At 36.7% G+C, this 106,627-nt stretch overlaps 9 protein-coding genes and 1 pseudogene across 22 annotated transcripts; 4 read left to right on the top strand and 6 right to left on the bottom strand.

Annotated features, from left to right (window-relative positions):
• Positions 1–1,105: 1,105 nt before the first annotated feature.
• LOC125192390 (GATA transcription factor 26-like) lies at positions 1,106–6,100 on the bottom strand. The gene is made up of 8 exons (XM_048089926.2): positions 5,793–6,100; positions 4,500–4,868; positions 3,737–4,160; positions 3,241–3,313; positions 2,760–2,863; positions 2,223–2,409; positions 2,017–2,134; positions 1,106–1,659 (listed from the first exon to the last, which is right to left on the bottom strand). The coding sequence occupies exons 1-8, from the start codon at positions 5,830–5,832 to the stop codon at positions 1,349–1,351; spliced, it is 1,626 nt and encodes a 541-aa protein (XP_047945883.1). The 5' UTR covers positions 5,833–6,100; the 3' UTR covers positions 1,106–1,348.
• A 3,901-nt stretch (positions 6,101–10,001) lies between these two features.
• LOC125191981 (glycerophosphodiester phosphodiesterase GDPDL6-like) lies at positions 10,002–13,537 on the bottom strand. 2 transcript variants are annotated; one of them, XM_048089434.2, is made up of 11 exons: positions 13,468–13,537; positions 13,143–13,258; positions 12,771–13,067; positions 12,580–12,695; positions 12,000–12,498; positions 11,871–11,912; positions 11,519–11,794; positions 11,319–11,452; positions 10,758–11,238; positions 10,485–10,693; positions 10,002–10,155 (listed from the first exon to the last, which is right to left on the bottom strand). In XM_048089434.2, exons 2-11 carry the CDS (start codon positions 13,243–13,245, stop codon positions 10,144–10,146), a joined length of 2,169 nt encoding a protein of 722 aa, XP_047945391.1. In that variant the 5' UTR covers positions 13,246–13,258; positions 13,468–13,537; the 3' UTR covers positions 10,002–10,143. The 2 variants fall into 2 exon arrangements, with proteins under 2 accessions (XP_047945391.1, XP_047945390.1); XM_048089433.2 differs by lacking the exon at positions 10,002–10,155 and having other exon boundaries at positions 10,243–10,693.
• A 21,953-nt stretch (positions 13,538–35,490) lies between these two features.
• On the top strand, positions 35,491–39,522 carry LOC125193902 (two-component response regulator ARR12-like). The gene is made up of 6 exons (XM_048091836.2): positions 35,491–36,016; positions 36,474–36,626; positions 36,735–37,112; positions 37,208–37,284; positions 37,446–38,663; positions 39,155–39,522. Exons 1-6 carry the CDS (start codon positions 35,881–35,883, stop codon positions 39,221–39,223), a joined length of 2,031 nt encoding a protein of 676 aa, XP_047947793.1. The 5' UTR covers positions 35,491–35,880; the 3' UTR covers positions 39,224–39,522.
• A 173-nt stretch (positions 39,523–39,695) lies between these two features.
• Positions 39,696–42,010, bottom strand: NKS1 (ubiquitin-associated protein (DUF1068)). Its single transcript, XM_048091838.2, has 3 exons — positions 41,742–42,010; positions 40,440–40,463; positions 39,696–40,275 (listed from the first exon to the last, which is right to left on the bottom strand). The coding sequence occupies exons 1-3, from the start codon at positions 41,932–41,934 to the stop codon at positions 39,974–39,976; spliced, it is 519 nt and encodes a 172-aa protein (XP_047947795.1). The 5' UTR covers positions 41,935–42,010; the 3' UTR covers positions 39,696–39,973.
• Positions 42,011–49,032: 7,022 nt separating this feature from the next.
• Positions 49,033–57,627, bottom strand: LOC125192030 (FIP1[V]-like protein). Its single transcript, XM_048089482.2, has 9 exons — positions 56,443–57,627; positions 54,656–54,888; positions 54,185–54,311; positions 53,996–54,064; positions 53,691–53,834; positions 53,366–53,467; positions 53,000–53,256; positions 50,658–52,266; positions 49,033–49,814 (listed from the first exon to the last, which is right to left on the bottom strand). The coding sequence occupies exons 1-9, from the start codon at positions 57,391–57,393 to the stop codon at positions 49,272–49,274; spliced, it is 4,035 nt and encodes a 1,344-aa protein (XP_047945439.1). The 5' UTR covers positions 57,394–57,627; the 3' UTR covers positions 49,033–49,271.
• Positions 57,628–61,646: 4,019 nt separating this feature from the next.
• On the top strand, positions 61,647–65,181 carry LOC125194378 (Transport protein particle (TRAPP) component). Its single transcript, XM_048092561.2, has 8 exons — positions 61,647–61,846; positions 62,139–62,227; positions 62,484–62,547; positions 62,837–62,914; positions 63,646–63,722; positions 63,812–63,878; positions 63,963–64,070; positions 64,907–65,181. Exons 1-8 carry the CDS (start codon positions 61,775–61,777, stop codon positions 64,934–64,936), a joined length of 585 nt encoding a protein of 194 aa, XP_047948518.1. The 5' UTR covers positions 61,647–61,774; the 3' UTR covers positions 64,937–65,181.
• A 120-nt stretch (positions 65,182–65,301) lies between these two features.
• On the bottom strand, positions 65,302–66,551 carry LOC125194377 (RTF2 RING-finger protein). The gene has a single exon (XM_048092560.2). It carries the CDS (start codon positions 66,478–66,480, stop codon positions 65,446–65,448), a length of 1,035 nt encoding a protein of 344 aa, XP_047948517.1. The 5' UTR covers positions 66,481–66,551; the 3' UTR covers positions 65,302–65,445.
• A 1,989-nt stretch (positions 66,552–68,540) lies between these two features.
• Positions 68,541–78,359, top strand: LOC125194095 (formin-like protein 18). 13 transcript variants are annotated; one of them, XM_048092124.2, is made up of 21 exons: positions 68,541–68,671; positions 68,800–69,040; positions 69,143–69,843; positions 71,611–71,832; positions 71,917–72,487; positions 72,572–72,637; positions 72,737–73,418; positions 73,537–73,663; positions 73,885–73,956; positions 74,371–74,418; positions 75,073–75,171; positions 75,311–75,352; positions 75,481–75,561; positions 75,646–75,696; positions 75,787–75,868; positions 76,155–76,249; positions 76,654–76,725; positions 76,824–76,940; positions 77,252–77,320; positions 77,416–77,482; positions 77,728–78,359. In XM_048092124.2, the coding sequence occupies exons 2-21, from the start codon at positions 68,968–68,970 to the stop codon at positions 77,901–77,903; spliced, it is 3,513 nt and encodes a 1,170-aa protein (XP_047948081.1). In that variant the 5' UTR covers positions 68,541–68,671; positions 68,800–68,967; the 3' UTR covers positions 77,904–78,359. The 13 variants fall into 13 exon arrangements, 9 of the variants coding, with proteins under 9 accessions (XP_047948081.1, XP_088912467.1, XP_047948078.1 ...); XR_016128836.1 differs by having other exon boundaries at positions 71,917–73,418; positions 77,728–78,071; positions 78,163–78,359; XM_089056341.1 differs by having other exon boundaries at positions 72,572–73,418.
• Positions 78,360–80,213: 1,854 nt separating this feature from the next.
• On the top strand, positions 80,214–81,965 carry LOC125192690 (syntaxin-52-like). The gene is made up of 5 exons (XM_048090318.2): positions 80,214–80,286; positions 80,411–80,496; positions 81,072–81,172; positions 81,629–81,673; positions 81,807–81,965. The coding sequence occupies exons 2-5, from the start codon at positions 80,415–80,417 to the stop codon at positions 81,918–81,920; spliced, it is 342 nt and encodes a 113-aa protein (XP_047946275.2). The 5' UTR covers positions 80,214–80,286; positions 80,411–80,414; the 3' UTR covers positions 81,921–81,965.
• Positions 81,966–102,009: 20,044 nt separating this feature from the next.
• On the bottom strand, positions 102,010–102,982 carry LOC125194679 (uncharacterized; annotated as a pseudogene).
• Between the last annotated feature and the right edge of the window lie 3,645 nt (positions 102,983–106,627).

Genomic DNA, 106,627 nt, shown 5'->3' with positions numbered 1-106,627 from the left:
ATGAAAAAGAGGATATTATAGAAAGAAGTGGGAAAATAAAAAATATATATATATATCCAAGGAAATTGACGGGCGTATGGATGGCATGCAACTCCTTGCAGTAGCGCCGATTTTCCTGCCGATCGCGTAGAGCGGGAAAATCAGCGCTGTTATGAGTGCCCTAAAGTAAAATAGAAGGAAAAAGATAATTGAGATAGTGTCAGTGAATGGTAGAGCTCACGTCACAAGTTTTCCCTTTTTGTCATGTTCTTATATACGTCTTACTTGAATAGATGCACCAATCCACCATGTGAGCTATACGCCAATTCATTGTTTGGTTTGGAATGTGCATGAGGATTATAGGTATCTTGCATGTAGTTTCCTTCTTCACTTGGGGCAAGAGTACTAATACATCAATTTGAATTAGGATTCTTGGCGAAGACTCGAAGAAAGTACTCTCTCCTTCCTCCAATAAGCACATGTTTTAAGAAAATAGAATTTTGTTAGTTAAATAGAAAGAATAAAGTATAATATATGAAAAAGTAGATAGGAAAAAGTAAGAGAGATAATGTCAAATAAAGAAATGACTCATTGAAGTCTCAAAAAGAAATAGGAGTATAAATTACTTAACAAAGGACGGAGGGAGTAGTAGTTGCTTTCGACGCTCGCTTCAAAAGTGCTCAGACTTCTGGCTACTGTTATGCATGGAAGGATTCATCACAACATTGGCAAGTAGAGAAATTCCTCTACTACGTGATGTTGTGATGAATTCATGCTTATCTATATATTCAGCTATTTTAAAATTGATAGTAATATCTACTACCTTTGTCTACAAAAATTAGACCAATGTTAGTATTTTGGGTCGTTCACCAAAATTAGACCAATTTTAAATATGAAAAGTTTTAAACAAATAATGACCCTACACATCATTCTAAATGTGAACTCCACAACACTACTTCCACAACCTATAACTCTCTCTCACTTTACTAATTACGCATTAAAATCCGTTCCACTCACAACTTTGTCTATTTTTTTTGTGGACGAAGATAGTATTAAACATTAAAAAAATATGGTGTTGCATATCTTAAATCCTACATATCTAATTTATCACATAAGAAAAGGACGATTTGAATAATACACTATCCATTCTTTTTTCCCTTTTCTTAACACAATCTTTTGTTAGTAGGTACAAAATCCAAAGGCAAGTAAACTCATCCCCCTTTACATTCATTCCAACAAGGTATTCTCCATCCAACCTCAAATTGAACAAAAATGAAGAAGACAAACAAAACGGTTGAAACGAAGGTCACAAGAAAAGCTCCCCTTGTACACGAAATAAGCAGAATGTTATGTTGCTGAGATTATACCATCAAGGGTGGACAAGATAAGGGTACACTGAGCTGCTACTTGTGCTAGCCATGGTGCCAAAGCTCGAACTAGGGAGGAGCTCTGCCTGTGGAAAGGATCCATTGGATGGGATATCTAGCAGCAAGTCCTGGTCCGAATTCTCACATTCGAAATAGGATGTGTCCAGTACCGAGGAACCATTTTCATTTTGGATTGAAAATAGACTCTGAGCACCCACGAAGGAGTCATCTCTATCTGCGACTAGGACTTCTTTTTTCCCATAGCTCGACTTCATAATAACTCTTCTGGGACTCTTCATCATAACTTTCGATCCTGGGTGAAGAAAACAAGTTATAGAATAGCCAATCTGGATATTTCTAATTGAACAACGATGCCAAGATGCTTTGAGTAAGAAATAATTATATTGACATTTAAAAAAAAAATACTCCCTATGTCCTGTTATAAGTGGCTCGTAATTGGGAAGGTAGATCAAGAATAATGTGTTTTGAGTTAACAAGCTACACGAGATAGGTATAAAAAGACAGTGAACAAGATAGCTACGTGACTGAATCATTTTCAGCCCCACATGCCAATATAAACTCTAGATCATTGTAGATTCAGTTTGCTCAAGTATCACATTTATCTAATATTGTAATACTCCTAACAGCTGAGGAATTTCCACACATTTACCTGTAGTTTTTTGGTGCTGTCCCTCTCGTGATCTTTTTAAGGGTGTTGCGTTGACAATTTCAAAGCCATTGTATCCTCCCATCACTTCTGACTTGATGGAATTTTTGCACTTCAGATCCTAAAGATAGTAGTATTATTTAGTGTGTAAGTTAAACTATGAGAGACACAATTGAAGAAAGTTTTTACAAGTTATTGAAACTACGAACCTTAAAAGCTGTGTGTTGTTCCACCCACTTTGATTTAGCTAAATCGCCTAAGACAAGCTTCTTCAAAATTCTGCAATCCTCCCTATTGACCCCACCAAATGAGTTGTCAAAAACTCCCTCAGCAATAAGTGCTTGGAAAGATGACAGATTCATGTTGAACTCAGCGCTATCGAACATGCTTTTAAGGCTGGAAACGAAACAGAGCCCACAATAAGCAAACAAAAATGTATTACCTTAAGTCAGTTTAATTCTCTATAGTTTACAATACCTTTTTCTGATCAATGTTCGGCTAAAATGGAAAAAATATATCGCATCATCTAATATAATCCTTGATCAGTATCCAGACTACGCATTGTCAAAGAAAAATACCGTGATATAACATTGAAACAAGTGAGGGATTTGTAGTTCTTTCTTCAGTATTACAAAATATGCCATATGAGAGAAACTTCCCAAATTGGATAACTATTTAAATGAATTATGATAAGATGTGATCATGCTGGACTCCCGTAAGCTAGAGGAGAAAGCTAGAACACACACCTGCATGGAGCATCTGAAGTATCAACAGAAGGTAATAGGTTCATCAAGTGTTGTTGTTCTCCATTTGTCAAATGACTTGAAAACAATTCGAAATTAATGATGTCCTGCATCGAGATCAACGTATCATAGGACTGATTAACACTTGTAATCATACAATGTTTCAAGATCAACCAAAATGGAGAATGGGCAGAGAAATAAGTTGAATCAGATGATGATACGAATTACTTCCTATTCTCGATCAGATTTTACAATTAAAAACGCTATAATATAACTAGCTGAAAACGTACATAGTAAAAAGAAATGATATCAGTCTATTGCTACAAAATCCATGAGCTATATAGAACCGTTCACAAAAATATTTATATATGTTCAATTTGTTTCTATGGCTGAATAGGGAACTGGGTAAACATGCATCTGTATCACTAAGTGTAAATGTGAAATTGCTTATTAGTATCAACTAAACATTTGCTTTGCAACTTACTTGTAGATCTATGTAACATAGTGGAGAATTATGATGTGCAAGAATCGGTAATTTTACAACTTGATCCTTGTCTCTGAAATTGAATAAAAGAAGATGCATTAACAGCATATTCAAAGAAGCTACTTGAACCATATTAATCATATCAAAGTTACAAAGCAGCTAATTTATTTTTTTACACACGTTGCGATGTCTTATGTTTTTATGTTAAATTTGGACAGAAAAATAAGCAACTATGGACAAGAAATAAGTAATAAGAAATCTACGAAGCTTATCAAAAGAAGTTTGTTTCATAATGGATGAAATCTTAATCTATAGACTCATGTGACGTGCTTTAACCAAATGCAAACTTTCAATCAATATGTCACCAACGAAAATATTTAGCCATTTGAACTTATTAATTCACATAATTTCTCTACGGGGTATCTGTAGCTGAGAAATAATACTTCCGAAAATTCCTTGTGTGCTCATAAGAACCAGAGATTGATATTGAAAATACCTTCTCGTTTGTCCATGTACAATGCCAGGATAAGCCTTCGTCTTAAGTTTTTCATTAACTTTACTTGATGAGTAGGCGCCTGTGTCTTCAATGGGACCATGAAATCTTATATCCCGTGATGCTAAGGTATACTGCTTGTTATCAACAGAATGGGAGCTCGCTTCCGACTCTTCTTCTCTAACAAATGAACTTGGGTGCCGAATAAGTACACTTCCATGTCCAATCTCAACAGATACCATTGGTTTGTCACTCTCGAGAAGCAAGTCTTCTTCTGAAGATCCAGACAAGCATGATGACTGTTGTTCATACCATAATGTATACAGGTCTTTGGTAAGAACCTCAACCGGAGAAGGTTTTGGCCTTGCAACACAGGTTCTCTTCCTAGAAGGAACAATCGAATCCCAGGCACTGGGTTGGGGAGGACCTGAGATGGCAAATGAGTGAGAACTTGACCATATTACAATACAACATGCATATTATACAACAAGAAACAGAAAGATAAGTTATCGCCTTATTAGATGATGCATAAGCTTTTCAAGGTTTCCAATATCTAGTCTGCTCAAAATCTTTATAAGCAGTAAGTTAGAATATCATTGATTTATTTCCATATTCCATGGCCTTTTACCTTGAGTGCCCTACAAAAAATTGTCCCTCACTTCATATATTTCCCCCTCCCAAGAAAACATGATAGATAATAGTCAAAGAAGACAAGTGTTGCGGATCATGATGCTAGAATGATATCATGCATACAGATCCTACTAACTTGTCAAATCACTTGTATCAGCATTGCCATATTGAGCAAATTTTTCAGAGTTGGATATGGCAGAACCGGAGCTTGATCTATTGCTTGTATCTTCATCATAGACTTTTTGCAAACCCTGGTAACGGTCAGGGGGAACGTCTCCAAATTCAGCTACATCACTATTGAGCTTCCGCTTCAGAACCTTCGGCTCTTTGCTAATAACAGATACAGTTTTCACCTTAGTAAACCTCAAATCTTCTATTTCATCAGGTTCTGCCCTAGCATGTAGAGGAGTATAGTTTGCCAAAGTTCCCTTTGTCCTCCACCGTGAACCACATGCATTGCAGAGGACTGGCTTCTCAGGAGGCCCATTACGCCAAAGAGGGGTGCCTGTTGCATGATTGCGATTAGTCGAAAAACCATTAACCGTCATGAGAAAAGAATGATAGAAATCAGAGGGTTTCACCACATAAGTTGAAGCACAAAAAAACATATAAACTCAAGTTTTATAGAAGTATGACGACAGATGGACCTTGAATTCATTTCAAGAAAGTTACTGTAATCTTCGAACCACTTTGGCATTTAGCATAAGCTCAGTCTCTCATCACTTAAAAAACTTCAAACAATTAACTCATGACACATTCTGTTAAACCTCTCACAAAATTGCTTTCAAAAGTGAAACCAGTTCAAAGAAAAAACAATGGTGAAGTGCCTCCATTTACTGATGCATAGAAGCACCTCACATTGCAATTGGTAGAGGAATGATGTAAAGATTTTGCACTAATTAACCGATAAAGAGATGAAACTTATTCGCGCATGCTTCACATTGTCATGACAAGGACTCGTTTAAGTCTGATCACGGTGTGCTATCAACATACTCCTTGTAGGAAAGTTAGTACTATCAATAATAATCCATGATAGATATCTAACATCGATGGCGGTTAAGCATTGATCGAATTTGATCCAAAAGACGCATAACTTCATTGGAATACACTGAATGTCGCTAAATTGGCAATGAACTGAAGAACAAGAACAGGGGACTATGATCAATCCCCATGGTTGCAAATCAAACAGGAAACAACACCAGCAAACACACAAAAAAAGAGAGGGAAAATGAGTGAATAGATATTGCTCATTGTTCATTGATTCGCTTCTCACCAAAACATCAAAGGGAGACTAATTCATTGACTGAATGAATGCCAAAAACATTAGAATAAAACTAGCTCAATCATAAAAACTAATACTAACAGCTTATTAATCTACAAATTCAGAATAAAAAACACAAGATTGTTATTGAAAAACCAGAAAACTCACTTGTAACACCACAGTGATAGCAAGGTCCATGCTTTCCCATGTCTGTGGATTTCTTGAATCTCCCACAGTTAAAAAGAAGCACGGGAATTAAATGTAAATTCAGTCTACACCGAAACCGGCGAAAAATAAAAACTAAAGCTTTCTGAAAAATCAAATCGTTTGCAACACAAAATGAAATCTCCTTTTTTCCTCCTAGTGTGAAGAAATCCACTAAAAAGTGTGAAATTGAGGGAAGTGAAGGAGGAAAAAAGATGTGGGTATTAAGCTGATATTGAATGGAAGTCAATCCAATACACAATGACAACACCAATGGGAATAAATCAATGGGAAAATAAATAAGATGAGAAATTACTATAGGGGGGAAAAGGGATATGTTTTGATTGTATTCAATGTGACGTGTTATTTTGTATTCAATTTTTCTTATTGTGTGTGAAGTAAAAAACATTCGGTTATGTTTTACTACAATTTGATACGGGTAAGATTTATAAAGAAAATTGGTTAACAAAAATTAATAGAATCTGAATTCTTATTTTATATGTGAGTGAGTGAATTAATGAAATATAAAGTTCATTTGTCAAATATAGTATACATGAAATAAAATATTTAATAGGGGAAATTCCAAAATATAAAAATTAAAGAAGTCGAACATGGGGACCTATCTTTCATAATTCAATTACTCAAATAGTTGAAATTAGTTGGATCGGTCAATTCCATATTTTCTTCCAATATTAATAATTCAATTATACTAATACTATAAATGTCTTTAGTCTTAGTTTACTATTCGATTGATATTTAACGAACTAGAGTTTTTGCCAATCAATTAAACGCTTAAAATAGTCTCAAAGTACTTCAAAAATAATTAAACATAAACGTAAAGGACCAAATACGTTAGAATTAAGTAATACTCAATTTGTACGTCATTTATAGTGTCATTTTAATTTTGCACTGAGTTTTAAAAATTATTTGTCTTTGTGAAAAAAAAAGAGAAATGAGTTAGTGGAATATAGACCATATTTGTATATATTGATTTTATAATTAAATGTGAGTGTAATGAGTTATGAATGGTCGTCTTCATTCACTTAGAATATAAAAAAGTGAATGAGACTTTAAATCGTACGCATCCCAAAATGGCAAAGTGAGATATTTTTCTATGGAGGGAGAGAGTAGAAGGATAGTGTGAGTAGAAATGAGAAGGAGTATAAAATTTCATTAAGGAAAAATTGTCTTTTCACCTAATTTTTATCTTATTTTCCGAAAAAAATTATTATGGTGTGATATTTTGACCTCAGCAACCCATCTTGGTGGCCAAGCGATGAGAGAAAGGAAAAGATAGTATAGCAAAGATTTATTTAAAATAACCTTAAATTTTTAAGTTGTAGTCACGCTAAGATCAGACCATTTTATATTCTTGAGGTCACAGGTTCAAATTCTGCCACCTTCTGAAGACTTTTGGTTTTAATTCACAGTTGAGCAGAATAATTTCTGCAAAGACAGATTCAGATTTCAGAACACTTGTAATCAAACAAAAAAAATAACATTAGAAGACACAATTCATTTGAGTTAGAAATCAGAATTGTATGTGGCACATATCATATCAAGAATTTCTTATTCTGAGTCATTCTCATATCTCCACTGATACCATCTATATAGTGAAATGTAGACAAAGACTAATTTGAGGTAGATAATCTTAGTGGAGTTTAGAGCATCTCCAATGCTATTAGGTCAGCCACTCTCTCCCTGCCACGTTAGCAGCACTAAAAATCCACCTGCCACATCAGATTTAGGCCAGCCATAGGCCAGCTGCAAAAAAAATAATTCAAAATATACTACATTTACGGAATTAAAATTACGATTAAATTACGGAATTAAATTTACGAGACATATACTGGAAAATTCATTAATTGCATTTAAAAAGGTACATAGATAAAAAAAATTACATTTAAAAAGGTACATAATAAAGAAAAAAAAAACTATCGCCGTGCAGTCCTCCGTGCCCACAACTCTTCAATTATATCCTTTTGGAGTTGAATATGAGCATCCACTTGGGGCATGTCGGCAAATTCCTTGAGGCGGCCGACTTCATCGAGAGGTACCCCACGTCGTACGTTAGGGGTGGCCGTTCCGTGGCTTGGACCGGCTTCATCGCCATTGGGCCAACTAGTCAGTTGTACGCCTTCGTCTTCGACGATCATGTTGTGCAGGATAATGCAGGCGTACATTATTTGGGATATGCATGTGACATCCCACAAACGCATTGGACCCTTAATTGTCGCCCATCGAGACTGGAGCACACCAAATGCGCGCTCCACGTCCTTGCGCGCCGACTCCTGTCGTTCCGCAAAGTAGGCCTTCCTTTCATCACTTGCGTGCCTGATCGTCTTCATAAAGACAGGCCACCTAGGGTATATCCCATCCGCCAAGTAGTAGCTCATATCATGCCGGTTGTCGTTGGCCACAAACGAGACGGCTGGACCGACGCCCTGGCACTTCTCGTTGAAGAGGGGAGACGAGTTCAGGACGTTGAGGTCGTTGTTCGACCCGGCTACCCCAAAATACGCATGCCAGATCCACAGCCGGTAATCAGCTACGGCCTCGTGGATCATCGTGGGATTCTTTGACTTGTAGCCGGTCGTGTAGGCCCCCTTCCAGGCAGTCGGACAGTTCTTCCACTCCCAATGCATACAGTCTATGCTGCCTAACATCCCGGGGAACCCATGCTTTTCCCCGTGCATCTGCATCAAATTCTGACAATCTTCGGGAGTAGGGCTTCGAAGGTACTGCTCACCGAAAACGTTCATCACGCCCTCACAGAAATACTTCAGACATTCCAGGGCTGTCGACTCACCGATGTGGAGGTACTCATCCCACATGTCTGCCGCGCCTCCGTAGGCCAACTGCCTGATTGTCGCCGTGCACTTTTGGATAGGGGTGTGGCCGGGTCTGCCAACCGCATCGTGCCTGAAGTGGAAACACAGATATCGACGCTCTAATGCGCCAACGATACGCATAAATAACTCCCTGCGCATTCTAAAACGCCGCCGGAACATGTGTGCGGAAAACCGCGGGTTCTCCGAAAAGTAGTCGTCGTACAGCCGCTGATGTGCAGCTGCATGATCCCGATCAATCACTGCTCGGTGGTGGATAACCCGTGGAGGGCGAGGTATCGCCTGCTGTTCCACCCTACGCATGTACCGCTCCATCTCGCGGTTCATGTAGGCCTCCATAGCCTCGTTCATCCTCCGTTCGTACTCCTCAGCATCCCCACCACTACCACCACTGCTACCACCCGCGTTACTCATCGCTCGATGATGCTCTTGTACAGAAAGTTAGAGAGAGAGAAAACTCGTTAAAACAAGCGATGCAAATGAAAATGAAACTAAAATCGCGTTTATATAGGTTTTAAAAAAAAATTAAATTAAAAATCGGCGCTGGCCGATCGGGCCGCCACAATGGCGGCCAGCGCATCGGCCAGCCACACGCAATCGGCTAGCCTTGGCCGGTTTTTTCGCCGAAATTCGGCTAGCCTACTCCAATGGTTCGGCTAGCCGACCGGCTAGCCACGTCAATCGGCTAGCCGGTGGCTAGCATACCATTGGAGATGCTCTTATGGTCCGAATTCAAAAAAGATGTCAAGAAAAGAAAAATATAGAAACATTACTCCATTTTTTTCTTTGCTCTTACTTTGTTTTCTCTACTTTACTCACAAAATAATATTATATTAAATCTCGTGTCAAATTAGAAACTCCACCTAAATGAGAGAAAGGAAGTATAAGACTCCTTTAGATATAATGATAATAATAAGAAAAATTATAATAATTGCATTAACACACTTGCACTCCCCACATAACTACCGCCCACTTTTTCACCACTAAACACTATGGAGTACTTATTTAATCAGCTATTTACAAGTCTATTACTTTAGCCTGTAAGTTTTCCTCTTCGATTGTAGATTTTCAACTTTATATAACATTGTCGAAACACATATCTCCTTCGTTCTATAAAAGAAAAAGAGACTAGTTTTTGTCATTTTGGACTGTCCCAAACAAATAGCAATTTCTATTTTAGAAAATTACATAATAAAACTCGTGTATTTTCGAAAGTGCTTGAACGGAGTACGTGTTATAGTCAAAATGGGAAACTACGCGAGGCCAAAGGTTTGGAATCTAGAAAGGTCTTTTGAATTTGATTACGAAACACAATATGAGTACATTATCAAAGAATACGATTACTATTGAAGATCAAATTTGAATTTATTATTTGATATTATTCACATACAATTTCTTCCTATGTTTTGCCGACCATGATAATTATTCGGTTGTACAATTTGTGAGGGATGAGACTCCATCTCACATTAGTTTTGAACCTGCAAAACAAATTATAAAATAATCGATGTTATAGTAATGAATGCACATATTTGACAAATTACAAAAAATAAAGAGGGGAAGAAGTGTTGAAGAAAATACACAACTTTTTTCTTGTTTAAGACCATGAATGTGAATAATTACATTTGTTTTCTGATTATAGACCATCATCAATATTTCACAACAATCTGGCTAACTCCAGAGATCACTCACTCTCACATTCTCTTAGTGTATGAATGTATATTTCTCAGTGTCAGTGAAAATGAGATTTCTATGTATAGATGGTAAGAAGCAGCACCAGTGCAGCAAAATATAAGCTCTGAGCACTAACTCTTAATGTGTTCGTAGTTGAAGAAGTTTGTTTGTTCGGGGTGGCAGCCGGAAGAGGCGAGGGCGCCTTGGCCACCGGAGGCAGAGGTGGATCAACCACATCCTTCGGGCTGAGCTGAGGTGGCTCAGCTACTCCTTCTTGTGGGAACATCATACCTGGCTGGACCGGCATTATAACATACGGAGATTGCTCGTTTAAACACGATGATCCTGCCACACCACAACACATTTCATTGGCCGATTATTGGGATAGTAAGCACAAGTAAGTACTTACTGGAAAACAGATTTGCAGTGTAGGGATAGTCTGTTAAGAAGCCGTCAACTTGTAGGGCGGTCAACGTGGCGATCTCAACATACGGGTCAGCCAGATAATCGAGGGCCAAGTTTTGGTATTCATTCCTCAGATACCCAACATATACTGAGATGTTAGCAGCATGGAAGGCTGGGACGGTCTGAGTGAAGTTGGCGATGAAGCTGTTTTCAGCGACCGTGATGGAGTTTCTGCGCAAGTTAACTGCGTTCGCGTGTTTCTTGACCTCCTGCACTGCTTGGTCCGGTACGCTACCTATGGCATCCTTGAGGTACAACACTCTCTCGTACGTCGCCACATCTTTGAACGCATCCAGCACTGATGTGTCGTCTGATTCGACCATAACCTTGTGTAGTGTCTGCTTATCGAACTTGGAGTGGCTTAGCGCTGAAGAGACTGTACCGACTATGTCAAGACCCTTCTTCGAAGCAAGGAATGCAGCATTCTGAGGGATTACAAATGTGTGAGAAATAACAAAGCAAAAGAGTTTTTATCTCAAAGGAAAGGCTAGATATATTCATTCACCCTTATGGATATGAATACGCCGTGTGCTCCCACTGTTTTGGCAAGTTCCAAAAACTCGGGAAGGGTCAGAAGCTTGGCGTTGTTCTTGTTTACAGGATTTCTAGGAAGATCCGGGAAGAAACTCTCGATTTTGGCTGAAAATATGGAAAGTGTCAGTGTAAATAGGAACTTAGAAAATATAATAGGATCAACGTACGTACGCTTAAGAGTTTGAATCTCGTTCCACGTGAGTTCAAAGGAGAAAACACCATCAGCTGATTGAATCTCTTTGACGTTTTTCGACCTATCAATGAACATAGCTGCTGCATTAGTTGTTTTCATAAGATCAGCTCGGTCGGAGCAGAAGGCAACTCCATCTTTCGACATTTGAACCGAGCAATCAATTGCATCAGCACCATCTGCTACAGCTTTGTTGTAGGCAGCATCAGTCGAACCGGGGATATCTCCACTAGCACCGTTGTGGGATATGATCAAAGCTGTGGTATAAAGCGAATACATATCATACTAATATACGCGAAAATAAACAAGAATCCGAGCTATATTTCTTCTTACTATGTACTTCCCTGGGAGCCTTCTTGTCCACATTTATACATCCTGTGATAAGGACAGGAAGATTATTACACGAGACAACTAAAATAACGAGTGGGAAACGCAAAAATCGCAGAAGATTAGGTGTCTCACCGATTGCTTCTGAAGCAGTGGAAGGAAATTCAGACAAGACTCCATCAACAGAAAATTCAGAATTATCGGTGAAGTGTACGTACTCTAGCACGGGATCATAGCTAAAATTGTAGCTCCACAGCCTATCGTTGGCAAAGCTCGAAGCATACACGGAAAGCCCTGCTTTGTGAGCATCTTGCACGAGGGTCGTTGCTGGCAGCAACACCTTGGCCTTATCAACAGGCCAAATATATTCTTTTGGTACAACAATCCCTGATGCAAATGATTTGATCATGGACAGATCTTTTATTAGGGAACCGTATGGTTTTTTTGTCGTTGGCTCAACTTCATCCAATCCGAGGAATGTCAAGATAAGCTTCGTTTTGGACTTGGCCGCCTTTGCTCCTATAGACTTCAAAAATCCTATCTCTGGGGAAGAGAGGAACTCTGGAAGATGTGGCAATTCGTTTAGGAGGAACGATTCGACATCTATCTTGTGATCCTTATAGAACATATAATTCTGCAAAAAACATTTAATCAGTGATATCTTATTATTCTGTGTTGAAACTTGATAGATTACTAGTCTTTGAAAGACATGGACCTCAATGTTCAACCAAACTCTTGTTGGTATCTTTTTCTTATCTTCGAAAAGTTGAAACGGTGCAACCAGTGGAGCACCATCGTACACTCCCGATCTGGTGTAAATGTTTTGTCGTACTATGGGAAAAGAAGACGAACGTTAACAATAGCAACGTTTTTTCACACAGGCAAAAAATGACATGCTAGACTCACTCGTGACATTCTCAAATAGCACGTTGGCAGGGTAGTCGACACCAAAGTAGCCACGGACTTGTTGTCCATATACGTTGTACTCCTTAATTCCTTTAGGATCGTATTCCTCGATACTTGTTGTGTTCATAAGATTTATTTGAGCGATACAGAAGCCAACGTTATCCTTTGAAAAATGTACGTTACAATACTGGATTGTCCCAGGCATGCTAACGTCGTGAGAAAAGTCGTAAGCACTCATGCTTGAGCTAGGGAAGAATCCAGAGTATCCACCTAGTGCCACAACCTCCGGCTGACCGCCTGCACCGGAGAAAACATGCTCATTTTTACGACGCGTAACGCAACATAAACTCTAAGACAAGTTGCACATCCTACCATTTAGAGTCTTGAATTTCTTTTGAACAAGTGGTAGCTTAGCACCATCATTAACTTGTATGGTCAAAAACAGTAATATACACAAAAGCAAATGGCCAACCATTTCTCCCCAAAAACTGCATTGCCACAAATTAATTTGTATCATCATCATCATAAGTAAGAATGAAAATGCAATTAAATGTAAAATGATTTGGGCTTTAATTCTACCTCTATAACTATATATATTCACATGATAGACTAATGATGAAGCATTAAATATAAAATTGAAGAGCAAAACGAAAATAAGAATGTGGAGAGAAAAAATAATCATGAAGAAGAAGCTTACATGAATAGATGGTCTTAAACGGAGAAAAGTGGTATTCCCTTTTGGGGAAAAGGAAAAAAAAAATGAAAAAGGGAAGTTGTGAGGTATTGTGGCAGCGTGGGAAGGAAAAGGAATACAAAGATAGGAAAATGGGAGAAGAGAATGTGAAATGCGCATTAATAGCTTTCACAAATTTCTCGGATTATTAGCTCCGCCATGCATTACTAGTTTTACTACAACTAGAAGATCTAGTAAAACTAAAATATTGTATGTTTACCTAGTAAAATATTTAAAATTAGTAATCGTTAGATTTCTCTTTCCTTTAGAAATTAGAATTGTGATATGATTTGTCGATACATAAATCCTTAATCCTTATATCCAACAACACGTAGGGATTGGAATAAGATATGAAATTAGATCTTCAGATTCTATTATCGATATTTTTAAATGAAGATTAAAATATGAGTCAGTAATTATTGTCTAGATGTGCTGGGATTATTATTGGACTGAATTGTTAATGAGAGTCTAGTTTAATAAGAGTGTTCGTATTCTGTAAATTCGATCGGTTTGAATTTATTTTATGAATACTAAATAATGTTCTTGAACTAGATAATATTGGGTAAAAATGTTAATTAAAGTCAGACATAATACTTAAATGATTAACGGATATTTCTATCTTAAATACGAGAAATAATTAAATTAAAGAGGAAGCTTTTACAGTCTGTTAGAGTTTTGTATACTTTAAAAGCATCTTTTGAGTACTTGTGTAATGCAAAAACTCTTTGTTTATTTTTCAATCAATGAAACAAATTATTTTTTCACAATATGTTTTGTTTATACATTTATAATACTATATACGTCAATGAAAAGTATGAACATTTGTTCAGCACGGGTTTTTAATGTATAATTGGTAAAATAGGAGAGAGAGAGATAAAGGGTAGCGCAAATAGTGTTAGTCGAGAGTGAGCTTCACATTGTTAGTAGTGTGGTGCAATGGTATAAGTTGTAACTAAAATGATGTGCAAGGGTAATGCGTTATTTAACAATTCCAAAATTAGAAAGTTCATACTTTTCAGGTACAGACTAATGAGAAAATAGTTCATATTTTTCAGGGTTGAAGGGAGAATGTTGTTGCAATATTTAAATGTAAGAAACAAACAAATCAAAATCTTTTGCTTATTTAGACTGGTTGTGGGCGTCGTTCAAAGTAAGATAACACAATCGGTTCTATACAAACGAGAAATGGTATTTCACAACATATATACATCTTGACTACCAAATCGTGAAAGGTTGCAGTGACAATTCGCATATTTTCTACCTTTAAGGAAATATACGACATTGTTTTGGTATATCACCGAACGGATTTAACAGCGAGACAAGTATTTGAAGGAGTTGGCAACGGAATCATGAATAAATTAGAGAAAACAATCTATTTAGCAGATTATTGGGACAAATTCTATTAGCGCAATTATCACATGTATCATGCTCATAACTTCAATGAAAACATGCTTTAAGATTAATTGAAACCTAAAACATGCTTTTCTACGGAGCAGAAATATACCTTCTTGATTCTCCAAAGAATCATAGATGGCTCGCTACTTCTCCACGTGAAGATCTTCGATACTCGACCACAAATCTTCTGACTGGTCACCAAACTGTATTTCGATATCAGTGTGTGGGCTGATCTTATCAGAACACTAGGACTTAAATAAAGAAGACAGAAGATCCTCACGAAGTGGGAAAAGAAAGAAAAATTCGTCCCCCTCTGTGTATAGGAGTGGACGAAAGTTTCAACTGAAATTATGTATATTTTCTGAAAGTTTCAACTGAAATTATGTATATTTTCTGTCTCATTTATTCTCCTATTTATATTAAGTTCATATTGGGCTCAGTTAGGGATCTATGGAAGGTTTTGGATATGGCCTCCCCTAATTAGCTTTTTGCTAATTAAATCGAACCCATAATTTAATACAAGCTTATATTGAAATATTATTAGCAGCCACTACAGAAATAATATTGCAATGCCCATACAAATTCAAATTTACAAGTAATTCGGGTTTCCGTTTTGTTTATTGTTTATTTTCAGTACTTAAGATAGAAATGTTCATTAACTAATTATTGTCTGCTATAGGCGTAATTAATTAACTTCTTATTTGTTCTAAAAGTGGACTTAGCATGAAACATTTATTTATTGTTCATAGAGTAACCAAACTCCAACTAGCTAGGTTCCGAATAATAAAACCTTGTTTCGCGCTCCTCTTGAGGACATTATCAAACGAAACTTACGTCACATACGTTTCGATATAATAGCAATCCTAGAACCGCTAGATATTAATCACCACCACCCAATATATCAGGATTATTGGGTTACGAAAAATCCGCACCATTTGATAAGTCAAAGTAGTGCATAATTAATACTGTATACTCAATGCTAACATATATTGATTAAGAAATAAATATTTATCAAGATCTCGTCTTTCAATAGATAGCATAAAGATATGTCTTGTTGTTAGATCCGTTCAGTGCTATAACACACCAATGTTATCTTATTTCACTAAAGCTTAGAAATATGCGGACTGACATTGCAACCTTTCACGATAGGTAGTCTAAGCCTATCTAGGTTATGAAATTCTTCTTTTTCTTTGTTCAGAACTGACCGTATTACCTTAAAGTGGACCTCGCCCACAACCGATCTACTAAAACAATGACTTAGACTTTGTTAAGTTTCTTATACATTTAAGTATGTAATATAACAACCATTAAATGTAAAACATATCAACATTATGATAAAAATAATCTGTTTTATTCCTTGGAAAATAAAATAAGAGTTTTTACAGTATTCAATCACTCGAAAGATGAATTCTAGTATACAAACTCTAAGGCCATGTTTGGTTGGCGGGAAAGTAAAGTTGGCAAGGAAAATGATTCCTAGGAAAATGAATCCCAGGAATATGATTCATTGATTCCTAGTAACTTTACTTTCTTGTGTTTGGAAAATATCAAGATTTTAAATTTATATTTAATTTAAATACTAAACTAAAAATTTACTTATTATTTTTTTATTTATAAAAAAAATAATATTGTAAAATTTTAAATAAATTATTAACTATAAATAATAATTATTATATAATTATATTTATTATTACGATGGATAGTTTAAATATGGATTATCCATCGTAATATATAATGATATAATTATAATTAAAGTTACATGGAATATTATAATACTCATTTATTATAATAATAAATATAATAATTATTATATTATAATTATAATATTTATAGATATTATAATTGAATAAATTTTATAAATTAAAATTGCACTATGACTTTATTGATTAATTATTAATTTATAAAATATACTAATAGTTATTATTTATTATAAGATTTATATTATATAATTATATTTTAATTATTTAATAAATTATTATTACTGTTATGAATTATTATAAAATATAAATATAATTATGATCATTTTAATTATAGTATTTATTATAGTGAAATTAAGTATGATTTATAATTTTAAATTATTTTTTAAACATTGAAATTGTTATTATAATTATTATTATTTATCATTATTATTATTATTATTATTATATTACTATTATTATTATTATTATATTATTATTTATCATTATCATTATTATTATTATTATATTACTATTATTATGTTGTTATTATTATTATTATTATTACTATTATTATTATTAAACTATACTATATTGCTTAAATATGTAAGAATCCTAAAATTGGGAAAAAGAATACCTAAGAAAAGTTAGGTTTCAGAATCCTGGAAAGTTGTACTAACTTTCCTTGTTCTCGGATTCTTATTACTTTCCTAGTTTGATTAAAAACTGAAACAAATGCAGGAATTTAAAATTTAAGGAATCAGATTACTTTCCCAGACAGAATCCTGACAACCAAACATGGCCTAACAGTATTTATTGTTATTTATTGAAAGACGACGTCTCAATGATTATTCTAAATCAATATATTTAGCTTTGAATCCTGAATTTTTCGTAATCCACAAATCTTGATATCTTGGATAGTGGTGATCAATGTATACTGCTGCTGTGATTGTTATTGCATTGAATCGCTTCGCAGGTGAGTCAATAGCATATACTTTAATTAACTAATCGTGTCTCAGAATTAAGTTTTATTATTCAGATGATGGCCGGTAGGAATATAATCCATGAATAATAAATAAGATATCTAAAGTAGACCATGATCGGCCTCAATACATGCATGGTTTTATTGGGTTTATTACACTAACATGGCTAATAATGTGAATAAAGAATGGCAAATTTGAGTGTGTAGAAGCTAGAAAACGAAGAAATAGAGAGTGCAGGGTCAATCGGATCACCTCAAGAAAAGAGCGAAAGCAGCATGAAAAAGAGTCGAGTTGATCCGTTGAAGTTGTTGAACTGATCTAGTGGAATCTTGCATCTGCAATGCTGAGTCACGGGAGAGAGAAAGAGCAAAGGCCATTCTAGAAGGGGCAAAAGTGTCAAAAGCAAAATGGTCTTAACCTAGGGATATGAGCCCAACATGCACTCTATAAATATGGCAAGATTGCATGGATTCCATATCGCTCATCACTCACCATTTTCGATCACTCAAATTTAGTCTAGTCATGGAGTAGAAGTAATTAGCTGCCAAGGAGTCACCATTCCACTTTCAAGCTCTCAGCTCTTCTTCCTCACCAAGGGAGACGAGGCCAGATCCGTGAAGAAGTCCTTTTAGCTCATCATCTGTGTAGTCTTTTGAGGATTTTGAACAATTTACCTTCCGTTATTTTCATCGCTTTCGTAGTTCTAAAGTTTAAACATGTTTTTCTCTAAGTCGCTACTTAGTTTCTTTCATATCACTCTTTAATTGCGCAAGAATTATGTTCCTTTTGTTTTACCGAAGATCTTGAATGAAATGGAGTTTTTGGTGCAAGCTTTGTTAGATCTAGTGTTTTCAGTGTTGATTGCTTTTATTCGCTTTGGATCTGTCCTTTTACTGCTTTCTCGTAGGTAGATCTACATTTTAGTTCGCAAACTTGCATGATTTACTTTCCTTGGCCTAGATTTGTTTTCGTTTACGTGCAATTTCTATGGATCTGATTATTTCTGCTCTGTTCTCGAGTTTTATGTTGATGCCCTATTTTGATTTACGCTTATGCTTTTCGTTCAGTAGCTTAGATTAGACGCAGAAGGTAGTTAGTTAAAACCACCTTCGTCGTCACCTTTTTCTTTATTGTCAGCTTTTCCGAGTGTGCACGCGGATGTGTCAGTGGTCCCGTGTACTTTTTATTCTTTGTCGTTTTTAGTTTAGTTGATCCAGTCGAGTCTCTAGTTTAGAAGATGTTTTCATTTAGTTGATCAGTTCACTTTAATTTAGTCTAAACCCCCAAAATTAAAGCGTGGCCGCAACCGACCTTTCCAAATGTCTCATTCTCAACTCCAACGCATCTATCTCTGAGGGATTCGACCATTACTTCTCTATGCTAGCTTAATAGTGTTGTTGGGTTAGGTTTTGAACACTCTCTTCATCTTCATTCACACACAACGATCGTGGTAGTCGCCCAGTTTGAATAGGTCCCAGAGTAACTTGATCAGGTTGTGTGCTTGTGTGTTTTAAAATTTACTTGTGAATTGAGCAATAAGGAGAGATGAGTTTTCATACCACTCTTATATAAAGAAGTTAATCAAAAGTCAATAGCATACTTTAATTAATTAATATATATTTATATCTTAAGTGCGGAAAATGATTAAATTAACGAGGAAGCTCGGGATACTCGTAAGTTCAGATTTGATGGGCAATCAATACTCTCTCCTTCTCACCATACATGATGGATTCATTTTGGGGACGAGATTTAAGAATATGATAGTACTCCCTGTTAGGTTTGGTATACTGAAAAGCATGTTTCGAGCAAGTTTCGCTCGAATAGAATCTTGCTTGTATACGTAAAACTCTATAATCCACTTTTAACCTGATTCAGTATTATTCGAGCAGTCTCGCACGAATAGAATCACTATTATTATTACATTGTGTTTGCTTGTGCATTTATAAGATGTTTTACAAACATTTAAATGCATAAGAAGTAAACAAAGTCTAAGTCTTTTGCTTAGTAGACCGGTTGTGGGCGTCGTCCACTTTAAGGTAACACGGTCAGATCTATGCAATGCTTTGCAAAAGAAAAAGAAGAATTTCACAACCTAGATAGGCTTTGGCTACCTATCGTCAAAGGTTGCAATGTCAGTCCGCATATTTCTAAGCCTTACTGAAATAATTTGACATTGGTGTGGTATAGCACTGAACGGATCTAACAGCAAGACGTGTCTTTATGCTATCTACTGAAAGACTAGGTCTTGATAAAATATTATTTCTTAATCTACATATGTTAGCATTGAGCATACGGTATTGATTATGCACTACTTTGACTTATCAAATGGTGCGGGTTTTTCGCAACCCAATAATCCTGATATATTGGGTAGTGGTGATTAATATCTAGCGGTGCTAGGATTGCTATTATGTTGAAACGTGCACGAGGTGAGTCTCGTTTGATAATGTCCTCAAGAGGAGCTCGAACAAGGTTTTATTATTCGGAAAACTGGCCAGTTGGGGTTTTATTACTCTATGAATAATAAATAAATGATTCTTGCTAAGTCCACTCTTGGAATTAATAAGATATTAATTAATTAAGTCCATAGCAGACATTAATTAATTAATGGACATTTATATCTTAAGCGCGGGAAATAAATAATAAAAGTGGAAACCCGGATTACTTGTAATTTCGGATTTGGATGGGGAGAGTTCAATATTACTTCTGTAGTGGCTGCTCGTAATATTCCAATATAAGCTTGTATTAAATTGTGGGTTCAATTTAATTAGTAAAAAGCTAATTGGGCGAGCCCATATCCAAAACCTTCCATAGATCCCTGTCTGGGCCCAAAAGGAACTTAATATAAATAGGAGAATAAAGGAGACAGAATAATCACAATTTTAATCATTGTATTTTTCGAAAATTTCAGCCCCCAGCTGAAGGAATTTTCGAAATCCTCTCCTATTCCAAAAAGGATTTCTTCTGTCTTCTTTATTTAAGTCCTAGTATTCTAGTAAGATCAGCCCACACTGATATTGGAGTACAGTTCGGGAACCAGAGAGAAGATCCGTGGTCTAGTATTGAAGATCATCGTGGAGAAGGCGCGAGCAATCGACGATTCTTTGGAGAATCAAATCGGTAACCCTAAACCGTAGTATTCATGTTTAGGATTTATATTCATTAAGCATGAATTATTTGCGTTCTAGCATGCAATTATCTGTTTAACATGTGAATTGATTAATCGCATAATCGGTCAAATAGATCCTTATCTGATTTATTTGTTTTGTACATGTCTTCCGCTGTGCAAGGGGCTCCAAACCCCATCAATTGGTATCAGAGCAAATTTTTGGCTCTGATTATGTGGATTAATTTCATGTTATGTGAATTGCTTGAATGCTTGTTTTTATTCGCGATGTGTTCGTTGTTTTAGTTAATTTGATTAAACGACGAACTATGTTATTGGCGAATTAGGTTGCTGCATGTATTAATTAACATGAATGCATGTTTATATTGTTTACACGAATTGATGAGTATGACCATATGTAATTATTATGTATAAGTAATGATTGCTTATGTTGATTACAAATTGTTGCAATTGTTTGCACGAGAGATTGTATTCATGCTGTTGTTATCGTTTTGTTCGTAATTGTCGAATCAATTCGAGTCTTGGAGCTGTAAAGTCGACGCCGCTATCGCGATAAATCGGAACCGCAGCACAGCGATTCCAACGGCGACGGAGAGAACAGTCCAATCGAGTGGGAGCCCTTCGTGGGCAGTTCCCGGACTCGAGGTGGATGACGCAGCTGCAGTAAGCACGCTGGGCAGGCTGCGTCGGCAGCCCAAGCCTACGGGCTGGGCAGCTTGCGAGACGCACGGACTGCAGCACCGGCGGAGTTGCAGCGACGCAGCAGCGTCGGACAGCAGCCACAGCGCACGGCAGTGACGAAGACGACGCAGCAGCTTCTGCAGCGACGTCGTCACGTTGGCAGGAGCGGCAGTGGTGCGAGTGGGAGCCCTTTGCGGGCAGTTCCCGGTCTCGAGACGCGAATGCAAGCTGCCGCAGACGAGCAGCAGCGGCTGCGGGCTCAGTGTGAGTGCAGCGGCGCTGAATTAGGGTTTACCCTATGCGCGACGCTCGCGCGGGTAGAACCCGCGCGACGTCGCATTGCCTCGTTCTCGTGACTTCGCTTTCCAAATTTGATTAGGATTTCCAAATCCTTGGATTCAATTTCGGAAATAATTCAAGATTAATTTAGAATTAAGATTTGAATATATCTTGTGGATTTTATATATTATATAAGATTTGATTTTGTATTAAATCAAGGATTAATTATAGATTTTATCCTTATTTTATGGATTTGTAGGGATTTAAATCCTAGATGAATCCTAGTTAAATTTGGATAATGATAATCTAATATTTATCTATATCCTATGGATTAATGTGGATTTATCCCTAGACAAATCCTAGTTGAATTTAGATAAATATAATATTATTTTATTCTTATCCTATGAGTTTATATGAATTTATTCATAGATAAATTCTAGATGGATTTGGATAGTGATAATATAATATTTTATTCTTATCATATAGATTTATATGGATTTATTCCTAGATAAATCTTGGATAGATTTGAATAATTCGAATATAATATTATTTAATTCTATGGATTTATATGGATTTACTCCAAGTTAAATCCTAGATGGATTAGGATTAATATTAATATTGATTTATTTTATCCTATGGATTTGAATAGATTTAATTCTATTAAGACAAATCCTAAATGGATTAAAATAAGTATTAATCCATGTTATCCTTATCCTTTGGATTTATGTCCTAGATAGATTAGGATAAAGATGATATATAAGAAAATCCTTATTTAATTGGATTTAGATAAATTAATTTATCTAAGAAATCCTAAGTAATGTTTGATATATTTTGGATATCTATCCTAAATAGAATTAAGATTTGTACGAATCTTTATTGATTGGATTTTATTTTTATCTTATGGATTATGATGGGATTATTTCTATCTAGTAATATCCTAGTACGATTTAAATAATGAAAATCCTAGATCAACGTTATCTTGAATTGTAGGATATGATTTTATCGAAATAAAATCTAGAATAATCCTAAATGGGTTTAGATAGTGAATACTATCTTGATAAATCCTAAATGAATTTGGATAATTATTATCCAAGATAAAACTTAATTATTTAATTGATTCCCCCTTGACTAGATTAAATAATTTTCGATGATTATCATGTGTGTTTAAATGCCATGCATTAAATGGGTTTATCTGTTTATTTGGTGTTTATCTATTTAAAGTGGATTATCTGCTTTATCTACTTATGTGATAATTATGCAAAAACCATATAAAAATATCTAAGTGATGATTACAACAAGTGCGTTGTATATGGTCTCCATCGGTTGGACTGCCAAATTTTGTGAAGCTGATTTTCTAATATTATCGCCACCTACAGAGTAGGGACAATAATCCTACGAAAACAGTAAGTTCATAAGGGCGGACTTCTCACATAATAAATAGAATGAACTAGAAAGTGGTTCCCAATATTATTGCCACCTGCAGAGTGGGGACAATAATCCTAAGGAACTGCAAGTTTCAGGGTTCAATCAGAATTTATGAGATAGCTTGATTTTGTTATCAACACATGAACATTGTTATGGGAGTGTGTTGTAGAAATAAAATTCTGTAATGCTAAATCTGATGGTCGTGCTTAGGCAGCATTAGGCGTGTCAACCTCCAGAGGAGGAAGCTATTGATGCGTCGGTGTTGTGACCAGTAAAATTGTCAAAATTTTAATGCGTATTAACCTCCAGAGGAGGATACAATTTATTAATTTTGCAGTTGTAAGATACATAATTGTTTTGTGGTTATTTGTGATTATGTATTGAGCATGAGTATGTGATAATAAGTTTATTTGCCAAATCTTCATTATATCATTTAATATTTGTCTGCGATCCTTAAAGAAAGAAAACTCGAATGCCTAAATTATGTAGACCGGAAACGAAAATGGATAAGATTCTCATCGCTGAAAGCTTGGAGTTTATACTCAATGATTCATGTCCTCCATTTCCTCGACATAATTCCACGAAGAATGTTCGAGAATGCATTATACATGTACTTGACAAGCTCTTTGAGGAATAAGGTCAAGCTATTTTCCTTTAAGTAGCTCGACAAGTCTTGGTTAATGACGATGAAAGATGGATATCAATAGAATCTGTCAAGATGATTCGATTGGAATATCCTAGAGTGACAGAATGTTTTGAGTGATCAACAGATCCTCAAATAGTTTCTGACACAAGTCATCGCCTAAAGTAATAAAGAATGACTATAAGAAGGTTTAGCTAAAAAGTAGAAAATCTTCAGAATAATAGTCGTTATATTACTGTTAGAGGAAAGTAACATGATAGATGACGAATTCATAAAGGCTGCATTTTTCTTAAGTCCTAGTTCATTTGAACAAAAGACTAGATATGGAAATGGGAGAGCCTGGATTGTCATCGAAGTTTGTTTAAAGCAAGTAAAGATGCTTTGTGAGTTGGATTGACCTATTTTATAGAAGGGCAATGACTTACATGACAATGCAACTTCTAAATAAGAGATCTTGATCCAGTTAGGTTTTTGTTGCAGTGGGAGCTATTAATGCTCAAATATTATTTTATGGTTGATGCTTAGGGCATCATAGTATTAAAATAATATAAGTGCGACAAGGTTGAGTATTCAACAACACATCAACTTCTTAATCATTTAATGATAAAGTATTTATGGCTCTTAGCCTTAAGGCCAAGAAAGTACTTAGAAATTGTTTGAACTGATCTAGACTATCAAGATTTTAACATTTCGTTAAATAGCTTGACAGTTGAGAAAGTCTGTTTGATGCACTATGAGTTAGAATCGTTTGATTCAGAATACTTATAGAAGTGCAATATAGAAAGACTAGCGAGTCTTAATGGTTTACACCATAAGAAGACGAGCAAAGGGTTATGATCAGTAGTGGGAGTCTAATCTCCATTAACGAATCCAAGCATTCACCTAATGAATGGGATAGTTATGTAAGAAGGAATCAAAGTCTTTCTAAGACAAGTTTGATTAAGTGATGAGTTGTACTCATTAAAATCTTATCATTGATGGGATAAACATTAAAGAAACTACCAACATCAGTACCTTCTACAAAACACGAGTTGTGGACTAGAGCGACTCTAGTCTAGCACATCTCAAGGTGTAATGTTGTTCCAACACGTGTTGGAAAAGTGTCCAAGAAATTGGAGTTGTGTACTGAGGCATGCCTTAAGGTTTGTCCCAAATGATGTAAGGTTATAAGTTCTGTAATCTTCAAAGATATAATTCTTGTATGAAGATCTAGAGATGAACTACAAGCCTAACAGCGTGATAACTCTCAAAATAAAGAGAGAGATATCAAATTTTCCACATTACTAATAAGTCATACCATTAGAAACTTTTGCACTAATAAAATCAACTCCAGTACCTTAGATTGTAAGAATCATATCGTAGTGGGAGCGTTCCACGGGAACACAACAAGTTCATGGGTCTAAGAGTGTCGTAAGACTCAGTCTTAGATCAACTTGAACGTAATCCCTTTAACTACAATGTAGTATTGGTTCATTTGGATATTCATCCTTGAAAAGGTGATAGATTCCAAATTACAATCTAAGATAGACAACATGTTTTACAAGACTTGCAAAACTACCTATAGGCTGTGTCATTCAGTGGGAGCTAGTATATTTGCAAGTGTAAATATGGATCTCAAAAGGCTAGACAATGACAATGGGTTATGCCCAAAGAGAATTATCTTCTCGCTATCGTTGTGCCAGGATTTATTTGATCCTATTGTCTATTAGAACTTACATAAATTAGAATGTATGTATTATGATTGTCAAGACAGCCTTCTATAAATAGAAGTCTTGAGGAAATCATCTACTAGAACATTCTAATGGATATGTAATTAAGGGCAAGAAACGCATGATTGAAAGCTTATAAAGACCTTCGTGGTCTTAGGCAAGCATCTAAATCAGAGTATATGTGTTTTATCAAAATTGTCAAATGTCTGGAATTTCACTTTTGCCCATTGCAGTGCTGTAAGCACTAGAAAGTTGAAAGTGCATTAAATGTGGTATTATTGGTACTCTACGATGATGAAATCTACAAAAGTTGCAAACAACTAAGATTGGCATCTAGCGTAGGAAACTGGTTGTCTACCCAGTTTAAGATAAATGATTTAAGAGAAACTAATTACATTCTTAGCATCTAAGTCCCTTTAAGATTGCTAGAAAGAATGTTGAGATTCTCTTAGGAATCCTATATCTACACATTGCTTGGAACATTTAAGCATTATAAATTCCATGAAAAGGTTTATACCTCTCAAGATGGAATTGTCTTGTCTCTAGTCAAGTGTCGTTCGACGCTTAGTGAGATCAAGAATGATGAGACTAGTTTCGGAGATAGTTGTCTCATGTATGCTGTAATGTGTACTAAGATTGATATTAGTTGTGCTTTTGCATAGCAAGTATATATCATAATAACCATGGCAAAGGATTTTGATTGAAGTAGTGAATATACCCTAGTGCTTGAGAAAGACTAGTAACTATATTCTAGTTTACCAGTCATTCATGTAATGTCCTTGGGGTTACACTGTCTTAGTTTTATGACTAATCAGTGATCGAGTAAGTCATCCTCTGAATATGTGTTTACCTTAGGAATATCTTCCTAATAGCTTTAATCGTAAGTTTGAGTATGCCTATGAGTATTATTTTTTGATTACTCTAGTGAAGGCTAACTCAAGGGACACACGAGTTTATTAAGCTAAGCAATCACATATGGGGATGAAATTAATTAAAGATCAAGTACGCAGCAAAGACATTATGGTGAAAAAGATATTATCAGAGAACAACCAAACAGATTTTTCTTTCACTTGGTGAAATGAATGGTAGTTCGATATATCTAAAATCAATACCTGCTTTGTGTATAAGTGGGAGAGTTTTTGGCAGTGGGTATACTCGACAGCATGTTTTGAGTATAAGTGGGAGATTGTTAGGTTTGGTATACTGAAAAGCATGTTTCGAGCAAGTTTCGCTCGAATAGAATCTTGCTTGTATACGTAAAACTCTATAATCCACTTTTAACCTGATTCAGTATTATTCGAGCAGTCTCGCACGAATAGAATCACTATTATTATTACATTGTGTTTGCTTGTGCATTTATAAGATGTTTTACAAACATTTAAATGCATAAGAAGTAAACAAAGTCTAAGTCTTTTGCTTAGTAGACCGGTTGTGGGCGTCGTCCACTTTAAGGTAACACGGTCAGATCTATGCAATGCTTTGCAAAAGAAAAAGAAGAATTTCACAACCTAGATAGGCTTTGGCTACCTATCGTCAAAGGTTGCAATGTCAGTCCGCATATTTCTAAGCCTTACTGAAATAATTTGACATTGGTGTGGTATAGCACTGAACGGATCTAACAGCAAGACGTGTCTTTATGCTATCTACTGAAAGACTAGGTCTTGATAAAATATTATTTCTTAATCTACATATGTTAGCATTGAGCATACGGTATTGATTATGCACTACTTTGACTTATCAAATGGTGCGGGTTTTTCGCAACCCAATAATCCTGATATATTGGGTAGTGGTGATTAATATCTAGCGGTGCTAGGATTGCTATTATGTTGAAACGTGCACGAGGTGAGTCTCGTTTGATAATGTCCTCAAGAGGAGCTCGAACAAGGTTTTATTATTCGGAAAACTGGCCAGTTGGGGTTTTATTACTCTATGAATAATAAATAAATGATTCTTGCTAAGTCCACTCTTGGAATTAATAAGATATTAATTAATTAAGTCCATAGCAGACATTAATTAATTAATGGACATTTATATCTTAAGCGCGGGAAATAAATAATAAAAGTGGAAACCCGGATTACTTGTAATTTCGGATTTGGATGGGGAGAGTTCAATATTACTTCTGTAGTGGCTGCTCGTAATATTCCAATATAAGCTTGTATTAAATTGTGGGTTCAATTTAATTAGTAAAAAGCTAATTGGGCGAGCCCATATCCAAAACCTTCCATAGATCCCTGTCTGGGCCCAAAAGGAACTTAATATAAATAGGAGAATAAAGGAGACAGAATAATCACAATTTTAATCATTGTATTTTTCGAAAATTTCAGCCCCCAGCTGAAGGAATTTTCGAAATCCTCTCCTATTCCAAAAAGGATTTCTTCTGTCTTCTTTATTTAAGTCCTAGTATTCTAGTAAGATCAGCCCACACTGATATTGGAGTACAGTTCGGGAACCAGAGAGAAGATCCGTGGTCTAGTATTGAAGATCATCGTGGAGAAGGCGCGAGCAATCGACGATTCTTTGGAGAATCAAATCGGTAACCCTAAACCGTAGTATTCATGTTTAGGATTTATATTCATTAAGCATGAATTATTTGCGTTCTAGCATGCAATTATCTGTTTAACATGTGAATTGATTAATCGCATAATCGGTCAAATAGATCCTTATCTGATTTATTTGTTTTGTACATGTCTTCCGCTGTGCAAGGGGCTCCAAACCCCATCACTCCCTTCGTCCCCAAAGAATATGCACTTTGGGTTTGACACGATTTTTAATGTAAAATTGGTAAAGCAAGAGAAATGTGGAGAGCAAGAGTAATTAATTTATTGTTAGGGGAGAATGGTTCCCACCTCATTAGAGAGAAATGACTTTCCAAAATTAGAAAGTGCATATTCTTATGAGACGGACTAAAAAGGAAAGAGTGCATATTCTTATGGGACGAAGGCCATAGTATTTATCAAGTTATGTTGTGGAGAGAATAAAGTATGAGAAAAGAAAATGTTGAAGAGAGAATAAAGTATGAAAGATAGAATAAAATAAAAGAGAAGGAATAATGTAATAGAGATAAAGGCGTTGTTTTTCTTTAAAAAAAAAACCAATCACTTATGGTGGAACAACCTAAAATGGAAAGTTAATCATTTATGATTAGGGATGTCAATCCAACCCGAAATTCGTGGGTCGGTCCAAATAGCCCGGTAAAATTAGTAGGTTAGGACTGTAATTTTGTAACCCGAATACAAAATGGGCTAAACGGGTTAGCCCGAATGGGTTGGCCTGAACGGGTTGCGGGTCGGCCCGACAGGTTGCAACTTTTAATTAAAAAATATTAAGTTTTAAGAGTTCTTTTTTTTTTTGAATTTCATGTGACACAATCATTAGTCTTCTTAAATATTTATTCTACATTTTTTCACTTGATCACACACTATTAACTTTCAAGTTCCACCTCGACTCATTATTCCATCGTCTCATCATCTGCCACTATAGTCTTACCACCACAAAAGCTAATCACGACAAAATTAAGAACTAACTCATCAACAATGATATATGTAAGATATCAACAATGCCAAAATAATGACACGAATACAGGCTTTAATTCAAATTGATTGTTTTAATTTTGATTATCGTTGTTTATGTTGTAGTTGATCGAGATGAAAGACTTCTCTCCAACTATTATTTAAGAAAACTATGAAAATTTAAAGATTTTATCTGATGTATAACTAAGAAGAAAAAAATATCAAAAATTTAAAATCATTTTTTAGAGGAAAATTTTGATACAAGAGATTAGCTTCGGAAGTCTTTAGGCTAGAATAGCCCTATGGTTAGCCTGAAACCCAGCGGGTTAGGGTTAGGATCGAAAATTAATGACCCGAAAAATCTATAACCCGAATAGCCCGCACCCAAATAGCCCGACAACCTGAGTGGGTTGGCCCGAACCCAAACGGGTTAGCTCAATTGACATCCCTACTTATGATGGGACGAGAGAGTACTCCCTCAGTCTCATAATAATATGTGCACTTTCCATTTTCATCCGTTTGACAAAATATGTGCATTCCATTTTTGGAAAGTTATCCTACTTTATTACCCTTATATATCAACTTATTTACAACTTATACCACAATTAAACACTACTAATAATGCGGGTCCTACTATCCATTTATACTACTTTAACTATCATTCTCCTACTCTATCTTACTTTTCCAATTTTGTCTTAATTCTCCTGCCATATCAGTTGTCTATATTTTTGTGGACAGATGAAATACTATTTTAGTGTATTGTCTGATAATAACATTTTATTTAAGAGAAGCACAATATAATTAATTAAAAGTCAAATATGTGTGCCACAAAAATCCAAACATCCATGGATAGCTGATGCTAGGAAAGGATGTACCAGCGGCAAGCCGACCACCGCTCCAGCGGGGGCTTGGCCGGTCCCGAAACTGCCCCACCCATGGTCGCCCTCCGTCCCGGCACCCAACGCCCCGACACCGAATCCAAAATGTTCAAAGTTGAGAAACTGCGCCTTATGATAATAAAATAAACCCTAGGGGAAGAAGATGAATGAGAATGGGCTTCAATTCATGTAGGAATATTAATTTTCTATTGGGCCTTAACTTTTATTATATTTATTGAGCAACAATGAAGATCATGTAGAAATTTTATTTTTTTGTTACAAATGTCATTTCGATGCTGTAAAGTTAATAATTCTGCTCACATATATTAGAAAGATCATGTATGTTTAAACTATTAATTAACATTTTTCTATATAAATTGAACGAAGGTAGGTTCATTGGTTACCAGTAAGACTTTTGTAAAAAATAAAAGAAATGAAGGTCAATAAAAGTGAGAAAAGTTTCTATATTTATATTATATATAATTATATTTGTCAAAAAATTATTAATTAAATACATTAAGAAATTTTTGCTCCATGCGAAGATTAATTAGTAATCACGCACAACATATTTTATCTACTCCGAGTCAATAATATTGTTCAATAATTTATACTCCTGTAGTGTTTTATACCCTAGCTTCAATTTTTACGTGATCATTTCACAAATTTATTGAAATTATACGGTATCATGATTGCGATGTAAAAAAAAATTATACTAGCACTAAAGTACTTTTAAAGACAATTAATGAGATAAACCTTGGTGGAAATGACCCAACCTTCACTCCGGATTGATAGGGATATGTATGCTCCCTTTCACATGCACTATATATTTATATATCTATATTATGAGTAAAGAAACTCAAACTCATTAAATTATTAAATTTGGTCAGCGGAAATGCGTTGTCTATTGTTATTATTATTGAGCAAGTGTGGTCATATTTCCAATTTCCAGAGCTTGCTGAATTGAAAATACACTATTTTCGTCCTTTTTTGCAAGCATGATTACCATACGCATGTAAATGAAAAGCTTCTCACTATTTTAAATTATTCTTCCCAATATAATATATCATGTCTACTTTGTAAGTCCTCACTATTTTAAACTGTAAAGCGTAGTTAAGCGGCTATCCTCTTAGAGCATCTTTAAAGGAAAAGAGGCAATTTTTTATTTATTTTTTTATAATAGTAAATATTCTTTCTAATAAAATACTACTACTAGTAAATGTCAAGAAAAGAAGATAAATGTAAAAAGCTGAAAAAATAACTAGCATAATTACTTTTTTTATGAAATAGAAGTAAAAATATATATGTTCTAAACTGAAGAAAATATAATATCTTGGAGAATATATTTTTATGAAAAATAAATAAATATAATAACGTTGCTCTTTATTTTTTCATTTACCTCGTCTTGAAATTACTCTTGCCAATATAGAGATTAGTTACATTTTCAAATTAAATAAATAATTCTATGGAAGTGGACATTTCAATAGCAAATACGTTATTAAAGTTCAAAATATGAAATACTGAATATTAAAATTAAAGTTTACCCTTAAGTAAAAAATCAATTTATTATTCATTTTTGGTTTATTCCAACTAATTTTTCATATTTTCTTTTTAAATCAAAACATATGTCGTCCTCTATATTATTAAAATAATAACTAATTAATTTATTTTCTCTACCTTAGATTAAACGACTTCACTTAAAATCTCATGTCATAGCCCAAATAGAGGAGTATCTCATGTCATCTAGATCTTTTTTCCAAACTCTTTAACAAACAATTCCAAGTTAAGAACATTGTGTGCTTAACTATTTGAACGCTACATTAATTTCTAAAATTTTCACAAAGAAATTGAAATGCTAAAATACATTTAATTATCCTGCGATGGAAGCGCTTTATATGTAAGGATGCAGAATTTTATAATTCTGCGTAAATCTCACTTGGTCCTACAATAGGCCCTCATCCTTCAACCAATCATATTCCGAAACGTGGAGGAATCTCATACCTTTTTTGGCGACATGGCCTTTCTCACGCAGCCAGCTGTACATGCTCGTATCATTGTCCGCATTCAACCTACATTCAATTCTATCATATTTTGCTCTTTAATATTTAGACATTATCCACTTTTTGTGTTACGGGATGTTTGGTTTAATGTTATATGGACAAAGACTATTTAGGTCTTCATCATATAAGTTTGTTTGGGATTTGGGAAGAGGACTTAGTTGGATAATTTGTACTCCCTCCGTTCCATAGTAGTGGAGGCGTTTTTTATTTTGCACGAATACTAAGAAAAATTGTGTTAGGTGAGTTAAGTAAAGAGAGAATAAAATTGAAAATGAAAAAGGTAGAAAGATGAAGAGAGAAAAAAGAGAGAGAGTAAAGTAGGTGTGGAAAAATGTGTTGACTTTTACTAAAAAGAGAAATGACTCTATTACTATGAAACGTACCAAAATGGCAAAATGACTTTATTACTATGGAACAGAGGGAGTAGTATACATATATGAATTGTATATTTGTATGTCAATTTGATTTTTAATTTTTGAATTCGTTTTGTAAGTTAATAAGTTTCACATATAACTCTTCTGGTAATAATAGGGAGTTGGAGACTTTGCTTAGATGAATTTTGCACTGAACTTCAATCCTAGTTATATTTTTATTACTAGAGATTATCTAGCTAATGCGAATATAAGTGACACGCAACATGTGCTGGTACCGGTGAAGGATTTGGATCGAACTCTTACGATAAGAGAGCCATCACAAGTCATGTGCAAGAATCCTTAGTTGTCCTCATTTGGAGCATCACTAAAGGAGAGCTAGAAAGTGACACTTGAGGAGGTCCCAGACTTGATGATGGAGATCCAACGTAAAGACAAGGAAATGGACCGAGTAGGGGGCAAATTGGTCCAACGTGTTACCCAACCGACTTACACAACAACATGCCAGTCACTTGAACGGGTGTTGATTGGGTTAGTATATTAAAAAAATGTTTTGAGTGTGCATGGTGCTTGCACGAATATTCAAACGAGTATATATGGGAACCCTAGATCTAATTCTTACCTAAAGGAGATAAAACAACATTATCATAAAGATTTATTTTATAGATGTGAATACATATATAAAACAATGAATTTAAAGTTTTTTCTAGATACCTTATATGCAATTTAATTTCATAAAGTACTGCAAATATGTATCATATATTATTCAGTGAAATATTTTACTATTTCATTCTTAGAATGCTAACCGAGATCACTGAACACTCCGACGAGTTCTAAGTCTAATCAATTTATCTTAGACAAGCAAGTTAGGAATACTCTCGAAGTATGTTAGATCTCCTCTTTTTCCGAGACCATATGTTCCAGATCTCAAATCCACTTGTTTATAAACCTCTTCCAACAACCTATTGTCGCTAAAACACATTAGCTTTAGTGTTCAAAACAATAATTTGTAGTTTAGAGTATATTTTTTTTATTATGATTTGTTTTTGTTTATGCTCTACTTTCATTTTACAAACATATTTCCTTAGTTTATCGTTGTAGTAATATGTTTTTTTTGAGTTATTATTCTCAATCTTGTGCTATTTTACTTCTGTTCTTCTCTTGCGAATCGGATTCAGTCTACCGACCACTAAGCCATAGTTACAACCAAACGTTGTATATGGTCTTCATAAATAGATTTAAATATGAAGTGATTTCTAAATTCTAATAATATCGCGACTCTTCGTAGGAGTAATATTCCTATGAATCACAAATTCATGTGATTAGACTTGTTAATGAATAAATTGTTTGAACTAGAAGCGTATTTCTGATAATTTTGCGACCCACCTAGTGGGAGTCATATTCCTATAAAATTGCAAGTTCATACGGTTGAACTAATATACTCCATCCATCCCACATTAGGAGTCCCGTTGACTTTTCTGCACTCATTAATGTTGAGTACTTATCCACTTTAACTATTTATTACTCTCTCCGTTTCTTCATAGTTGAGGCGGAACTTTTCGGTACGGAGTTTTAGAAATGAATGTTGGGTGTGTTAAATAAATAGATAAAAAAGTAAGAGAGAGGAAAAGGTAGAGAGAATAAAGTATAAAGTGAATAAAGTAGAGAGAATAAAGTAAGAGAGAGTAAAGTAAGCAAAAGGAAAAAGTTACCATATAAGGAAACGACTCAACTATGAAGAAACTTTCCGAAATGGTAAAATAACTCAACTATGAAGAAACGGAGGGAGTATCATTTTTATGAAATGAGTGCAGAAAAATCAACAGGACTCCTAATGTGGGACGGAGTATAAGATAGCTTTAAGAGCATCCACATCCGTGCTCTTGTGCAAGAGCATGGTTGTGGACCCACACCCACTTTTATTCATTTTTAATTCTTCGTTTTCCCGCAAGAGCACAACACTCACATCCGTACTCTTCCACAAGGCATGCTCTTACTTCAATTACTAAAAACATTTCCATATTATTAAAATGCATTAATAAAATCCGAAATACTATTGCAAATTCCTAAAAATAAAAAAAGTACATAATTTAATTTCTAAAAATTAAAACTACATCAGTGAAATTTAAATTGCATAATTTAAATTAAAAAAATTTTAAAAGTTGAAGAAGACTAGTTCGACGGCGGCTGTTGGTTGGGGTCGGGGATCATACCCAATTGCACTTGGAGGGTTTAAATCTGATTTATATCTTTTTTTTATTTAAATCAGATTTTTTGACTTTTTTAAAAAAGAATTATTTTACGTTTAGGCCGGACGTCCACAGAGCTCTCGGCCGACGGCACGGCTCCGCCGTCCGGAAGAGCATCCTGCTGCGGATGTTCTAAAATTTTAGTTACCTTGATGATAACAATGTGAAGAAAAAAATACTACTACTATAAATTTAATAATAATAAAAAATAACTAATATTAGAAATGTACATATTAATTCCTGTTATGACAAAGAATTATGTACCTTAGTCATTACTTTATTTAAATACTGTATATGTTAGAAAATCCAGACAGAACGTTATGCCATAGCATATAATTTCCCATAAATTTTGCACCTTTTAAATTCGAATATGGGAAGTTTGCATGGTTGGACACTGCAAATGATTTCCGCAAAAGGTAGATGGTATAGTATTATAGCACTTAAAGGCCTATATTATTGCCAAGATTCTAAGTGGATTTTCATTATTAAATATTTTTCAACTTATAAAGAAAGTGTCAATTGCCTTGCAAGTAATTTGCACATTCCACAATCGTCTCCAATATTAATTTGACAAAATATATTGCAGTAGATTCAATCAAAATATCAACTTACCCTCAATTCACCCCAATTTAAGGGGATGGAAGGAATTCTTCTAAATGTCCAATTATTTTACATAAATTTGTGCACTATCTAACACATGTAGGGAAAATAGAATTTATTGTATGTCTATCATCATATAAGAAGACAACCTTAACATTTCCAAAAGCATCAGTACAAAATCATTGACAAAATATTGAATGCCAAGCTAACTTGGTCTTGGGAAATCTTGTACCTTGAATTTGAAAAATTGAACATCATTAAGGTGAGATTAATGGTTGAGATTTATCAAAAGAAATTGGCGCATTGCACCTTATCACACCCAATATTTGTCTTCCACTTCCAAAAATGCATGCTTCTTCTGATTTAAGGATGGAAGAAAAAGAAAACCTCCATTATTTGTCCCTCCATTATTCAGTCCCACCACACACATGCATATATACTTGTACCTATAGCCATATTATATTAATATTATAACCAATCACAAAACAAAAGACAAAAAAGATCTACACAGGCAGGAGAGGAAGTGATAAAAATTTGGTGTTTTGTTGGGTTTAAAGTTGAAACCATAATCATTGTCCATTTCTAAACCTTTTATTACTTTACTTGAAACACAGACATGGTTTGGCTGTGTTCTGTTTTGTCTCCTTCCAATTGGTGATTTTTTGTCAATTATTGATGTTGAAAGAAGCTTTTTTGCATCTGGGCTTTTGTCAATTGTTCAAGAAAGTGACTTTTTTTGGCAAAGACTCGATTTTTAGCATCCAATCTCTGGCTTTCGCATCTGGGTTTTAGGTAAAAATGACTCTGGAGAAAATTATGAGCGACGGCGAAGGCTACGACGATTTTCCGGCGGGCCTGCGTGTCCTCGCCGTTGACGACAATCCAACTTGCTTGAAGTTGCTCGAGACTCTGCTTAGGAAATGCCAGTATCATGGTTTGTTCTTCGTCTTCTATTTTCTTTATTCAATTTTGATTCTTGTGAACATTCTTTACTTAATTTGATTCTTGAATTCATAGTCAAATCTGCATTTATTTGGATCCAGTTTCCAATTTCTTATTGTTTGGATATGTTTTTTGTTTTCAATTTTCTGTTGAATGTTTGGATTTAGGAGTTCTAATTAGCTAAGGAAACATAACTTGATTTCTTATGTTTCTTTTTTGAAAAAATTGACAGCTCTTTTTTTCTGAATCACTTAAACTTTTTTCTAGTTGAATGCTCTTGCTGGTGAAGAAGAATATGGTTTGGATACTTTAATATCTTCAAATTTGTTTAATTTTTTAATTTGCTTTTTTATAGGCATGGTCTAATGTTTGGATTGTTTTGATTTGAATCAAGTTGGAGAATTAAATGCCTTGTTCAGATAAACATGAGTGTTCTTTTCCCTTAACAGTGACCACAACAAGTCAAGCTAGAATGGCGTTGAAAATGCTGAGGGAAAACAAAGATAGATTCGACTTGGTGATCAGCGATGTCCATATGCCGGACATGGATGGTTTTAAGCTTCTGGAACTTGTTGGTCTTGAAATGGATCTGCCTGTTATCAGTATGTTCCTATCATTTATTTTCTTCTCTACATTCTTCTGCAAACATCCCAAAGTCGAGCCTTATTATAGTTACTTTGAGGAATTTCTTTAATGCTGTGTTGTTGCAGTGTTATCTGCAAATGGCGATCCCAAACTCGTGATGAAAGGGATCACGCATGGAGCTTGTGATTATTTGGTCAAACCTGTTCGGATTGAGGAGCTGAGGAACATATGGCAACACGTGATCAGGAAAAAAAGGACTGAGCCAAAGAATCAAAATGGTTCTGCTGATCAAGGAAATGATAATCAATCGAGTGGAGAAGGTAACGGGCCTCAAGCGGATCGGAATGGTAAATGCAATCGTAAGAGGAAAGACGAGGAAGATTTCAGTGAAGATAATGAGAACGAAAATGAAGACCCTGCAGCCTCGAAGAAGCCTCGGGTGGTCTGGTCTATAGAGCTGCATAGGAAGTTTGTTGCAGCAGTCAACCAGTTGGGAATTGAAAGTAATTCTTCCATTTTCCACCCTATTTCATAGGTTTCGATTGTTTTCACTCTTATCCATCTCTTTCGACTCATTTGATCCTTCTTACTATTGCAGAGGCTGTTCCTAAAAGGATTCTTGACCTGATGAACGTTGAAGGGCTTACTCGAGAAAATGTGGCTAGCCATCTTCAGGTACTAATTTGTCATTTCGAGTCCAACTTTTAATGTAATAAACGTGGTCAACTAGAAGATAAAGTATTTAATCATAGGATTATGTGTAATAGAGATCACAAGAAATGAAGAATTTCTTGTTTTGACCGTATATTAATTCTTGAATGCTTTTGGTTTTGCAGAAGTATAGGCTATACCTGAAAAGAATCAGTTCAGTTGCATCCCAGCAAGCAAACATGGTAGCTGCACTCGGGGTTAAGGATTCCCATTTCATGCGTATTGCTCCATTCGAGGGCCTTGGGGATTTTCGAACTTTTTCTGGACAAGGAAGGCTCGGAAGTGCTGCATTATCGCATTACACAACTGGGGGCATGTTTGGTCGACTAAATACGCCAAATGTAAACCTTCACAATTTATCTCCATCCACGCTAATCCAGCCCAATCATGGTCAAAGCTTAACCAACTCCATCTCTGCCCTCGGAAAAGTGCACCCAGCCCTTGCATCCACAAATCAAAGTCAAAGTTTGTTTCAAGGAATCCCATCGTCGCTTGAACTGGATCAGCTGCAGCAGAGTAAGTGCGGGACAGGGATGTCAAGTTTCAACGCGATGGATAACTCAAGATTGCGGAATAAGTTCTCAGATCCGGGAGCAGCAATCAATAGCTCAAGCAATATCTTTAACAGCTCTACGAATATGATGCTACAGGGAAGCTACCAGCAAACAATGAGCGGTGGAGGATTTGGGGATCAGTCTTCTCAAAACATGGCTTCTTTGAACATGGATTCCTTCAATGTTGGTGTCAACAGTTCCTCCAGTTTGTTGGATTCTGCTACTATTCAATCGTCTACAACACAGCCGGCTTCTTTGCTTTCTACCGAGCCTTTTCACAGTCAACAACTGCCTATGAGCACCACGGGGAATAATGGCTTCTCCAATGATCCTTATTTACAGAAGAACGCGATTGATACTTCTTCTACCACCATGTCCTTGCCTCTAGAAGATTCTAGAGAAATGCATTACCAACAAGGTTTGGTTGGTGATGTGCAGAACATTAGTCATATCCCCAGCCAAAGGTGGGGAGAGCAGGGGCAGAGTTATGGTCACGGTTCAACAGCCACTTTTGGTTCCTTGAACGCTCACGTTCCTGTCAGCGGCTTAAGCCATAGTCTGGACCAGGATAGTGGGATCATCAATGAGAAGATGGGAGTCTTCATGAATGGCAGATTGGGTGGAGGTGCTTCGACTCTTATGCTGCAAAATGGGAATGAAAAGCTGGCATCAGAATCGAGAGCAATGGCCAATGACAGTTTCCTCTTGGAGCAACAAAAGATTCAAAGTGTATTTGCTCCTCGTAGTTATGATCCATTGGATGCTATGATGAATGCTATGATCAAACGGGTATGCTAATCTTGCCTAGTTATATGTTTGATTCAAAATGATGGACCAACCTTGATTTTGTTGATCTCAAGTACTGATATCAATAAATAATCACATTGCAATTTGTTAGCATCTTTTTTGTACTCCCTCCGTCCCGCTTAAGATGACACATTTTCCTTTTTAGTCTGTCCCAACTAAGATGACACATTTCCTTTTTTGGTAACTTTCTCTCTCCAATTAATACACTCAACCACTTTTTCTCACTTATTAAAATATTCATCTTTCTTTATCTCTCTACTTTAATACTTTCACCCACCTTCTCTCTCTCCAATTAAACACTTTAACTAATAACTCCTAAAATCCCGTGCCGGCTAAGCAATGTGTCATCTTAGCCGGGACGGAGGGAGTAATATTGATTTCTTTAGCAAAGACACCCTTAAGATGTGAAGATATTTGGTTTAGCTCTCAGTGGTTCTCTACTAATGTTAACACTTTTTTTTTTTGGTCTGTAGGAACAAGATGAAACCATAGCAAACTGTGATTTCGGGTTCGATGATTATTCTTTTGAATCAGGGATGTGAGGCTGCGAAACATTCGAAATCCTCGACCACGAGTCTGTCTATATGATGATGTATTCTACCAATTTCTTTCAGAACATTTGTAGAATGTTTGAGTTTTCTCGTGTTCATTTTTTTTTATCTGATGCTTGCAGCTCAGAGTAGTGCTGTACTGAGTTAGGGAGACAAATAAGGCATTTCAAGAATGAGTTATCATAAGTTTGTAGGCATTAGACTCTCCAACCTATTTCACCTTGATTTCAGTAGAAATGATTTGAGTTTGATATAATCAAGAATTACTCAATAATTTGTTATCCATTTGCTCTTTCACACCAATTTATACATGGAATTGTTTGTAGCAGCAAGCAAAACAAGAGTTGGCTTTTGTGTTTGCTGAGCTTCGGGATTTGATACAGAATGAGATTATAAGATTTCAATAATATGCATACTTATTCTTAATTAGTTAGAATTGAAAAATAAAGGCAGGACTACTATATATGTGTAATAGATATTGCCACTGTTGTATTATAGAAAAATAGATGATGCAAATCCTTATAACTTACAGCAGCATGATATTTGTTCAGACATTATACAGTTTGAATTAGCCATGTCTCAACCAAGTACAAAAAAAAATGATACACTTAGTAGAAATAGGACGATGCGAAACCATAACAATACGAGATTTCTGCAAAATTTGCTCGTTGGACATCTCTGAGTTCTCCTGGTTGACAACCACATCCAAAATAGGTAATAGATACTGTTTTATGTATGTCACTACTCCCCTTCCCAACCAGCTTGACGAGCTCTGCGCTCCCACATTGAAGTTAACTTCCTCTCTTTTGAGAGCAGCACTGCCGCTCGTTCCCTGGCTCCCTCGCAAGTTTCTGTGGCTGCTATGCATTTATCGGCTTCACTCTGGTACAGAGAAGCCAACCTTTTTGCTTCTCCTAATGTGATGTTCATATGATGGGAGTGTTCCGAACCGACAGTTTCTTCCAACTTTAGCTCTTCTGATAATAAATCCACAAATTGCTTCTCCATCTCTTCCTTGAGGTCAGGGTCATCCTTCCCACAATCTATCCAATAAAGAAAATTATCTTTCTTTCAAATTACAAAATTATAAGAACACTCATTGGAATGAGACTATAAGATGTGTTAGCACATGCACATCGAGAAATGGTCACATTCAATTAGAAACAAAAGTAGGAAGAAGTGGCAATCTCCGAGACGGAATCCTTACCAGTAACAGAGAGATTGGCCAAGCCTGCAAGAGATATAAGAATGACACAAAAAATGTTAGTGATGTGACATATATAATTCTAACAAGGCTAAATCAAACAATGCTTGCAGAAAAGCAATGCTGATATTTATACATCTGATGATAAACGAAAGACCGGAACGGTTACACGAATGTGAGCTAGCTGGTAACAATACTAACCTTTCATCGGATCAAGAAAACCCACTCTTCTACATAATCTCAATGCATATTGCTACGGACTAAGAAAACCCTACTAATCAAACTTCCATATTTGCATCACCAAGAATTGTTTAACCCTCTAGAATTATCTAATTTGTTGCCTTCTAAGGAAAACTTAACTGGAATATAGAGTTTGTATAATGATTCTCCAGAATGCATATTTTCACTGACAGAGTGTAATGATGTATTAATGTATAACAAAATCAAAAGGCCATTACATACTTAATAGTTGAGCAAGAAGAGGAAAAAACTTCCGCAGGATAGCTTAGGTAGCTAAATAAAACACGTTAGCATCTTCCTCGTCTAGTCAGCAAAAAACCTGTCAACAATCAATTGTTTGTTTGTTTTTTATTTTGATGGTCCACAAAAATTAGCCACCTTAATTTTTGGTAGGTTTCACTTTTTAATGAGGTGGATCCATTCTCCAACAAAATTCTTCACCATTTTTTCTCCACCTCTCATGCTTTATCAATTTTGCATTAAAACATGTGCTATCCACTACCAAGACCATAGGTAATGGACGAAGCGAGCATATTAGGTTATAATGAGATAAAAAGCAGCACAATTTTCAAAATCAATGTTGATTCCTATCTACAAAGATGGATCGACAAAAAATCCTACGCCAAACCATTAATAGCGAACACACAATGTGGACATCATAGGTTAAACACGAACCTCACATCAAGTCAGCCTAGTAAAAGTATAGTAAAACTATCTACGGAGTTTCATGTAGATTTGGATACACTAACAAGATAGCTAAACTGAATTCTACTTGTTTTGATGAAAAAACAGTCTTTTTAATAACTCAAATCCAATATTTGTACATAAACTTGGAGTTATTCAGCTACTCAAAATCCAAAAGGGTAAGTACTAGATGTGACATGGTGATTTCTACAGTCCTTGTAAGTAGCCTTGGGGATCTGAAAGAGCCACATTTCCAATCAACGAAACAGATATAAGTAGCACAAAATTCAGGTAAAGCAGAGCATGTTTTGACTCAAAATTAAGTACTCCTAATTAATGAACCCATAAATTAAAAAATTAAACGAAAGAAAATAGGGATACCAGGCAGAATCTGGAAAAGGGACTGGGGAGGAGCACAATTGCAGGAGCAAGGAGGGCAAGAATCGGAAACCCCTTTGAATTTGAAACCTTTGTTGAATTTGAAGTACAAAGCCGGGCCAGAAACGCAGAGGGCTGAAACAACCGCAAAAGTGACCAAGCAACACCTCAGCCAGGTCCCCGATCTCCTACTCATCTCTTTTTGTCAATTGTTTGAGAGAATTGCAGAGATCTCGCAACTAACACTGCGATCTATCTCATCTACTAGCTTAGAGCACTCCCAATGGAGTTCCCTTATTTCTCCCTTATTTCTCCCTAACTCCTGCCACATCAGCGCCACATCAGCATCACATTTTATCCCCAGTTTTTAGCCAACCCCTACAATGGTTTCTCCCTTATTTCTCCCTTATTTCTCCCTAACTCAACATTTCATTTTTACATCATCACTAATTTAATTGTTTTATTTTTATATATAATAAAGCTAGCTTATTTAATTTATAAAGATAAATCAAATAAATAGTAATAAAGTTCGTTGTATTAAACACGGGTACACATTACAACGAAGAAAATTAAAAAAAAAAAAAGTACACGAATGGAAATAAAAAATCAAAAAAAAAATTCAAAGAAAAAAAAATTCAAGGGCGGTGGGCGCGGTTTCTATTTGCCCACAATTCTTCGATGATATCGTGTTGTAGTGCTTGATGGGCCTCCTTCTGGTGTATGTCCATGAACGCCTGGAACCGTTCATGTTCGTTGTGCGGTACACCCTGGCGGGCGGACTCGGTTGAGACACCGTGACTCGATGATGCAACACTTGGGTCGTTGGTGACGTCGAGGACGCCTTCGTGTTCATCTTCGATGATCATGTTATGCATGATGATGCACGCATACATGATATCGGCAATATCCCCCTGGTAGAAAAAGCGCGTCGGACCCTTTACCAGTGCAAATCGCGATTGGAGCACCCCAAATGCCCTCTCCACATCCTTGCGCGCAGACTCTTGCGCTCGGGCAAAATACCTTCTTCTATCTCCGAGTGGGCATCTGATCGTCTTCAGAAACACGGGCCATTGCGGATAGATGCCGTCAGCCAGGTAGTACCCCATGTTATGCACATTGCCATTGGCCGTGAATTCGATGGAGGGGCCTAATCCGTTGATCCGCTCGTTGAAAAGGGGCGAGGAATTGAGAACATTTAGGTCGTTGTTCGACCCGGCTATACCAAAATAAGCATGCCAAATCCAAAGCCGTTGGTCGGCAACGGCTTCAAGAATGATGGTGGGATGCGTACCTTTGTAGCCGGTAGTAAACTGGCCTCGCCACGCGGTTGGGCAGTTCTTCCACTGCCAGTGCATACAGTCGATGCTGCCGAGCATCCCCGGAAAGCCGTGGGTCCTCCAGTGCCAATCCAGTAGGAACTGGCAGTCAGCTGCGTCCGGCGAGCGAAGGTAGTGCTCCCCAAATATCTCTCGCACGCCCTGACAGAAATTCTTCAGGCACTCGTTGCCAGTCGTCTCGCCGCATTGCAGATACTCATCGAACATGTCGGCGGACCCTCCATATGCCAACTGCCGGATGGCAACAGTGCATTTCTGTAGGGGCGATAGTCCGGGCTTCCCTGCTGCGTCTCGCTGGAGCCGGAACTCGGGGTAACGCGCGGACAACGCATTAACAATGCGCAGGAAGAGGGAGCGGCGCATTCTGAACCGGCGACGAAATACATCTGCCGGATAACGTGGTTCCTCCGCGAAATAATCGGCGAACAGCCGATCGTGCGCACCAGTGTGGTTGCGAGGGATGTATCGGCGCCGCCGGCGGATTGGCCGTTGGGGGGGTGGCTGCTGCATTCGAGCGATCTCGCTTTGTATGCAGCGGGAGATATAGTTGTTGATTGGGTTGTTGGCGAAACCCGCTACATCCCATCCGGTGGGAGCGGGAGGTACCTCTTCTTCGGAAGAAGAATGTGATATTTCCTCGTCGGACTGAGCACGAGACGATGAATCAGAACTCATTTAATAAAGATGGAGAGAAAAAAGATTGAAAATTTGTGTGAATGAAGTTTGTGGGTGATGAATGGAGGAAGAGGATGAAATATTTATAGGGGTGGGATAAAATAGCCGTTCGGCCAAAAAAAAAAAAAAAAATTTTAAAAATCGCCGATTATCGCCGAGCGTCGCCCACAGTGGCCGGCGATCGCTCGGCGATAATCCGGCGATAAATCGCCACTCGGCGAAGCAACGGTAACATTATCGCCGAATTATCGCCGACTTCGCCACAATGGCCGGCGATAATTCGGCGATAATCGGCGATTTATCGCCGAGAATTCGCCACCTCCATTGGGAGTGCTCTTACCTATATCAACGCGCTGCCAAGATGTCGGTCACTATTTTCACCATCTAAATATTTACGTCAATTTCACCATATAAAAATTGGTTAATAGTGTATATTTATTGTGTATTTTTTATTTTTCATCTGTCCCAAGCAAATATGAGTATTTTTATTTATAAAAAATTGTCTCAAACATGATTATATATGGGAGTGTTAGAGTATCACCACCTCTTAAAATAACATCATACCATCATTCCTAGTCAATCATTTGTACACGTGGATGAATAATAAGCTGCCACGTGAAAAAAAAAAAATCTAAAAAAGACGGCCATTAATATGGTATACACTATACAATAATTTTTCTTGACAAGCAATATCCGACACACTATACAGCAATCTATAGATTACTGTGTAGCATTTATAATATTGTTGTATATGTGGTGTCACGGTGTCACTTTAAGAGATGTTGTCATTTTAACACAAATCTGTTTATATATATATATATCAATATATTTCACTATTTTAATTATTCTTTTCCTCCCTCTTATTTCACCAATTATGTATTAATTTTTATATCATTTCAAATGTATATATTTTTATGAGACAGATTGTGTATTAGTTTTTTTCAACTCAATATTCATAGTAATTAGGAGTATAGTATTTGCGAATGACTAGTACTCGTATTGTTATTTTATAGTGTGCTTGAGATGTTTTAAAACCGAATTATTAGAATTTATTTCAATACAATATATAAAGAGTTCTAAACTCTAGCACTGAAAATAAATGAATATATTGAATTAGGAGCAAACTTGATAAATTAATGGACATGAAATAACTTAAACAGAAATAGTAAATCGATATTGTTCATGATAGAGACATTGATCAATATACTAATGTACTTTAATTATAGGAAAATTGGTCCCTAATATCATGAATTTTACACAAATTGATTTTTTTCATTGAACTTTCAAATTAGAAGTACCATAAATCATGAACTTTCAGATTGGTTTGATTTTTCCCATGGCGAGTTCGGCTAGCTTATATGGCATTTTGAATACTATTTTGGCATAATTCTTATAAGTGGCATGTCATGTTGGCATATCTATTTGAAACATTAAACACAATACTACTTTTATTTAACAAAACAGAACTCTAAAAACAAAGAAAACAAAATAAATTTAATAAAAACACAAAGAATTCAATTAGAAACACACACCTGTGACGCTACGCTACAAAAATTAAAACACAAAACCTTTTTCCCAAATCCTAGGAACGCATTTTAGGGAATTTCTTCAAAAATTCTTGGATTATTAGGGAAATATCAAACCAATATGAAAGTTCATGATTTATGGTACTAATTTAAAAGTTCATTGAAAAAAAACAGAGTTTGTGTAAAATTCATGATAATCGGTACCAATTTGCCTAAATTATATGGGGCTCAATTTAAGTAAGCCAAAAGTCTCCAAAGACAGTGGTTCGGCATGTTCACATATACTATGGTAACATATGGATTCCAGCAAAGCCGCTTTGATCATACGTTATTCATGAAGAAACAAGGGGATAAGCTAACATGTCTCGTCATTTAAGTTGATGACATGATTATCACATGTTACAACATAGAAGAGGTATATACTAGATATCCTCGTTGAGACAAGACTATTGAACAGTAAACACATCTATCTTGGTGAATCATGGGCTGGGAATTGTGGAAGGAGCAGAACTCACAGATCGGAACAAGTAAACTCATCTATCTTTCTATATTAAGCCAGATATTGCCTATGTCGTCGGAGTGATGAGTCGGCTTATGCACCTCATCAGTTTATGCACCAACCACAATGCGACCATATGGAAGTTGCACTGAGAATTGAGAGATACTTGAAGGAACCAACATGGCATGTTGTTTAGAAAAGGTGGACATATGTGACAAACTCACATTTTTATTGGTTTAATTGGTCTGTTGATGTGATTATCGTTGAATTCTACTGTTCAATTGAGGTGTTTCCATCAATTATTTGTTACTCCCCCGTTCCATAGTAATGGAGGCGTTTCTTTTCGACACGCAGATTAAGAAATATTGTGTTAGGTGAGTTAAGTAAAGAGAGAATAAAGTGGAAAATAAAAAAAGGTAGAGAGATGAAGGGGGAACTCGTGAAATTCCCAGCACTGGGCTCCCATAACCATCACTAAGAGCTTGGTCTTCTCTAATTCCTGCTCGCGGGTAAAGACGCCATATGCATGAGATCCAAAACGTGCCGCCATTGCCTCCGTATACTCCTCCTCAAAGCATCATCAAGCACCTCACTAACAGTAACACCACAAAATAACAATTTGGGACTGAAAATAAGATATATTCAACCAGAAATACAATGGAATATAAGAAGAGATGCACAGCATTCAAGCAATAGAATGCATCGGCTTCTGCACATTTCCTTCATTATCTTTAGTTAATTGTTGATAGATGCTAGTTTGTTGAACATAGGTTTTAGAGTTAGATTTGAGTTTAATTAGGAGTTGAGGTCTGTTAGTGGAGTCTTAATAGTGTTTTTGTTTCTAAGTATACTTTTTGAGTCAGCAGATATATCATATTATTTCTGGTCTTTCCTATGTTGTATATTCTGGTATCATGCATATTTTCTTCCTTTCTGTTTGTTTACAGATTATTAGTTCTCTAGTCTTTCCACTTCAGCCACCTTATATCTTTTGATTCGATGTGGTTTCCTTAGATCATCAGGAAGGGTGGCAAAGAGGCTTAAAAACTCTTAAGGTTGATACAAGTCATTCCCAGAACTTGAGAAAGAGGTGTCTTCTGTTGGAATGTTCATTTATTGATGTTTTTGCCTTTCTAAGAACAAACCACTTCTAATGACAAGGCCTTCAAGTCAGAGAATTTCGATGATTTCCACAGATATGCCTTCCGTTACTGCTTATCGGGTAAGCAATCCGCTTTATCTATATATGTGTGCTCTCTTTCTAATATATCTCTACCTTCTTTCAGACATTAAGACAATATCAGGCCCAGGTAGATTCATTCATTATGATCTCTTAAGCTGAGTGGTGATTACTATATAAATATTCCCTTTAAGCCTTTGGAATATTAGTAATTATGGGCTTTTAAAGTAGCACATTTTATAATCTGATATGGTAGCTAGTTTGATTCAAAGTAAATACAACAAGGTAATAAACATGGATCAGTGGACAAATTTCTTTCGATTTTTTATTACCTTGATGCTTTGAATTGTCTTACATTTCGTAGATTGCAGTTTTGCCGTTTTGGAGATTCCTAAACTATGGAAGACTCTACTTGACATTCCAAAAGGCATTCTTCTTGGCTTCCTGTTTTTGTCATTTTTCTCCTGTTTTGATCTATTTTGAACGAAAGAGGATTCATACTTGTAATTATAATGACAAGAGTATAATGCCCATTTATAAATGAATTATATTCATACCTTCCACGTCAAATCATTCAAGTGTAGTCTACTTTGATTCTTTAATTATTATGGTTTGATCCAGGAATTGGTGACTAGCATAATTGTATCATAGTCTACTCCACTTTTTATGATGTGGCTAAAACACTTTTATCAGTTCGACTAGTATTGAATATTCTTATTTTTCTTATTGTGCTTACTTATTATTGAGCTTAGTAGCCACAATGCATGTGTAAATATAAGTCAAAGGGCCTAAAACCTTTCTTAATTAGATTGACGATCAATGAAAGTCAAAGGTCATGTTTGTATGTAGTTCTACTTCCGCCTACCAAAATAGATATAGTTTTGTATCATCACGAGTTTTAATGTATAATTGGTAAAATAAGAGAGAATGGGGAAAAAATAAAAGAAAAATAGTGTTAGTGAATTGTAGGTTCCACGTTATTAGTATAGTATTTAAATGTTTAAAACTTTCTAAATTTAGAAACTAGTCTAATTTTGGTGGACGACCCAAGATGGTAAAGCTAGTCTATTTTTTGTGGACGGAGGTATACTACTATATACTCCTTCCGTCCGTGAATAGGAGTCCCTTTTTTCCGACATAGGTTTTAAGAAATGTTAAGAAAAGTGAGTGGAAGAAAGTTAGTGGAATATGAGTCTAATCTGTATAGTTTTAAATGATATGTGAGTGGAATGAGTTGGTGCAATGGAGGGCCTTTTTATCATTAATAGCAATTATGAACTGAGACTCCTATTCGCGGACGGACCAAAATGAAAAAACGGAACTCCTATTCGCAGACAGAGGAAGTAATTGGTAAGTCCATACTTTAGTAGTCAGGGCAGACACAGAAAAAATTGATAGTAAGGGTTGCATGTACGAATTTGTAGTAGTGGCTTGATAAGGGCATGATTTTTCAAAAAATTTAAATTTTTAGAAGTAGAAAATAATACTCTCTTCGTTCACAAAAAATAGTCTCATTTGTGGTTGGCACGAGTTTTAATGAGAAATTGGTAAAGTAAAAAAGTGAGGGAAGAAAAAGTGGATAAAATATGAAATGAAAACTTTCTATATTTAGAAATTGAACTATTTTTATAGACATCCCAAAATAGCAAAATGAGACTATTTTTTGTTGACGGATGAAGTATACGATAAAAGGTTGCTTGTAAATAATTGCAACATTATTTAACTTATACGTAATTTGTTACAGTACAATATTAACATCTCTAGGTAGACAACTTAGTTAATTAAAGTATAGAAGTCACAGCTACAAATATATGAAGCATGCCACATCAATTTTTCATTGATAGAAACTAAAGATAATATAGAATAAGTTTGATCAAAATTGCAAAAGAAATTAAACATAATACAGAATAATTTGACCAAAAAAATGAAAGTTGGTATTTTGTTTTATAATAAGAATCCGATTTCCGTACGAGAAGCCTTTCTAATTTTTATCCTCTCAAAAATCATTATCTAATTTGATATGTATAGTCTCCAAACAAACTAGCCAAAATCCTATCATGTAATAATACACTGTATAGAATTGAAAATTGTGTGCTATATTAAAATTTGTGTGTGCAGCTACAGCCTGTCTAATGCTACATGTATTAAGTCTGTATATACAAAGTCTTCTCGAGTAATAGAAAGTACAACAGTTGAAGGCCATCGCAATTCAAATATAGAAGACGTAGAATGCAAGATGCCTCAAATCAATTATCATCATCGGACAACATAATACGTACGATTCTTCAACAACGAAACAAAAGTATCCCTCGACTACTAATTGCCAGTCCACCTCCTCTTTCGTGCTGGCCGTTCCGATTTGATCTCCGAATCAGGGCGTGTCTCCGGTTGGTTCGGAGGCAGAGGAGGCTCGGTCTCCTTCTTCGCTGCAACTGCGTCTTTATCAATAGGCATAGGAAGCTTGAAACGCTCACTTCGTTTCTTCAACTTGGCAACAGTGTCCAAGTGTTTGTCCTCCACGACTGCTGCTTTAGTGCTGTCGCTGTTCATTTCTGGAACACCGTCTTTGTTATCAACTACAGGCGGCTGTGGTTTATCCTCTGTCTTTCCAGGAGGATCTTCATGAGGTCCCCTTGCCCCACTGTTGTTGTGTGTGTCTCGATCTCTTTTCTTCAAAGAAGATGGGGTCATGCCAAAATCCCTCTCCTTATGGCTGGTCCACCGTTCCAATTTGGATCGACCCCTCCTTGAGTCGGGTTGTTCTTCGTCGGTTGAAGCCTCTTCTTTGTGCTTTCGAGATGATTGGTGATTTGTGTGACCGTGACTAGTTTGCTGCTCAGTTCTGCCTCTCAAGTTTGCCTGCAAGCATGAACCAATTGCAAAAACAGTGGGAACTTAGACAAGTGCAGATTATGAGTTTCCTACTTAACAATAATTTAGGAAAATGCTAACTAGCAACCAGTAACGAATGTGGGTTCATGATCATTTTTATATATGAAGGGGAAGTATATGGTGGCATAAGCATAGAATGTGATATCTTATATTTTGGTGGGTGGTAAACTGCACTCTAACTGACATCCTGACAGAATTATTCAGAAAAAAATCAACTTTATAATAGCTCAGTCTGGACTTTTTTTCTTTTTTGCCTCGCAAGGGAGAATGGGGACACCTCTGGCTTTTATTTAAGAGAGCAGGCACATATTCAAGGGAAGAAATTAGGAACAGCTTAATTAGTTGATGAATATAGTCCTTGAAAAAGGTGATCCGACAGAGCAAGTCAGCTTATCAGAGATTTGTGTCCAGAGACACTCGCAAAGCCAGACTGAGTACTTACTCAAAGTACTCAACTGCTAGGTGGTTTTTGCAGCAATTAATAACATACTATGATCAAGCACAATTTACAGAATTTTTTAGAAGTCATCACATGTTGTCGAAAACCAAAATAATAGTATTAAACAGAGCTGGGTTTCTCCAGATCATAGAAATTCTTAAATGAAACAGTCACAAACAAAATAACAGAGTTTTGCAACTGGACACATTCTGTAAACCAGGTCAATATTTACAAATCATCTATGCTTTCCTTTTTCCATCAGTCTTGATGATCAGATGAAAACAGTGAAAATAAAATCTAGGTATAAATTGACGTAATGATCTTATGATATTTTCATAAATTTTGACATGTTGGGCCAAGGAAACACATACCTTCTCATTTAGTTGTCCACCATCTTCATCCTGATTCCTCTTGGAGGATATCAATGAACTGTGATCTCCACTGTCTGATTCTCTACTCTTTCGGCTACTTTCTTTCCTTTTGTATTCATTTGCCCTAGAAGTGTCAGAACCATAGGCAGCACGAACATCCCGGTTGCTAGTCTTTTCATATCTTGTTCTTTTCTCATCATTGTTGAGTTGATTTCCACGATCATAAACATCATCCTGGTTCCTATGCTGTGAATAACTCTCATTTTCAACTCGATCCCTTTGCTTGAGTTGATCACTGTGCCGGCCTATATCATTAGGATGATAATCTCTGCTGGATCCCTTGTAGTCATCATTTACTCTTGAATGACTTGGCCATGTTTTATCTTCAGCAGTTCGCCCACTCCTCATCACTGGCCGTGTTTCTACTCTTTCTCTCTTCGACAAAAGGTTATCCTGCTTATTTTTATGCCATTCATCACGCTCTCTTGGCCTTTCACTTCTCTCCCTTTGAGACGAGCCCCCATCTTTTTGGCGAGCAAAATGCATCTCATCATCCTTTGATCTACCTTGCTCATCTCTTTTGAGCAGATCAGAGCCGTCATCTCTGTCTCTTTTCCTCCTGGTGCTACTTTCTCTGTGATTCTGGGAAATATCATCTTTTTCAGCATTTGTCCGTCTGACATGTGACTCTTCTTTTCTTCTGGTGCTGTGAAGGTCATCTACTCTTTCACTCCGACTTTTAAAATGGCCATCCCTATCTCTTTGTCTAGATCCTGTAGAATCCAGTTCATGGTTAGTCCCCCTCCAACTGCCATTTTCCAGCAGATTTCTTGACTGATGATGTTCATCTTTCTCACTCTTATCTTTTTCTCTAAGCTTATCTCGATCCCTCTTTCTTGGGTCTTCAAGTCTTGTTCTTCTTCCACGATGATCCTCATCTCGTCGATTCCAGGTTCCTTCAGATATATCACTCCCCTTCCTCCAGTCAGCACTGTCAGCTTTCCCATGCCGATGAAGTGATGAGTTAGCATCTCCACCTCTGCGTGAAAAAGAATCTTCTCTCTGTTTCACCACCATGTTCTGTCTTCCAGCATCATCTCTATCATAGTGATCTTTCCTATGAGTATTGTCTTCATCTCCTACTTCTCTCCTGACATTACCTGCTCGAAGAGGGTGCCTATCCTGAAGGGCTTCGTCGTCAACATCATCAGGAGAACTATGAAGATGTTCACTACTTCCTGATCTCACTTTGCTGTCACTACTTCTTGCAGTCTTCAAGTCTTTCCCATCTTCATACTCGCGCGGAAGTAGTCCTACGTGCGAACTTAGCTTTAGTTTCTTTGTAGAATATAAGTTTCCGTCTTCTCGTTTACCCCTGTTTGGTGCATCTGAAGCCATTTCCTCTCCTTCCATATTAAAGCTTCTATCATCCACCACTGAATCATCATTCAACTCATCTAAAACTCCCACATCTCGCTCCCCATCAGATCCAATGTAGTGGGAAGATGACGAGGCTGGAGTTTGCTTACCATCCCCAGTATGATATGATCCTCCCTCTACATCGCCTGTAACATGTTCTCCCCTTTTATTACTCCTTGCCTTTATAGACCTATCATCATCATAAACAGTTTGTAAGTGTCCAAAATCCAAAAGGAGTATATGCAACGTCATGAACCCTCAGTAGGTCCTAATACTGCACATAGTATTAGACAGAAGATCTGGTGGATGATAACGAAAAATTCAAGAGTGACAAATGTATCAAATAACAGGAAGAGAAAGAAAAATGCCCAATTCATACAGAAATATTCAGGACATGCTGATCTAGCCTTTGCTCCACACAAATTATTGCGCCACTATACATTAATCTAAAAAAAATCCAGCATCTTACAAAGGCAGTAAAGATATCCCCCCCCCCCCAATTATATTCAATGGATAATGTATCCAGATACAATGGTAGTCATTTGGTTTAGAATCTGGCATGGGCATCACACATGCACTTTCTTAGTCTATTTCTTTTTGGATGAACGCCTAGTCTATAATCCAGATGCCTTAATTTAACTTTTTTGCACTGTTGGACTGATGTAGCTTGTACCTGATGGTCCTAACTATATGTTTCTTTTGGATGAACGCCTAGCCCTGATAAGAGTATTATATGATATGCAAAACAATTTATCATCACCCTCCTAAAATAAACACTACTACTAAACTAACTATATCATGAACTTTTCATACTCATTCAACTTCAGGCAAGCTTAATACAAGAACCATAATCAGCCAGAATAAATTTGATGAGGTGAAAAAATCACAAATCCATCTGAAATTGGTAATGAATATGAATGTACCTCTCCTCTTGCGGGGCAAGATTCTCCCTATCAGAATGTGAATTTTCTGAAGCATCCTCTATTGCAATACCATCGCCACTGTCAGCGTTCTTCAGCTGTGATCTTCTTGATTCAAATTCTCTCTTATTACCAGTAAATGCTGGAGCATGGCTATCCATATGATCTGCATCACCTCCTCCAACATGATCCTTCGCTGCAGTATCACTATCTTGTTGCTCTGGTATGTCATCACCATCCATGGGGCTCTGGCAGGCAATCTGTTTTCCAAGGAGCTTCATCAGTTCTGTGGCACTGAGAACTTGTGGTGTTGCACAGTAAAAAAAATACTGGAAGCTTGGTCAGAAAGTATAGAGGATAACTGTATACCTCGATAATGGTATCAATATCATGCATTCTTGGACGCCTTGTATCAATTGATGGCATTCGTTCACCAGAACCAGTTTCTACTGGTATAGGTCGGCCAACAGGCTGTTATTAAAAAAAAGATAATGAGATGCCAAGCTGTATTCTGTAGTTGGATATAATAATCACACACCACAAAGTGTAAGGACCCAACTAAATAAAATGAATGTTTGAGAACACAATCACTAAAGGACCCAATAGAACACCAAGTAAATTTAAGCATCCAAATCCAATTACAAAAAAAAAAAGGTTCAAGGTTCTATTCCTAGAATAAAGCAAATACACATACAAGAGAAGGTCGTTCACGTGCAGCTGCTCTTGCTAAATCAGTCGGACCAGTATCCACCTTTCCATGACTTGCTTTTTGAGATGCATTATTATCTTGGATACCAACTGCAGCTGCAAGCTCTGGTGGAAGATCTGGGTCATAATCCTAGATTTTAACATCAAACAGGGACTTGTTACAGATACACTCGAGAACATATAGCATCACAAAAATCCAAGGCATAATTTACACTTTAACCAAATGATCACCACATACACCTGTAACATATTACAAAATACTACTTCAAAATGTAGAAATTTCAACATTACCTGTTCTGCCCTGCCACTTTCATAAACACGAATTTTGCTTTGCATAGTCATCGCAAGCCTGAGTTGTTCCTAGAGATATCAAATTCACTTTAGCTGCCACAATCTTAAAATAACCAACAGACTCACATCCATATCGACTCTCCAAGTGCTAAACAAAAAACAGAAGTACAAACTTGAGAAGCTACCTACCAGTTGTTTGCAGTAATCTCTCCAGCTGTCCTCATTCAAACCAAAATTGAAAAAGTCAGACACATCTATACCAGGAAGTTTCCATGGTTTTTCTTCAAAACCATCAATATCAACTTCAAAAATTGTCCTGAGATTGTGAAGAAAAAGAGACATCATTTTTAGATATCAAGTAATGAAAAAACAAAACAGTGCCAAAACTATCCACCTAAAAAGGACCTAATGCAGCATTCAGATCCCGGTTACTATTAAACATTAGGATGAATTTTACCAAGGCTCACATTTTTGTATTCTGTGCCTCTTCTATGGCACATGCCTTGCAACAGCCGAGGCATGCGCACGTTTTACAACTAGGATGGTATTATCGCTTTGAAATAATGTCGCTGAAATTAGGATTAGTATGTTATCTTCGAAGTTTTAACATCCCTAAGTTAAGACTATTGACAGAAAGCTGTTTCAGGAATATAATCTTACTTGTGTGAAGGAAGAGTGAAATCCAACCCACTTCCATAACCATGACCAGCTGAATTAACTCCCCAAGCTGGAGGATTGAACCCTTTCTGAGGCAAGGTCCCCTTCATTCCTGCCGGTCTCCAATCACCTCTTCCACGTCCAGCTGGAGGACCCATGCTGATGGGTGGACGAACTTGACCTAGGAATCCTCCAGGAGCTGCAGGAGGGAAAGGTGCTGCACCAGGTCTCACATACTAAGCAGTTCCAAAGAGAGAAAGACATGAAAATGGTTAACACTTAACAATACAAGATTACAAGAATGACAAAAGAATTGCAATAGGAAACAGCAGTAGAAAAAATCATTAAATTTTTTTAAAAAACATAGCAACTTAACAAATGCATCAAGTCAACAATCATATTACAACATCTAAGGCAGTATTTCGTAAGTAAACTATGAAATTTTATTACATACAGTTATGAGCCACTTCGCATTGTTCAGCAAATATCTACATGAGCCGAGCTTAATTGCTAGAACATCTAAGAAGCTTGGAGTTACAAGGTTTTATTAATATGTTATTGTATGTACATTTTAAGATGAATATTTATGAATTGGCAATAAGGTTGGTTGAAGCAGAATGAGGATGAACAAGATGCAACAGTAGCTTGCTTGTCTATTACAGAAGCTTGACAACAATCAAAACGTAAATCCAAATTTAAGGGCAAAACCCTGAATCCCTAAATAGATAAATAACCATGTAATCATAAAATAATTGTTTACTTGACCTTTTACACATCACATAGTTAAAGAGCTTAAAGCCTTGAAATAAAGTACAGTTTTTACGGATACTTGGACCCCACATGCTCTAGTAGCTAAATATTAAGAGATTATTATTTGTTAAATTTATAGAGGAGGTAGGTATGTGTGGGTTAAACCGCCCTGCCTTTTGCTTTGCGGTCTCATAGTTTGCTGGATTCCTCGGTAAAAGAGGCAAAAACTTATGGGTATCGGGTCCCAATTTTATGTTAACTAATAAAAGCTTCTTTGTCTCTCATACAAATGATACAAAAAATTTGAACTGAGTTGTATAGAGCTATAGGGGTCAAGAATGCGGATTCTGGATGAACACATATGCACTTCTCAATGACTATGCCCAGCTTTCAGACCTATTCATCACGGTCAAATGCACTTTGACTATGGGCAAGCACCATTATACATGAAATGCCAAAATAGAGTGGCTAATTCCATAGCACATGTTGAAAGGGCTTTCTAATTCGTAGGACATATATATGTAGCTAATATATGAGTGCATACATCTGGTCTCTGCATTCTGGATTTTGTATGCTGCTTTCTTCAATTTATCTTATAAAGTCTATTTAAATAGAGAAACGCTTATCTACTGATAGATTCCCCCATAAAGAAGATGATCTAAGACGTTTTGTCCCCCTTTACCATATCTGTCAACATGCGGATGGAATTGGATAAGAGTAAGAGCTGCCAAATCAATTATTGTCAACAACTGACAATTGTAAGTTTCTAATTAACAGCAGAATTCTGAATCCAAACATCAATTGAAATGAGATCAAACTCAAAAAAGGAAAAGACATAAGAAGAAAATATGTAACTTCATTAATAAGAGAAAATTCAAGAGCAATGTTGTTGAATATCTCATCACTAGGAGCCAAGAGCTCATCCACAATATTGGTGATCGTCTTCAGCATCACTAGTATGCTGAGGTTCAATACAAAAGCATCATAGTTGCAACTGAATCCAAATTACATTCTATGTGTTCATCAAACAAGATGCTTACCTTGAACTGTGAAGAGAATGGATGATGGTATGCATGATTGCTGTATGCAATCTTTGGCTGTGCAGCTGCTGGAGCAGCCCCACCTCCTACTCCACTTGTTTTTGTTGCATCTCCGGGATCCTTCTCCATGTCAGCTCCAGATCCCCCTTCCTCACCGCCCCACTCTTTCTCATCCACGGTCCTCTGTATCTGGCTAACATCACCATTATCCGCGACAATCACCAAGGGTTCTCCATCTTCATCATCCTCATCAATCACTCCCACCATCCTTTCCATCCCCATTGGCCCATGGTGGGTGTCGTTTAGCACTATCTGCAGATCATCATCACTCTCTTCACTCTCCCACTCATCCTCAACATTCGGAGCCCTAGGATTCTCCAATCCTCCCGAAAGCCCCGGGATCATCTGCTGTGAACCCATTTCACCAGCATCATTCATCAAATTCATCGTAGTTCCCTCTTGAACAGGGCTAATATACATATTCTCGTCCTTGCTCGTTACGTTAGGATCACCCTCCACCAAGTCCTTGTCTTTTTCATCCCTCTCTTCCACAATTATCTTAATATCATCTTCGTCCTCCATGAAACTCGATTCACCACGCCCCTTTTCCAAAACCCTAGCGTCAAACCCCGAACCATCGCCTCCATTTCCAACTAATTCATCAATCCCCGCCGCTCCCGGGTTGGAATTCAAATTAAAATTCAAATCAATTCCCCTAGTTTGAGGAAGGGTTTGTAAGGCGTCGGATTTCCCAACGGGTGCGGAACCGGGATTGAAATCAGGATTGAGCTTCTTAGCCGCCGAATCCGAAGCTCCATAGAGAATCTCCTCATCGTCGCTATCGATGTTGAGATCGATCGGGCGCGCCTTTCCGGCAGATTGTTGGCTCTGCGCCTCAAGGGGACGGAGGACATCTGTGTAGAGATCTCCGAACTCATCGTCATCCTCCATGAACGCGCGCGGTTAGGTCACAGGGAGAAATAGAGGGGTTTTGGGCAATGGTTGAAGGCAAAAGGGGGGAGCTGAGATTTTTTATTTATAGGGCAGCCGAGAACAAAACAGTAGTGCTAATCAACTTTTCCTTCAACGAAAAATCATCAAACAAATTGTTGAGTGAATAGATTCAATTCTCATTTCGTTTTATATCTTTACAATTTGCAACCAAAATTGCCAAGAACATAAAAGGCCCTAAATTGATGTTGTTCCATTGTTAGATTTACAATTTAGCACGGGTGATATTTATATGAAGACATACTCCCATTTTCTTTTATAAAAGCCCTACTTTGAGTTAGATTTGCAATTTGGTACTCCTTCCGTTCAGATAATTTGGGACACTTTGATCTGACACGAGTTTTAAGAAATCTAATGAAAAGTGGGTTAAAAAAGTTGATGGAATTTGGGTCCTATTTTTAAAGTATTAGTTTTATAATAAAATGTGAGTATGAATGAATTAGTGGAATATGAGGTCCACTACCAAAAATGATAAAAGTGAAATGGGACAAATTATGTGGGACGATCCGAAATAGAATACTGGATCAAATTATTTGGGACGGAGAGAGTATAAGTGAAATTTCTATGAAGAAATACTCTCAAGTATTTGATAGTTAATGCAAGACTGCATATGCAAAAATTAATCCATCTCACCGTGCATTACATTTTAGTGCTATGAACTTTTTTATATATATAAGAAGTATACTGAATCAGTCTTTGGCGGAATCTGACTAACCCTGTTCGATCGGGTTTGCGAATTAACGCCGAAAGTCTCCCAACGTGGCGGGATTTAAACTCGTACCTCAAGATCGTCGCAGCTCCGCGCTACCAACTGCGCTACGACTCGTTGATTTTTAGTGCTATGATTTTATCAATATCATTAGTTAGCTAAGACAATTAGTAGTATTACAATTTTTTCCCATAGATTGGCCAGATCTATTCGAAATGTGAACTTTTTGGGTGATCTTCTTTAATATCGAATAAATTACACAATCTACAGTATATATTTGTTTTCATATTATCAATGACACTATAACAAAACAAAACAAAAAACAAAATTAAAATTTTCCAATTAACAAAAGAAAATAAGGTTTTATAATATAAAACGCTCTGAATCATACTTTATGCAAACTTTTACAATCTCTCACTTATACTCAAAACTTGTTTTTCAATAATAGTCTCTTATCTATCTTTTGAAGCAATTCATTGATATATTTCACCCTTATTCCTTACACGTGATGGTTGAACTTTGTGTTGAGTGTGCTTTTTGAGAAAGAAATATCTAGGTTTTGCTCGAATGTTAAATTGATCACCACGATTTTGTTTCTCTCACAAGATCACGAATGATATAGCATTTTATCTTAATGTGCTTGCTAGCTTTATGAGCACATGGTTCCTTCAAATTTGCTAATGCACCAGATGTTAAGTGTCGAACCCAGTAACCGTCTCTAAATCGAATTAAAAAGTACGTTCGTGCGCCTGATGACAAAACCAACAAGCGGACCATTGGAATCGCAGCTGATGAATTCAATGGATCGCTGATAACACAATGAAAAAATCACACAGTTCCAGTGAACCTATGCGTTCACGGACATCTAACTTAGTTGACCACATATTGTGTTATAGAGACCAACATACCACTAGGTTCGTAGATGACAAACTCAACAGATCGCTCACTCTATATTGTGTTGTACTTTTGTTCCTTCACTTCATCAAAACTCTGTTTATTCTTGATTTGCGCCTCATTGTAAAAAAAAAATATCACAATAAGTCAAATATGATATTTAATTCATATCAAAATGCAGCAAACGTTTTGAATGGTTAGAGGTTGCAAGGGTTTGGAGAGATAGGGTGGAAAGGGTGGGATGACTCCAAAAAGTCTAGTAAATGAGGGTGGAGATGTGGGTTTAGAGTGGGGAATAATGTCTAATTAGATGTAGTTAAGGTTTTAATTAGGCATAATCAAGTTTTTTAACCATGTACTTATAAAAAAAAGAGTGAATTACTTTTAAGGGTGTGTTTGATAGCCCAAGTTGGAAAGTCGAAGAGAAGAAACAAAATCAGAAAATAAACCAAATTATCAAGTAATGTATTTCTCAATTTTTAACTTTTTAAAATTCAGCACATGTTTGTTACACTACTAGAAGAATGAGATATCCCTTGTGTAGACATTATTGCCCTTAATCTTCCAGAGAATAGGGTTGCACAAAAACAGGGGGCCAATTTTAGCGAGATAAATTCGTGTAAATTAGATGTCTAAAAATCGTGTGGTGTGGTGCTGCATCTCTGGCCGAGAAATTCAGAGAGAAAAAGGGAAGAGAAGATGGAGTGGTGCTACAAATCTGACCTAAAATCAAAGTGAAAAACGGAAGAGTTGAAGGTTTGGTGCTGTAAATCTGACCGAAAAATTTTCACAAAGAGAAGAGAAGATGGAAGAGAAGAAAGGATTGGTTTGGTGCTGTAAATCTAACGGAAATTCAAAAAGAAAAAAAGAGAATAGAAGATGGAAGAGATGAGAGGATGGAGCGTGAAATTAGGTCAAAGAGGGCTAATTTTTTAAAGCAATTTTATTTCTTGACGCAATGGAAAACAAACCACTATTGAAGCAACAATAAGTTTTCAACAACAAGCAGCTATACACGGGCCTTTGCAAGCTGAAGTAATTTTGCGGGCTTCTTCAAAAAATTGAAAGTGTATAGTATTTTTGTGGGTTTCTTCAAAAAATTGAAAGTGTATCAAAGGATAGAAAAGATAAGGAAATGGGTCATTTTCTAGGCTTCACTTAATTATCAAACATACCCTAAAAATATCACCAGAGATCTTTTAATTTGATTTAATATAATTTGAAGTATTTTTTCACTTTTTGAACATTTTTTGTCCGAAAATACCCTCAAGCCTTTAAAGGACATTTCAGTCAATTCACTCTCTTTATTCTCCAATTAAAATATTCAATGTATCTCTGTATGTCTCTTATTTCCCATTTCTTCCCTGTCCTTTTTTCTCTTCTTCTCCAATTCTTCGAATTCTTCCAAATCGCAATATTGATATCAAAAGTAACGAAATTCTTTTGGGGTCGAGTTCGTTGCTCTATTATCCCACCATTACTAGGATTTTTCACCAAGTATTCCTAGAATCTTAATCCGTACCCTTCCTCTCAACACCACCATATCACTGCCATGCTCCCGTGTGCAGGAACTTCGCCTTCACAACCGGAACAAGAAATTCCAACTTCCCGATCCTCAGCAGCACCCACTTCGGAGCACTATCAAACCACAATCAATCACCGATCTCCTTGTGCTTAAAATCGAGATATTCTCCTTAATCAGCCCTTTCACCTTCTGATCATGAAAATTCCACCAAAGCATGGAGTTCTTCACAAGACCCCTCCACAAATTCATACCCCGATCTCCATCATTCTTCTTCCATAGTTTCACCTCACAAGATCTCTACATTGTTTGCATTCGACCTCAGCATCACAGATGTCGACCCCCAATTCGCCTCACTTGAAAATCTCTTCACTTTGGCATCTCCAACTACTCCTCTGTCACATTCTTCGTGATACCCCCTTCGTAAACCCTTCAACGAAATTGAGATTTTTCACCCTTAAATATGAAGCTTAAAAAGTGGAGAAGAACTTGAGAAGAAGATAAAAATAGAGAACAAAGAAATAAGGAAAAATAGAGATTGAGAAATATATTAAACATAATAAATAGATCGTCTTCGCAAATCTTTAGTACATCTACAAATCTTAAAAGTTTAAAGGAAAAAAATAATTCACTTGTAAAAAATAAAATAAAAAATAGAGAAAGAGAAATATACTACTCCAAGTAAATATAATAAATAGTGGGTCTTCACAAAAGCTTTAGGGCTTACAAATCTTGAAGTTTAAAGGAAAAAAATAGTTTAACTTTAAAAAAAATAAAAATAAAAATTACTAACAATCTTGAATGAAATACTCTTCTTCCAAAAAAAATATGCACTATTTCTTTTTAATTTGTTCCACAAAAATATGTACTTTCTAAATTTGAAAATTCTCTTATCTGTAATAAGATAGAACTATTTTCATCTAATAATATTTTAATTATTTTTTTTACTTCTCTTTTTACTTCTCTTTTTACTTTATCAACAATTATATATTAAAACTCGTGTCCAACTAAAAATGTATACTATCGTGGGACGAGGAGGAATCTATAGAAAACTGATATACAAACTGATATAGAAAGGAAAAAAAAGACAGAGAGAAATCGAAACGCTGTCGTCTAAACCCAGTCGCAACTGCTGCAAGCCTGCAACGCAAACTCTCAGTCGACACTGCGAAATTGCATAATAGTTGGAGGGAGAAATGATAGGGGTTGGCAAAGCGAAGCAATATGCAAACGTGCTAGATAGACCCATTGGTAAAGGCAAACAAGAGGTAATCCTATCCTATTGCTTCACATCCTTACTGCCCATCACCGTAAAGCTTATAAATTTGATCAATTTCTTGAAATCGATCAAAGCTTTTATCGGTGAAGATCGTTTAATTGCTTCGTAATACTAGTTGATTGGACTGACGAATTCGTGTCTATGGCTGAATATTCTGTGAAGACGGTCTATTTATTAAATCTGCTGTGTTAAATTGGGGGAGGCAGGATTAGTCATCATTGAATTAGGTCACGGACTCACGATTTGACTGGACGAGTAAACTGATTTAGGATTTGCTGCAGGTCAGTTTGAGTGCGTTCGCCTTCTTGTTTTCGGAGCTCGTTCAGTACAATCAGATTCAAGTTGACAACATAGCAGAGTTAGAAAGAAGGTAGTAATTTTTTATCAATTTTTTTCAGTTAATCTCCAATATGATGATCATTGCTATAGAGCATAATATATCTACTGTTTATTGTTCAGTGTTCACATAATTTTGATGTCAATGGATTAAAAATCTTTAGAGGATTTAAAATTTAGTACAGTATATACTGTCACTAAACATCTTTGCTGGAATCTTTTCTTTCAAAATCCAGATTTGATGTTTGTACTACGTGGAAAACTTGATTAGTTTTCTCTATCTGGATCAGGTTAGAGGATGCCGGATATGCTGTTGGAGCCAGGGTTCTGGAACTGCTTTGTCATAGGGAAAAGGTTGGAAATTTCATGCAAGCATGTGAATACTCTTCCAAGGAGCACAGTGCAACTTCTGCATACAATTAGGGCAACCGTTATTGCTTACATTGCTTTTTCTCTTGAGTCTCATGTGCTAAAGTTCTTCTTCATCTAGAGATGACCAGATAAACAAAATCCTTAAATATCTTTTGCACTTCATCATCTCATATATTGCAAACCCGTTTTCACTCGTCAAAAAAATGATACTAGTATAAAAATTTTTGAACTGTCAAATGTATTAATTGTTTTACTTTTTCCAATGCTCTAGGGTAACAGGAGGGAGACACGGCTATTGGGTATTCTGTCTTTCATACACAGCACAGTATGGAAAGTGTTGTTTGCAAAGGTTGAGACAATGCCATTCTTAGTATTATTCTTATGTTTTGTTTTGGTCTCATACTCTTTCAGGAGTATACTTTTTATATCTATTGGCATGGCTCATGGTAGATGATTGATAAGGAATATAGGAGTAGTCTTTGCATTGGTAACACTTTTGTCAGAGATATTATCCTTATCCCTTAGTAGGGTTCCAAAATATCCACTGAAAAAAGGATATGGCATCTTTGAGTTTGACTACATTTGAACATGAATGCTAGTCATATTCTTGGGAATATCTAGTTTGTATCCAAAAACAATGATTTTAACACAATGATCTTTAAGAAAACTCTATTTTAAAATGGATTATATTAAATGACTCATGAAAAATTAAATTTCCTCAACTACAAGTCTACAACAATTTGACATGGTTGATGAGCATTGTCATAAAATTGGTTCAGCATTTCATGTATAAGATGGGTGAAGTGTCACTCTTGAACCATACAAACATGTTAATTACTGGGACATTTGTTTTCCCTTCTCGTAAATGTATGAGTAATGCAATTTAGTTTGGTCTTTTGATCCTTGTATGTAACTCCCATGGCCTATGGGGGCAGGGCCCAGCTGTGATATGATGGCACAATGGGCTTCTCATAGGGCCAGGGTGCTACATCAAACGAGTAGTGCAACTTAGTTTAGTTTTTTGGCCCTAACCAACATAATCTCATAATTGCTTTGATTTTAACATTGTATCAACACTAGGTTGCTGACTCTCTTGAGAAAGGTACCGAGCATGAGGATGAGTACATGATCAGTGAGAAGGAGCTTCTTGTCAACAGGTTATTTTGTTATGCTAGTTTTCATTATATCATGCAAGATTTCCTTTACTCCCTGCAATATCATGCTGAGTTGGGAAGTTTTATGGTAGATTTATTTCAGTTCCCAAAGATATGGGCGCCTTTAACTGCGGAGCATTTGTTGCTGGAATTGTGAGGGTACGTATTGCATTGGACAAAGGTTTTCAAATTATATTTAATTTATGGTAGTGAGTGATTTAAGTGGTTTTTCCCATTTTGAAGGGGGTCTTGGATAACGCCGGTTTTCCGGCTGTTGTAACAGCTCATTTTGTACCTGTGGATGGGCAGCACCGGCCCAGGACAACTATTTTGATTAAATTTGCTGAAGAGGTATCACCTAAATAAACATGTGATAGTATTTCTCTTTACTGCTATATATCACTTGATTTAATGGTGTTTATCATCATGAATTTATGATTTGACAATAATAACAGTAAGACTTGAATGGTAGCAACAAAATTAAAACTTGAATGGCATCACCTAAATAAACATGTGAATAGTACTTCATCCTTTGGGACTGATGATTGTAAATTTTGCAATGCTTTCTTGCATCCCTTACAATGAAAACTTTGTGGGATTGAAATTAAGTTGGAAGGCTATCTAAACAGGGACCCTGAATTTAAATGATACTACAAATTAAGTGTACGAAAACTTCAATTAGTGTACTTGAGTTCTGCTATAGAATGAAATCGAAGTCCAACTGTTAGTAATTTTATAGAAAGAGAATACTTGATCTTTCTCTTTAATAGTCCCTGAAGAAACAAAGGTATAGGATCTGTTCTGATAGTGAGCATATGCTTTTTTTTTTGTTCTTTGAGGGGATAAAGTTACATTTGCTGATAAAGAAGAGTGGAGCTATGGCTGTAAGCTAAATAAGAAAGTCATTAGCATCTGTGAAGTCCAAAAAACAAGTAGTATCCCGATGATGCTTGTTCAAAATCTTTTCTAAGCATTACTTGCACGGTTGTCTATGTCATCGATCATTACCTTTGCTTGTCTTTAATTGAAACAATTGTCTATGTCATCGATCATTACCTTTGCTTGTCTTTAATCAAAACAAATGTCGGTCTAACACGTGCTTCATTTCTTTTCTCCATTCATTTTGGAAATCATTTTTAGTTTAACTGGTAGTGCTTAAGAAGTTCAAATCTTTTGCTACATTTTAGGTACTGCAACGAGAAGCAAGATTGGGTTAACAGAAGGGAAAATTGGAGCAATTGCTTTGGTATGTTGACATATTTGCAAGCATCTCGAGAAATTCGTTTATAAGATAGGTGCATGTTGAGATGATTGGCTAAGTTGATGATGTTACTTGTGAAGTTGCCGAGGGATTTTCATTACCATTAACTTACAATATGATTGTTTTATGTTTAAAGACAATGCTTTACTTGGAATTTCAAGACAGCTACTTACAAATCTTGTTGAGAATTCCTAAACTTCATTGTTTCTGTGTTCTGTAAATTTCTTGCCTTGAAGTTGTCAAGTAAATTAGTCACAAAACATTCAAATCCAAAAAATTACCAAGATTGTGAAATATCATATGATCAAATGTTACACACCATAACAAAAAATCCAGTTTTGCATAACTTTGATAGCCATCAAATCAATGATTTCTACATAGCAGCAGGGGATCTCCAAGAAAGCAATGCAAGTTCAACAAATAACAGTACAGTACCAGTTTCTATAGATATGAATAACCAAGCCTTCAGTTTCGACCAAGCGGCAAAGATCTGCAACTATACGTCTCCTTGAAATCCTGCTTCTTCGATGAAGTGAAGAGCGACGCATAGATTTCCTTGGTGGCATGAGCAGGAGCCAAATCAGCAACCTTGAACTTCTTACTCTCTGCTCCCTGACCACGAGCCTCGATGCCATGTTTCGTCCCAGTCAATCGCCCCACCTCCTCGCCATTCTTCACCTTCTTCGATTTCTTGCTATGCTCTTTAACCTTCTTCTCCGCCAGCATCTTCTCCCACAGCTCCTTCACCTCCTCTTCACTCCCATTGATCACAATTTTATCACTCTCCACAAACTCCTTGTGACAAACCAAGCAGCTCGAAGATTTCACCTCCTTAAAGCTCTTGGCACTCAAGACATGGCCGCAGCTCTTGAGCGCAAAAAACTTATACTTCCCGTTGAATTTGAGGTCGGTGATCGGGCACTGGAACTTGGCCTCTCCGCCTCCCGGGCTCTCCGTCAGCTCCACCGGAATCATATCTTTCAAACCCTTGATGTACCAAAACTGCTTAGGCATGTTCTTCTTCAACAGAGCTTCGACCAGAGCCTCTTTGTTGAAGAAATTCCCCAGCGCATCGATCACCACCGGCGCCCTCAGCGGCTCGTTCGATAAGCTGCAATTCACCCACTTGGAGAGGCGCTGCTCGTGCGGATCGACCTTGTCGGGCTTCTTCACGGCGTACATCTTCAGATAGCAGTCCCGCGACTCCGCCCCCGTGGCGCCACCATCGCCGCCGCCGCCGTGGAGCCGGATGTGGAGGGTTAGGGTGGAGAAAGGGACGATTTCGCGGTTTTGCAGGAGGGGAGTTGAATCGGCCAGCGGTTTTCCATTAAGAGTGAAGAAGGAGGAAGCGTGAGGGATCGAAGTCGTGGGGAATAGCGAGGATTTGAGGTGGTGGAGGGTGAGATTAGGGTTAGGGTTTTGAAAATTTACAGCACGCGTAGGAATTCCGAGGTCGGGAGATTGGAAGAAAACCTGGAAATTTCGAGATGTGGGTTTCATGATTTTGCAATTGGGGAAAATTTTAGGGCGATGTGGGGAAGAAGATGAATCTGCCAAAGATGATTAATTATAAACAAGAGTGGTGGTATATATATATATATATACAGGCCGACTTTTGAATACGGGCCAATATATAATTAGAATATATTATAAAATTATTAAAATCTTGTTAATATTAATAAAAAAAAGCATTATGAATCTATGATACAAATTGTCAAGTGTTCGTAACATTAGATACCAATAAATCTACAAGATTACTATATATTCAAAAGCATAGAACATAACAGTTTTTATAAAAATATCTTAAAATGACACACTCAAAGCATAATCCATCAAACGTCATCCACTTGGAATATTTCATCAGTATTTTAATTTAGCATAAAAAAATTTAAATTAATAGTATATTTCATATAAAAAATTATTAATATTTTAAATTGATACATTTCGTTAAAACTCATCTTAACATCAGTACTTATCTTCTAATAAAAATATTTAATAACACATTTATCTTCTTTTTACTTTTAGTAAGTGCGTCCAATACTTCTTTAACTTATTACCTTCACCATCTTTAAAATAGCCCATTAATTTTTTCACTTACTTTTTAATAAAGTTAAACAGTAGTATCTTCGTCCTTAAAATATTGTCATACTTTGACTCGACACAGATTTTAAAAAATGTAATAAAAAGTATGTTGAGAAAGTTGGTGGGATGTGGATCATACTTTTAATCAATGTTTTAAAAATCGGATCGGCCGGTGAACCGGTGAAGCTACTGGTTCATGGTTCAACCGGTCCGACCGGTTCAATCACTGGTCGAACCGTTTTACCTTGCAAATATAAAATTAAATATGCTCTTACAAAATATATTAAATTTAGTGAGTAATATATTACCATTAATATTAACATATAAAAAAACATATATTAAACATTTTAAGTAAATTAAATAATAAGAGTGTTTAAAGTAAGTGAATGGTAAATTTAAATATTTATTAAATATATAAATTTTTAATTAATGTAGCCAAAAAAAGTACATATTTTACATATAATAAATAGATAAAATTCATATTATCTCAAAACATTTATATGGTGAAATAATATTATAGACAATATATAAAACTAAATATCAATTTTTAGTTAATTTGGATAAATATATACTATAATAGTATTATTAGTTATTATATAAAATTAAACTTGAATTATTAGTAAATATGGAGTAATAAACTATATTAATAATATATACTCCATATTACATCAATAAAAATAAAATTTAGTGGCTTATAATTAAAATTAAACATATCATAACTAAAAATTATTTTAAAGTATAAAACTAAACACAAATTATTAATTTGTGTGGACAAAAAATTATGGAGTTAATATATAACAATAATTAATGTTCACAATATTTCATTCAAGACCATGTGGTGGAGTGGTAGAGGTGATAGTTTCTTACCTAGACTCTAGGGTTCAATTCCCTCTAGTCTCATATTTTAAACAAGCTTTTAAATATAAAAACCGGTTCCCAGTTTTCGGTTCAACCGGTCCGACCGGCCGGTTCCGGCAGCTCAACACACGAACGGTTTTAGGGGCCAAACCGGACCGGACCAGCTCCCGATTCGCGGTCCGACCGATCGAACCGGTCGGTCCGATCCAATTTTTAAAACACTGTTTTAAACTGTGACAAACTTTCAGGGACATATCGAAATAGTAAACTGTGACAAACTTTTAGGGACGAATGTAGTATTTCTTAAAATTCATGATGTGTCAAAATGTGTTTGATAAAAAAGAAATGGGAGACTAAAATTACAATTTTTTTTTTATAACCAGTTTAATAACAACTTGGTAGCGAGACATGATTTTCAGACGACATAAAATTTACGGCTTTGAAGGTAATCCAATTGTCATTATTCAACTAATTAACTACAAACGATTCGGTAATTAAGAGATTTGGGTAGTCGTGCATGCATCGCCTCATTAAATTTAAAATAAAATAAAACAAATTGAAGGTCATTTCATTTCATGCAAGCTACTCCATATATACGCGACACGTTTCCACACAATCATCACCTTCGCCATCGCAATCCGCAAGAGCAGCATCTCTGTGTTTTGTCCTACTATCGTCTCACAATTATGAAGGATTAAGGATATACTCTCTCTCCATTCTTACCACCTTTTGTATATTATTCGCTATAAACGTGAGTTTTTGATTTCCTTTTTTCCTCTGTTTTATTGAGCTTATTATTTTCTGGTACAACTGATTAGGGTTCATGTGTTTCTTCAACATCGATTAACGTTTGCCGTTATTGACCGTACATCGAATTAGGATATTTGCAGATAAAACGCATTGATTGATGTTATAATGGAGAAATCACCCAGTAGTAGAATCGAATAAATACACCCAATCGAGAAATTCCGCTCTGCTTCTAACTCACTAACCCCAAACAGAAGCTCAGATTCTCTATTGGATTCGCACCACTAGTTCGATTCAGTAATGTCGCTGTTTCGCAAGTTGTTCTACCGCAAGCCGCCTGATGGCCTTCTCGAGATCTGCGAGAGAGTTTATGGTGCTCTCTCTAGTTCAATTTCCCTAATTTCTCTGTGAATGTTTTTTTTTGATACGTGCCTGCAAATCTGAATATTGATTGCGCAATATATTTATTCTACAGTGTTTGATTGTTGTTTCACAACTGATTCTTTGGAGAAACAAGATTACAAAAGCTATGTGGGAGGCATTGTCAACCAACTCAGAGAAAACTATCCTGATTCTTCAATCTTAGCTTTTAATTTCCGACAAGGGGAGACGCAGACCGAGATAGGGAGTGTTTTGACAGGATATGATATGACCGTAATGGAGTATCCTCGCCAATACGAAGGTTGTCCGCTCCTCCCAATGGAGGTTGTTCACCACTTCTTAAAATCTAGCGAAAGCTGGCTGTCACTAGGGATCCAAAATTTGCTTCTCATGCACTGCGAACGTGGTGGTTGGCCTGTTTTAGCTTTCATGTTGGCTGCTTTGCTGATCTACAGAAAGCACTACAGTGGGGAATTTAAGACCTTGGACATGGTGCACAAACAAGCTCCTCGAGAGCTTTTATACTTGATGTCCCCCTTGAATCCAATTCCTTCTCAGTTAAGGTACTTGCAATATGTGACAAGGAGAAACGTCGCAACAGAATGGCCACCGATAGACCGGGCACTCACCTTGGATTGTATTATTATGAGAATGATTCCTAATTTTGACGGCAAGGGTGGTTGCCGACCAATATTTTGTATTTATGGACAAGATCCACTTTCTGTTTCTGAGCGTGCACCCAAGGTATTATTCTCGACTCCAAAGAGGAATAAAGCTGTTCGACACTACAAGCAGGTGAACTCTTAAGATCTATAGCAACTTTTTACGCAACTCAAGCATCATATTCTTGAGGGACGAATATTTTGTCTTCCCAACTTCTTAAATATTCTTACCTGTAAACCTCCCAGTCAGGCTCATATCATCATAAAACTATGCCTGCTTTTATAATTTTATAGAAACGTAGACCAGTGGGAGCAACTACCTGTTAACATATTTTATTAATTGAACCTTATGTCAATGTATTTTGAATTTTGATTCAATTTTGAAATATCTATGAACACTTCTAAATTCCTGAAGTATCAGACCTACTCTATCCACAGAAGATAAACTCAAGTTGCGAAGGTGCTTCTGAAGCTCCACATTTATCAAGATATGATGTTAATTCTTTCTTCACTTTTTCTAAAAATCATCCTTGGAAGTCGTGTCCTCCGGAAAGCTAGGTTTCATCTGATACATGCTATTTTCTGAGAACTAGCACACAGCGTTCCTGTGATTATGCTCAACTGTGAAGATAAAATTTGTATAGTTACACTTCGTGCTCCACATGCTATTTTGATGCTGATGGTAGGAATCCATAAATTGATCCAAAATGCAAACAAGATATACCCAAGTATATGAAAATATCATCGTGGATGGGGTACTGTTTTTATTAAGAATATAAAGAGGTAATCACAGAATAACTTATTCAACCATTTAATGTGTGTTTTCTCTTGCTGTTCACTATACTCTCAGCACATGGACAAAATAGCAAAATAACTTCTTCTTGCATGCACAGTCAATTTGATCTTACTATTCAGTCGCATTCAGTCATCATGTAATTGAAGAATTTATCTTTGCTTCTTAAGCAAACTTCATAGTATTTTAAGTATTGGATACGTGTGAAACTAGTAACTTGTATTTTGAAAACATACACACAGGTTGAATCATATTCATAGGATACAGAAATGCAGTTTGTTGACTGGGGCAAGTAACTAACTTCAAGTGGGATAGTTTATCATGGTTTTTATGTGAGAGAGAAGTCACATGTGCATTGTGCAATGTACTCTATGAACTGCACTGGATTATGATACCATTATGCATATGATTACTCGTGGCTCTTCTTTCAATTGCTGCTAATAGGTCTTTTGGTTTCTTCACAGTTCTAGATAGTTTACACTTTTTGAAGATTATTGTAAATAGGTCAGATCAATTAACTTGGGCTTATTTCTGAAACAAAGCTATATATTTCAATGATTGTTCTACTATCTTTCTAATATCTGAAATAATTGGGTACGGAGTGGAAGGCATATTTTCCATTCAAACAATTGCCTGTTTTAGCAAGGACACAGGAAGAATTATTTTTGGCCTCCTTTCAGCCTGTTCCTGTTATGCATTATAGAAAAAGTTGAAGATGAAGTTGGGGTGGGTAAGATATACGAAACAGGTTGTTCCAGATTACGTCTGCAGAATGATGAATGACAATAGTTTTTGCAATACTTCTATTTTGTTAACAATCATCTATGGTTGCTAGAGTTTATTTTGTATTCCTTTCAGAAGTAAGGAATTGTCTCTCTGCAAGTTTGCTGCTACATTTAGTAGTGCCACCTTTTTTCTGACTTCTATAACTAAATTTGTAGTTATGACAACTTTAACTATCTCTAAATGAAATATATGGTGATTCTCTCTGGAATCTCTTTTCGACCTCCTTCATTCTGTCCGTGCTTTGTTATGTTCAAAAGCTATGCTTCATTATGTCCCAAATTGTGAAGTTTTTTCACCCTCATGGTTTCTAGTTATTATCAGGGTGAATCTGAAATAATAAAGGTTGACCTCAATTGCCACATTCAAGGTGATGTTGTGCTGGAATGTATCAGCTTGGATGATGACATGGAGCGGGAAAAGATGATGTTTCGTGTCATGTTTAACACTGCTTTTATAAGGTCAAATATTTTAATGCTCAATAAGGATGATATTGATATTTTATGGAATGCAAAGGAACAATTTCCTAAGGACTTCAGGTCAGAGGTACAATTTTTCTTAAATGGCGCTACTTTATGATTCCCAAACTCATTGAGGGTGTCTCCAGTGATGACTGTTATATCAATGAAGGTTCTTTTCTCTGAGATGGACACTACCACTTCCCTGGTTCGTGTGGACTCCTCCTGCTTTGAGGAGAAGGATGGCCTTCCAGAGGAGGCCTTTGCTAAAGTTCGTGAAATGTTTAATAGTGTGGATTGGTTAGTTCCGAAGGGAAATTCTGGAGTTGAAGTTCTAAAGGAGAGCCTTGCAGGATTAGATGTTCAATCTCTTGCTAAGAGCCACACAAGTCTAAGTTCTGAGAACCAGTCTGATTTATCACCAAAATTTTCCCAAAACACTGATACGGCTAGTATTCAAGCTGACCACCAATTTTCACCGACTGATATGACGGCAGTCATATCCTCGAAGTTAACGCTAATCCCTTCTGGTGATCATTCTCCACCCTCATTGACTTCACCACATCATCAATTTTCTATAACAAAAACTCTTCATTTGTCACCCAGACAACAATATGAAACAAAGGCTCAACCGAGTCTTACAGCTGAGGCCAAAGATGTTTCTCCTTTATGTGCACCTAAAGAAACATCATATGCTAAAACCTCACCTACAAGTGCACCATCTCAGTCAGCAAGAGATGCAGGTGCCTCTTTTGGACCTTCTCTTTATAGTCAACAAACTTCACCTTTTACCCATTCAAAGGATAAAATCGGCTCTGTAAGTGCAGCTCATTCTCTCCCACTTCTGCCACTGGAGACCGCTAGTGGCCGCCCTTTTAGGGACGAAAATATATGTAAGTCCAATATTTCTTCGACTCATACAAAAAGTCCAAAGAGTCAAGATAGGGTCATAGAGGATGAACTTTCTAAATCTGAATATCTTCTTTCATCAGCATTTTCAGCTGAAGATTTGCCAGAAGCCCCTAAAGCCGAAGCTCCTCCAACTCCTCCTGTGTCTGATCTGCATGCAGCTCCTACTGGGGTTAAAACAGCTCCTGTATGTGGTCCAGCACAACCTGCACCTATTCCTTCTTCACCACCACAACTACCACCACCTCCTAAGGAAAGTTTTAGCGGTGGGGAGTCCACTCCACTTTCTGGGGTTGGTGCATCTCCCACAACCCCGAGTATGGGGCATAGCTCAGGCGCAGTATCTGTGCCTTGTCCCCCGCCACCCCCTCAGCTCCTGGAAGAGATATCTGGTGGAGGAGGGCCTCTGTGTCCTATACCTCCTCTGCATCCCGTGGGACCTAATACTCCACCAAATGTATCTCCACCACAGCCTCCTCCACCCCCTGCCATCCCCACTACCAAGAGTTCTTCAAATATTCCTTCAGCACCTCCTCCACCTCATTCTACAAACAATACTGCTAGTGGAGGCAGTTTGCCTGGAGCTCCGTCTCCCCCTCCACCTTTGGCCCCTCTACCTGGGACAAAAGGGAAAGCCTTGTTGTCGCGTACACAGGTTTCAAAAAATAACCAATCGAAAAAATTGAAGCCATTGCACTGGCTAAAAATATCAAAAGCTGTTTCAGGAAGCTTGTGGGCTGAGAATCAAAAATCTGAAGCTTCTAAGTAAGTATTACTAGGGCTGAGGTGGAAGGTCCTATTCTTGCATATTTGTTGTAGGTGTATTTGCATAATACCCTATTATCCATATTTTCATGTTTATTTACTTTTATTTATTTTTTAGGGCTCCGGAGATTGATATTTCAGAACTTGAATCTCTCTTCTCAGCAGCAGTTCCAAATAAAGGTCAAGGGGGCAGAAAAACTGGTTCACTAGCTTCAATAAGCAGTAAACCTGAAAAAGTGCAATTGGTGATTATTAATTGTTGAATATTACTTGTCAATTCTAAAATCTGATTTGTTTGTGCCTTCTGAATTCCCTTAATATATTCCAAAATTTCATTTGTTTTAGTCGTGAAATTCATTAATGAATGTTAACACAATCTTAACTAATCAGTTTTGACCTTTTGGTTGCAAGATATGGCTTCCTTTAGGATTGGAATTGCTGTAACCATTTCTTCCTGGTATTGCAGATAGAACACAGGCGTGCATACAACTGTGAAATAATGCTGTCAAAAGTGAAGATACCCTTGCAAGATATGCTGGTGAGCTATAAATTACACCTTTTATCAATCATTTTCAAGAATGACATTGAGTATTTCTTAGCTTTACTAAGATTTATGCCATAGGTGCCATGCTACTACTTCCAACTCATCATTGTAAATTACGAAGTACAGAGTAAAATATTTATTATTTACCAGGATGTGTCCTTCTCTGTGCAAATAAAGACTGAAAGCAATCTTAGCTTCATAAGAAGGGAAAAGAAAAGAAAAAAGATTATTTTGTTCTTTTCGTATCTGAGAGACCTTAGCACCTTTTGAGTCTTTCTCTTTCATGTTACAATTTTTTCTATCATGAAGATTGAGTTCAGGCTGTTTAAGTTCACAGATGATTTATCTAACGTATAACTTGTTAGCTACTATGATCTTTATTCTGATTTTATGTACATTTTTTTCCAGCATTTGGTTTCAAGTGTTTCCATAATAGCATTTTCGGCAAATTTACAGGTTTCATATTTCATTATTCAGATGCTCTAGTTCAATCCCCATTAGGTCTAAACATTCCATTTTCGACAAGTGTAGTCCCTTGTTAGTGGCGTGGTGTGGTTTGCCTATATTGAAAGGGTAAATAATGTTAAGAGACATGCTTAGATGAACAAAATTGTAATTTTCAAAACATGGTATGTTAAACATATACTCCTCATTGTATCTTCAGAACTGAGTACATCAGGCAGTAAATCTGGTGATGGCTTAACTTGTAGGTTCAATTAGTCAGAGAAATGAAACCCCTTGTTATTGTACTTTTTAAGGGACTGAATCTCAAATTCGCACGTCTTATATTGCTTGAATAATATCCCATTCACTGCATATCTTCTGTACATGATGTAAGGAGCGTGTGGTTACTGATTTTGTCAGCTTGAATCTGGTAACATGAGGGGAAATGTAACTGCTCCAAGTTATTTTACACTCTCAACTCTCTGTAATCTAAATTGACATATTTCAAGTTTCCCTTTTATTCTTCATGTATGTTTTGTGCACTGCAAACCTTCTAGATTCCTTGCATGATTTGTAGTTACTAAACTTTGGTAGATTCATTGATTTATCTTCCTTAAATTGTTGGTTCCAATCATTTCTACCATGAAATCTGTGGCATTTTTGCAGAGTTCAGTACTTGCCTTGGAAGACTCTGCATTAGATGTCGATCAGGTTGATAACCTAATCAAGTTTTGTCCAACTAAAGATGAGATGGAAGTTCTGAAGGTGTTGCTTTAAAATTCGTGTTTTGTTTTCCATACGAGGGCTCTTGAACAGCATATTTGTTTAACAAACCTAGGATTCTCTGGGAAGCCAATTTCTATGTTCATTAATTGAAATTCTAATCAGATTTCTCTATTTCCAGAGTTACAAAGGTGAAAGAGACAATTTAGGCAAATGCGAACAGGTCCGTAGCATTAGATTGGTTTTCCTTTCTCTTTTTTTTTTTCCTGGTCTATTTTGTTTAATACCCAGTCTAATATGGCTTGGTTGGTGTTATGAAATATGATATTTGGTTTTTCTCTGTAATCCCAGTTCTTTTTGGACTTGATGCATGTGCCACGGATAGAACATAAGTTGAGAGTTTATTCCTTTAAAATTCAGTTCCGTGCCCAGGTCAGAAATTAGTACATAACTTCCCTATTTTCCATTGTTTCTTGGCCTTTATCTGTAATGTTGTTATCCATTTTTTGTCAATAGGTTTCTGACCTCAGGAAGAGTTTGGATGTGGTGAATTCTGCTTCAGATCAGGCAACTTGCTTTTTATTTTTTAATTTTCATATCAGTATGTAAGCTTGGAAATATGCTGTCTTATTAATCGTCATATCATGTTCTCATCAGATCAGGGGTTCTGCTAAGTTGAAAAGAATCATGCAAACAATTCTTTCTCTGGGTAATGCTTTAAACCAGGGAACTGCTCGAGGTGTGTAAACCTGTCCATCTGATACGTTGTGATTTACCACCTTCAATCTCTCCTCGTGTGTCTGTTTTTTCTTTCTTCCTGCTTTGGAACTGAGTGCACAAGCCGTACAAAGGAAGTTGCTTATTGTCTTGTTGGAAAAGCCCCAGACACGAAGCTTTATTTGTTGTTCCTTGGTGGAAAGAGACATGATAGACAATTAAGGACTAGAATATTTTCTTTCGATGATGTGTCACTTTTTCTTGAGTTCTTACTTTCTTCCAATGCTATGTATGTGTTATTACCACAGGATCTGCTGTGGGGTTCAGGTTGGATAGCCTCCTCAAACTTACTGAGACTCGTGCCCTGAATAATAAGATGACCCTGATGCATTATTTGTGCAAGGTACATTTAATATCTCCAGGGGATTCATAGTGAATCATATAAACCATGTATTTGCATTTGTGAATAAATCAATGTGGTTTATTATCCGGCCTTCATTTTTGGTACAATTGGAAAAGCTAATTGCTGCTGAGCCTGCCAATTCTGCTTCTGAAAATGTTTTAGTCATTCCACTTATGAGTGAAGTGCAAAGCAGAGCATCCCATGACATTTAATGGTTTTTTTAACCTGCAACTGGGACAATTATAAGAAATTGTTAATCTTGCCCCTTCATTCAACTTGACTTTGCTTTGCAAGTAATACCTTAATTATATAGTACTTCGATAAGGCTAGAAAGTTCTAATCACATAGTGGTTGTAAGGGATGAAGTTTCGCCATCGATGTTTTTTCGTCATTTTTTCATCCAGGTTCTTTCGGACAAATTGCCGGAGCTTCTTGATTTTTGGCAAGACCTTTCCAGCCTGGAACATGCGTCAAAGGTATAATAACTACATGAAATGTTATTGTGCACTCCAAATTTTCTGACTCTACTAATGTTCAAGTGACTTGCTTAGCGGACGAAGAAATCCTTTTGCAGATACAACTGAAATTTTTGGCTGAGGAGATGCAAGCTATTAACAAAGGGCTTGAAAAAGTTATGCAGGAGTTGTCCATGGCAGAAAGTGATGGCCCTGTCTCCGAACACTTTTGCCAAGTACATCCTAAACCCTGTCAATATGGATCTTGGTGCTTTCATCTATCCATGAGAAATAATTTTTTTCTCCCATTAGTTTGTTATTTTAAAGTTTGTATAATTTGTTTAGGTGAAGTTTTGAGTTTGTGGGGAACAGTGGTAGGGAGATAGAGTTGGGAAAAAGCAATGGTGTTCTAATATAGTGTTATAGGGAGTATATTTTGATGCAATTGATGTACTGCCAATACAATCCGTCTCTGCGTGTGTGGTGATAAAAAGATTGGTATATTTTTAGGCAATTGTGATGTACTAGTTCCTTTTTTCCCTTCCAGGCTCTGAAGGAGTTCCTTTGTTTTTCCGAAGGTGAAGTCAGGACATTGGCTTCACTTTATGCTACAGTGGTACGTTCCCCTGCCATTAAGCTAGTAGGCATATTTCATAATATTTGTGTCAGCAATCCTTTTTAATGGTGTCTCATATCTCTTTCTTACTGCAGGGGAAGAATGTAGACTCATTGATCCTATATTTCGGGGAAGATCCTGCGCGTTGCCAATTTGAGCAAGGTGGTTCTCAGTTCCTGATTATTTTACTGTGATAGTATTATATTATCATAGGACTACCAACTTGTCGAAAACGTGGTTTGTGTGCCATTAGCTACACTACTATGTTTCATTCAATCAGATTTTCTTGTTGACAAAATAGAATGTTGTGGAGCATTCCTTCTACCCTGAATACCCAATACTCTTGGTACTGATATAGATATAGTATTACAACGCACTCTGATGTATGCTTTGTTTTACTGTGGCAGTGATCTCGACTCTCTCCAACTTCGTAAAGATGTTCAAGCAATCCCACGAGGAAAACTGCAAGCAGATAGAGACCGAGAAAAAGAAGGCAGAGAAAGAAGGCGCAGCAGAACCTACAAAGATGAATGCCTCTGATACTGGACATTTGTTACAGTCACAAGTTAATAGTGTCAATTAACTGGAACCAAATTTGGGTGAAGCAGAGTTTGATAAATTTACGTTCCGGATTGGCTGAAATGATCTTTCTGAACTAAACTGCCCGCCTTGCTGGGAAGCCGCCCGATGATGGTCTATTCCTCTGTTGGATAGTTCGGTGCAGAAGAATTCCGTTATCAAATATGATGAGGTGTGTTAAGCTCTATGTTCTCTTTTATTCCTTTATAGCTGGAGAGAGATTTTCATCTGATGCCTCAAGTCGGTTCGTGTTGGAATTTCAGAAGAATGAAGGTCGTGCGACTTTTTTTTACTGGCCAACGTTCCATGTAGCATCTCTTAGGCTCCTAAAATCTAGTATAAGATATTCTCACACACTTTTCTTTCTTTCTTTCTTTGTGTGGGGTACATAGTTGGTTGTTTCAAATACGTTGTACAGTAATCTTATTCGAGCTTCAAATAAAATTTCGTTGAGGGTGTAGCTTTTTGTAGAAAATGATGCTAATGTGGTTGATCAGAGATGATGAGTTATGGAAATAATGCATCCACTCCAATTAGAGTTCATGATTTTCAATTGTTATTTTTTAACTAGTGATAATAATTAATTAGCATTGCGGCTTCTCTGCTTTACTTTTAATGTTAATAGTAATATTTTAATATTGAAAAAATCATCAAGTTTGGTCAAATTCATAATTATTCAGGTGAATTCCTCAATTCTCCCATTTATTTGTATTTAGAGGAAATTGTGTATGATAGTGGAAGTGTGTATAAACAGTGGGAGTCAAAATCTATAGCTGTTTACAAATTTGTATCACCCACAAACGTTATTTATTGTTGTATGAATAATATGGAATATAATAAGCTTAGGTAAAGTATTTTGGTTTTCAAATCGTATATTCTCTCTCTCCGCGAAAAATAGTCCTATTTTTTCATTTTAGAGTGTTCGAAGAAAAATAATCCCATTCCAAAAATGAAAAGTCTCTATCACACTTTATTCAATTTTCTTATTTCTATTATATTTTATCCACATTTTCTTCCTCGTCTTTTTTCTCTCTTATATTTTATCCACTTTTCTCATCTCTCACATATTTTATCTACTCTTTCTCTTTTATTTTATCAATTTTTCTTTAAATTGTGCCTTCCATCTATGAGCCTATTTTTCATGGAACAAGGCTCTAGAAGAGGGACGCATCAATTTACCGAGTTCACAACACCGGAGCAATCAAGTCACTCTCGATCTCATGTTTAAATCCTATATATGAAAGTTGACTGGACATCAAACTATTTTTGATCTCTACAATAATTATTCAAGTATATATTAATGTTTTGAAGAATCTAGAATCGGATGACAGTAAGGCTATTTGTTTTTTTGAAAAATTATGTACGTTAAATAAAAGCATGCAGCAAGGAAGATTGATTGTGATAACAAAGTGGGATGAGGCAAAAAAATGTGGCATGTGCATGTGGTTTGATAACAAAATTCTTCCAATGGTGCTTGACCTTCACAAACCTATTTTTGAAAATCCTTAACTTGGAGTTGGGGCAAAATGTCAACTTTGTTCTTTGGAGTTGCCATCTCTGCTATTTATTTTAGCAATTAAAGAGATAAAAAGACTTAGAGAGAGAAGAAATGAATTCCGAAAAGATAATTATAAAAGAAAGATTACTGATCATAATAACATGTGACATTTTTTCCCCAAAACATAATAAAATTTGGCATACTGATAATTTTCAATGTTAGGTCAAGAAATCGCCTGTATATATTAAATGAATTTGTGTATAGTTTTCCTCTCAGACCTTTTCAACCACATTAAGAAAAGAATATGTAGAAATAACTTGTTTGTACGAACTGAAATATATTTATCTATTTTCAAGAATATTATTGTAATAAATGGAAATTAATAATTTCTATTTAACAACAAAAATATATGGATACAATAGTTCAAGTATAACTATGATACACTTAATGAAATAGTATAGAATTAAGTATAAAACGCTAGAGGTATAGGCCCCAATTTAGATTATTATATAGTACTATCTTATATACTAATATCCCGTGATTTTTATTTATATGGCCTCTAAATTAAGAACAAAATTTGACAACTTCAACCTTAATAGAAATTTTAAAATTCCAAAAATTAATATTCCTTCTTCAGAATAGTTGACAATGCATGTGGGTTTTTTTTTGAGTAATGTTTATGTCAAGTGTGCTTACTACTTGCAAAATTTAATTGATAATTAGAAATATTACGCAGACTGGGTCCACCTTTAAGACCAAATGGAACGAATATTAATTCAAAAAAAGGGTCTCATTTTTCTAACAATTTTCTTCCGGAAGAAGATAGCCGGTGAACTGATCTCAATTAAGCTGATTTAGAGGCGCCTTCATTAGCCTACAAAATAAATAGGTACAGTAAAATTTACAATTATTACTCTTTCAGAATATTTTTGGTATTTTGCTCTTTTAAATTTATAATTCAAGTATTTTATATTTTTGGTCCAATTTGATGGGATTCTTCTCCATCTGTATAGAAAAATGAAGCCTGTGGATGCTATGAGCAGAGCAAGTGGCCTTACTAACTCTGAAATTCTTCATCTTCAGGCACAAATCATAAGAGGTTTGTCCATTTGATTCAGATTTATGTGGAAGTACCTCTTTTATGTAGTAGTATTATTTTCTCGTAAGGGTATTAAAACGGTAAAATGTTTAGTGTTCAATTTTGATCGCCCGCTTTATTTCTAAAAAGGAATATACTACAATTTATTTATTATTAAAATTGCCAAAAAAAACCATCAATCTTTATAATTATGGTCAATCCCACAACTTTCAAAGATGACCGACTATATCATAAATTCGACATTTTTTTCTCAACTATCCCAAAATCTTAGATTTGGGAAAAATTATGTATGACACTACTTACGAGAAATACTACATTGACAAAACGTTCGACTTACATGGTACACTTTGTTAGCCACATCTTAAATTCAGATATGCATATGTACACGCTATGCTAATAAATTCAAATATGTAGTGTGCCAAAATTTTTGCAATGAGACAATTAAGAAAAAAATGTCAAAATTATGATAGTAATCGGTCATTCTTTAAGTTTGCAGAATTGATCAGAATTTGACCAAACTTTGTGAATTGTTTTGCAATTTGCTAATTATGTATTATATGATTGGCTTGATGCAGAGCAAGATGAAGATCTTGAGAAACTGGCAGAGGTAATTGGAAGCACAAACCGTATTGCATGGGCCATCAAAGAAGAATTTCGTTTACTTGAAGGACTTGACGTTAGTTTCTTACTTATACACTTACTCCTACCTTTTATCACATTTAATTTTAATCAGACATTGCTCCGTTTTTTATTCATTGAAATTCACCAGTTCTCATTTTGATCTCCATTTTAGCTATTTTGGACTTTTGGTAATTGCCATTTACTTGGACTAGTAATTTATTTGTTCAACAATTGCTTTGTCACATTATATTAATTGATCACCCTATCTTATGTGTTTCAAGGAATTATTTTATTTTACTTCCCCATCCCACCTTAGTTGAAGTTTATTTATTTATTTTTAACAAGGAGATTAAGAAATAAGTGTTTAGAGATTAAATGAAGAAAAAATAAATTAAGAAATAAATAAGAAAAAATACCGTAAAATATGATAGAATAAAGTTTTTATAAAAAAAGAAACGACTGAATTGTCCTGAGTCAAAATATGTTACTGAATTAATCAATGTCTATTCAGGCTGGTGTGAACAAATATGTTGAGGTTCCAGACTCCAAACTACAGGTGAATTTTTAATTTATCTTCTTCTTTTTTTGTATATTTTCGTAACCTTTAACGTAAGGTTATTTTTAATATTTCTAATTTTGCATCTGAAACTGTAAACTAAGTTGATATTAATTTGTTATTCTATCTTCAGCGAGTGCAGAGAAGGCTTGAAATCTCAAACAAACGCACAATGCTATTGCTTTTGTCATTAATTGGAATTATTGTGTTGGCTGCTTTCATTTATATACTCACCAGGTATTTGTAAATTTGTAATGAATTTTGTAATAAAGTTGTCACACAAAAACTCATTCTACACTTATCATCAATGCTAATTCTTTAATTAAATTTTCGATTCCAATATCAAATTAACGATTATAAGAGTAAAAATAACCACATTTTTAATAGACGTTTGATATTTTTATGATCAAAAATATTTATTCGCAACAGGAGAAATATATACACAGATAAATAGAAAGAAAGGCAACAGAGTATTGTGGCCCCACAAATGTGGAAATTGCTATGTATACACTATTTGTGTTGGTTGTGTCGCCACGAAGTAAATTGTCTACGTGAGGCATTTCATTTTCCACGCTCATTTTGAAAAAAATAATTATAAATAATTAAAGTGAAGAAAAAATAAAGTAAGAGAGAGAATATTGAAGATAAAACTCTTCTCTAAATTATTCTCTCTCTTACTTTACTCTCTCTCCACTTTAACTATTTAATACTATTTTTTCAAAATGAGTGCAGAAAATGAAATGTCTCTATTATAATGGAACGGAGGGAGTATTTGTTAGAGTACAAACCTATCCCACATCGAAAATCTGAGGAAAGTTGGAAGGTGTATATAATTTATGTCCAATCTCAATTAGTTTGAGACATTTTAGGAGCAACCTAAAAACAAATCTATGCGGGCTTGACCCAAAACGGACAATATCAAACTAATACTACCGCCAACAATCCTAACAATATTTATCATCATTATGTTATTCAAAATCTTGATATATTTTTTACGCTTATTTCTTTGCAATTGAACACAATTTTTATTATTTATTCACACGCTCTATAATTATTTATTTATAATTAATAAATAACATTCGAGACATATTTTAAGGTATGGATTGGATCGAGTATGATATATTTCAAAGTTGACTCGGAAAACCATTTCTCAATTTATGCGTGTCATTCTTGTCCAAGAAGAAATAATAAGAGATGAAGTAATTATTATACTCTCTTTGTCCAACTAAAATAAGTTCTCTTTCCTTTTTTATCCGTCCCATACAAATAGTCTATATCTATTTATAAATATTTTTTTTCTCCCTTCTCTTTTACATACTCTCTTCTCTTCTGACTCATGGCTGTATAGTTAATTATACGGTGTAGAATTGATTCTTCACGCTGCCGATGATGGCTTTGCAATATTGTGCAATATTAGCTTTGATAAAGAAATTCATTATTAAGGATGAGAATTCAATTCACGTAAATGGTTGATTTCGTTTCTGTAAAGAATTTTGCAAACTGCATATTCTTGTTTGGCTATTAAGGTTTTAGCTCTGGCATGTTTTGTTTGGTTGTTTTGATATTGCTTTGAGTTATCTATGTTCGTTAGTTTGATCCTGGGAACATCAAAATTTGGAATTTTGTTATGCGGAATTCCATTAGGAGTCATCGATTTGAGATTTGCTGGGGAACTATTAGACTGGCCGTTAGGATTTAGCGACTTGCTAAGTTCGCAAGGTATGCGAACCCAGTGACTCGCTGGCTAGCCACTATATTACAGACAGTTATCAACGACTCGCTTGCGAGCGTCTGTATTCAGTTTTAAATTTTTAAATTCAAATTTTGTTTGGTGCATCTCATGTTCCCTTATTGATATGTGTGTATTTTAATGCGAATATTAGTCGGCCCACATGAAGATTAATATTTGGCACGAGATTCACACATACCTTTGATGATAAATACGTGACAACTATTCTGTTTTCGTGTAAGTAATATGTGATGCCCATAGGTGGACACTACTTAACATGATCTTATTGTCAGTGTTTGATCACTGTAAAGAGACTATCACTTACAATTCACTGTCAAAGGACCTATTGTGAATATTGTGCTCGGTACCTTGACATGTTTTACTAATGTTCAAAATAAATTAGTCGAAATCAGACGTTTCAACAGTAACCTCTCTTGTCTAGACTTCTTTACTGTCCGCCGCTGCGCAGCTGTCTGTCCGTGCCGACGGCAGGGCACTGCTCGATAATAAGAGCACGTCCGTGCCACTTCTTAGCCGTTGGATTTTCCTTTTTTAAAAAAAAATAATCGAAAAAATACCAAAAAAATAAAATAAAATTGGATTCCCAAAAATTAGAGCTGTTTATTACCGTTTTTTTAAATTTTTGATTTTTTTTTAATTTTTAGGATTTTAGTTATGTAATGTAATTTTTTAGGATTTGAATTATGTAAAATTTATTTATTTTTAATTTGTAATAGTATTCAAGATATTTTTAATGTATTTTAATATTGTGAAAATATTTTTATTTAAATTGAATAATGGAATGGTTTAGACCTTTGAGCTTGCCATTGCGGAAGAGTATGGATGTGGATGTTGTACTCTTATCTAAGAGGAGAGAATAAAAAATGAATAAAAGTGGGTTCGGACCTACATCCGTGCTCTTGCTAATGAGCACGGATGGGTTGCTCTTTAGGTGTTTGCAATTTGTTCTTATGCAATGAGCACGGATGGGTTGCTCTTTAGGTGTTTGCAATTTGTTCTTATGCAATATTCAAATGTATTTGTGTGATTTGACGTCGTCTCAAACTATCAATATATTGACAAATTGTCCAACCTACTTGGGTATCCGCGATTCTATACTTACACAAATAAAAAAATTAAAAATACATTTATAAATAAAATTTACTATAATAACATTACTATTGGTACTTTATGTAATCATCATTAAACTCATTTTTTATTTTAGTTGTTTATAATTACAGAGTCATTTCTTTTTATAAAATAATACTCCCTCCGTTCTAATAAATATGAAAAGTTTGCTTTTCGGCACATGATTTTATATAATGTTGTTTTGTGAGTTAAATAAGAGAGAGTAAAGTAAGAGAGAGGGAAAGTAGAGATAAAGTTATTTCTATTTTAAAAAACGTTTCATTTTTAATGGGACAAACCAAAAATGAAAACGTTTCATTTCTAGTGGGACAGAGGGAATTGTACTTAACACATATTTTTACTTTTATTTTTTTCTCTCTTATTTTGTTATCTCTATTTTTTTCCGTTCCTATTTTATTAGTATCTTTTTATTTAATACATGATACATCATTTTATTAATCTTTGTACTGGAATGAAATATATGCACTACTATGGAATGGAGGAAGTAGTAGTACTTATAGAAGTATAGTTCACATACGGGGACGAAATAAATTCTCTCACCTCCAACATTTATAATATCCTCCCTCATTTCTACCATAGTTTGAGTCAATTTTTTTTATCTAGGAAAGTTCATTCAAAGTTGGGTCATTTCTCTATATAATAGTAATAATTAACTCACTTTTTCTTTCCTATTTATTCTCTCTTTTAATTTATTCTCTATACTTTATTCATTTTTCCTATTTTTCTCTCTCTTTTACTTTTCTATCCCTTCATTTAATAAAAAAATATTTTTTCCTTAAACTATGTGAAACGTCTCAACTATAACAGGAGGAGTAATAATACTCTAATTCAAAATGGTGCACTGCACCTTGGCCACGATGTAAAAATTGTTACTTCTCCTTATCCAAAATTTCCAAAACTCACAATCAAGCAATCTATTTCCGGGAAATAGCAATGCATTTTGGTTACTTATTAGTACTATTTTTTTTTACCACATGAATAATGAACACGTTTTTTACGGAATCCGTCTAATCCTATTCGAACAATTTTGTGAATTAAGGCTGAAAGTCTCTTAGCGGATGACGGAGTTTGAACCCGCCGCAGGGGTGGCAAATCGTGCGTGTTGTGTCGTTATCCTATCGACACGATAACAATAAGCACAAACACGATCCATTAAGAAAACTCCAAACACGAACACGACCCGCTATCCTCAGACACGAACACGACACGAACCAATTCGGGTCAACACGACACGATAACAACACATATATGGCACGACACAATAACGACACTATATTTATATTATTTCTTAACGTGTAACACGAGCACGACACTACCTAATACTAAGTGCTCTATTAGACTAAACCTAATTTACATTTTAAAATAAATAAAATAATAATATTATTATAATATTATTTCTTAACGTGTAACACGAACACGACACGAAATTTTCGTGTCGTTATCGTGCTGACACATATCCATTAATTTCGTGCGGGTTTGTGTCGTGTTATCGTGTCGTGCCAAAAATTGTCAGCTCTAACCCAACGTGACTTGGTCCTTATTGTTATTGAAAAATGATCTCTTCTTTTCTTTCAGAATTAAATAGAACAAACAAACAATCAAAATAAATGTATCAATTTGTTTAGCTAAGAATCAAGAAATTATTTAAAACCGCTTCTATTTGAGTTTGAATTCATTGGAATCTGCTAATATTATGACAGCGGGTATACAGTAAATAAAAATTAAGTGAGTAGTGAAATAAAAAGGCAAAACAAAAATAAAAATGAGCCCTAGTACGGAGTATTTGGAAGTTTAAAAGACGTAGACTCAAAAGTCTGAAACACTCCATCTTCTTCCAGCAAAGCTAAGCAAAGTAACCTAACTGAAATCAGCTTCAATGGCTTCGTCAATCGTCCGCCGATTGTTTTCATCAACTCCGGAACAGCTCTCAACGGAAAGCAGCCCCTAAACACCGTTGCTTCCTGTTTTTCACGCCACCACGGCTCCGCTTCCCGCTTTGGGGCATGAAGAAATCCTTGTTACAACCTTCGTGCGTTTGTTATCTCTCCCCACGGTGCCTACTACCGGATCATTTCGTTCTTATTAAACACTATCGTTATCTTTAATTATAAAAAACACCGGTTTGACCCAATTGGACCCAACTTTGACTGTAATAAGGCTTATAGATTTTATTGTTCATATTTCAAATCCAACATCTCTTTTGGAAATTGATGGTTCATCGTAAATTTTAATCCAATATTAGAAAAACTTATGAAAATAAGAGAAGCTATTCAAATTTGATTTGTTTGTAATAAAATATTCAACTTATTGCTTCATTCTGGATGTGATCTCCACAATCCCAATTGAAGTTGTTTGGTCATTTCACCGATATCTTTACAAGAATATGATTTAATCAATCGCTATGTTTAATGCATTTAAAATTGTCAAATTGGGTAATTACTTGAGATTGTAACAAAATATGCAACTTATTGCTTCGTTCTAGATATGATTTCACAATCCCTATTGAAGTTGTTTGGTCCATTTCACTAACTTTAAAATTGTCAATCCCTATATTTTTGGGGTTTCTGGTTATCTTCATGGCTATTATACCTCCGGTCGAGATGGAGGTTCTAGATGGATCGTGGAGTTTTATTTCTACTGCAGACGTTGTCAGCTGCGCGTTATTGATACTTGATATTTTTATCAAATTGTTAGTTGAATATGTGGACAAAAGTACTCCCTCTGTCCCATAAAAGTTGAGACAAAACTTTTGGGCACGAAGATTAAGAATTTATATTAAATAAATAGGAGAGATGAAAAAAGTAGGAAAGATAAGAGAGGGTAAAGTAAATGATGGAATAAAGTAAGAGTGATTAGATGTTTTGTCCTTTGTTAAAAAAGGAAATGACTCAACTTTGTTGGGACTGACTAAAAAAGAATACGACTTAACTTTTATGGGACGGAGGGAGTACATATCTTGTGTTTGACACACATGTGGAGATTGCAATGAGATATGCAACTTCCTCCTTTGCTCCGGATGTGCTCGCCGCAATCCCTATTGGAGTTGTTTTTCAATTTACCGAGACCTCTCAAGGAATACAGTTTATTATGTTTGATTCGTCTATGGCGTCTTGAAGGAGTGTTTGACGTGTTTACGTTCACATGTTGTATTGTCTTACCACCTAGTATATTTCTTTTCTTACAAAAACAGAATGGAGAAAAATATCCGTGTTAACTACGCCTTGGCGAGGTGGTTCAAGTTTATAGCAGTAAGTATATTGTAATTCATAAACTCATAAATTTTTTTATTGATTAAATATCCGTTATTGAACTATAGATAACTTGTTATTGCATATAGGTTGTCATTTTTTCAAGTAATCGTGTTGGTTGCATTCTCTACTTACTTGCTGCATTTAACTACGATCCATCCAATACTTGGATTGCTAAAACTGTGCCTCTTGAAGACAATTTTCCTCAACTGAGCCTTGGTTCTCGTTATATCATTTTCATGTATTGGTTTGTCACAATCTTCTCTACCATCGGTTTTGGAGATTTACATGTCGTCAATTCAAAGGAGAGGCTGGCGTGCCTTATTGTCATGTTCTTGGACTACGGATTCGGTGCATATGAGATTGGGCTGCCTCCAGTTTCACACACAGAAACCAACTACCTTCTGGACTTGTAGATCAGATGATGTCACATCTTTCATTAACATTTAGAATCAAGTCAGACGGGATACAACAACAAGAAATGCTCAATTCACTCCCACAAGCTATGAGGACAAATATCTCCAAGCACCTTTTCCACTCTCGGCTTGAAAATGTGTACTTATTTGGTGGAGTCTCCGAAATGTTACTCTTACAATGGGTAAATCATAATAACTAGTTTTATATCCTTCAATTTCTATGAATATGATATGCTATTTCACAGGTCTCTGAGATAATAGCTGAGTATGTCACCCCAACCAATATGTGATTGTGAAAAATGAAGTGCCAACCGACTTTTATATATATAATTGCCACGGGAGATGTGGTAAAATTTGGAACCCCTAAATCTTTTCCACCCTCTTTCATTATTATGTATTAGATTGAATCTCTTTCTTTCAGAGGCTCTATTGAAGGTGGAAAATGAAATTGAAGTAGTAATATATTCTATTTATATTTTTCATCACAAATATTTATAGGTATTAGAAGATATGGGTCTCACATATACTCCTTCCGTTGCATAATAAAAGTCCTATTTGTCATTTCGATCCGTCTCGCAATGAGAGTCATATTTCACTTTTATCAAAAATAGTAAGTAGGTCTCACATTCCGCTAACTTATTCCACTCACATTTTATTATTAAACTAATACTCCATATATATAAGTGGGACTCATATTTAACTAACTTATTCAATTCATTTTTCTTTACATTTCTTAAAACCCGTGTCATAACTAAATAAGAATCCTATTATGGGATGGAGGGAGTATATATATTAATATTATAATATAATCAAAGTGGAATGAGTTTGTGGAATGTGGAGTGTACTTACAATTTACGATAAAAAAAATTAAAGTATAAATGCCATGTTTCACCTTTTAATTGGCCATTTATTTTCAATTTGATAATATGAGATAAAATAGCTAAAAGTAAATACATACTCAAAGCCCCAAGCTACTATTCCAAATGCAATATTGTTTCTCGAGCATTGAGCAGAGAGTCTGCATACATGCATACACATCTTGTGTTGGTTTGAGCTTGCAGTGCTCTTACCAATGTGGGGGATTATTGGAAAAAACGTGTAAAATGAGGGAAACTTTTGATGTGGCCAAACCCTTTGGCTTTTTATATTGTGTAACATCCAATTGGTTTATGGTGTCCCTTAATGCCAAGACTTTTGAAGTGGTCTCTCCTATCCTATAAATATGTGGGTTTGAGAGATGAGAAACACACAAGCAAAATCATTCTCTCTTCTCTCTAGCTCTCTACATCCTAGTTCACATATAGGAGCATTGCATAGCTCGATTCTCGGAACTCCATCAAGTTCGCCGGTGCCTAGCGGGTTTGAGGTGCTTCTACACGCTAGGAGGAAATCGTTTTATCTTTTGGGACAATACGCCATTCCGTGAGCACTAGCCGGGCGTAATTTGTCTTGCGAAAAGAGGGTTTTCCTTGACTCGACTTATAATTTGGTTTGTTTTATTATTTCCATTATAATTTCCATTCCACTTTTGCTGTTATCTTCCTTCATTTGTATTAATTAGTGTATCGTCTGTATACAACTCGGAAATTTTATCCCACCATTTCTAACATTTATTACAATCCAACCTTGTTATAATTGGGTCCGTGAAGTAGATTCACTATTCATATTAAGCATTCTTAAAAGGAAGAACCTAATCTCTATTCCAAACACAGGAATAAGACTTGTAAGTATTTTGCTAGAAGATTACTCCCATTGCTTGATATAATTACAACTAAGGGTCTCACTTACTAAAACAAAATCTACATGGAATTACTATACTAGAGACAAGGCAAGAAAAAAAACAAGAGGCAGGTGTTCTTTGATTTAAAGTCCGTTTACTTTAGTCAATTTTAGGTAGGTGGGCCCATCATACAACTACCTTATTACCCTCACATATATTTTGTTACTCCTTCTGTCTCATAACAGATGGCACACTTGGGGATTTGCACGAGATTTTAGGTGATGTTGTTTTGTGTGTTAGATGGAGAGAGAAAATAGGATATTTATGAATTAATGTGAGAGGGAGCTTTTTCCAAAAAAGGAAATGTGACATTTTTTGTGGGACAAACAAAAAATGAAAGTGTGACATCTATTATGGGATGAAGGGAATATAAAATAAATACACTCCCTCAGTCCCATTAAAATATGTGCACTTTCCATTTTCGTCAGTACCACAAAAATATGTACATTCCACTTTTGTAAAGTTATCAATTTAATAATGTAGGTCCCACTATCTTCTAACACCACTTTAACTACCATTATTCTCCTCTCTTACTTTACCATACCATTCTCCTAATTTCTCTTAATTTACCAATTTTGTCTTAACTCACGTGTTATACTTATTGTCCATATTTTTATGAAACGGAGGGAGTATAAAAGTAGAATCCATATTTTACTATTTCATTTTTCTATTTTTTTTATAAAATTAAATAATTTCTTAAATCTTTTTTAAATTAAAATTTAAAATAGGACTATAAATAGTTAATAGAGGAGAGTAGTATTTATATGAAAAGAAATTAACATAAGAAATGGGGACTTAGATAAATTCTCAGTCGCTCTAACCTAACACGGTGTAATGATGTGGCAATAGCCGGCAACAACCAAAAACAGTTTCCAAATCCTCTTGCATGTTTACTTACGCATCCATCTCTGTAGGATTCGACCCCTACTTCTTTATACTAATTCTTTTTAGAACAGTAGGTTGAGGGTTTTGAAAAGCAGGAAGTGATTGTGTGCCCAACGACAGGTGATTTCGAGGGTTCTCTGAATTCCTAGACCCCGTGATCTAGTGGATTCTCTGGATCTGAGAAGTTTGAATATATTGACACGCTCGCACGAGAATTTCTCTAGCTCTTCAAATGGCGCCATTATCGGGGATGGATGGCGTAGTTGGTTTACGTGTTTAGAGATTTGGTGTATATAGTTTTAATTTCCTTTGTTTGTTTTTCTTTACATTTTATGAGCAGAGGCTCACGGTTTGGAAACTGGAGTAACTCGTCTGGGTCAAGGAACGCTCAATTCAGGTGGCAGGTTGAGGAGTCAACATCCATTGTCACCACCAGATCGGGGTTAACAACCAGAGATCCATTTCCGTTTGGCTCAGAAAGTGACGAAGAGTTGAATTCGTAAGGCAGAGAGGACCCAAAGTCATCATCAGAAACTGAACACTCAGAAACAAAGGATGAAGAGTCTGTTGGTATGGCAAACCTAGTGGACCCTGATCCTGAGATCGGTTCGCTCACCACACATCTAGATGGCGAGCCAGCCCATGCTATTGTCTCGAATCAGCGTCAAAGGTCCATCGACATCAAGACGAACATGCTAGGCGTTCTACCCACCTTTTCAGGACGGAGGAATGAGTGCCCATATTAGTTCCTGAATGAGTTCAGCAAGCTGTGCAGCATTCAGAAGAGGCCAAATGATGCAACGGAGGAGGACTATCGCCTGCGCGCAGTCCCGTTAGCTCTGAAATGAGAGGCCAACACATGGCCGTTGAGGCTGCCACCGGACTCAATCCACACATGGAAGGATTTCAAGCTAGAATTCCTGGACTACTTTTTCCCGTCCAACAAAACTAATGCCCTAAAAAAGGAGATCCAGGAGTGTAAACAGGACTATGATGAGTCCTTGAGTCAGTATTGGTCTCGGTTTAAGGGATTACTCGATGCTTGTCCTAATCATAGAATGATGGAGGCTGAGGCGTTTTACCTATTCTATGAGGGAGCTAATCATGAGTCTAAGGATTTGATGAATTCCTCGAGCGGGGGGGAATTTCACTAAGAACAAGGCAAGTGAAGCACGAGAGATTCTGGGAAGGTTAATAGATGCAAAGAAGGCGTATGATAACCCACATACTATCATGAGGAGAAGCTCAGCCAATACAGTGAAGGAGCAAGAAGGAGAAGGGGTTGGTGACAGGATAGATCGATTGGAGAAGGCGCTTCTAAGTGCAATTAAAAAGAAGAATTCCCCTTCCTCGAAAGAGAAAGAGAAGGCGCCAGGTCAGGAGGACAATCAACTCTAAGTCTATAATGGTCCACCACCCGAAGGAGAATTCCAAGCCCAGGCGAACGCAGTGGGGAATTGGAATCAGAATAATCAGAATACAAGCTGGAATCAGTGGAAGATCAAAGAGGCCCCATGGAGAGACAACCCCTGTTTCAGATGGGCTGACGGGAACCAGCTGCTTCAACTGCAGTACCCAGGTCCAGCCGAAACCCAACAGAATTGGCCTAACCGTAATCAAGAAGGGCCACAACACAACTTAAACTGGTCAGGGAAGAATTAAGAAGGGCCGAATAACTGGAAATACCGTAATCAAGGAGATCAACCTAATTGGGGCAATAGGAGCAAGGGTAACCAAGGGAATTCCTATGTGTCACCACACCAGAGGAACGCCACTGGGAATAATCAGAATTTTCAGCCTAACCATCAAGGGAATCAAGGGTCAGGAAACCTGTTTAACAATAATCAAGGAGGTCAAGGGAACTATAGCCAGAATCAGGGGAGTGGACCAAATCATAACCAAGGGTCAAGTTCTAATCCGCCCAATTATAGGTATCAGAGGAATCTAGATGACATGGTACATGACCTAGTCAGCTCTCGACAGCATATGCAGAATAACATGCAAGCCAATAATGATGTGGTGCATAAAATTCAAGATGCGCAACAGGAGCAAAAGTCTGCCATGGACATGTTAGCCAAGCAAATGTCTCAATTAGCAACTTCGTTGAATGAGATAAGGCGAAACGAGGGAAGGATACCAGCCTCGGTAAAACCATCTGACCGGGCAAACATCAGTCAGATCACTCTGAGGTCAGGACGTGGTTATGAAGGCCCAGTAATGAAAAATGACGAGAGTGTACCCCCCATGATGAACAAGGAGGATGAGAGTCTTGCCCCTGACCAAAGAAATACTGAGATAAGGAGCACCAGAGTAGAAGATGACCTTCAAAAAGGTGATTTGGAGAAGCCACTACCTCATATGGCCGATCCATTTTTCCTAGACCCAGAACCAGAGGTGGAGAGTGAGGAAATAAGGAAGAAAATTGTAGAACCCTCAGCTGGGGGGTCAGTAGGAACATTGAAACACATGAAGCCATTTCCTTACCGAGGGGAAGCTAAAAAGAAGAAGGATGACACCGAAGACTTCACGGAGATTTTTGGCAAGTTGGAAATCAACTTGCCGTTCCTGCAGGCTCTGAAGCTGCCTACCTTTAGGAAATTCATCAAGGAGTTCATTGCTGGGAAAACCAAACCCGATGGCAAGATAGTGATTAGAGAAAACGTGTTAGCTGTGATACAAAATAGGAGAATGCCATCAAAATGCACAGACCAGGTATGTTCACCTTATCTATTTCCTTGGGTTACATAAAGATTGATCATGCTATGTATGATCTAGGAGCATCGATAAATGTTTTACCGCTTTCGATATATAAGAAGTTGATAGGGGTAAGTCTGGTTGACAAGAAGGTGGTAATTCACTTGGCTGATAGAACATGCATCTCACCCGAAGGTGTGCTGGAAAATGTGATAGTTAAAGTGCATGATTTCCTGTACCCAACTGATTTTCATGTGATAAAAATGAGTGAGAAGGAATCTGCTGACTCTAGTGGAGTGCTTTTAGGAAGACCATTTTTACGCACCGTTAAGACTATAATTGATGTGTTTGATGGAACCATATACCTGAATTATCATGGGGAGAAATACACATGTAGCATCGATGAAGCTATGAAAAAACCATTGGATGTTGAAAATTTGCATGCTATCGATGTTATTAACCCCCTGGTCCAGGAATATCTTGAGACTGAGTTAATGCAGGAGCAGTTCAACAATTCAGGACTGAGTCACTCTATTGACAAAGAGGTAGCAGGGTGGTGTGAAACTCTATTGACTCAAGATATGACAGACGAACAGATCAATGAAGCGATCATGGCATTCTGCCACCAACCATTATCATTCAAGCCAGAATCTTGGAAAAAAATCCTCTACCCAGGAAGCCATCACACCCAAGAAGGAGCTGAAGAAATTGCCCGAGAGTCTAAAGTATGCCTACATTGGAGAGGATGAAACTTTCCAAGTGATAATAAACAGCCACTTGACAGAGAAACAAGAGAATGATTTACAGGAGGTAATCAGAAGGAACAAGAAGGGCATAGGATGGATTCTCTCAGACCTGGTAGGAATCAGCCCTGATCTTTGTATGCACCACATCAGACTAGAAGAAGGTGCCCATAGAGACCCCCAGCGTAAGCTGAATCCGAACATGAGGGGGGAAGTTCTGAAGGAAGTTTTGAAACTGCTGTCCCTAGGAATTTTCTACTCCATCCCAGATAGTGAATGGGTTAGCCCAGTCCACATGGTGCCTAAGAAGTCAGGGATACAAGTGATCAAGAACGATAGAAATGAATTAGTGCCAACTCGGCTAGTGACTGGATGGAGAATGTGCATTGACTACCGGAAGCTGAACGAAGCCACTAGAAAGGATCATTTTCTCTTGCCTTTCATCGACCAGATGTTGGAAAGATTGCCTGGAAAACAGTACTTCTGTTTCCTTGACGGATACAGTGGGTATTTCCAGATATATGTAGATCCTGAAGACCAAGAGAAGACAACTTTTACCTGTCCATTTGACACTTATGCATACAGAAGAATGTCGTTTGGTCTATGCGATGCACTCGGAACCTTTCAGCGTTGTATGATGAGTATCTTCTCAGATCTGCTGGAAGTGTGTATTGAGATCTTCATGGATGATTTCACTGTGTATGGGAATTCCTTTGATTCCTGTTTAGCCAACCTAGATCTGGTACTGAGAAGATGTCAGGAGAAGAATTTGGTTTTAAACTTTGAAAAATGCCATTTTATGGTGCCAGAAGGAATAGGCCTAGGTCATGTGGTCTCTGAGCGAGGTTTTCAAGTGGATAAGGCCAAAGTGGATGTGATCTCGAAGCTACCCTACCCTACAAATCAGAAAGAAGTCAGAGGATTCCTGGGGCATGCAGGGTTTTATAGAAGATTCATCAGGGACTTCGCAAAAATTGCTTAGCCACTTACTCATCTCCTGCACAATGATGTGGAATTCGTCTTTAATGAAGACTGCAAGAAGGCATTTCAAATGTTGAAGGATAAGCTTGTCTCTGCTCCAATAGTAGAGCACCAGATTGGAATCACCCCTTTGAGGTGATGTGCGATGCCAGTGATTTTGCAGTAGGAGCAGTCCTGGATTAGAAGAGCGAAGGAAAGAGTTATGTCATTTTCTATGCCTCGAAGACTCTCAAGCGGGCTCAGAAGAACTATGATACTAAAGAGAATGAGATGTTGGCCGTAGTGTACTCATTTGAAAAATTCCGACCGTACTTACTGGGGTCAAAGGTGATAGTTTACACTGACCACGAAGCCATTAAATATCTCCTGACCAAAAAAGAGTCCAAACCAAGGTTGATTAGGTGGGTGTTACTACTGCAAGAATTCGACTGGGAGGTAAACGATAAAAAGGGCAAAGAGAACAAGGTCGCACATCATCTGAGTCGAATATTTCAAGGGGACGCGGACGAAGCCATACCCGATGCCTTCCCCGAAGAACATCTTTACTATCTAGGGAAATCTGCTAGACCTATTAACTGGGAAACAATATTGGTAGTAACGGGTCCAAGAACATCAAACAAGGGGAAATATCCGATGAATACAGAAGCATGGTTTGCTGACCTGGCCAACTACTTGGTCACAGGAGAAATGTCAGGTTCCCAAGAAACTTCCCGGGCCCAGAGGATGATGTTAAAGAGTGAGGCCAAATACTACTTTTGGGACGATCCTTATCTCTGGAAGATGTGCTCAGACCAAGTAATCCGACAATGTATTCCAGAATGGGAACAGAGGGACGTGCTCAACCATTGCCACGCTCTGACGTGTAGAGGTCATTTTGGACCTAGGAAAACTGCCAGAAAAGTCTTAGACAGTGGATTCTACTGGCCGACACTGAACAAGGATTCCTTCGAATTCTGTCAATGTTGTGAGAGATGTCAACAGACATGAGGAATTTCAAGGAGGGACGAGATGCCCCAAGTGCCAGTAATAGTCTGTGAAATTTTTTACGTGTGGGGGATGAATTTTATGGGACCGTTCCCATCTTCCTATGGCAACACTTATATTTTAGTCGCGGTTGACTATGTGTCCAAATGGATAGAGGCAAAGGCTACGCCCACCTGTGAATCAAAGAAAGTGACAAAGTTTCTGAAGGCAAATACTTTTAACAGATATGGAGTGCCTAGAGCTATAGTCTCAGACCAGGGGACACACTTCTGCAACCGCACCATAGAGGCATTGATGAGGAAATACGGTGTCCACCATCGGTTGTCTACTCCATATCACCCCCAGTCAAATGGTCAAGCTGAAGTCTCAAACTGAGAAATCAAAAGCATTCTGGATAAAACGGTGAATACTACGAGGAAAGATTGGAGTAAGCGCCTTGATGATGCTCTCTGGGCCTATAGGACCGCTTACAAGACACCAATTGGGATGTCACCTTATAGATTGGTATTTGGGAAAATGTGCCATCTGTCCGTGGAAGTGGAACACAAGGCATATTGGGCCATAAAGGAGATGAATATGAAGGTGCTGGCCTGTGAAGAAGAAAGGAAGCTGCAACTAAAGGAACTGGAGGAACTAAGGCTGGAAGCATTTGATTAAGCGATGTGGTATAAGGAGGGAACAAAACTCTGGCATGACAAGAACCTCCGGGTCAAGGAACTACGAGTTGTGCAGAAAGTACTTCTTTTTCAATCTCGGCTCAAGCTAATGCCTGGGGAAGTTGAAATCCAAGTGGATAGGCCCGTACACTATCGTCGGCCTTCGAGCAAATGGAGCAGTGGAAGTCCAAGGAAGCGCCCCAAATTTTGTTCCCTTCCTCGTCAATGGACATCGGGTAAAACTACTTATGGATAATTCGGAATTGCATGTAGTGGAAGAAGTGTCACTGCATGCATCCCTAATTATTGCCTAACTGGTCAGGAAAATGATTATTCTCAAAAGAATTCCTAGGTTAGGTAAAACAGGATTAAATTTTATCTGTGTACTGACCTAGGGATCTTGAGAATACTCATCTGCAGGTGTAAATAGTTTACTCGGTTTTCTAAAAATAAGAAAATCCAAACAAAGAAAAAATTAATCTTCCAAAAATATTTTTGAAACACCAAGCTCTGTAGGGAAACTGCTTTGTCATTCATAATCCTCGACCTGGGACTTTGGTGTTTCAACTTTAACTTTGCATGGTATTGAGAGATGCATAGGGGAGGCAAAATGCTTTTGGAGGGAAGTCGGTTACTGTTTGAAATTCAAAATCCGCCTTTTTGAGGAGGCGTACGGTTGCTTACATCACCCTGCAACCGTTCGCCTTCCTTATCTAAAAACAAATAAAATAATTTCTCTTTTCTTTTCAAATCAAAACTTCCATCGACTCTCTCTCTCTAATCTCTCAGATTCTCTCTCAATACTCACTCTCTCATTACCCAATTTCTCTCAAACCCTAACCCAATTTTACCCTAGTTTTCGTAAATTTCTGCAGAAAAAAAAACCATGGAGAAGGCACCGGCTACTACTGCAAGGAAGGAAAACCCCATCCCAAAACCACCATCTAGCGATTCATCTCAAGCCCATCGACCGGTTCCCGTGCAAGCAACTTTTCCGATGCATGATATACAAACCGAGTGGAGATTGGCTTCAGAATCAGAACCCACTACCACTGCAGACCCTAAAGAGGCAACAATCTTGAGGGAATTGGAGGAGGAATTTGGCAGCAAGGTGGAGGCCAGAAGAATATTTGCCCTCTTTTCGGCTATGCATCAAGGGAAATCTGCCGGAGCCGCAACCACAGCGCCACAACCGCCAACAATTCATGTGTATACAACAACCCAGACCTCGATTCCACACTCGGAGAAAGCCCAAGCCCCAATCGAAGAGTCTACCCAAGATCAACCACATGCAGAAACTGGGCCGAGCCCCATCATAGAAGAGCAGGGGGGCGTTGGTGGACTCGAGGTGGAGCAGGAGGGCGTTAGTGGTTTTGCAGAGGAGCTTGACGAAATGACGGTGGACGATTTTGGGAATGAGGCCGCAAGGGAAGGTAAAATTTCTGGGGAGAAGTTTGTTGAGGGGGAAACCCCTGTTTCAAAGTCTGTGTAGGGGGAAACCCCAGTCTTAAAATCTACTGAGGGGGTGACCCCAAATCTGTATGTCGAGGGGGGGACATCGTTTGAATCCGTTGTGGGGGCAACCCCAAGTTTGTTTGCTGAGGGGGAAACCCTGAAATACACTGAGGAGGAGACTCCGAAATTATCTGAGGGGGAAACCCCGTCCATGTTTGCTGAGGGAGAAATCCCTGAAAAGTCTGTGGGGGAAGAGATCCTCGTTGTAGCTGAAACACAGGAGCCCAGGGAAGAAGGGCTACATGAGATCGTGGATCTGGTAGATGTACCGGACAAGGAGGACTCACCACTACAACCAAGGGAGTCTAGGAGAAGGGTGCGGAGGAGCGTACTGGACGAGGTAGAAGATGTTGACCAGTCCAGGGGATCGGGATTCCCTGCCCCAGGGGCACGAGGTACTCAGGAGGAGGACGTGCCTGGGTCAGAGGATGAGGTGGATGATGCGGAAGAACGCCGCATAGCTATGGCGCGCAAGCGTAAGGGCAAGAAGGTAGCCATTTCCCAGCCCCGAAAGTCACAGAGAATGTCTTCCGTCAAGAAAGCAGACTCGCCACTCCCTGCACCATCTAAAACTCCTAGACCCGGTCATTCAAATGCCGAAAGTGAATCGGAGGAAGAAGAAGTCCCCAACTACGAGCGGATCGAGATCTGGGTCACCAAGAAAGTGTTGGGATCCATGGCTAAGTTTGATGACTCCAGGAGAGCACAGACTTACAAGTAAAGGAGCGCGGTTGGAAAGTTGGCTAAGTCTGGCAAGCATTATGATCCAGAGTCCTTAAGGCACATTGAGTCAGAGGAAGAGTTCCTCGGCCATATCAAGGACATCGTCTTCGAGTGGTTACTAAAACACAGTGAGCATGAGGTACATGTGGTCGCGGCAAGGGAATTCTTCTCCACATTCCGCTTCAAGGCAATCACCGACCCTGAAGCCGACTCGATTTCCTTCCGCCTATTCAATATCGAGCATTTGATGAGTGTCCGAGAATGGTCTCTCCACCTGGGATTGTTTACTACTGCAGAGGACAAAGAGGGTATTTGGGATGACAGGATGTTTGGCCCACCAAGGAACACGCCCGGATTCACAGCGCAGACGGCATGGGAGTCTATAACACACGCCAGGAGTGGAACCTTCAAGACCAGTGTGTCGAAGGGAATCCATATCACAGACCACCTCCTCCGGTTCGCGCAAAAATTTATCGGCTATAACCTCATGGGTACAACCAGTTCCAGCCTCACTACCACCGAGATCTATTTCACCTGGTGCATGTCGAAGAGGATCAAAGTTCACCTTGGCTATTGGCTAGCCGAAGCCTGCCACCAAATGACTGCCAACCCATCACGCCACATGTGTACCCGCCACCTGCTAGGCGCCTACATTCAGCGGAACTTTATAATGAAGTTCGGGAAGGCGGAGCCTGATGTGATGATGTGTGAGCCTCCGGAACTGTTTAGTCTGGAGTATTTCTTCAATAAGGGGCTCTCACACATGGAAGGGCAGGATGTGTGCTTCTACAATGTGGGGGCAGTAGTGGAGAAAGGCGTGGCAGGCGTGAAGAGGGAACTAGAGGAAGAGGTGGTGAGTGCAGATTTGGGAGAGTTGAGGAAGGAGGTCGCCGCGATGCGTTAGGAGCTGGGCGGGGCTAGAATGGAGTTGCAAGCCATCAAGGAGAGTACTGATGTCCTGGCCAATAGATCATCAGCCCAGAACGAAAGGATGACTGATGCGGTCAAACTGATGAAGAAGATGGCAGAGTGGCTTGAGCAGAAATTTTCCCAAACTCAGCAGCGGCTGCCCCCTGGACCCGGTAATGCGGCCAGGCAGCCCGGTCAGGGAAGCTCGTCACTCCAGCAGCTCCCGCCCCCGTCTAAGCCCTTGGTAGCCCCACTTGCATCGCTGTCCCTTGCGTCTATTTCAGTGAAGAAGACCCTGTCTAAACCCCCCGTGATAGCTGAGGAAGAAGCGTCGGCGTCACCGGCTAAAAAGAAAGTGAAGTTGAACCGCCCCAACGTACCATCCAAGTCTGGCTCCCGAGGGGGCCAGACTCAGAATTGATATCCCCCGTTGACCAAGTAAATTTTATATTTCAGTTGTTTTATTTTATTTTTCGTATGTGTGTGTTTTATTTGTGCTGAGCATGTTATAGTTGTTATGAGCATTCTCTCTCTTAGTCCAATCTTTGGTCTAAGTGTGAGAAGTTTATGTATAAGTTGAACATGTTGTTTGTCTCTTGTGTAATTCTGCTTTCTCCCACTTAGCCCAATCCTTGGTCTAAGTGTGAGAAGTTTATGCTTATATTCAGCATGTTGTCTTTATATCTCTGTCTTCTCCCGCTTAGCCCGGTGCCCAGTCTAAGTGTGAGAAGTTTTCTTCTTGTATTTTGTATATGTTTGTTTTCTGTGTTTTGTCTAAATTGTGTGCACCAACTTCCCTACTTCCCTCCTTCACTAAGATGGCTTGGAGACAAGCTGGAGTGAAGTGGGAGGGGGAAGGGAGTTAGTGCAATATGTGCTTAGCATGCGTAAGAGTCATTAGGTCTAGGAGTTAATTTTTTTAGGATTGTGTGTTTCAAGCATGAACTAGTAAAGATAATAAGGCAAGATCCTTTTAGCGAGAGTAATTGAAGATAGAATGCACTATAACTTTGAGGCCTCTTTCCTTAATAAGCTGAAATCGGTTTGGAAGAAGTAAGGAAGATAGAAAATGTCTTAGCTGACCTAGTTGTGAAGCCCCATAACATAAGTGAGTTATAAGCCTTAACATTAAGTGCTAATATGTAAAAGGGGCTGCCACCTGATGCTTAGGGAGAAGAATTTAGGAAGGAGAAAATAGTGGGAGAAAAGAAAAAATATATCTGGAGGTATAAGCCGGACGAAGTCTAGAGGAGGAAAATATAAAATAAAAAAAAACAAAAAAAACCATGTTTTGGAGGTATAAGCTGGACGAAGTCCAGGAAAATGAGGAGGTATAAGCTGGATAAAGTCTAGGGAAAAAAAAAAGAAAAAAAAGAGAGAAAATAAGAAAGGATGTAGAAGGAGAAATTCTCATAACCCAAGGCATTAGTGGCAGGAAATAACTTAGGGGATGTTTGGTTGTCAGGAAAGTAAAGGAAAGGAAAGTTGGTAGGGAAAATGATTCCCAGGAAAGTGATTCCTAGTAATATGATTCCCAACAATTTTACTTTCCAGTGTTTGGAAAATGTCAAGATTTTGAATTCTATATTAACTTTAAATACTAAACTATAAAAATACAACAATTAATCAAAATGTATATATCATCCTTCTAATATCAATAATGCTAATTAAATATAATTACTTAAATATAATTTTCATTATATGCATCTAATAAATTCTGAAAATATAGAAAATACAATACAAAAATTATTTTAAAAAATCACGGATTTAATTTAATTAGAAAAGCAAATAATCTTTAGATAGTCAATAACATGAAATTGAAGAAGTCAATAACATGAATTTAATCTTATTCTTTAGATAGTCTATAATTAGAAAAGGAAATAATCTTTAGATAGTCTGACAGCAAAAACGTAAAAAACTAATTTCATCCTAATAGTTCTATTAGAAACATCTTTTTCGCCCCTTCATCATGAAGAGTGAAAAAGTAATCTAATAAATCAGGATCTCGAACAAGTTTCATCGCAGCTTTTTGTCACTGAGAATCAGTTAACGCTTCAATCTCTTGCAATTTCTCATAAAGCATATGACGATTGTCTTTTTTCTCTTTGTCACCTCCGGTAACACTTTCCAGAATCTTGTTCATTTGATCATTCGACTTATCCATGTGCGCAGCAAGCACATTAGTCATTCGCTCCAAACTTGATATGCAACCATCTGAACTTCTTCTCCTCTTACGATCAAGTTTTTTTGAAGTTCCTTCGTCGCGAGGTGTAGTTAATGAAGGTACACCATCTTCACCAGATTCTCCATCTACTTGATCTACATTTTCTTCTCTATCTAATTCCTCGACTGCATCTAATGGAACTTCAGCGCGTAATCCAGCAGCTCTATCTTTACCCCATACAATTGATAGTTGATCAAAGTAAGGGAAAGACTTGTTTTTCATGAAAGTACAATCTGCATGGCTCTACACACACAATAACACAATTTCATTATAATATGTTCGACATGCAACAAATACATAAAAATGGAATGAGAAATATACAATTTTTCACCTTCAAATAATCATCCCAAACATCTGCACTTGCAGTAACACATTTTCTTTCATCATCCCAACCAAAGCCACTCAATTCTCGATTAGCACGTACATCATAGATAGCATGATATTGTTTTTTCAATAACTTACAACGAGATTCGATGTGTGGCTTTTCTTTAAGACCATTACCAGGAAGTTTTTCTTGCAATATTTTTTCCAACTCCTTTTGATAACCTTTTCTCAATCCACTGCCACTTTCACCATCCCAATTCTTACTCCTCTTCAACTCAACAATGGATTCTACAAGTTTTGCATCTTCTTCAGTAATCCATACATGATTACTCTTTCCTCGGCAAGCCATCTGAAAAAATGAAAGAAACAAGTACTGACAATTCTCTTATATGAATGAGCTTCATACATAAATAAAAAACATCAAAGAAGCAAGATACTGGGATTCTTGATATCAAACATAAGCATAAATATGCTAGAAATTAACATACATGTTATGATATAAAAGATACAAAAATTCAAAATGAAAGCTAAAAGAATTTATCGTATAAATCAACAAAAAGATATTGATAACCTCAATCAACACAAAATGTCAGATTGTCACTAGTAAATTCAGATATTATGAAAGAAAAAAGTAAAATACTAATATCAAGCAATATGTCTACTTTCCATCCACTGACTAAACATTTCATTAGCTAAATTATATCTCCAATTTGTCCACTCTTGAGTTGGTTCAGCAGAAGTAATTGATTCTCCATCTAGTCCAATAGCCTCTTCTTCATTTCGCAAATTGTCACCATAATCATTTTCAATAGGATCAACTGGCATATGTTCTCTAATGTGATTTTGAAGAAGACAACATGCCATTACAATTCTTCCTTGTTGCTTGATTGGATAAAATTTTAGATTCCTAATAATGCCCCAGCGCATCTTTAGCATACCAAAGCACCTCTCAATAACATTTCTAGCCGATGTGTGCTTCATATTAAAAAATTCTTCAGGAGTTGTTGGTTGACGCCCATTCCTCCATTCACTAGATGATATCTTTGCCCTCTAAACGGTGCAAGAAAGCCTTTGCCATTTGTGTAACCCGCATCCACTAAATAGTAGTAACCTAATTTTAAAAATTTATTAATTAGATTATTCATATGTATTGAATTAAAATTTTAAAAGTATCTAGCTACGTACCATCTTGTATTGGTAACCCATTTCTTCTACTTAAAGCATCTCAAAGCACTCTACCATCTGCCGCTGAGCCTTCCCTACCCACAAGTACATATATAAATTGCATGTCTTGTGAACATACTCCTAAAACATTTGTAGAAGTATGACCTTTTCTATTGCGATATCTAGGTTTATCAACCTCGGATACTTACACTTCAATGTGGGTACCATCAATAGCTCCTATGCAATTCTACAATTTTAACTCAATCAATATTAAAGATATTTGTGTATATAATGAAAAAGAAGGTGTTTTTAGGATACGTTAAACCATTTCCATTTTGCATTAGTTGAATCCTCAGGTATAGAGGAGGGAGCTTTTAGTAAATGACCTTGAAGCCTAAGAACTGCATTTAGTACCCTATTGAAATACCTACAAATTGTTTCACCTGACCGCATGAAATTAGTCTTCATTGTACGATTCTTTTGATGGTGGGCTAGGATGTACAAAAATATAGCAACTTGCTCATCAAATGTCAGGTTATTTGTAGGTCTTAGTCGTCCAATAGTTCCAAGCATGTGAACTAGGCGCCTAAATGTATATCTATCCATACATAATTGTTCATGACATGTGTGGTATCACTCTCATAGAAAAGTCTGTGAATGTAACGTGATCGGTCAATCTCACTCACGGAATATGAGGTCTTTAAATAATATTTTCGATAGTGATGTGCAACAATAGCTCTAATCATAAGCATCATTAGCTTCAATGTATCCATTCTCTTCATATGAGTACTAATTAGAAGGAAAAGATGTTTTCCCAAATTTGATTTTACTTTCATCATCCTTCCCAATAGACCCTGAGAAATTAAAGCTAGACATAACAAATTTTGAAAACTAACACAAAATTATTTCTAAGCAAGCCTAATATAAAGCTGATAAGAATATATAATTAGAACTACAACAATAAACTTGCACATACTCACAAAGAATGATCAGAATTAAAATACTGTGACATTTAAAAGCTATGCACCAGAAGATCTCATGGACAGAACACATTTTATATACATACAATACAAATACATGCATATATGAAAATACACAACAGAAGCCGTCATATGCATATATACGACTCAGTGCACAAAAAAATTGCAGAAACCTAGAATATAAATCATAAATTTCTTGATAAGAAGCAAAAGTCTTACTTGTTATTGAAGAATTTGGGCAGAAATTGGACTGACTGCAAATCAAAAGTGAAGGTGTGGAGAATAAAAAATAACCGCGAATATATAGAAGAGAAGAGAGAAATTTTTTTGCGTATATTTTTTTCTATCTTTTAGAATCCTCATAATTGGAAAAAGAATAACTGGGTTATGCTAGGGAATCAAAATCCGCATATTTTGCCCAACTTTCCACATTTTTAGGATTCTGATTACTTTCCTAATTTCTTTAAAAATCAAACAAACATTGGAATTTAAAAGTTGAGGAATCAAATTACTTTCCCTGCCAGAATCCGGGCAACCAAACGTGGCCATAGAGATATTGATCCTAACATCCCTGGTGAGGAATGAGTGATCGAGTGAATCACACAACTGGTAAGGCTATAGGATATCTAGAAGAACTGAGCTAATTCATGCCTATATGTTTTGTTTTCTTAAGTGTTTGTTTTCTTTTTCTTTCTTTTTATGTCAATAGCGTGTCTAGGTCCAGGTGTCCAGTGTCTTTAGGGGTCGGTCAAGAAATAACATGCATTGAAATTCGCCTTATTTCTTTTTCTTGTCTTTATACTTGAGGACAAGTATGGTTTTTAAGTGTGAGCAGTTTGATAAGGCTAATTTCATGCATTGGTTATGGGGTTAAATTCTATAATTTCCCAGGTCTAACACAAATTTTAAGCCAGGTGTGTAGAGAAAATTGCCAGATCTAGGAAGAAGTAGAAAATCGTCTGGAGAAGGAAGTTGGCAGAGAAAGTGAGCAAAATAGAAAAGGAGTTACCAGACGAAGGAGCATCTGAGAAAAGGACAGAATGGGGATTACAAGGAAGACTCTAGAAGCTCCATCCCTTATAAATAAGAGCTGCGGCACACGAGAAAGGATCCATCATCCTTAGCTATTAGCTCAGCTTTCTCACACTCTACACACACACTTGGGGGAAATCAGTTTGGGTGATTTTACGGTTCAGAATTTCATCGGAGTTGTGTAACACCGTCTCTACAAGAGGCGAAGATACAATCTATTTTTCTGTTTTAAGTTTACGTTTCTGAATTTCCCGAGTCTTCGCCGTTCGAAGCTCGACCGTATTTTGTTAATTTCCCGAGGCAAGATAAGCTGCTGCTTATCTTGCTGTTGTGTTTAGACTGTGTGCACAAAAAAGAATAACAAGCTTCCTAGGTCCAGCGAATCCACTAGATCACAGGGTCTAGGAACTCACAGATCGTTGGAAGATCTCGGTCGTCGGACACACAGAATACCGCTTCAAAAACCCTCAACCACGTATACTAAAATTAGCACAGGGAAGTAGGGATCGATCCCACAGAGATGAATGCACAATTAAACATGCTCAAGGATTCGGGACTATTTTTGGGTTCGCTGCTGCCACGCAATTTTGGGTTGAGGAAATTAAACTAAACTTGGAGTTGAAATCTGCTACACTAACAACTAGATCTAGGCAGAACAGAAATCATGCATATAAACTGGAACGAGCGGTACAATCACTAGATCTAAGAAACTATTCTCTAAATTACCTAGACCTGGGAAATAAACTGACGGTGGGGACCATTTACTGAAAAGGTGAAATACGGACGAAAAGCTGGAAAACAACTAACTAAAGTACTAA

Source organism: Salvia hispanica, chromosome 4 (genome assembly GCF_029641045.1).
Source record: "Salvia hispanica isolate PSC_SH4W2 chromosome 4, Shi_PSC_v1, whole genome shotgun sequence".
NCBI classification, from domain to species: domain Eukaryota; kingdom Viridiplantae; phylum Streptophyta; class Magnoliopsida; order Lamiales; family Lamiaceae; genus Salvia; species Salvia hispanica.
This window is presented reverse-complemented; position numbering and strand designations above follow the sequence as displayed.

What these genes read in the sequence shown, in the direction of transcription:
- LOC125192390 (XM_048089926.2), bottom strand. Translation starts at nt 5,832, where the DNA reads ATGGGAAAGCATGGACCTTGCTATCACTGTGGTGTTACAA. An exon ending in ACTTCAGATGCTCCATGCAG is followed by an intron (nt 2,410 to 2,759) that starts GTGTGTGTTCTA and finishes TTTCGTTTCCAG; the next exon opens with CCTTAAAAGCATGTTCGATA. An exon ending in AACAACACACAGCTTTTAAG is followed by an intron (nt 2,135 to 2,222) that starts GTTCGTAGTTTC and finishes TACTATCTTTAG; the next exon opens with GATCTGAAGTGCAAAAATTC.
- LOC125191981 (XM_048089433.2), bottom strand. Translation starts at nt 13,245, where the DNA reads ATGGTTGGCCATTTGCTTTTGTGTATATTACTGTTTTTGACCATACAA. An exon ending in GAGTTTGGTTGAACATTGAG is followed by an intron (nt 12,499 to 12,579) that starts GTCCATGTCTTT and finishes TGTTTTTTGCAG; the next exon opens with AATTATATGTTCTATAAGGA. An exon ending in CGAGATTCAAACTCTTAAGC is followed by an intron (nt 11,453 to 11,518) that starts GTACGTACGTTG and finishes CCATATTTTCAG; the next exon opens with CCAAAATCGAGAGTTTCTTC.
- LOC125193902 (XM_048091836.2), top strand. Translation starts at nt 35,881, where the DNA reads ATGACTCTGGAGAAAATTATGAGCGACGGCGAAGGCTACGACGATTTT. An exon ending in CAACCAGTTGGGAATTGAAA is followed by an intron (nt 37,113 to 37,207) that starts GTAATTCTTCCA and finishes TTACTATTGCAG; the next exon opens with AGGCTGTTCCTAAAAGGATT. An exon ending in ATGTGGCTAGCCATCTTCAG is followed by an intron (nt 37,285 to 37,445) that starts GTACTAATTTGT and finishes TTGGTTTTGCAG; the next exon opens with AAGTATAGGCTATACCTGAA.
- NKS1 (XM_048091838.2), bottom strand. Translation starts at nt 41,934, where the DNA reads ATGAGTAGGAGATCGGGGACCTGGCTGAGGTGTTGCTTGGTCACTTTT. An exon ending in CCTTTTCCAGATTCTGCCTG is followed by an intron (nt 40,464 to 41,741) that starts GTATCCCTATTT and finishes TATCTCTTGCAG; the next exon opens with GCTTGGCCAATCTCTCTGTT. An exon ending in GGCCAATCTCTCTGTTACTG is followed by an intron (nt 40,276 to 40,439) that starts GTAAGGATTCCG and finishes TTTATTGGATAG; the next exon opens with ATTGTGGGAAGGATGACCCT.
- LOC125192030 (XM_048089482.2), bottom strand. Translation starts at nt 57,393, where the DNA reads ATGGAGGATGACGATGAGTTCGGAGATCTCTACACAGATGTCCTCCGT. An exon ending in ATATTGATACCATTATCGAG is followed by an intron (nt 53,257 to 53,365) that starts GTATACAGTTAT and finishes CTTGGAAAACAG; the next exon opens with ATTGCCTGCCAGAGCCCCAT. An exon ending in GTGGACAACTAAATGAGAAG is followed by an intron (nt 49,815 to 50,657) that starts GTATGTGTTTCC and finishes TCATGCTTGCAG; the next exon opens with GCAAACTTGAGAGGCAGAAC.
- LOC125194378 (XM_048092561.2), top strand. Translation starts at nt 61,775, where the DNA reads ATGATAGGGGTTGGCAAAGCGAAGCAATATGCAAACGTGCTAGATAGA. An exon ending in TTGGTAAAGGCAAACAAGAG is followed by an intron (nt 61,847 to 62,138) that starts GTAATCCTATCC and finishes GATTTGCTGCAG; the next exon opens with GTCAGTTTGAGTGCGTTCGC. An exon ending in AAGGAGCTTCTTGTCAACAG is followed by an intron (nt 63,723 to 63,811) that starts GTTATTTTGTTA and finishes GTTTTATGGTAG; the next exon opens with ATTTATTTCAGTTCCCAAAG.
- LOC125194377 (XM_048092560.2), bottom strand. Translation starts at nt 66,480, where the DNA reads ATGAAACCCACATCTCGAAATTTCCAGGTTTTCTTCCAATCTCCCGAC.
- LOC125194095 (XM_089056337.1), top strand. Translation starts at nt 68,968, where the DNA reads ATGTCGCTGTTTCGCAAGTTGTTCTACCGCAAGCCGCCTGATGGCCTT. An exon ending in AAACCAGGGAACTGCTCGAG is followed by an intron (nt 75,869 to 76,154) that starts GTGTGTAAACCT and finishes TTATTACCACAG; the next exon opens with GATCTGCTGTGGGGTTCAGG. An exon ending in TCTCCGAACACTTTTGCCAA is followed by an intron (nt 76,941 to 77,251) that starts GTACATCCTAAA and finishes TTTCCCTTCCAG; the next exon opens with GCTCTGAAGGAGTTCCTTTG.
- LOC125192690 (XM_048090318.2), top strand. Translation starts at nt 80,415, where the DNA reads ATGAAGCCTGTGGATGCTATGAGCAGAGCAAGTGGCCTTACTAACTCT. An exon ending in GTTTACTTGAAGGACTTGAC is followed by an intron (nt 81,173 to 81,628) that starts GTTAGTTTCTTA and finishes ATGTCTATTCAG; the next exon opens with GCTGGTGTGAACAAATATGT. An exon ending in TTCCAGACTCCAAACTACAG is followed by an intron (nt 81,674 to 81,806) that starts GTGAATTTTTAA and finishes TTCTATCTTCAG; the next exon opens with CGAGTGCAGAGAAGGCTTGA.